Here is a 144,179-nt window from a genome sequence, read left to right as displayed (position 1 = left end):
ATAATTTCTTGTAAAATCTACACCTTTCTTCATATAGTTTTAGACCTGAGTTTCTTAGTTTTTCAACCACATTGCACAAAATGACCACTTACCTATGATTATTCGTCTATACAGAAATGTCATCGGAATATAATGATATATTATCTGGTGTACTATTTGCTACTTGTATTGGTATTATTTTTGTGTAAACTGTTGGAGCTCTAAATACCCTTCATACAAGTCACAGGATTATAGCTATTTTACCTGAAATACCTGTAGTGTCTAGATTCTTCAGAAATAGGAACATTGTAATAGGCTGATTTTATAGCGCACAGAAAATATCAAACATATCCTCCCATTGTTGAAAAATTATTAGCTACAGGTGGTAAATAACCGTAAGAAACTCTGAATACTTATTTACAAAATTTTGCATTTTACATTTTGCAAAATTTTGCATACTGCAGTTTTGTCTGGCTTCATTATAAATATTATTAGACTGTTGATTGAGCTAGAGGCCAATTCAATAATCTTTTGTTCTACCAAACATTTATCAAGACAAATAGTAATGGTCTAACGGATAAGGGTGTCTGAAACTGGGTTTCATGGAAGTTTCTGTTATTGTTTCCACTTCTATACATTTTCATTGTTCAAATAGTTTTAGAATCCTAAGCAAATAAATATCTAATTTGTAAATAAGTTCCACTGATTTCTTTCTAATTTCAAAGTCCGCTTTATCCTACATATAATTTCTAGTCATATTTTAAATGTTTTCCTCTAGTTTGTTTTTTGAATCTTCCCTGTTTTTCCACTACTTCTTTGTTCTGTTAGGTAATCTTCTCATTAACACACTGCTACGTGTGATTTCATCATATCTTCTTTTTTTTGTAGTGGATTTGTTTTATCCAGCAAATTTTGTTCTCTGAAGTAAAGTTCTAGGGATTGAAATTATGTAGTGTTCTAATTTTCTCTTTAGTTCTGACAAATATTCCTCTGCAGACAATTGATTTAGTGGCTTTCTAGTATATCTATTATAGTTTTAAGTGGAAAACGCAGTGTTCTAATCAAAACAACATCTCGTACTAAACATGCTTTCAAAATATTATTTACATTTTCCAAGATTGCAAATGTTGACTATTCTGTTTATAATAAATTGATGGTTTTCCAAATCTATGTAAAAGCGTACTTTTATTTCCTTAAGATAATGTCACATTGTGTCGAAACAAAAAAGTAATTTCTAATTAGTAAATCATAAGGATAATTTTCATTTACAAGGGAAGTATGATGGAAATCTCTCCCGGGAATAGAAAAACGAATTTGGCTGTCGTACCTAGAGAAAGAGTGTTCTCTGTTATTCCTTTAATCCTAGTTTCATTATTTCTAACTGTCTCTACTTAATGTACTAAATGACGTATTAAATTCCTATTTATTATACATAGCTTAGTTGAGGAATCTACAATAATTTTCATGCATCTATTTTCTATATATACTGCTGAAAATACAATGTTTGTTATGACATTGCAGGCTAACATTTGTTTTCGTTCCACTGTCTTGTAATCTACAAATGCGACGCTCCATCTACAATCGAATCTGGTTTAAATTCCAATCTAGTCCCTGTACTGAACTATCGTATTAATTTTTGCAATTCTGATATGCTTTATAACCTTAAGTGTGACGCACAGAAAGTATTGCATTATAATTTTAATTACGGTTACTCCCCGAGAGCCCCGTTACATTAGACCAGTGATTGTGCAACTGGTTGCGCCACCAATGGAGTAGCTGGTGTCGCCACAGAATTCTTGCGTATCGCCCACCAACCAAAACAAGAAGAATATTTTCATGAGAAAATGTCTTCAGTGAGTGAAAGCATGCTTATCTTTGCCCTCTTTACAACAAACAGGAAGGCAAAGAAAGAAGGAAGAGTACGTACACCCAATATTGATGTCAAGGCAAGATAAAGGTCTATATTACACACTATTCGATGATCTTTGTGAAAAAGACACATAGATTTTTTAATCGCAAATATAATCCTCAGTGTTCACTTTATTGTCTAACCCTTAAAATTCCGGATTTTCTTTAAAAAGTAAATTAGGGACTTTCAGTCAAGTGGCTACATTATCTTCCTATTTATCGAAGGATCATTGTTCATACCTAGTTTTTCATAATAAAGCCACCCTTTAAACGGCACCCCTCGCATTTCCATATGTTTTCCTTGAGGTAGGAAATTTTCAGAAATAGGGATTTTTCTCTGGAAAAGAAATTCAAAGTTCGAGCCCCTCTGGACTCCCCTGTTTTAACGCAGACATCTGAAAAACAACTTAAAAATACGAAGGTGTGTTCTAAATGTTTGTACAAAATTTCAGGCCTCTATCATGAATAGTAAGGGCGAAAAAAATATTTACCAATGCTCCTCAAAATGCTCCAGCTTACCGCAGGAAACCCTGATGTTAGTAAAAAAAAATCGTGACATCCTTATTAATCTTAGGATCATGTTTTGTAGCTCATTCTCTTTAGAATAGAACAGCTTTTGAAATAATACGAATCGCATATCTCAACCATGTACCTGAGGCGGCAAAATTGCGAAAAAGTAGATTTTTTAAAAAAAAAAATATCCGTTTAATTTGCCTTTTTGCTCATCTTGACCCTCTTGACCCTGCGTGTTACGCAGAGATCTACAAAAATCCAATAAATACCATCGATGGATTGAATGTTTGTACAAAATTTCAATCTTCTAGGGGCAAAAGTAAGCCTGCCAGAAAATAATAAAAATGGACGTAACTGAAATATTTTTGTTTAAAATAAAGAGGTCATCAACTCTTATGTCTTGACGCAGAAAGACATGAACCCATACGTAATGGGTTCTACAATGCTACTAGAATCGAATAAACAAACGGGAAACGAAGTGAAAAGCTTTGATGGTTCTTTTTCAATCGAATAATGAAGACACTACCTTAGTACCTAAAAACGGATACAAGAACTTCAAAGGGCTATCAGTTTGCCTAATTTCTGCATTTCGTTTTCTTCTCTTGTTTCCTTCATTTCATTTTAGACACCACCTTAATTGTCACTTGCCATTTTCTCGCTAATCAAAGAAGAACGCTACACAGAGTGAGAATATATTGCGGTCTGATGAGTCGCAGAGTGAGCACCGATGATCAAACAACTCTTGATCATGGTACGCGTTGCGCCACCAGTGGCCTAGTGTAAAACATTACGTTAAGAACAATGAACTAACTGGTTTCCGCGCCACCAATGGTTATCCGAGCAGCTGCTGAGCTCGGCAACCAACCGTTCACCAATTTGTTGGTAGTGAAACTAGTTGTCCGAGTGTAATAGGCTCTACATATTTCAATTCTCCGCGACATGCTCCGTCCACTAGCTGTTCCATCACTTGCGCAACCAGTGGACTAATGCAGGCACGTAGCCAAGAGGGTCGCGGGTCCGACTTCCCCCTCTTCGAGACCAAAAATTAAAAACAAAATAAGCAAGGATGAAACAAAATGAAATGAGGAAAAGAAGGATCAGCGTTAAAAGTAAAAGAAAACTACAGGAAGCCTTTGGTTACTCTTTCTTTTGAGGGGCGAAGTGAGCAAGATATCCTGGAAGAGTCAGGGAGTTTGACATTTAAAGAGAAGTTACACAATTCTCAGAATTTTTGTTCCTAATCAGGGAGATTTCAAACTTCCGAGAGCATAGTGCCGTTGTATAATCGCGTGGGCATATGTATCATAATTTTTCGTCATTGCATCCTTGCTGTATCAAACATGTTATTTCAAAAACAATTTTCTAGTGCGCTTTAACCTGTCATTAGGATCCGAAAGTAGTTGTCGGAATAAAAGAAACAAAATATTATGTGGAAAGAAAGTTTTGTTAGCATTGTATTCAACAGAGAAAGGAACGCAGATATTGTAAAATATTTTACAAGCATTATTGAGGATGTACTTTCTATAATAGTGAATATGTACTTTTTGATAATGGTTGAGGTCATAATGAAAGGAAATTTTTTTATATTTGAATGAACAGAGGAAGGACGTAAATAATTTTTTTTGTCAATACGTTTTTTTTTATATTATTTTACTCGAAATTTCTTCGTAGTTTGATATCAAAATACTTACCAACATATCCTCACTTTATTGTCCTAACAAACGAATATATGATGATAGTAAAGTAGTTTAGATTGATCAAGCTCCTGGGCCTTGAGAATTTCATGTTACCCTCCCCTCTCCGTTACGAAATACTAGCTAAACGAATCAATATATGTTCCAAGCATGATAGATTCGTAGTGTGATGACCACAGTAGTTCATGTCACGGACCCCCCCCCCTTGACGAAACCCTGGCTACGTGCCTGCCTAATGTAATAGAACTCTTACTGTTATCGTAGTTGTGTTTGTCTTTTATAGTACAATGCCTAGTTTTTGTTGTAAAGACCATTCCAGTAATTCCAATTCTGCCAATTCTTATAACGTGTTCTATTTTTAGACTATTCTCATTACATTACTACTATTCCCAAAGTAATGTTCTGTATTTTGACCAGAATTTCCTCTTATTAGGATTTCTACCGTTCTGAAATCTAAATGTTTTCCATCATAATAGGTAATTTGGGATTAGCCTTTATACGCTTTATTATTTACGATATAAGTATGTTTTCCCATTTGAGTTTGAATAGTCAATATTAATATGAAGCTTCTAGGATTTTATTGACTTGTCAATGGTTCTATTTTAATTGTTTTATCTTTTACGGATTCTTTTCGACTAGCTTCTGACTTTCTCCTTGATTCCGTTGCTATCACTACTCTACACTTCTCTGAATTGCTATCTGGGGAATCACTTAATTTTACTTGTATCATCTAGTAATTAAGTCTTGAATTTAGATTGATTCACGTTTTCTTTTTCCTTTTCGCCTCCCTGTCCTCTCTCTGTTTTACGTTTGCTTTTCTCAACATGTAATTAATCTTCAATAAATCAATTGTGATTTTATATGAGTTTGTCCTATTTTATCTATGTAACTAGGATCAGTCATGATATTGCTCTAACTTTCTGAGTCTCTGTTAAATGCATGTCAATTTTTTCTATCTGCGCTGACGTACCGTAGACACAATTTACTATGGGTTTCTCTTCTTTTTGTAATCTGTCTCTAATTATTTCTTCAACACAAAATTTGAATTCCTAAATTTTTCCTAGTTCAAATCATTATCTTGTGCATTATCCGAAAACATTTCATTTATTGCTTACACTAACCTTTAAATACAACTGGCCATAATGATTCCCTATTATTATTACCATTTCCGGACTTTATATAAAATCGCGGTAATTTGCATAATTTCGTTTGTATAAACTGCTCTAGAAGAGCACTCCCACCTGCAGTTATCCCTTTCCTGCAATAATGTGCAACCCAAAAAACAGGGTCGTTAGGGCGGTTGAGAATTACAAAGGGTCATTTTGTAACTTCTTATGCCATCCATTGTCCTCATGTTAACAAAATCGTAATGTTCACAATATAGTTTCTTCTCTTATTAGCAGATTGCCATACTGATATATTTGTAACAAAATTGAGATTTGGTCCAACGCCTTTCTAATTCGCAAACACCCCAACGACCTATCTTTTAGGTTCCCTACTGGAATGCACTTTTAGAGTCGTCCATACATTCACGGTGATGGATTCGCTTGCGTCTGTTTGTGTATAATCATTTGGATTATGAAAATTGCTAAAAATTCAGGTATTGGCGGTGGTAAAATTTTAATTTTTTTTAAGATTTCGTGTTAGATACCTTGGTTACTATATATTCCTGCTTTCTTGCTTTGTCTGCCCAGGTGGTGTTTTTGACTGAATTATTTGATCTAAAATAATATCTAACTCATTATCTTGCTTAATTATGTATTCTTAGCACTTGTTTAAAAGATACGCCTTACCTAATAATGTTACGAAAATGTAGAGAGTTCCATCTTATAATTCTATGTTTCTACAATACGTACCAATACCTTTACCCCCTTTGTGTTATTAATGCAACTATTTAAAAATTAAGTACCTTAATCCTAACTTCAATATATAAAATTAAATTCACATTTATGAACTCTCATTTTAACTTAGAATCATTACAAAGGCTAAAGCTAAATCTAGCAACGCCACCGTGTGATAATGCTATTGGTTTATCCTTTAAAATCTTAATTTTCGGCAGGAGGGTTTTCCTGAGGTTTTTGTTAACTGTAACCTAAGCAACTATTTTACTATGTTCTTGATAGGGAAGTCAAAATTAGTGAATGGTAGTTATAATGTTTAAAATTCAATTTAAAAAACAACTATCGATTATTTATTTTTAAAGAGATTGAAATTCTTGTAAATATTATCTGGAAACCGTTTCGACAGATATATTGGCAATAAAAATATTTCTAATGAGCACCTGTCTGATATTTGTAATAAATTCAAATGTGGGAAATAATCTTTCGTCAATGTCATAGAGGAAACTAACTCAACACACGTAATTAAATGTCTTCTCGTTTTGAGTTAGAGTCCTGTTTAGCTCCACGGAAAGATATGAAGATGTCCGATATAGATTTCAGCGCAATGACTAACTTGCCGGGAGAAAAATACACTAGTGTAAAATCCATTGTGGTGAGGTTGTAATCTAATGTACCTATGATACATAACGTAGACTCAGAAATCCAGGGTTCACAATCTGTTAGAAATTCAATCACATGATGAAATTTGTTAGTTCATGATTACAAATAATGAGAGATCTCATTGTGTAAAATAAGCTGACTTCGTCACATAAATGAATTCAAGACGGGGTATTACAAAATACAGAAGTGACTTTTATTATTTTTTTTTACATATAATGTTTGCAGTATATTAGTCAATATTCTAATTTAGAACGTTATACAAATATTAGTTTTATTAATTGCCACTTATTAGTTGATGAGGAATGTAGCTATTTATGTAACATAAAATATACTGTCCAAAATTGGAAACTATCGAAGTGAATGCCACAAGGAACAGAAACATTTCTAATGACCTATCTTTCGTTAAATCGGCACGTGTGAGTAATTCAACAATGCAAATTAGAGAAAAAGATAAGAACACCACAAACATCGCTACAATGCAATAAAAACCTTCACATTATGGCAGTAATTATTACAGAAATATTTATTTGTTAATTATGGTTAGAATTATGATTTGGAAAACTTCGTAGAAAGAAAACTCATTCCAAAGCAAAATATTTCTATTGCCTTTTTAAGGTGGACCACTGGGTGTTCTCGGTGCTATGCTAAAAGCTGCTTTAATAGTGCGGCATTGCCAGATAGTGTGGAGTGTTTACTGATGCCAGATAATAAAGGAAGTAATTATGGAATTCTGCTTAGATACTTAGTAGAGAAATTATTTTTCAACCCTTATCTTGATTGCTTTTCTCGAACTGCAACGTTAGAAACCAGGAATTTTCTCATTGTGACTACTACAGTTAACGTACAATTTTAGCAACAACGCTTTATGGCGTTCTGCGCAAGTTTCCTCTCAGAATCTATTTTCTTAAATGTAAATTAATATTTAAATAAAATATGAAACATAACAGTGAACATTGTCAAACAATATATCTATTTCGTGATAAGGTTGTTACTTCAAAATACTTTACGCACATAAATACACATTTCATGAAATTGGGCACTTCTAGTAAGATCTAACAGCAGGTGCCATCTTGTGTGTTCATTGTAAAACGAATTAAATATTTTCGTTTCTTTGTTACATGTTTGATATCAGGAGACACAACAAAGTGAATTAGTGTCTTGTGCTGTAGCTGAAACAATACTCTATCTTATAGTACAATATTTATAATATGTAACATTTCATTGCGCAGTAGTTAAGGGAATGAGCAAAATTAGGTACCGACTTCCGGGTGGTAATCCACCTATAACTTGTACCACTGGTTTCTCAGTCACCAATAAGATAACGTATAAATTTTAATTCACAATATCTAACGAAATATCTACGTAACAACTTAAAATCTTCCATTTGAAGACAGAAAATCAATAGAATTTAAATAGTTGTTTCAATTTCACGCTTAATGGCGTAGATTGCGAGTAATGAACATTTTTTGGTAACATTGTAATGGACTTTATATTACATAGTGGTTGAATGTATCAGCTCCAATTTGGTCTTCGCGAAGAGATGTGCTGCTAACAGGCAGGGATTTCCCTCCCCCTCTCAATTCTATTGGCAGTGGGTGTGGTAGAACGCCCTGGGGTGGCAACCTCATCCTATATGTTTCCTTCGTTTCTGCAGAGCAGGTAGAGTTTCTTGTAAACGCCAGAAAGAAAGAACAGGACAATTGGAACTCTTTGTTTTTTACGATTTCCTGCTGCTGCATTAGTTAGTTCCAACTTTATAATAGCACTGCGTCAACTGTAAAAAAATATACCATGGTTAGTAGGATAAACAGTTCGATACAGATCATGGCTAAAATTTAGCGTTCCTTTGCAGTACTGAGTTTGTATGCGACATTTACATGAATACAAAATACATAATTCCCTCTACTGACTGGGATTTGAAATTCGTAGCGGGTAGTTACTTCCACTTCTTGGCAAAGTTATTCACATTTTCAGGAAGTAATGAAAAACTCAACTTTACTTAAAGACCCATTCAACAGAAACGATGGACGGAAACCCATGAACCAAATTGCCTGTGAATAAACACACGTAAGTAACATTTCAAAAATACAGCAGCTCTTACGGTTGGTATAGTGCCTAGCTCGCTTATTTTGGAGCACGGTCTCGGGTTCGATACCCAATGGAAGAGCCTTGAAATTTCAATGCATTACTAAGGATACGTATCCCACTCAAGGTTCCGTAATCACCAGTCTCTTACAACACTGGTGCAGAAATGGAAGCTAAACTCTAAACCCACAAAGCCATCCAAGCTAATAAAGGACGGACGTAGTAATGTCACCATAATTTAGACTACGTGGGACATTTTATAATGTTTCAGGCTATGGTTATAAATATAAGTAGAACTAGGGTTTCGATCATTTCTACTTCTTTTTTCACGAAAATAAGTAAGTATAATATATACATATGGTGTTAGGAAATAAATTTGGGAAGTGAAACCTCACACGCAAACGTGAAAAAGCCTACAGACCAATCTTGGTGCACAAATGAGTTATTTCAGAGATATTGTTCGCAGAAAGTTGGTTGTAATGGTACAAGAAAGAAGCAACTAGAGAACGAAATGTTGGATAAGTGATTATTTTCACCCTAAATTCTAATAGATATTGGAAGTGTGTCAGTTTTCCAGGATTCTCCAGGAAATGGATCTGGACCTTTTCTTGTACCTTTAAAAATAAGAGTAGTTTCTGAAGGGTGAAAATTAGTGGGAAAAAGATTTTCTCGGAAATGTCTCCAACGGATTTTGTTTATGTTTCATACATCAATATTGTATTTACAACCCTATACTGTGTTATAAGTTTTTAGAAAAAAAGAACTATTTCAGTCTTGGGCTGAGTTGTTTTCCGACGATAAAAAACAAAAAGACCCATGCCATTCTGTCTGTAACCTGACAGTGTAGTGTAACTCATTTGTCCTACAAAGAATCTAAGGGGTAGTTTACTCTTGGGAATGAATTTCGATTTTCTAAAAGTTATGACCCAGACAACTTTCTTAAATAAATATTTTATAAATAACCGCAAACCGGCCCAACTCGAGGTCAAACATCAACTAACTCTTTTCGCTCAGAATCAAGATTTTCATTACAAAAATGTGTAAACACTTACCGAATTTTATTGAAGATTATGTAACCTAATTGGTTTTCATAGAATAGCATAATGGAAAGTTTTGTACTTCCAGCTTTATCCTAACTTAGCTCTAACCCAATCTATCTTAGACTCTTATCTATTTCTTAACTGTAACTGTATGAACCCAATAATCTATCACACGTTTACAATTTCTTATTCTTATTACAAATCTAAAATACATTTAACATCATGAAAATAACTTTATATATTAGTTTCCATAACTCACAATCCCTTGTTCAGACGCGCTAATTGGTTTGGTTTAGTCAATCTTGAACAGTGCTGAATGGGCAGACTAGTAAATAATTTGTGCTCTACTGGCAAGTAGTTTACGTATGCCATCGAGTTTCAATTATTTTATGGTTTAAAAAATAGAGGCCACAATAATCCATAAGGTAAAGAAAATGGTTCAAAAACAAGTAGTAGTGCTACGTGTACACAACGCAAAGGAAAAATGAAAATGAAATCTTTGAGTTTTACGTCCCACGGTTATGCCGGTTAGGCTAAAGGAGACAGTGATGATGAGTGTTGGATGAAATGATGGAATGAAGAAAGTGGGAGGAAACGGGACAGCCCCGAGAAAACACACGCACACGGTGCTTATCCACCACAAAGTTTATTGGCGGGGGCTGCGATCGAACCCGGGACCCCAAGCACCAGAACAACACAAAGGAGTTTGGTCTCTGTTGTACGATATTTTAACAATTAATATTGAAACTAGAAATTGTAGTAGATTTCTACCAATTCCGGTTTTAGTAGAGAGACTAGACTATATAGACAAAATAGATTCTTGTGACGCCTAATTGATTGCAGAAAACGTCTTTGTAGTCTATTACAGTATTTATTCTATAGCTTTCACCGTTAAAACCGGAAGTTGTTGATTTCCATCTCTTTTGGTTTGAATAGAGGCTTAAGACTGAAGATAGTATTTATTTTTTGGACGCTGAATAGAAAGTAAAAAAAAAAAAAAAACGCTTCTCGCTTTTACCATTCCTGTTCTATGGAGATCACTTCTGAAAACGGAGGTGGTTAATTTCTACGACTTCAGATTTCAATTGAAGATCAAAAGGGAAGACGAAAGTAGACTTGAGACGCTTGAAAGCTACTCGATTGAAGGAAACCGCTTTCATTTATTTTTTTATCGTTTTTGCTTTATTGAAACCAGAAATTATAGTTCATTTGAATAATTTTCGGTTTTAGTAGAGAGTTAATAATAGAAATTAATTGTGTTCTGACGAAACACAAAAACGAATCTCACTACATATTACCGTTATCGATTTATAGTGATCAATGAAAAAACCGGAAATGGTATATTTAAACTACTTCCGGTTTGAGTACATGGTTTTAATAAACTCAATTCCTGACTCTTGACTCTATATTTTGACCGAATTTGGTGATAATCCAGGAAGTGGCTCTTTAGTTTTTTTTTTTTTTTTGCTACACACACGGGCAGACATGCATACATGCATGTGGTAAATATATAAAGGAGTTTTGGTAAACCAAACTAGTTATTTAAAAATAAGGAAAGATTGTTTTTTGTCACCCCTGCATACAATTAATTCGTTCTAACGTAGAAACGTCACACTGTGGTGTTCTGTGATGAAAAATATAAAACGAAAAGTAAACTATCCATCCAGAGAACAAAAGAAATAGGCAAATAAGAAACATTTAGATTTTCTTTGGTTGTATAGTACTATAGTTGTCAGTGGCAGAGGTGAAAGCCGTTCGGAGAATCCGTCCGCTTGAGGCAACAAAATATGTAGGAAAGCAGTCGGAAACATATGGTCGATACTGAGTTTCAAAGATCATTATCTTTGTTCTATAGTTGCCGTCGTAAAGTTGTAGGATCTCAGTAGGGAAGTGGCGGTGTTAACTTTGATGCTGATTAGAAAATTTAAGGAAAAAAATTAAATTCGGGTAACATCTTTCGTTCGCGCATCGCGCATCGCTGTTCTTGAAATATCTAAAAGTTACCGCTGGTCATTGCTGAGAATTTGACGGTCTACTTCAGGGATTATGCAGTCAACTCTTTCAAATACAACTACAGGTAATCTTTCACAGCCATTAAGCAGTTGACCGATCGGCCCACTAAAGGTTATGGGACCTGTTGTTTGCCCATCAACGTGTAGAAATAAGTGACGGAGAGGCAACTCATTAAAATGGAGAAGACATACAGCCCACTGCAACGGTCTACCTATATGAAGTTCAATTTGAAAAATTACACCATTCCTCCATCCTGTATTGGTAACAGTACCATCACAGCCAACAACATCTAATTCGTCCAAAGATATGTCACTGTCAGTCAAGTAGGCAAGTATGCTGGAAGCGATAATAGTAGAAGACCCCGATTATGGAGAACCGTGGCCAATATATGTCAACCCAGGTTCTTGAATGATAGCGTAGTGCTCTTCTTTTTGAAGTCTCCGAAATAACTTAGAATCATGTTCTTCAAATACCAAGGTATCATCTTTGCGCCTATCAAAGTATAGACCACGAAGCAAAGTATCAGGTTTACACTAGAAATTTCTCCTGATATGACTTTTCCATCTTCGTATTTTATTTTTATCTACCACGTGAGAATAGTCCCTGTCTGTCACTATTCCAATATCTTGTAGAACGCTGGAAGCAATTGCAGCAGTAGCACGGTCAGATACACCAAACCTTTCACTATTTAGTGTCGTTGTCTTCACTTTTATTCTCATTTGCCATTCTGTCGGAGTTTTGGTGGGAATATTTGCGACGAATTCATCGTTTTCACTTTCCCTGAATTCGGAAGAGTCCGAACTATCTTGTTGAAGTCTTGAACTGAAACAATCTGTACGGTCGTTTTCAAAAATGGTTGATGAACTCGAAGGCATATCATTAAAAGCACGTTTGTGTTTGAAGTTCCTTCTTCTCAGTATTGAAGTTACCCTTTTCGTTTCTTGAAGACCTATTGATCCAGTTTTGCCCAAACCACACTTCCTTTGAAAATATATGAATCGTAACTCAAGGGCAGGTATCTTCTTAGACTTTTCACACTTGCATTTAATAGAAATTAAGCATTCACACAAATCTTCTGTCGTATCAAACGTACAGTTCAAAATGATATGACATTTGCATGCTGCCACATCAAATAAGGACAACGATCTTTGCTTCAAGTCTGCAGTCTTCTTTGTAAATGTTCGCTTGTTCAAATCACGACCGTACGACTTTCTCAGTTTTTAGTAACTGTCATGATACGCAACGACAAGCTGCACGATCCTGTACTCAGTAACGGTAGGGATGAAAGATCTATCATAAATGTTATCTTATTTTTCTTTCTACTATCCCAGCAACTTTTGAAAAGTTCACTTTTGCATTGTTTGTTTGTGGATACAATTGTAGTCTATCATGAAAACAACACCGAAGTGCATCTTCATATGTGGGCAGTTTAGTTACTGGCAAATCTGTGGAATGACCAAAAAGAGGACACTCAAAGTTTGGCCTCGTAATGATCTTCGAAGCTGCCATTGTAGCGCTACGAAAGATCACCACACGGAATGCAACAAAAATACTAAGCACTATAATTCAAGATTATAAAGAACAACCTATACAAATGTAATAACACAGCTAACACTGAAGAGGACTTCTGCAAAACGCCACAATTAATAACTAAGTGAGGAAATGACGAGGACGTGACGGACACGGAATGCGTGTCAAAACTTGCAGAGTTCAGCGTTCAGCAACAATGGTTGAACACTCTCAAAGTCAAGCTATCTTGCAGAAGGGGAGAGAAAGTGTGATTAAATCCAGTAAATTGTCGGGCAGCAGTGAAATATTCTCCTGTCAATCTACTTGTTTTTTAGACCAATCATTTAACTGATATGTGCAAAATTGCCCCTGACATAAATTATGAAGTCTTTTTTTGTAAAAAAAAAAAAAAGTTTTCAGTAAAGTTGTGCAATTGGAAAACATAAAACAAAACAACACACTACAACTATTTTTATACTTTACTACAATTTATATTAACGAAAATAAATCATGGAATCAATTAAGTATTATTTATTTATAATACAAAAGAAATTAAAAATCACAAGATTTTCGTCATTTTTAGTAAACTTTAACTGAGATGTGCGAATGGAAGATGTTAAACGATTTCAATTTTTTTCTTAATTTTTCTAATCAGTACCAAAGGCAACTTTTCGCGCTATAGCGACTTAAAAAATTAAAAAAGCTTTTTCGGCCCACCCTGCTCTTTGGCGTTCTTATAGAAAATTGCAAGTTTCTAGGTGCAGTATATTGTAAGATATTTATGAATTAAATTTTACATGTTGCCTTATGGAGATTCTGAAGTCTGTGATGATGGGTAGACATCAACTTAATGAGAGTTGACTTATAAACCTTATTACGATTATTAGGTTTGTAATTGTTTATGAGATGTAATCAAAATCATATACCGGCAATTGTGAGAAAAAGCTGTAATTATAGAAAAAGGACAACATTATGAGGCAGTGAATGAAATATGAAAAAAAATTGCCTGAATCGCTTTTCCGGAAGTTGTCTGAAAAAGATAACCGGTGAATAAACTGTCTCTTGCGGGTTTTACAGAACACATTTGTTGCACCATGCTTTTAACTTATTAATGAAACATTTAGTTATGCAATGTAAACATAATCGCCTAAATGGTTTACAAAAGTTAAAAATATCCCACATCAAGGATAATACACTTTATGGGCCATTAAATGAGTAATCCCATTACCCCAGTGTAGTGTTGTTATTAAAATATACATTTATGAAATACGAACCAAATTTCCAGTCACTGTTGAGAAAATTTTCCAGAAAGAACTAATACAAGGATGTAAATTACCCACCCTCGATTTATTTAAAGAATAAAAAACATTTTACACCATTGTATATAAAGTGATGCATTGATTTTCAAGTATGAACAAAATTTTAAGAGCCGTTTCTCAGAAAATCTAAACTTTTCATTTTCATTATACAGCAAACTACTATTAGTTTTGGGATTAGAAAGGATATCCAGAAAGCTTTTTTCTAAAATACCTTCTGTAAATCATTTAAAATATTATCTTGAACAGTTTGGACTGTAAGAGAGTGAGGTTGTTTATGTTGTATCGAACGTACAAAGTGACAAACAGGCGAGAAGATATTCAGAAATCCGATTCCCATGAAACGTGTAAATCCGTTGAAATGTTGAGTTCGACTTCTTGACTATCTCCATACCTTCTTCTCTCCTACCGTCTCTCGAAAATAAATATGAACCAGACAACTGAAAATATTTATTATTGCATCAGCCATAAGCGTATACCTTCTTACAACGTTAATTCAATTCATACTTTGCTGCCCAACCATGGACAATAAATGGCAATATCCATTTATACCATCACTGATACAACAATTCTTAAAATTATTTCCCGAAATTTAAATTAAGTCTTAAGTTTGGGTCTCACTTATTCTTGAAAACATTTCCCCATACAATACAACCTGTACTGAAATCCACATTACGAGGATACTGCATGAACTAATTTTGAATTATTAAGTCTTACCTTTAGAGAAATCTATACTTTCTGCAAATAACAGACCACAATTTTCTCACGAAAGACAATTGCATATTACTAAGGAAAATTGCTGTCGTTAGTTCAGTGCGTAGCTCAAAAATTAACACCAGATGATAGATTAATAAGGCTTGTTTCTTACTATTATCATTTTACGATATACTATGATTCAAGCACAAAGAAAGTAGTTTTGTTGACGTCACAGCTAGCTCTATAATATAGAAGCGAAGCTCCCGAGTCACTGTTTTTCTTGGTAAGTAAGTGCATAATATACTACATCCTGAGAGATTTGGACATGGGTAAACGAATGTTATTCTAATAATATGTTCAATACTAACGTAGACTAGTGACACTACATCTTCGATGTTGAATTTAAAAGAAGCTACTACCATATTGGCTTACTGAATGTGAAGTTTTGTTCATGAGTTTCGTATTTCAACCTGTACTTCTTGTATTAAAGAGTTATGAAAGGCTTGATATTATGATGTTTCTGTAATAATTTAGCTGTTACGTTGTGCAACATAACTTGCGCATTCCTTGTATACAATGTTCTTTTAAAAGTTACCACCATTTTCATTTCTATTTGTATTTGTAGACTCAATGTGTATATAAATAGACTTAAAGAAATATTTAAAACAAATAAAGAAAGAGATGGTACGAACTATTCTACAAATATAAGTAAGTAGATTTGTTGTAAGTGTTTTGAACAACTATAACAATAGAAAATAAAGTTATCAAATATTCTGCTTACACATCTCGCTGTAGTACAATAATTGAATGAAAGTGGAATTTGAGACTTTCTAACCCGAATATCTTTCCGACTCTTATATTTTGCTAGGTAACTGCAAATGCAAAAAAAAAAAAAAAAAAAAAAAAAAGGAGCTTAACATATTGGATACTAATAACGCATATAAGATTATAGTATCAAACATTATAACAGACATTGTATACTTACTTTTCACATTTACATGTTTTCGAATCTAAAGATAAGAAAATAGCAGTATAGCAATCCTTCCTAATATAAATATATCTGATGAATAACAATAGTCTAAAGGACACTATTTTCTATAGTAGTAATCGCGTGACTTGGCCGAACTTTTAATTATCCAATTTAGGGTACCCATGGACCATAGCGAATGAATCAGGGATGCTTTGGCCCGGGATTACGTCACCTATTGAAATTTTGCTTATGCTTATTCAGGGGCCGCACGTTGGTGCAATTACCTTGGCCAGGCTATGACGTCATTGAATTGGGAGTATTGGATTAGAGGTTATGATGATTCTTTAAAATTATTAAAAAATATTGTCTTGATGATTTATTACGTTATGAAATAGTACAGGTTTACGAATGCTTTCGTTCCCTTTTATGGCATAAAATTTGGAGATTGTTATCCATGGACTAACACGGGTGCAAATGAAATCTTTAGTTTTACGTCCCACGTTTATGCCATTTAGGCTAAAGGAGACGGTGACGATGAGAAAGGAATGAAAGTGTGGGAGGAAACTGGAGCATAATGTTGCTCATCACAAAACTATTTGCGGGGTTTGAACCAGGGACTACATACAGCAGAGGTGAACGCTCTACCACTGAGCCACCGCACCTCTACTGGTATGAATGAATTAGAGGTAGTTGGTTCGAGCTAATATGTTCGTTTGACGTCACTGAACTGGGATTTTTTAGCCTGGAACTTATGATGGCTTGTTTCGTTCCCTTTTATGGGTATAAAATTACCAAAACAAGGTTTGATCTCTTTCTTGATGACCTATTACAGTATGAATTAGTAGACCACAGTAATAGTATAAATTAGTATTAGTATTAATATGAAACTCGAAAACTTTGGAGTTCCTTTGTGGCTAACCGGTTAGCGTATGCGCCTTTAACGTGGGAGACCAGGGTTCGATTTCCGGAAGAAGCTCATGCGGTTCGGATTGTTATCCCTTTGATGAGATGGACTAACACTGGTGCAAATGAAATCTTTAGTTTTACGTCCCACGATTAGGTTAAAGGAGACTGTGACGATGAGAAAGGAATGAAAGTGTGGGAGGAAACTGGAGCATAATGTTGCTCATCACAAAACTATTTCGCGGGGTTTGAACCATGGACCACATACAGCAGAGGTGAACGCTCTATCATTGAGCCACCACCTCCCTTACTGGTGCGAATGAAGTAGAGGTATTTGATTTGAGGTAATGTGATTATTTGACGTCGGGGTGACCCTATTTCACTTTTGGGACCCCCCACACATGGACCATAACGAATGAGTTAGAGATGTTTTGGTTCGGGATTGCATTACCTATTGAAATTTTGCTTATGTTTACTCAGGGGCAGGGATCACTCAGGACACATAAGATCACATTGATTTACATCAGGAGTTGGGGGAGGGAGGAGAGTATCGCACCTCGTACTCTTTGATGAGTATAAAATATTAAAATTTGGACGTTTTTAACTTATCCTATTATCTTTCACGAGACATTTTTTGTTGTATAATAGAGTACAATGGTTTATTTTTTTGGGAGTTTTCGTTCCCCTTTGGAGCCTTATTACGTTATATGGAGGCATATTTAAAATGATTTTCTTAAATTTGATAAGTACTTTGTGATCCATTTTGTTCCGCTTCAGGGGTGAACATGGATACCTTGCAATCGTCCCGAGTTCGATTCTTGGAAATGTTGAATTTAATGTCCCCCCGTGAAAAACGATGGTAATGAGAAATGATAGGACGAAACATGAACTTCCTTGACTGAGGATTGAAGCAGGGACCTCATACATTAGAGACAAGCGCTGAGCTATCGTACACGTGTGTTGATTACTATGCAATGGTCCCGAGTTTGATTCTTGGTGCTAGTTTCAGGAAATGTTAACGTTCCCTTGAAACGATGAAATGAGAAAACATCATAAACTTACTTGCTTGCGGATTGAAGCAGAGATCTCACACATCAGAAATAAGAGCTGAGTCACCATGGCCCATTGAGAAGTTCAGTTTGTTGATTACTATGTCATGGTCCCGAGTTCGATTTTTTGTGTTAGTTTAAGAAATGTTGAGTTTAACGTCCCCTTGAAACGATGGTGAAAAAATGATAGGAGGAAACATGAACTTACTTCGTTGTGGATTGAAGCGCTGAGCCGCCGTACTCCATTCAGTGCGAACAGTTTCGCGTATGAAAAGAAGACGAGCAGATTATGTTACATTACACATTTCAGTGCGAGCAGTTTATACTAGGTTTATGTTTCATATAGAAAGATAGAAGATCTGTGTTGTCATCTTTTTACTTCGTGTGCGATTTTTGACCTTGAAGAAAACCTTGTTGACTCAGTGCAAAGCATTGACGTATACACATAATCTTATTGTTTAGTTGGCTGTATTTAGAGATGAATCAGACATTTAAGGTTGCTGGTTCGAATCTAGTTGTGTTCGCTGTAACTCAGGGTCTGAGCGATACTTACCGAATTTTTTCCAGTGTTGCCAACACTATCAGAATGAATCGATTCATTTAGTCGGAGCAGTTTCGTGACGAAAACTGATTTTTGTTTTGCACACAAAAATTTTTCTGAAACAGAATTTTGTTTGTACATAAAAATTTTTTCTGAAACAGAATTTTGTTTGTACATAAAAAAATTTCTGAAACAGTTTTTTTTTGTACACACAAAAAAATTTCTGAAACAGTTTTTGTTTTGTACACACAAAAAAATTTCTGAAACAGAATTTTGTTTTCGTACACAAAAAATTTTTCTGAAAACATTTCTTTTTTCGTACACAAAAAATTTTCTGAATCAGTTTTTTTTTCGTACACAAAAATTTTCTGAAACAAAAATTTAGTTTGATTTTTTTCCGCAAAACATTGATTTATTTTATCGGTAAACTGATTCAGAAAAAAGAAATTGAAATCGCAGTACAGGAAAAAGAATTTGTGTGTGAAATAAAACACAGAATCATGTTTCTGTACATTTATTTTTAGCAAGTGAAATAGAATACAGAATTTCTTTTTCTTCAAAGGAAGACGTGTCCGTGACAGGTACAAGTTCTGTAAAGAGAAAATAAAACATATGAATATGCATGGTAATATTTATTTTGTTTCCTGTGAAAGAAGAAAAACAGATTATTAACATCGAACCAACTGATCAAGAGAGAGTGAGGTGAGAAAAGAAAAGCAAATGTGACGTACCTGAATTCCTTTTTTTTTCTCCATGGGTTTTTGCATGGTGATGTCATCTGAGTTTGTCTCCGCTCGTGCATCGTTGAAGCATGTCCCGTGCACGGTCTTGATTCTTTGCCCCGTCTTTGGGAAGTGATGTTGGTGGAATTAGGGAAAAATATGGCTGTTATTCTGTTCTGGCTTTTTTATACCCATAGGGCAATGTCTCGTATGTGTCTGGTATTAATCGGCGTTTTTTATAGTTGAAACTGTACTTCTTTTCTTCAGGTTTTGTGACAAGATGATGATCGTGGTTTCTGTAAATTTTGTGCGGCGTGCTAATGGAGATTTTTTCACTCGATTGATTTATGATCATTTGCTCCAGACTATTGAAATTTAACTTTTGACTTGCAGTATAATTGAGTGTGAACCCACGAATTTTGCATACATAACTGGTTGATTTCGTGTCGGGGTCGTAGATTTCCAAGGCGTATTGTTTTGGGCCACCAGACACGAATTTTTTAATGTATGCTTTTGGTCCAATTGATTCCAGTTCATTTGACATTGAACCAAGAAACACTTCTGGTTCTATTGTGGGCTGTGATGGTCGCTGCGTGAATATCACGGAATCTGTATCGAAATATAGTACTCTTTCTTGCAGCAATTCTAAATATTTGTAGAGTTCCAGACGAGCTTGACACGTTGTAAATGCTCCAAGGACAACATTAGCATTGTGATTTTGTACTGGAACATCATCTTCATACTGCCAATAAAGGTATAACAACGAATCATTAACAGGTAAAATTTGGTTGACTTTTATATCTGGAGCAGTTAATTTCTGATACAGTTCTTTGGGGTCGTTAATGATGGTCATTTGGCTGAAATTGTCTCTTATAGCGAGTCGTCCCCAGAAGGCATTCAAACAGAGTTTTGCAAGACTACGACGTGCTGAATTTGTCATTATATTTGCTGCATCCAAAGTTATGCCTTCACGTTGTTGTACCACTTGAATATACTGCTGCTTTTCTTCTTCGGTGACGCAATTGGCAGGCCATCCAGAAGCTTCCAGCTTAGATTTCAAAAATGTGTTAATGTATTCGCTGAATAATCCACCAGTCTTGGTTTCTGGATCATATACGGTGATGTCGTAATCCCAAATTTCGTAAATTTCAATGACTTGATACCCAAGTTCAATGGCTTTTAGAATTTCATAGGACACTCACGTTCCTGTTAGACTTCGTTCACTGTCCGAATGTGTACATTCAGAATCTTGATTTAATGCTGTAGCACAGGCAGCACAAAGTGGAAACAACAACTTCTTATTTGAGCGAAATGGCAGTACTGGATGAAACACATTTCTGCTAGGCAAAATCTTCAACTTGACTAATCCGTTGACATCTTGAATGTCGGGCATTTCTGGATCTCCCTGTAGATATATTCGTGGATTCCCTATTGGATACCGTCCACATTTATTCACATAAGGATACAGGGAAACGATATCCAAGAATTTTATTTCTTCGCCTTCATTTTAATTTGCGACGTGGTACAATTTAATGGCATTAACACGACCACCATAGAAGCTGTCTCTTGGATTTAATGGTGTCTTATTAGTATAAGGATGTGTGCTTAAAGAAGAGGCCAATGCTGGATTGGATTTTAACACTTGACGAAATTCACATTCCCACATTTCATGTACTTTATATCCCATGGATCGTAATAACTTCATTTTACGTTGTGTTCTCTCGTAGCGATAGTTCATCGTTTCTTCGGAGTTCTCATAAATGGGCTGATCACGGCCTGTAGGGACACATAGAGGACAGCCATGATAAAAACAGCCGGCATGCTCATACACGTGTTCCTCTTTAGTGTCGGGATCTTTGTAGTAACCGTCCAGATGAAAACCAGCAACATAAACTTCTTTTCCTCTCGCAGCATGTAGAATTGGATGGCCCTCTTTTTCTTCCATGTAGGCAAGCCACTGCAAAGCAATCCGTGACTGATTGTTTCTGTGACGGTATCCTCGTGCAGGAAGAATGCTAATAGTATTGGGCTTTAAGAAATTTCGTCGAAATACTAAATTGCACGCACTCGCCAAAGTGATAGCCTCCAGAAAAGGATTGACGTGAGTTTCTTGTTCAAAAGTGGTCATGAAAGATATACAAGCCATTCGAAGTACGTTGACGTCCTGGACACAATAGTTCACCAATTCTTCTTGGAAAATAAACGTATCGTTCTGGTGTTCGTTGTACCATGTCATGAATTTTTCTCGTTCATCCACTTTCATTTCATCTGCACCATAATAATGGATGTCCGGTAATTTTCCCACATACGCTTGATTTGCAGCAGTATTAAAAAAGTGTGGAAAATATCCTTTGGTCGCTGGTAAATGAAATGCCTTGGATAATTTACTTAAAGCCATTGGCATGAAATTTAAGGAGTCAATAAACGATAAGTGATTCACTTTCATGCTTAAAATTTTTGCTCCGTTCAAGATCAAGGTAGGTTTCAATTCATGTTTTTCCACTAAAGATTTAAGAATAAAATGACCATCATATCCCTTACAGTTATGTGCCAAAGATACAATAAGTTTGATGTTGGGTCGTGGTTGATGAAAATACGCAAGAAAGGCATTGATCGGATCATCTTGAAAAATATGTTCCCGCTGTCCACAAACTTCACACGGATGATGTATATCTTCATCTTGAACACAGTTGTAACATACTTGTTGGGCCAACAGTAAATTGGGCTTATGAATGAACGTGTCTTCATCAAAGAAAGTATCCTGTGTGGCTTCGATATCATAGAAAACAATCATAGCCTTCTTGGCATGTAACACTGATGGAACTCCAGGTTTTAATTGAGTCGTATCACGCTTCATGTAGCATTGGTGAGTAGACGTAACGTGTTTATGGCACACATTACAAAAATAATCTGTACAATGATGTTTTCTTTCCCCTGTATGGACAAACGAATAAATGCGTAGACATTTGGAACACTGTTTCACCATCTTGCATATTGGTTGGCCCTTATGATATGGTACAGTCAGATGATTTGTATAACATGTTTCACCATAAAATTCACGATTGCATTCTGGGCACTGCTTCTCCGTATTGGTCTTACTGCATGGTGGTTTCTGCAAACATTTCTCACACATGGCCGAACAGTTCTTAACGTGTGCAATACGATGATCATATTTTTTGTGGCATGCAGCACAGTAATACACAGTAGAGAAAACAGACGTTAATGACGTGATGATGTCATAATGAGAATTGATGCACATTAAATTGATTGGAATCTTGTCTTCGCCACCCGGCCCTTCATACAGAATATCTTCTCCGGAAAAGCTGGTGTATACGGTAAGTTTATAATTTGTCAAGTAACGTTGCAATTGTCGCAATTCTTCCACGGATCCCCCATGCTCTAAATTCACTGATGATCTGAATAAAAGTTCATGTACGGCTGGGAGAACAACACACTTGCTCTGGTCATGATATTGTCTGTACAGTTTCTTGTTCGTATCCTTATATTTCTTTAGGCCAATAGCAATCACAATCGCATAAGCCAAGCAATTCTTGTCGGTGTTTTTTACTCGTAGGATGCCTTTCTTGCACTTTAATAATTCGTCGTTTGATAAAAGACCTCGACGCACTAATCCAAATCCACGGGGCACATCCACATGATGAAAATGTACAATGAACGGTTCGTTCATGAGAAAACTATCGTTACTTTGAAGAATGCGATCAAAGGAAGCCCATAAAGTCTCCAGTGTCAAATTACTTGCACGCCGGAAAGATAAATAAAACGGTTTTTTCTTCTCATCGTGAGATAAAATCGATAATCCAACCATCGATAATTCGTCAACATTTTCCAATAAGTAATCCAGCATCTGTTGAGAGGAGGTCTGAACCCATTCAACAATATCGGTGCCACTGGTCGGAGCATTAATTTGAATTTCCAGCATTCGTCCTTCAAGATTAAAACGCCGATAATGTCTATTGATTTCTCGCAAGACAGTAAAGCCAGAAGTAGCCATATTCAAATAGGAAAAAGGTAAGGTAAAACAAAAAGGAATAGGCAAAGAAAACAAATATCTAAAACGAGAAAAGAAAAAAAAACACGAATTAAAATTGAATTCAGAGATCGATAACACGTTTAACTGTATCAAAATGACTACACGATCATTCCTAAAAGAATTATCATATCTCAAATAGTTCTACTACTGAAACGTTTTATTGTCGTCATACTGGAAATCAAACCCGGACCAACATGTAACTGACCTAAGTTTCTGTAGTGATAAAAAGAATGAATGAAATTGTTTTTCTAAGCGTGCTAAGAGAATCATTGTAGTAAGCTTTTTTTCTCTGACACTGAACTTTAAACGTATGACGAACATGAAACGAAAACAAAAATCTCATCGTTGTAGGGAACAAATTCGTGCGTAGTTTCTTTGTTTACGTTAATGGTAACTTTCAGAAACTGAGCTAAGTGACTAGCGTTACGCACCTCTGGCCCGGGTTCAACACCCAGTATGCACTCAGATTTAACATTAAGCTGTATTCCTAGCCCCTCTACTGAAGGGACGCTAAACAAAAATCAACAAATTTCTCGTGCTTACTCCTAATGTGTGAGATTCCTGATTCGATCCCCGGTCAAGTTATTCTTCCATTTGCTAAATATTTCATGCTAAAATAAAAACAGTGATAACAATGTTATCCACATTTCAAAAGCACTCCATTGATATTAAGAAAACGCGGTTGATACTTACCTCAAATTCAAGGAACGGAGTAAAGTCACGCTGTCACTAGAGGTACACCTTCGTTCATTCACGCTCTTCGTGGCAGTAGGACTTGAAAAATGAAAATGGATTTTTATTTAGGCCAGAAACGTGTTCAACTATAAAGTGACATCACTATCAGCCAATCAAAAACAAGGAAACTAATAAATGACATCACGAAGAACAAATGAAAACACAGAATTCATCATGTATCATGAGCCGAAACATGATGTAACAATCGATCGTAACGTCTTTTCTCCTTACTCATCATTCGTTACGACATCTAGTATCGCGATTTTGATCATGACATCATACCGTTGACTCGTTAGTTTATTACGACATTCAAATTACCACATCTAAAATGTAATTCATTTTCCTTAAACTTGACTGAAAAAATGTAACACTCATCGATATGTTATGAAACTGTCTTTGACATAAATGTAAAGTTGATCTTTAAAAGTCCGTCAGCTGAGAAAAATGATGATGTAGTACTCTTCGTAAAAGCACATGCTGCAATTTCACAATAACAAACTTCTATGCTTAACAACGAGCAGAAATATGTAGTAATGTAACCTAATCTGTTCATGTTCTTTTCATACGTGAAATTGCTCGCACAGAAATTAAAAACTTCTCAATGGGGCATGGTGACTCAGCTCTTATTTCTGATGAGTGAGTTCTCTGCTTCAATCCGCAAGCAAGTAAGTTTATGATGTTTTCTCATTTCTCATCATCGTTTCAAGGGGGACGTTAAATTTCCTGAAACTAGCACCAAGAATCAAACTCGGGACCATTGCATAGTAATCAACACACGTGTACGGTCGCTTAGCGCTTCTCTCTAGTGTGTGAGGACCCTGCTTCAATCCTCAGTCAAGGAAGTTCATGTTTCGTCCTATCATTTCTCATTACCATCGTTTTTCACGGGGGGACATTAAATTCAACATTTCCAAGAATTGAACTCGGGACGATTGCAAGGTATCCATGTTCACCCCTGAAGCGGAACAAAATGGATCACAAAGTACTTATCAAATTTAAGAAAATCATTTTAAATATGCCTCCATATAACGTAATAAGGCTCCAAAGGGGAACGATAACTCCCAAAAAAATAAACCATTGTACTCTATTATACAACAAAAAATGTCTCGTGAAAGATAATAGGATAAGTTAAAAACGTCCAAATTTTAATATTTTATACTCATCAAAGAGTACGAGGTGCGATATTCTCCTCCCTCCCCCAACTCCTGATGTAAATCAATGTGATCTTATGTGTCCTGAGTGATCCCTGCCCCTGAGTAAACATAAGCAAAATTTCAATAGGTAATGCAATCCCGAACCAAAACATCTCTAACTCATTCGTTATGGTCCATGTGTGGGGGGTCCCAAAAGTGAAATAGGGTCACCCCGACGTCAAATAATCACATTACCTCAAATCAAATACCTCTACTTCATTCGCACCAGTAAGGGAGGTGGTGGCTCAATGGTAGAGCGTTCACCTCTGCTGTATGTGGTCCATGGTTCAAACCCCGCGAAATAGTTTTGTGATGAGCAACATTATGCTCCAGTTTCCTCCCACACTTTCATTCCTTTCTCATCGTCACAGTCTCCTTTAACCTAATCGTGGGACGTAAAACTAAAGATTTCATTTGCACCAGTGTTAGTCCATCTCATCAAAGGGATAACAATCCGAACCGCATGAGCTTCTTCCGGAAATCGAACCCTGATCTCCCACGTTAAAGGCGCATACGCTAACCGGTTAGCCACAAAGGAACTCCAAAGTTTTCGAGTTTCATATTAATACTAATACTAATTTATACTATTACTGTGGTCTACTAATTCATACTGTAATAGGTCATCAAGAAAGAGATCAAACCTTGTTTTGGTAATTTTATACCCATAAAAGGGAACGAAACAAGCCATCATAAGTTCCAGGCTAAAAAATCCCAGTTCAGTGACGTCAAACGAACATATTAGCTCGAACCAACTACCTCTAATTCATTCATACCAGTAGAGGTGCGGTGGCTCAGTGGTAGAGCGTTCACCTCTGCTGTATGTGGTCCCTGGTTCAAACCCCGCAAATAGTTTTGTGATGAGCAACATTATGCTCCAGTTTCCTCCCACACTTTCATTCCTTTCTCATCGTCACCGTCTCCTTTAGCCTAAATGGCATAAGCGTGGGACGTAAAACTAAAGATTTCATTTGCACCCGTGTTAGTCCATGGATAACAATCTCCAAATTTTATGCCATAAAAGGGAACGAAAGCATTCATAAACCTGTACTATTTCATAACGTAATGAATCATCAAGACAATATTTTTTAATAATTTTAAAGAATCATCATAACCTCTGATCCAATACTCCCAATTCAGTGACGTCATAGCCTGGCCAAGGTAATTGCACCAACGTGCGGCCCCTGAATAAGCATAAGCAAAATTTCAATAGGTGACGTAATCCCGGGCCAAAGCATCCCTGATTCATTCGCTATGGTCCATGGGTACCCTAAATTGGATAATTAAAAGTTCGGCCAAGTCACGCGATTACTACTTCTATATTTAATCTGTAGTAATCATCTTACTTGTCTCATCCCTCATTATTTATTTAACCATTAATGCATGTATTTCTTGAATGACTAAAGACATGCAAATCTATCACAACGATACTGATGACACACAATTTTCTAGAGAAATCAACCTAAAACTGATTCTGCTGCAGTTGTCATTTATAGACCTGCTCGTCCAACTGGGACTTTAAGGGGACAGTCATGGCAGATTCTTTTGTATTTCACAACGGATATTTATCATGGTTATGAGAATGCTTCAGAAATCCTTGTTTCCTACTGTAGCAAGTAGTTATGTAACAACCACTTTTCTTGGTCATCCAGGCAATTAGCTTAGGTTTCATTTCACTGACTTAACTGAAAACGAATATAAAATATGGAACATCTGAAGTTAAAATAAATTTATGTAATAGTATGTTATTTCTTTATATAATTTAAATCTTATATGTTATTTTCTTAAGACTTCAAGGAGTTACTTCTGGAGTTACGTTTGGTGAAATTGCTTTCCCCTTTGTTGGATACAAGAGGGATGTGATATTTGGAAAGCTGGAAATATTAGGTAATATACGAATATTTTTATTAACTAAAGTTGTGCTTTCAATGATTTATAAAAGAGTTGAATTTTAATTTAAATATTATTTTGTTCGTTTGTAAGGAGGTGTTCTTTCTTCTTATTTTTATTATTTATGCATCATGATATAGTGGAAAAGGCTAATTTTCAACTTCAGTGGTATTTACTAAATTGTACTTAAAACGGAAGATACTCATGAAAGTACAGGTAGCGATTCTAACCGTTCGAAGGAAGTTAAGATTTTGATTCCTTGCATAACCAACAAAATAACACAATGCTTCTATGGGTCGCAATTGAATTGGAGTTATCTCCGCCAGAAAGATGAAAATGTCTGTCAAAAATATATCTAAATTATTACGTTCGGAGTTAGTTTGTTCTAGACTAGGAGTAAAGAAGACACTCCAAAATACTAACAAGGAATTAATTTACAGCTCACAAATGTAAAGCGATACAAATTATTGTTTTTTAAATGAAATTCTACACTCTAAAAAAAAGGAAAAACAGGCTTAACGCGTATTTAATGAAATGTGAATAAAGGAAGAGAGATACTCATTACCGAATCTGGTACTTGTTACACAGTGTGTCTCAAAATGAATATGAGGTTTTAAGGCCTAGTAATATTTATACATTTAACGTGCAATTATAAATAATACACCAAATCAAAGTGCAACTCAAACCATTTTTGTTAGAAGTGTTGAATGTAAGCACTATTCGTCATCGTCGTGCAGCACTGTTCCATTTGCAGGGTTTTCACGTAAACCGCAGTCTGTAGGCTTCAGAGCTTGTAGCAGTTGTAAACGGTAAGAGCGTTGTTGTAAGTCTCTCCTAAAAATTCTCCACTCAGACGTCACTAGAACTGCTAATTCTCAACTAGCCTGCCGACTTGATTTCTTGTGGCCACACGTGAAATACTCTCTCACTCGTTCAACAAGGTCTTCAATCACTGTTAGTGGTCCTGTACTGTTCATTTTGCAAAGCCACCGGGAGTTTTCAAACTGATGAAACCATCCATGGATCTTACTATCACTGGGTTATTTGCAATTGAATTTAATACGGAAAGTACGTTGCACAGTATCTACAGATCCTGTCTTTGCAAAATGTAACACACAAAGGCTTTCTGCTTAATAGTCTACTAGCGCTTTCTAAATACAGACAGAGGAAACAGTGCATACCGATGTATGGGTACAAAACTGTTTGAGTTGTTCTTTCATTCGAAGTATTATTTATAATTGTAGTTTAATAAAATTAATTGTAATTGTAATTTAATAATATTTTAGTCATAAATACTACAGTGCCTTGCAAGTGAAATATTCATTTGGAACACATTGGTACTATAGTAATCTCTTGGATCCATGCATATATGTTATCACTCTAAATATAGAGACTGTTTTCCCAGTCACTTCCTTGCTCGTCAAATCTGGGCACGTATCTAATCAATAGCATTTTCCTTAATTCTTACTTGTTTTGAAGTGAAGTGAAATGAAATATCCGTGTCGAACATAATATTCCATACTTGTGCTCTAGAGTTAAGGGAGACAATGATGATAATAATGAATAGAAACTCCAATGCAAGAAGTGAGAGAAACGGAAGAATCATGAGAAAACCCTCGCTCACGTTCTTTCTCTACCATGCTATTAATTTGGGTCGAATGTAATCGACCCAGAGAACCTCACAATAGAGGAACACTGCTAGTGAACAACTGATGACTCTTTAATTGATAACTCTTCTATTATCATAATCTCAATTATTCTTTTCAAATAAAAACTCTTACCTCTCCCTCGTCATCCTTCCGATATTTATCTATATCTTCATACTATCTAGATTTTTAAGCAATGCGACTAAGCCTGAAATATGTGCATTTCTCGTAATTATCTGTTTCACGTATTTTACCCTGTATTATCCTTATATGATTGAAATAGCTTATCGCAGTAGTCCGAGCTGAGTTATTTGCTGCATTAGCTTTTGATTTCATTTCATCTTGTTTTCTATTTATATATTTAATTTCTTCTGTATTCTTAATATCATGTTTCCTTTGAAAAGTTGAACTCATTCTTTTTCTAGACATGTCGACCAAAATGACCAAAGACTATTCATCTGTCACAAGTTTTGCATTGTCCAAAAATCTATATCACACCCAATTCATACAATTCTTTATTTAAGAACGAGTCTCAATTCTTGTCCAAAATTATCAGTTTAAGTAACGATTTTTTTCTATTCAACGATGCAACCTGCAGAACTCGCTGCTTCAGTTCTGCTTCCTTCTGTCTTTTCATATCACAACGTAAGGTATCTTGTCCTAGTTTCCGTGATGAAGCTTTTACGTATTACTGTTGCAATGTAGTTTTCATTATTTTTGAACGTATATTTAATGAATACTATGTAATTAAATATTGCACCATATAGCTGTTTTTAAGAGGGATTCTCGTATTGTCTTCATTCCACAATTGTCTTTGTTTCTCATCATTACCGTCTCCTTTAGCGTAGCCGGCTTGAATATGGGGCGTAAAACTGACAGATGTTTTTTTTTTTTTTTTTTTTTTGTAAATAGTAATTCGCCATAAATCATGATGCAATGTTTTACTAGAAGGATGGGCACTACTTCACTTTGGTCCTTCCTTTTAACTCATCTCTCTCCTTTTTCATACCCTAATTAATTCCCCAAAATTAATGCGTTATTATTGTTTAATCGAAATGTCCTTCCGACATATGTATACCTAACAAGATTGCTTTAAATACAGCCTTTTAACAAAAAGTCTACAAGTTTTACAAAACGATGGCTGTTTTCGAACTAATGAATGTAATTCTTAACCAGCTTAATACGCATCAACATCTGTGTATTAAAATTGATAGATTTCAGCCTCATTGTAAGGGTGCAACCTACTTTACAAAACGACTAACAAGATGATGATGCTCTCAGTAAACTACTTGAAAATGTATGCGTGATTTGAAACAATCATCAAATTATTGTTTATAATTTGTTTAGCTAAACAAGCAACTCTATGGCGTAGGGAATCCAGAGTTTTAATGCCGCGTTGAAAAAAGCTCCGCATTGGCTTCTGTCCTTAAGATTTGTATCCAGTTTCTACTCTGTATTTCTAATTCTGAGAGATAAAATTTAATGTTCTCATCCCATTTGCGCCTAAGACTTCGTAATGGTCGTTTACCGATTGGATATCCAGTTAAAACTTTGAAAGGATTCATACTTGTATTTTGGGTACTTGGTCTCCCCACCTTAGACTGCTACAGGTGTTAACTTACCAATGTTTGTTTAAAATTGTGTAGTTCCACATTATGAAGTACCCATTTCAGATTACGGTTCCTAGTAGGTAACCGTTTCAATACTCGTTCGAAGTTTTTTTCTCAGATACATAAAGTCTGCGTTCTTCCCTCACAACAAGCGACAATGTTTCGCAACGTTACAGCATAACAGGTTTATCGTTTTATATATTTTAATGTTTAAATTTATATACATAATTAGTGAAGACGAAACATTTTGAACTGAATTATAACGCGAATTTCCTGCTTTCAATCGACATTGAATTCCTTCGTGGATATGATTTCGGTCTGTTAAACCTGGCTCTTAATATTTGAAAGTAAATCTTTTTTTTTGAAAAGTATTATTTATTTACTATGTATTATTAAAGTACGTCCGGTCAATATTGTTTTCTTTTATTCATTAAAGTAACATTTACATACCTCACAACTCAAATGGATTTACGAATCAGTTTTTAATACATTTCTTGTTCCCGTTATTAATACTGCGCTAACCAGTATTTAATCTTGCTAATGATGCGTATCACCGCCGCGTTAATCCACTTTCTTCATTTAGTATCTGATGACTATAGTGAGAGTTCTCACAGTTCTTGCGTTATTTATTTTTCAAGTTATGCTCTTTTGAAATATTGAAATTGAAAACAAAATATTGTGAACACATTTTCATAAAATAAGCTTAACGACAAATGGAATTTCACTGACTTCTGTTTTTATACCAGGCATATCTACTTGTTTGGCACTAAACTTTTGCAGGCCTTCAAGATCATTTTCTGAAATGTGAGCAGGAAAGATAAGGTTGCAGAACCTGGCCTTTGTGTGATTTATAAGAGCCGGTTAAAGGAAATCAAACAGACCAATTAATCTGTGGTGTTTACTAAAAGGAAATCACTGGTGCCCGTACTTGCAGCTGTACATGTTATTTGCAGTGAACTTGCATTAAACGACTAGGACGTTACGAATTAAAAATTATATGCTACTGTGTAAGAAAGAAGAAAAAACCACAGAGAAACCAGGCACACAGAGGAGTAAAAGTAGCGACAGAGCAAATGGTGGCGAATAGAAAGAGACTGATGTATAAAATTGACATTGGTTGTTTTGTATCTGTTGCTATACCAGAAGTCGGCTGTTGAATTCTAGATATGAGGCCTATTACAATGAAAATCGCAGTCGTATATCTCAACAACGGAGTTTACCGGTAGGAAGAATTCTAAAATAGATTCCTCGACACAAACTACAACTATATGGTTCTGTTCTTCCCAATGCTGTGTCTGAAAGAAGCATTTCGCTTAGAAAATTCGTGTCCGAGCTTCCGGTTTCGGAGGTAAAGGTTTCAAAATAATTTTCCTGCAAGCCTGCAAAATCTCAATACCAAACAAATAGATGTATCTGTTATAAAAACAGAAGTAAATACCACGCGAAATGAAGTTTCCCCTTACCTTCTGTAAACAAGTGAGATCACAATGTTTGTTATTCTTTATGTTTGAAAAAGTAGCAGAATTTAGAAATTAACTAACATGAGACCTTTGATAACTCTTACTATCATTATCAGATAGTAAATGTAACAAATAAGTTAGCACAGGGGAGATGCCCAACATTAAAACAATGGATACAAGTTGCCACAGAATTAATAAAAGGAATAAAGAAATGACTAGTAAGTGTGTGATAAACTACATGCTAAAGCTATTTGATTTGCGAAATATGAAAATGTTAGTTTAATAAATACTAAAAAATATTAACAATACAGGATGACTCATAATTATGTATATGATATTAGACAGACTGTAATATTTGTAAATCTGGACAAAAAGTTTCGATATGGACACACCGTGGTGTCAGAGAGTGGTGATAACGGTAACTAAACTTAGAACAGTTAGTGTATCCAGACAGGATTGGTTATCTCTCGAACAGCGTGTGCGTTGTGTGAGTTTGTGTTTTGTAGTTAGGCAGAGGTGAGACTAAGTTTGGGAGTCGAGCATTGAGGACATGTACTCTCTGCGTTATCAATTGCGGGTCTATCAAGCTACTTGCGACAATGTTACTCTTTGTCTCCAGGTATGTATCGATTTGGATGGTGCATAGGTGGGCCTTGCTATGAAGAACAGAGATTAAAGTCTTGTAAGGAAAGGTATAAAAGTAATTTGTTTGTTGCTCTAAACAGTAAACAAATTATAAACAATAATTTTACGCCGATTTCTAATCAGATTTATTCTTTAAGACAGGTTACAAAAAATGCCATCATTTTGTAAAACGTTTTGTATTCTTACGGAGGACTAAAATCTATCAGTTTTGTTGCAAAGATTCTGGTGCGAACTAGATTGATTGAGAAATAAGGTCAAAATTTTACAAACGGCAGGCGCCTAATAAAACTTCTAGGTTCTCTTCAAAAAAGCCTTTGATATATTTATATATATATAACTACCAGCCTAAAAAGGACCGTGGAAGAAACTACCTTAGTGCTAATTATTCAATACATATTTTATTGTTGGGAAGCTATACTATTGTACAAGCTAGATTAGGAACATTTAGAGAGTTTGGAAGTATATTGGTGTCAGATGGAAAAGAATAACGGACGATGAGAGTATGTAACGAAAACGTTTTAACACATGTATGTGAAAAAAACTTCGCTTTGGAGAAGCAACCTTCGTAGGAAGTCCAATTGGATTTACACATTTCCTCAAACGTGGAGGAAACATTCCGGGCTCCTATCATAAGGAAACAGAAACAAAACTGTTCTTCATTAATTCCAGGTCCTGCTTACAGTTAGAATACTTAATAATATATCCCCATAAATCTACATCGAAAATCTTGCATAGTTTCAACAAACACGCAGACTTATATCTGAGAACAACATGTAGCATTAGCATGAGCTGTATGTCAAGTCACGTTCCGCCTTACAAATGAGAGAGAAAAAAGTAAATAGACGCTGCAATGAAAATATATTTATGCTGCAGAGGCATAGAAATAAGGTGGTCTATTCCGGAATCGAAGCTGGTCTATTTTATATTATGCAGAGAACCGAATAAAGTCTGATCACATTGAATTTGACTACAACGTGTCACAGTGAAACCATATTTTTACCTGGATGTTAGCTGCGGAATAAATTCGTAGTGGGATCCCAACGCTTCTGATGAAGATATTAAATTAAAATAGAAAATCAATATGTTACTGAAAGGGCTCGCATTAAGAGTAAGAAGTCAGGTGAAATGCTTCTAACTATTGATTCTTACTGAAGTTTAGTAATGCACCGAGAATGTGTGAATGGTAGATATCGCCTGTAAGTTCGACCCTCCATTCCTAGACATCTCACTTTCCAGATTATTCTTAATTACTTCTTAATTCATGTAGCACTTCACTTTCAAGGAAAACCTGTATCAACACCAATTTTGACTAGAAATCCATTCCGAGACTGCACTCAACATATGTCATGATATTCACTATCCGTCCGAACAGATGGTGAAACTTAAATTAAATAAAACACATAAATTTACTATACAGAAAAAACACAATAATTTCGACGTCAATTTACATTCAAGGCCAGTATTAGTGACTTAAAATGTTATTATGACGGCTTATACCAACAACTGTAAATGCAACTACAACCCTAGCTAGCACACAATGACAGACAAAATAGCAATAGAAAATATATTTTTTGTGTCCTGACTGTCACTGTACATTATAGTTTCAATAGCGCAGCTTTTCTATAATTTTATTTGTGTTGACTTGCAAGAGTTTGTAGTCAGAATTAGTCTCGTAAGCATGCTTTACAAGAAAATAAACTCTTTCCTTTGAGGAGATTTGTATTACTTTCAATACATAGTGGCGAGGTGAGCGAGATAACCTGGATGAGTCTGGAAATTTCAAATTTTTAGAAAAGTTACGGAATTCTCAGAATTTCTGCTACTAGTCAGGGAGATTTCAAGCTTTCGAAAGCATAGTGCCGTTCTGTAACAGTGTGGATATTTTTTATCATAATTTTTCGTCATCTCATTCCTGTCGTATCAACTATCATTTAAATGCATGCGGCTCTACTCGAAAATGTATTTAAGATTTAACTACAGTCAAAGCCTTAATCTAATATGATTTTAAAGAATATATTAAATGTATATTTAAGAAATATGGTTCCTAAAATTTGAGAGGTATTCCTTGCTCTGGTGGTGTGTGTGTGAGAGAGAGAAAGAGAGGAGGGGGAGTAGGTATGGCGGGCGTAATATGAATGATAAATATTCTATGTAGTTTCAGAAAGGAATCAAGACTAAGTTTCCGAACAGAAAGTTTCTGTATATTGAAACTAATTTACTCGCTGCTATATGAGTTGAGTTTCTGGTAGCTTATTATTAAGTACGGTAGGTTGTAAGCATATGTTGTAGTTACTCTATCATTATTTCGAGTGGTTGCTACAGTCAATAGAAAGTTTAATATTTATGAATTGTATGAAGTCTGCGAAATAAATCAAAACGTTTTATGTTGATTTGAAATGAGTTGTTTAGTTTTTTTTTACTGGTCAAACATTAGTTTCATTAAATAGATCTACCTAACACACAAGAATGGATAAATAACTCATGCGAGCACGTTAAAGTGGTTTTAGATTATAATCATTAAAATACAGCATGTTGGATATCTAACTTTCAAGTATTCAAAAACATTTTCTATTATCTCGTAAAAAGTACAAAAGCCGTCTTTCTCTTTCTTCAAGTGGGTAAAATATTGTCAAAATCCAACCTATAAGGACTTTCACTTCTTCGCAGAGGAGGAACTGAGATAAGGAGATATGGAGAATGTTTAGTGTCAGACGGTTATGATGTATTATGTCTAAAGATTACTGGCATTAGTTTTTCGTATAGTATATTCTGTTATCTTACGTGATAGATGGAAAGTATCGTATGTAAGATATGGGGAACTGTGAGCTAATTGTTACTGAGCTTTTACCATCAAAAGTTAGCTTGTACCTGAAGGGTAGATGACGGACCGAACCCAAGAGGACGAGGATTACATTAGTATTATTACCTTGTACATTAGAAATTTGCCTAATTTTCCGAAGTATGTACCGTAGAGGGAAACACCTATATAGGAAAGAAAGACACCCTTCGATATGTATAGTATCCATGATAAATCGTTTTAGAAGACAAACCCGTTTTAATTATAATTTCCTTTATTCAATTCAGGGGGCACAGGATATTGTGTATTCACTTTAAATCCGTATGATGTTACTCCATGATTAGACCATCACCTTATATACATATGAAAGACAGAAAAATCAAATTTGTTTAATAAATTATGACAAATTGGCAAGGGGTAGCCAGACACACCTTTGAAATAGAGTACGGTATACATCTATCGCAGGCACGTAGTCAAGGGGGGTCCGGGGGATCTGGACCCCCTTCGAGACTAGAAATGAAAAAATAAGGAAGAAGGAAACAAAATGAAATAAGAAAAAGAAGGATCAGCGTTAAAAATAAAAAGCTACAGCAAACGTTTGGTTACTCTTTCCTTTCAGGAGATTTATATTACTTTCAATACATGGTGGCGAGGTGAGCGAGATAACCTGGAAGAGTCAGGAAATTTCAAATTTTTAGAAAAGTTACGGAACTCTCAGATTTTCTGCTACTATTCAGGGAGATTTCAAGCTTTCGAAAGCATAGTGCCGTTCTGTAACAGTGTGGATATTTTTTATCATAATTTTTCGTCATCTCATCCCTGTCGTATCAAACATGTTATTTCAAAAACAGTTTTCTACTGCACCTTTAACCTATAATTTGGAACAAACAGTAGTTGACGGATTAATAAAAACAAAAATGTATGTGGAGAAACTTTTTAACAGTTGATTCAACAGAGAAAGGAACGCAGGTATTTTAAAATATTTTACAAGACATTATTGAGTATGTAGTTTTTATAATAGTTGAGGTCATAACGAAAAGAAAATTGTTATATTTGAATAATTAAAGGGGGGACGTAAATATTTTGAAATCTTTTTCAATAAGTATTTTTTTATTATTTTACTCGAAATTTCTTCATAGTTTGTTATTAAAATACTTACAACATATTCTCATTTTATTGTGTTAACTAATCAATATTTGTTAATAGTAAAGTAGTTTAGATTGATAGAGCTTTTGGGTCTCCAGAATTTCATGTCTCGGTCCCCGCCCACGTTACGAAATCCTGGCTAAACGAACCAATATATATTACAGAATGATCTACACCCTGGTGTGATGACCACACTATTTAATGTCATGGACCCCCCTTTCACGAAATCCTGTCTGCGTGCCTGTCTATAAGGTCATAAACCCTAGACTAAGCAGACCGACCCTCACAAATATGTTGTTTTCAGCATCAAGCGGAAGCGGAACAAGATGAACCTCAACCAAGAGGACGAGACAGACCAACTCTTACACACCCTGGTTCTTACTACCTATGAAAACAGTGCGGTATTCATTCATAGTACCGTGAGCCAAGAGAAAGTTAAGTCTCAAAATGTTTGGAGAGAAATGTGTGCACTCATAGGACCGTAAGGTCGCTCCATCTTATAAAATGAATAAAATAAAGGGTAAATGCGGCCTACCACAGTCATCTAATAGAGCACATAAACTTCATAAGTGAGTACTTCAGTTCACAGATACCTGTGAAGTAGCATAAAGACCTACGTTAAAATCGTAAATATCCATTATAAATTAAACAAAAAATCAAAGGGGAGAACGTGAAAGACCTCTCTCGGAAAAGGGATTGTGATGGGCCAAATAGATGTGTACCTAGTGACATACACCCATTAAAAGGGCCATAAAATAACATCTTAGAGGATAATAATAACAAAAAAACTTTCAAATTTTCGTTTTGAAAGATTTTTCCCACACGGTACAGCACATAAGTTTTCATGTCTGCACACCTAACTATTACCAAAGCTTTAGTTTCTAAAAAAATAAATTTTAAGGGTTGGGCCAATATTTCACTCACAAAACTCTGACTTGCCGTCAATCCACTCAAACTCAGAAGATAATTAAGTCTTAACCCAGGGACCGTTTTCCTGATTACTCTTCTAGCATGTTGTTTATATAAAATTTCACAGCATTGAGAACCTGCTGAAGAACCGTGATGGAAGAGATGCTTGTCCAACATGTTTACGCAAATTCGACTTGGGACATATTACGCAACCATGAAGGCAACGGAACCAGTGGTTTTCGTCTTTCCTCGAAGAAGCCTTACACTTCCAGGATACATATTGTAGTATACCAAATTAAAAAAAAAATTTATTGTAAATACTTAAGCTTTTGTAAAACTCTATGTAAATAATGCAAAGCTGGCTCGAGTACAAAATATTAACTGTCTGAATCGAATGAATTAAGTCAGGGTTGTTTCTATGATCTAGTCCTCTTTATTGAAAAAGCCCAAAACTTATTTATTCTATCAGATATACACGTGAAACTCCCAGACAAGGAAATATGAAAGGCATGTGGATTGCATTCCGCACTTTTATATAAAAGGACCACTAACGTTCACTTGACATCACTTCAAGTCTATACTTCAGTTCTAGACTTGCCATACGCCTTAGGAGTTACATAAGCTACAGAGAAGGCGGAGTCTTCGAGGTTTCCTACAACTACCTCAAGGATCATAATGTAAGTGCCTTTTCATATTACCTTATCTGATAGTTTCAGATTCCCCGATTCTTATCTGAACCACGGCCTTTATTCTCATTATAAGATCGAGTAAGGAAATTAAAACCTCATTATCACTCAATTATCAGTTTCCCATTCTCTTTCATTCATGTTTGTCTCTATATCTCTCAATATTCGGTGAGAAATCAACTTAAGGTTTAGGTAGATGGAGAACATATAGTCAAGGGTTCGATTCTCAATTTACGCCCCAATATTAAGTATTCTTCACAGAATGAAAATATGACCAGGCATTGTCCTACTGCAATCGAACTACTGTTATTTGAAGAATGTATATGGCTTTATAACACCACAGTTTAATTTTGTCAATATTTTGCAGTATGCAGTAACATATATAATTAACTATTGCTAACTAATAACACTAATTTAGAATTTACGCACCAGCTGAATTACTTAAAACACGCTATATTAGGAAATAGTTATGAATTGGCGTTCAGTAATTACAATACATATTTGTATTGCACGATGTCGTGCTCATTAGACCTATATATTGATAATAAATCATAAACATCTGCCTGAAAACAGATTCGTTTTGCTTTGTAACCTGAACAATTGCCACAAAAAAAGGAAAAGAAAAGAAACCCATTCACCTGGGAACGGAAAAGTAAAAAATTACATGTACCTCTTTTTATTGTATAACATTAGACATTACGTTTTGTGTTTCTACTCCTAAATACCTTGTGGATGTTAGTCAAGCACATTGTCCCTGAATATTCCAATGAACAAACAAAATACACGTTATTGTTGCATATGGTTCCCGAACTAACGGACTTCTTTAATTGTTCGCAATTGAAGAAACTTTGCCTGGGCCGTTATGTAATTTACATATCAAAAGCATGGTTACCTTTAAAATAACATTTCATTAATACAATATATTAGTTATATCCTTGTATATTTCAATTCATAATTGTCAATTTCATTTTATTTAATAGCCGAGGAGAAGTAATAATACAACATTTGACAATTTTGTTAAACGAGACCATAATTAGATCTTTTTAATAATACATTAAAATTATCATTGTTAGGGCCAATATAAATTAAAATAAATCGCAACATTATTATTTCGTTTCGACGCACCTAATATAAAATGCTAAAATGTAAGTCGTGTTATCATGACACTGAACAAAGATCACAATTGGACGGACTCAGGGTAAAAGGTAACAAGTTACTTTTTTCAATTTTCGGTTTTTAACACAGAGTTGTAGTTTTTTAAATGGCGCTTTTTGTGTGAAAGCCCAATGAAAAAAACGTGATCAAAAACAAGTACAAGGGACGTGCAAAAGGGAATAATTAAGCTACAATGGAATCCACACTGGGTAAAAGGGAATAAGATGACTCTCCTGAAAAATGAATAAAAATGACTTGTTACCTTTTACCCTGAGTCCGTCCAATTTATCATAACGTTAAATGAAACGGAAAGCAAACAAACAATCATTAATATTACATTAAAATTACATAACGAGAAAATTATTCTACTTAGAATTAACGAGAAAAATCGACATTATTTACCAGTATATTAATTTTGGATAATATTTCTTGAGGAACTAAAGTTATAACAATTTGTATTCATTTGCTTTTCGTATGAGTAGAAGGACACCATATGTTTAATACTTCTATATTGCACAAACCCAGAAGTTTAACAGTTCTAACATCAGAGTTCGATAACCTTTTAGCAAAAAAGCAGTAAAAAAGGCCTAATCTGAAAAATTATAAAAAAATTTAAAGTATTGTCACTAGTTTCTACGTTCATAATCTTATGATTATGTATTTGAGTTGCCGCCGCCAACACGCGTTAGATTAAAGTAATACTGTGTGACGTCAATTAGATTGCATTGAATAAAACACTTTTGCAAAGAACTATGAGGAGAATTTAATTCATTTATTGTTTGCCTCCTATTGTACAAATTCCTGGCACGTATCACATTCTTATTGTTACGAACTTTCTTGCTGTTAATTAGATTAGGCTGATTGTGTTACTGTTTCTACAGGCAGTTTAACCAATGGAGTTAGGTTCGGATCCATTACTGTTAAATCTAAAATTCCTCTTTTTCTTACCACAATATTGTCTTATATTTACGATAGGTACAGGTACTTGACTTAATATTATTACCTATATTGATGTCTGCACTGCATTATATAGCCATCTGCTTTCCAAAAGTTTGTCCTATAAATAATAAGTGACTAGAATTTGTGCATGATGACATTCGATTCTACTGTAATTTGTACGCATCAAAATTCTAATAGACTCAATAATTCTAGAATCTGTTTGATAAGGATTTAGTAACTTTAGATCGATATTTATTTATTTGAGTGTCATACAGCACAAAACCAATTAGATGAAACTGTACCACATAAAGCAAAAACAAAACAATAACAAATGAACAAAAAACATAAAATACAGAAAAATTTCATCTCTCGATAGAGAATGTTCTAATCAATTCAATTCTAAAGTTTCTCTCTGAGGTAAAGATGTTACATTCTCCTGTATTGTAATCGTGCGCTAGTCTGTAAAATAAATAGTGCTTTACAATCTCTTACCTTGGTGTCATATAAGTTAGCAAATTCAGAGAACAAGTTCGCCTCTGAAGAACATGAAAGTTAATCTGCGATATTAAAAAATTCAGAATTAAGTTGCCATTATAGATATTATACTGGTAAAGTAAATCAGCTCAGAGGCGTCGTTTGTTAGGAAAACAAAAGTTCATTAAATACATTAGTTCTTGTTTCGAGTAATTACGTAACTCGTTTTTGAATTCCAAATCTAACAATGGCAAGGAAGAAGTTTAATACAGAGTCGATGTGCGATAGATAAGTAGGTACTGCCATATTCCATACAGGTGAACAATATTCAATTACCGGAGAAATAAACGCCTAATAAAACATCGCAAGGGCAGGCAGACTTCATATTTCCGGAATTATAAAGATTAGACCAAGTAATTTTATAGCCCTAAATGAGAACGAACAGATATGATCCGCAAAAGAGAGCTTTTCATCAAAGGCAACACCAAAAACTTTTTAAAGATGAGACATGTTTGATATGTACATTTTAAACATTATATATCTGCCGGAGAACAGTTTGTCTTTAAAGAAATAGAGATTGTGTTATATTTATTGGGTTTTAGAGACCGTTTCCAGGTTGAGCACCAATTACATAACACATTTGTGCCTGCTTGCAGTAAAGAAGCATCATCTACAGTGTTAACGATTCTGAAAAGTTTACTGTTATCAGCGAAAAGCAATATAATTGATGAAGAAGTCGATATGTTAAACAAGAAGTCCATATACAATAGAAGCAAAAGCGGACCCAGCATGTTCCCTTGAGTCACTCCGGATAAGACGGGACTAAATGGTACTTTCTCCAGATTTGAAAATGGGTATAATATTTGCAGCCTTCCACATGCTGGGAAGGTATCTTCCAAGAAACATCTATTAAAGGACAATGATAAAGGATGGGCAAGTGAGTGCGCTGTGTTAGATGTTAAAATTGTGCTGTAAATATCAGGACCGGAAGAACTGTGAGAAGATAGTGAGGAAATTATTGATTTTACTTCATGAGGGGAGGGGTAATTCTAGTCAGCGAGTGCGAACATACAGATTGGATCTTAGGTAAAGAAGGGGGAGTCCCAAGCTAAAAAAAGCTATTTCAGAAATACTCATTCAAACCAGTAGATTTGTCTTCCCCTCGAAACCATGTGGATTCTAGTCTATTTCTTGGGGAATACGGTGGTTTTGTCTCCGGGAATTTATGAACGTCCAGAAACTATTAGGTTCAGAAATAAATTGATATTATAAATTTTCAACATTCTTTTTATATTTTATACGGAGAAGATATTTCGAATATCGCCTAATGTACGAAGAAGACCTATATTTGTTCACTCGGAAACTGCTTCCATAGCATGCAAGCTCGGCATTTATTTCGAAGAACAGAACGAGCTTCTGCATCAAACCATGGAGGGAACTGACGCAAATATGAAGTCGTTTTCAAAATAAACTAGGAAAATCATCTTAATAGGTTTATAATTACTAAAAGGTTGTAATTGCTTTGTATGAAACTTCACAGCGCTGTAATAAAACACGAGGCAAAATGTTAGGCAAATTATACTCACTAATACCTATCAACTTATTCTTCCTCAAAGTTTTCTATGAACGTAGTGGCGAGGATATCATCAACACAACCACTAAGCATAGTAAAGATTTTACGTAACTAAATTTACAGTTAGATTAAATATTTAGAATTACTTCATTTTAGCTGTGTAAGACTAGAGGTGATTCCACTACTAGTCCTTAATTTGGTTTTGAGAGCCAAACTTATTTTTGTAACTGTAAGACCGGAGAACAATTACTACTTATTCTTGCTTCCATATAATCGAAATTGCTTTTCAGACTTAGTGATAATTCTAGTTTGGTGCTGTGGAATTGTTTAAATCGTTAAATTCTAACAGGATACGTTTGCTCTAATCGTTCCAATTTGCCATTCATTTGGTGTTCCGATTGTTCTATCTTCCTCAGCATATGCTCCAATTGAATATTTATATGATGTTCGGTTTGTTCTATTTTGCTCTCCATATGCTCTAATTTGTTGTTTATTTGACTTTGTGGCACTTCCGGAAGCCCTCCCATTTGTTACATGAAGTTTTGAGGATGTTATTGGATATGCAACTATTCTCAGAAGACTGTTCTTCTACTCTAATGTCCGGAAGAGATTCAGAATGTGTTATTTTTATGTACATTCTAGGATTTTTATCTAGTAAAATGAAATCTATCTTGGCAGTCTGATTTTCCTTCAGATCTAACACAAGTGTATCTTGAGTGGAGCACCATAAAATTATGACACCACAGTTCCATTTTCTAAATATTTTTCAGTAAACGACATATATAATTAGCTACTGCTAACTAATAAAACTATTGAATAATTACATCCAATAATTATTGCTTTTCAGCAATTCAGCAATATCTGTATTAAATGATGTCCTGGCTCATTTTATCTTGATCATGAATCGTAAACATCAACTAGGAAAGGAGAAATGTTTTCTTAGTAACCAGATCAATTGCCAAAAAAAACAAATACGGAAAATAATTTACCTGGCACCGGAAAAATAAAAATTACAATTCAACATTTTTATAACATTTTATATTACATTTTCTTCTTCAACTAAGAGCTCGTGCCAGTTCGTAAAGCACATTTGATCTGAATAAATAAATGAAATAAACATAGAATATACACGTTATCATTGTAAGTCCGGCATGTTGAAAATCACTAATTTATTTGTAACTTACGAAATTCTCTGAGTGTATAACAACAAAGTTCGTGCGTTGAATAAAATGGAGAAAAACACCTTCGGCGTTGGAAATTCATACCGCAGGCTGTACTCACTATGATAGTTTCTAGCTAGAAATGGACATCACTCTATGACAAGTTTTAGAGGAACTATTTCTTAGAAAGCTATGTCAACCATTCAGCACCCTCAAGTGTTCTTACACCAACTGCAATTGGTTGCGTTTTTATTTCTACATGGATGGAAAGCGCGAAAATTAATAAGCTATATTTTGTACAGTCATCTGATTTCTGGGAACATCAATAGTTTTTATGAGATTCTTGACGTTATTTAATCAGCCCTGGCAATGTATGTTGACACTTTACGCACTACTTGTATTCCAACCGAACGGGGTTGGACGTTAAACTTGACTTGCTAGGTCTTTGAATCTAAGAATATAATGCTCAGATTGAATGGACTCACAAAAGTCTGCGATTTCGTGGTGTATTAAACACATAATGAATCCAATCGCTCGTGAATTTTATCTGTGAATGTGCTATTCAGTGCACAACCTTGATATAATTCGAACTACGAACTTTATCTAAGGAATTTAGAACGAGCTTGTAGAATGACTGTATGTTAGAGATTCATATTATTTACTGTATACATGATATTTATTAAGTCGCTTTGAGTGTTTCTGACTTGTTAGGTACTATTAACTTGGAAGTTCATAAAAGTAAGCAGTAGTACCAAAATATATAATGTGACATTGCAGAAATATAATGCTTATGTCAGAAAGGCTATGTTGAGTCGTACAAATATCAAATTGAATATTTTCTGTTTCACACTCGTTACCAATTTGTTTAAAGTTTCCCAAGTTAGTTTCAAACACGATATTTTAAATGTTATGTTTATCTTCCATTCTATTTGGTGTCGAATTCTATGTTTAAAATTATTTTAGGTTATTATTTTAATTTTGGCTCTAATTGATATTTCTAACAATTTTAATATCTTGAAACCCTATCTGAATAGTTTGCAACCTTTCAACCGCTTTTCTCCAAGCAGTCGTGTGAAGTTCTGCTAAACTTCAATGAAAAATGTTTAAAATTAACACTGCAAATAAATTCAAAATTTCCAAACTTATATACACATTTTCCTTGTGTGTATATTAACAGTAAATCAATCAATTTAAGAACCTCGGAAAAGTAATACGGAAGTATGTTAATCCTAGGCTATGAATTCATCATACAATGCAGACTTTTTATTACAAAATATTTAAATATCACTAAAAGAATCATGTTGTCCAAAATGCAATTCATTTATTATGAAATTTACTATAAATAAATCATATAATATAAAGTTTAATTGATATATAAATGATGTAGAAGCTAATGTTATATTTAACATAATTCAAGTAAGTTCCAGAATTCCTTAAAATCTTAAATATATGTATCTTCCAAACATTTGGGTGCAATTTATATTACGTTTACATATCATTTCAGTAGGCTGGAAATTCTTTGATACTTTGTATCTACACTAGCTAACAACGGACTTACTACGTTGTTATTGTAACGCAGGATGTGTAATTAAATATTATTGTTTACAAAAATGATTTTAAGCCTATCTCATTAAGGTTAATGTTATCCTAACTTAACGGAGAAGGATTTGCTGATAGAAACTAACAGTCAATACTATACACTCCAATTTTACATGTAACACAAGACCCATTCTGTGATCATACTAATGAAAAGTTGATTATTTTTAAATTTCAGTTAGTTTCGGAGGCGTCGGAGGATTTTTCTTTGGTGTGAGTATCATATCCATTGTAGAGATGATTTTCTACGTTATCATGGATGTGATTTATTTTGTTACTTGTAAGACAATGGGAGTAAAACAGAAATCAAGATCATTTTACTCCATAAGGCGGAAGGTAGCAATGTGGAAAAGGATGAGTCAACAAACAAAACTTCGGAAATGTTTACAAATGCGAATTGGAGAAAACACTCCAGTTCAGAAGTTCACGTTGAAAGAGGTACATGAAGGAGAAGGGAAGAAAGTGATGTTTCAAAGAATGTGCAAGGTGGTTGGTAGGTAAGAAAATATGTATAATATTTGACACTTTGAAAATATTTTAAAATCCTTAGGTGATTTGCTTATTTTGATGGCTCAACGACGTAAGTTTTAGCTCGAAACGCTTGGGGAAAAATTTTCCCAGGACTTTACATAGGGAGTAAAGCAGAGCTTTGTTTTACCCTACATGTTTACTTCACATGACATTATCATTTTCAAAATATCTTTTGTAACAAAACGTAGGAAAGTAATATAGTTTCCTGAAATTAACTCTTGAATAACTCTTGAAAATTACATATAAGAGAGTGTAGGAAACTGGCATGCGTTATGCTTGAGAAATAAATCTTACATCAGTATTAAATGTATAATGAAGCTATTTGTGCTGTTTGAATGCAATAAGGCAGATTTTCTGTCAAAAGTAGATCAGGAAATTATTGTAGCAATTATCGTTAGAAGTCTAGAAACATACGTTGTTAAAAGGGAGGGGCCGCGGTGGCTCAGTGCTAGAGCGTTCACCTCTGGTGCTTGGGGTCCCGGGTTCGATCCCAGCCCCCGCCAAGTGAACTTTGTGGTGGACAAAAACCGTATGCTTGGGTTTTCTCGGAGTTCTCCCGTTTCCTCCCACTTTCTTCATTCCACCATTTTCATTCATTACTCATCATCACCGTCTCCTTTAGCCTAACCGGCATAACCGTGGGAGGTAAAACTCAAATTTCATTTCATTTCTTTTACGTTGTTAAGAGGGATTATAATAATGAATATTGAACTGAATTTCAATATGTAAATATATCAGTTATGTAACGCTATAACTGTAATTTTATTACTAACAACTACGCACAATTCAAACTTAACAAGATAAGAACACCCAATTGAATTTTTCATTTTCTCAAACACTTGAATACATTACAGAAATACTACACGTTAGATGCAGCTATAACTGTGGAACTGAGGACAATGTTTTTACTATGAACGGTAAGAACCTGACTAATTCTCAGAAATTAATAAATTATACTATCACATTATTGGGAGCAATTTTAGTGTAAAGGAAGCTTAACTGCCTCTATCATTTGTAATATAATGTTTGTTGGTGCTTCATTTCCGTCATATTGCTAGCGCTCGTGCTTTTATGCATAGGTGAAGTTCCTTTTGCGGTATTTTTTCGTTATAGACCACTCATCATGAGCCTTTAGAAAGAAAATGCTTCTTAAGTGAAGCAGGGTGAACCACAGAATAGTAACTAAGGAATAGTGGCAGCAAAAGTCTAAGCATAGACTGTTCATAACTAAACTCTCATTTGTTTCGCAGCCAGTTCGTTTCATCTTCTCCAAAATGTAATATGTCTGTAAAATTGGAACAATTAAAATGTGAGCACAATACCCAAGACACCCAATATTTAATAACATTTAAGAATAAGATTATTATTAACACTTGAAATTCGAATAGTTACCAAATATATATGAATCCTAGAATTATTATGTAAAGTAGAGCTAAGGTTTTCACCTCATAAAGGCTCCTTCCTGTACAAAAAAAAGTGAATTAGTGTAAAGCAATCAAATTGTGAAGGTCTAATTCATCTATCTACTTTCTCCTAACCTTTTCTCAATTATTTCAAAGAAACAAACTGCTATAGAAAGAATTGTGTTATTTCACTATATATTATAACCAGTCACAAATACACACTACTAATAACATTGTTTTTATGGTTTTACGATTAAACAAGTCAATTTTGAACGCTGGCTACTAGTGAACGAGGAATATTTCACAAAATGAAATGAAATGAAATATTTCAGTTCTATATCTCAAAATTATGCCGTGTAGTTTAAATGAGACGGTTATAACTGGGATGAACAAAATGATGAAATGGAACAACGGAAAAACTTGTATAGCAGTTGACCACAATAAAGCCTACTTTGTGCGAGCTGGGATCAAATGCCAAAATACAAACATCAGAAGTGAATGATGTACGAGTTTTCTTTTTTTTTTAAGAAGAACCTTCCTGATTCTTGTTTTACTATTTAACAAACTACTCAGGAGTGCTACACACAACAGGAACGAAACCATAGAAACAACGAGGACATTTAAAATTACAAATTCTCTCCTACCGGGAACCGAACCCGAGACCACGTACATCAAAGGTACATAATTGTGCTAGACCAGGAGGAAGTGTCTACCACTTAGTGAAGCTAGGTCACTAGGATCCTTTACAGTAGTTCATGATGCCGCCATTCTTGAATGGCGCGATATAGTCACACTTCTAAAGGAGATAGAACTTAAAGATTATTATATACTTATGATGAACTGCTCGGAATAGGGTGAATCGTGAACTTTTACCACCTGATCATGAAGTGAGTAATCAAGTGAACCGAAGTGAATGAAATTAAGCACATGTATTGGAAACGTGAAATGAGGGATTAAGGGTTTCGTATTTTTCTGGAAAAAAGGGTTTGGGTGGAGCACGGACCAATCCAAACATTTGATCATAAAATATCAAAAGTGCTAGTAACAGTGTCAGACTTGCTGAAAGGACAGGAAGAATTTCAAATTAACTTGGTGTATACAATATGCAAAACATAAACTAACACGTTTTTTTTTATATTCTGCTGAATAACGGGTATAGGGGGCAAAAACATCCACGCAAAATTTAGAATGTTGACGCCCGAAAGGCATGAAGAGGGTAACCGAAGTGAATGAAATTGTGCATAGATATTACAGACGTAAAATGAGAATACGCGTTCCGTATTTTCTTGGAATGAAGGATTGGGTGCGGCACGGACTCCTCCAAACCTTTGATCACGAAAAATCAAAAGTGCTTCTAACAAAATGTCAAATGTGTGCAAAGAACATGATGAATTGCAACGAAACTTTTGCGCATGGACAAGGCGCAAAAAATACATGAATACTGCGTTTATTTTTTGCGGAGAAACGGTTTTATGGGGCAAAATAACACACAACAAAATTTTGAAAATTGACGCCCGAAAGGTAAGAAGAAGTGAACCGAAATGAATGAAATTTCGCAGATATATTGTAATCATAAAATAAGAGAATACGGGTTTCGTATTTTCCTGGAAAGATGGTTGGATGGGGTACAGACCCCTAGAAACATTTAATGAGCTCCTTCGTGGCTAAACGGTTGGCATACGCGCCTATGGCGTGGGAGACCCGGGTTCGATTCCCGGCGGGAGCTCACGTGGTTCGGATTCCACGTTAATCAGTAGGTCCACGTCTCATATAGCCTCGCTGCTGAACGGGACGTTAAACTCAAAATCAACTCAACTCAACTCGAAACCTTTAATCACGGAATACCAAAAGTGTTAGAAAGAGTATGTCATATGTGTGTAAAGGACGTGAAGAATTACAACGAAACATTGCGTATGAACAATAGGCAAAAAATAAACAAATACATTTTTTCGGCAAAAATAATCGAAGACATTTGTCTTATTTTCGGGGGAAAAACTGTTTTAAGGGTGAAAAACTCCCATCCAAAATTTTGAACGTTGACGTCCGAAAGACAAAAGGGAATTAACGGAAGTTGTAGTCAACGAAATTAACGGGTATTGTAGTCACAAAATGAAGGAATACGGGTTACGTATTTTCCTGAAAAAAAAAAACGGTTGTATGGGGCACGGACTCTTCCAAACTTTTGATCACGGAATATCCAATGAGCTAGTAACAGTATGTCAGAGGTGTGTAAACGATACGAAAAATTACAACCAAACTTTGTGTTTGGACAATATGCAAAAAATAAACGAATACGGTCTTTTATTTTCTGCCGAAAAACGGTTTTATGGGGCCAAAGCTCCCATCCAAAATTTTGAATGTTGACGCTCGTACGGCAAAACGAAGTGGACCGAAGTGAATTTAAATATGCACAAATATTGTAGAGGTAAGATGAGGGAACACGTGTTTCGTATTTTCCTAAAAAAAAAAAAAAAAAAATAGAGTGGACCGAGACGTTGAGTGGCAGGAGGTGTGCACCGAAGCGAATGAAATTGCATGTAGATTTTTGATATGTAAAATATGGCCTTTCGTGTTTCAGAAGTGTGGTTTTTCCATCAGATTTCTTCAAATTTGCCATATCAACTACAAGCACGAAAAGTATAGCATATTTTATAGTATTTCAGGAGGCACTTATAACCCTTACAATGTTTTTCTGCATAAAGAAAATCACGTGTCGATTTATTTCCAGTTTGCTGTTGATCTTCGACACTTGAAACCTTATTTTATATAGAGTCTATATAATATATAAAAACAATTTCATTTGCTTCGGTCCACTCCCTCTTGCGATATTACGGTTATAGTCAGTTTTTTTTCGGATGGGGCCTAGGCCCCAACACTATTTTTCCGCAAATATTAAAATGCGTTTCATTCATTGTTTTTGCAAAATATTGTTCCTATACGAAGTTTCGATGCAATTCTCCATATTTCTTACTAACTTCTGTCGTACGCTTATTTGCACTTTTGATATTTCGTAATCAACGGTTATAAGGTCCGTGCCTCGCTCAACCGCTTTTTTCAGAAAAATACTAAACCAAATTATCTCATTTTACGTGTAAAATATCTGTACACAATGTCATTTAATTCAGTGCATTTCTTTCCTTTTGGGCTTCAAATTCAAAATTTTGCGTGGGGGCTTTTGCCCGCGAAACCGTTTTTCCACACAAAATAAGAAATATATATCCGTGTTTTTGCGTATTGTCCCTGAACATTGTGTCGTTCCAATCTTCATTTCCTTTACACACATCTGACATAATGTTATTATCACTTTAAATATTTCGTGATGAATGTTTTGGAGGGTTCCGCAAAATTTAAATATTTCCGCAAATATTAAAACACGTTTCATTTATTGTTTTGCAAATTGTCCCTGCACGATGTTTCGTTGCAATTCTCCATATTCTTTACGAACTTCTGACGTAAGCTTATTTGCACTTTTGATATTTCGTAATCAGCGGTTTAGAAGGTCCATGCTCAACCTGTTCTTTTTTTTTTTTTTTTTTGTTTTTAAGGAAAATACGAAACCCGTAACTTCATTTTTCGTTTTCAATATCTATGCACAATTTTGATCACTTCGGTCTGCTTATTTTTATCTTTTCGGCGTAAACTTTTAAAATTTTGGGTGGGAGCTTTTGCCCCTAAAATAGTTTCTCCGCAGAAAATAATAAAAATCCTATTCGTATATTTTATGTGCAATATCTACCTGCCATACTTTATGAAAATCGGAGTGTTACACTTGGGAAGTGTTACTTGCCAGTCTTTGTAGAATTATTTCCCCTGTTTTTCCATCATTAAGAAATTGTCTGACAAGTAAGAGGTCCAAATGGATGAATCGAGTTGCGTGATGATACGTAGGGCGACTGATAGAGGATGGGAAAACATGTATATGGGCTGAACGCGATAAGAAACTTAGAGGCCAAAATTGATGGGATATGGGCTATGCTATGTTATTGAAATACATCAAATAATCTATTGAATCGTGAAAATAGTGAAAGAATTACAATGCAAACGGTGGTAATTTCAGAAAATAAAAATGGAAAGAATAGATCACGAACATTCGTCTCCATCTTGAAATCTGCGATATTTTTTTAATGAAAATGTAGTGATGCGATATATCAGTTAGGGCCAGCATGTTCTCAAAAGTCAATTATTAACTTTAGTGTTCCTTATCTGTACTTACTTGGGAGATTTAGGATGATCTTCATAGTTATTTATGAAAATCTATGAGACTGATACTCGTATGTTGAAAGTTTGGACTATCTCGAAAATACATGTAAGTTGAACATATCCAAAGTCAAAAAAACTAACCGCAAAATTTGATATCCAAGTTATATATTATTACATTTCACTGTCGAATATCAAATTTCACTGTTATTGAAGCTTTCTTTGTAGATATGTAAGCTATTCTTGTCCACAATACGACTAACAATGCTAAAAGACTACCAAATCGAATTTAGTTCGTACCTTTAGCATTTTAACCATCAACGTACAATTGTAGTTGTTTGGCTTTCGAAAATTATGATCCCCATAGACTCCATATACCTTACAAATAATAGTATCAGTAACACAACTTATTAAAAACCCATCTTATCGGTAACCTACGACAAACTGTAAGCAACCCCTGTAAAATGAAATGAAGTATTTCATTTTAACGAACCAGGATTATGCTCTTTAGGGTAAGGGAGACAATGATTAATTCAAGTGAATGTTGATGGAAGATAAGATGGAATGAGAATGTGGAAGGAAATTGGAGTATCCCGAGAAAACGTACACACGATACGATGTTGTCTACCACAAAGTTTCTTGCCTGAGTATCGAACCAGAGGCCCCACGTACCAGAGACAAGCTGTTTACCACTGAGTCACCGTGTCTTCCCACAATTTCTAAGAGACGCGAACATCCGGTTAAGAATAACTGAGATAGAAAAACGTACTTATTTTCACAAGGAGGAAACTCCACGAATACCACATTCTGACCGTTCGTACTTCTTTAATGTTGATTTATCCCACACAATATTTAGCATATCGACACATCTGTCAGAATCATAGTGCTTCCTCCAAAGTAGAGGCAGCGTGACTTAGTGATAGAGTGCTTACTTCTGGTGCTGGATGGACCTCGTTCGATTCCAGCCGGCATATAGATACCATCGTACCTGTGAGATTTCTCGGGATTATCTTGTTTTCACCTACATCCTCATTTCTCGAATTATTTCCAAAAAAAATTAGCTTCCCTCTATTATCTCTCTCTATTATTGGATCAGATTACCGTCTAGCATCCCTTCGGTAGCAAAATTACATGAGACATGGAGCTACGGATTAACGTGAGATGCGAACTGCTTGCGCTGCCGCCGTGAATCGGAGCTGGGTCCCTTATGCGAAAGTCGCACACGTTAGCCCATAGCCATGCGTTATCTCTCTGTCTTCATTAGCTTAGAAGGCGTAACATTTAAACTTTATGGACTTCATATTATTTCAGTTCTTCCTCGATAGCCAACTCTGTCAACGTTTCATAAACATTATCAATAATTCTTGAATTTCTTTGGGGAGATTTTGTGCTGCCCCTGTACCATATCGAGTTGTGCATTAATGGAAGCTATGGCTAAAATTAATATACTTTTCTTTCCCCCGAATTCGATCCGACATTTTGTTCTCCAGTTACGGCTGTTTTGGGCATTTTTTCGACAGGTTTCTCGCTGGTCATAGCTCCAAAAGGAGACATTTGTGTACCGAGCTTGTCTTATCTTGGTTGTCAGGAATCAGATCCCAAATGTTGTTAGTGTATTTTTGAAACACCCTGTATAATTCTATCCTGTATCTAATTAGCTCATATTTGCCAATCATTTTCTAGTATTCACAAAACAAACCAAAAGTGAACTAAATTCACTATATGGCCTTCCCCTATGCTTTCTTCTTGTATTGTACTTATTATATATTTATATTGTAGTTGACAGAGCTTACCAATATTAATTTGAATATCTGGTTAAAATGCTGTTAGGAGAATTCCCTCTTCACTACAGAAATTCCTTCCTTGCATCTTAACGCCATATTAGCCGTGATAGGATATAGGCAAGATGAGAATTCCCATTCTCTCCTAAAATGGCGGACGTTTTATTATTGGAGATATACGTTGCTGATAAATCGTTAGGCGAGGTGGGATTAGGCGAGATGGGATGGAATCATCTGAAAAGGTAGGGGGATATTAGGTAGGGGCATGACACCAAGCCGTCTCCCATGTCTATCTTTGCCAATTATAATTTCTTATGTACTAGGGTTCTCCGTACACATATTTTGGAGATGGGGGTACGTGGGCCTCCGCGTTCCCACTCAATTTTATACCTACTGCTAAGTACTAATTGCTGTGAGAACTAAAGGAAAATATTATGTGATAATAATAATAATAATAATTATAAATGATCTGAATGATAAAGATACTTTTCAACTTTCTATTAAAATTCATTTGGGCTTTCGCGAAACTCGATATATTGTATTTTATAAGGAATAAAGAGGCTTCAATCAACAATTAGGGAAATATGATTTGTATGACAGAAAAAGCCCTATCAATTGGCTTACAAAGAACTAAGCAACTGACAACTGACCTTGTGTTTGTTTTTTAACACTACAAGTCACATGGCACAGACGCCACGCCTGCGGGCAGCCTGCCTTCCTGCCTGAGTGCAGCTTTAATACTAAAATTAAAGTTTTCCTTGTTAATTTATGCGTAGCTATCAGTAAATCACACAGGTGCTTTGCAACGCTCAATTTTACGAGAAAGGTTTTGTTCATCGGGTACCAAGTAATAATTCGTTGTAATCCTTTCCCCTCTTTTGCACAGGTGTGATATTTAAGTTGTATACTGTAGTGAGTTAGTGAAAAGAGAATGCTATTTTTTTTAGAAAAAATGACGATATCAAATAAGATTGACAATTATCAGAATATATTCGATATGAAAAATTTTCATTTAACAGTCGTCGTACTTAGTTGCCTGTACTGAAATTCCCATCATGTGCTTCCTTATTTACTAATATGAGCTCCGAGCTTGTTCGTGGCTAGGTTGTTAGCGTACGCGCCTTTGGCATGAGAGACCCGGGTTCGTTTCCCGGCGAGAGCTTATGTGCTTCGGATTTTACGATTAATCAGAAGGTCCCGTCTCATATAGCCTCGCTGCTTAAAGGGACAATGAAATCAACTCAGCTCATGTTGAGCACCATAGGAGATATTACTCCGAAGAAAAATTTGTCCCTGGAACACCTGCCAAAATCATCAACGGTATCCACCTAGACAGACAAAACCCACATAGGCAGACAAAAGGAAGAGTAGAGTCTTTTTCCCAGAAAATAGCGTTCGAGGGTAGGGGTCACACAGGCCCGTATCCAGGGGGAGTCTAGGGAGCTATGACTAGTATGCATGTGCTATGACTAGTATGCAGAGTAAAGAAATATGGCAATAGAAATATAAATTTCTCCCTTTAGATTCTTCCCTGTAATCTAGTCATCCTGGATGCGTGCTAGTATGGTTGGAAACGGCCTATCAGATTAGGGCTCCGAACCCACATTAAATAGACCGTCCTTTATATGCTTGGCGTTGTATAAGGGCGAAAAATAAAAATATACTGATAGCTCCAGTAACAGATATTATAGGAAAGAGATTTTAAAATAGCTGGTTTTGGAGTAGAGAAAAGACAGTACCCGAGCTTCATTAGTATTACTAGCACATATTAACGCTTCGCTGTGTTGAAATTAAAATTAAAATGCACAACTCTGTATTTCATGTGTTTAGTACCCGTGAAATATGCTACTTTCGTTTTTAATGGCATCGATTTAAACAGCATCGGTATGATCATTGATCATCTTCATGACACCAAAAATCATGTATTCGACACTAATATTGGTTATTTTCGGTCATTTATATGTATATTTCACCCTTCCCATGTTGCGGGCCATTGCATTGAAAATGGCAATGTTCATCTCTCCCCAAAAATGTTGATTCACCACTAATATGGGTCAACTTCGATCATTTCAAATATCTCTTTCTCCACCTCACCCAAGTTGTTGGATTGAATTTGAATTAAAACGGGATCGAAAATACAACTGCTCACCTAAGCAGCCCAGAAAACTATAAATTCTACACTCATAGCTGCCATTATCGATTTTTTCTATATCTCTTTCTCCCTTTCCCACAAGTGGCGGAGCTGATTTTCCAATTCAACCGGGTCGAAAATGTCACAGTTCATCAGAATGATCGCGAAAGCTATGGATTAGACACTAATATTGGCCATTTTCGATTATTATTATATATAGCTCCCCCTCCCCCTCCTCCGTGCTGCGGCACACGATATCAGAATGGTCACTGTTAATCTCAGCTTTTCCTAAAACTATAGATTCGACACTAATATTTGTGTATTTTCGCCTATTTTTAAATGTTTATCCCTCTCCCTTACCTTTTAACCTCCCGTTCCCCAACCATCAGGGCTGAACTTGGATTGAAACGCTGTCATAAGTGTCACTGTTGCTCTCATCGACCCCGAAAACTATGTATTCAACTCTAATATCGGCCATTTTTGATTATTTTAAAATGTCTGTCCTCCTCCCTTTCCAATACGTTGAATTGTCAAACTGAATAGCCTAAAGCAATCCCTGTTTCTAAGCTCATGTATTTTGAAACGACACTAAACACCCAAGGCCCGACTCTCATATATGTTGAAAATGTGGTCGAGATTGTTTGTGTGGTTCAAACATTATCAGGTTTTATTAGTGTTTATTTATACGTACCCCTCCCCTCCCCTCCCCTAACCTCCCCTCCCCTAGGATGTACCGTTAAAGTGAAATTACAAAAATGTTTCCAGATCCAAACCACATATATCTGGAAAATTTGATTGAGATCGGATAGATATTTCAATAATTATTAAGTTACAAAAATAGTCACTTTCTGTCTTATATAAATTGATTATTATAAATCCTCTCTCTTTCTCCAGCCCACGATGCTTCGTCAAATTTAAATCCTAAAACGATCCTAGCTTTGAATCCATCTATGTTGAAAATTTGATCAATATCGGTCGAGTGGTTCAGTAGTTATTGAGATTTATTTATTTTTTACACCACCTCCCCCTCCCCTCAGTTCTACCATCAAAGTGAATAGGCAAAAATCAGCCCAGACTTGAAACTCATACATGTTAAAAATTTGATCGAGATCGGTAGGGCGGTTTAGGAGATTTAGAGTCACAGAAATAGTTATTTTGAATTTTATATACATAGATTGGTAGTGTTGAATCTAGATACTTATAAATTGGGGCAACATAACATTTTACGGCAATTTCCACCAGCCCCCCTGGAAGATGCATCGCTTTTACCACTAGCAATCGTCAACGTTGAGACTTTTCCCAAATAGGCAGTCCTGGCTTCGATAAAAGGAAGGGCCGGATCGGGGCAATGAAAAGAAGAGTATTTTTTTTAGCTAGGCAAGACGATTAGCCGACATGACAAACACCATGGTCTCACATCTTGTAGTCCATTTGTTCTACATTTTTAATGGAGACCTGCCGGTGTATTTTGAATTGCAAGAGGAAGGTAGGTCGTATGCATTGCATTACAAATGTATGAGTATACTCGTATTGCAATTTGAAAGATGTTTAGGCCAAATTGAATCAAATAGGTGATTGTATTTTCTTTTTAAGAGCTTTTACTTTTTACTTTTTGAGCTTACCGTCCCCTAAACTGCGGCTCGGAGCGTTTGCCTCTTAACCCTAGATTCTGGTACTGATTATTGTAGATGATTGTAATCTGGGCAGAAGGTCATGGAATAGTTATAAACAATAATACAGTAAGGAACTAAAACGTAAATATAGTGAGAATATTAACAATTCCTTAATTGTACGAGCTGTTTTTCACTTTTTCCCTCGCCTGATCTGATAGTGACTGTGCCGCAATAGAACACGTACAGGAGAAATGGCAATGCCACACGCGAACCCTACTGAAAAAAAAATACGATCTGAAACTTCTGAGTAATTCTTCCAACCTACACTCAAGTTTTCTTTAGAGTGACAAAAATATATTGTAGATTTTACGTTGAACTTCACTTAAAATATTTTGTTCTTTCGAAGATTTTAAATTCAATCCCCTTCTTTTCTTTGTGTTCGTTGATAAAGACTAACAACCTTTTCACTTATTTCACTTCACTGTGTGGAACGATTTTTTTCCACACAGGTACTGAACTTTGAATTTAGCGCCTGAGAGTAGCAGAAACATACGAGCTTCATATTCCTCCGCGAGACCAAAATCCACTCATAACTGAGTTATGTTACTTCCCCGTAGATGGCAATATAAGGTGTAGTTACGAAAAACGAGTAATTAATGATTTGAATTTCACTAATTTCACTTACAAATGTTAACGTATTGCGTTAGTACTGCAGCATACGTTTTCCTAAGACAATGTAATTTTCCTTAGGTTTTTTGTTTCTCCTAATTTCCTAGCAGAAAAAGACCAGATGATTTTGATCTTCACTAGCGCATTTTTCTTTCTATTATAAATAATATTAAATTTGCGTACCAAATAAATTAATTTCCACTTAGATACAGACAACCTAATAATTACACAGAAGAAATCAGTACAATCATAAGCTTGAAATTCCGTGCCGTTGCGGCTCAAGAAGTGGAATAGTTTTCCATATAAATCAATGGGGAACATTGTAAAAATGGCGGCGGTATTCAGTCCTCTTAAGAGTAAACTGTCGCCAATCATTAGAAAGTTCATATGGGAGAACTATAAAATAAAGTAAACAACACGCGTCATTTTGTAACACAATTACACGGCGAGTGTATTCTATCTGATCCTAAGCAGTTATCGTCGAATATACACGATTAAAGGAGCTCTGGTTGGCCAAGTTAAAAAGACCTCAGCCATGTATCCCTCCAAAGGCGATTTTTTATTCGTCCGCCACCGCTGTAAATACAGTATGCTATTATCAAAAGTGGTAATAATCAGTATGTCAGAAGTACTTGAAGGCATGAAAAATTGAAACGACACGTTGTGTAGAGACAATACGCTAAAATAAACGAACAATTTTTTTCATTTTCTGTGGATAAACGGTTTAGTGGCCAAACGCCCCATCCAAAATTTTGGAAGTATAATTTTCGCCGTCACTGATATCAATGTAGATACTCACACAGGCGTTAACTTCCAAGTACACCCCCCGAGCGAAGCATGGGTATATTCAACTAGTTATCAAATATGATTGACCATTATCAAAATATATTCAAAATGAAAAATATTCAGTTAATAGTCGTCGTACTTAGTTGTCTGCACTAAAATGCCCATAATGTGATTTCTTTTTTACTATTATTTGTTCCAGCAACCTGATAAGAAACTCCCCTTCCTCCCACCACTTACAACTAAAGAAGGGGAAAGCAAGTCGTTGACCTTCACAGGAAAGGAAGCTTTTCTATTAAACAGGATCGTGTAAACTCTGTTCGCAACTGATTTTGAGAAAGCACTCCTGTTCCTTTTAGCTATGAATCCCGATTAACAAACAACTACTGTTTTTAATTTTTGTTTTGTTTCGATTACAGATCGCACCAAGTGGACTTTGTGGTGAACAAACGTAATTTATGTAGTTTTTTCGGAGTTCTCCCATTTCGTCTTACTTTCTTCATACCGCAGTTTCATTCATTCTTATTTAGCCTATCCGACATAACCGCAGGAAGTAAAACCCAAATATTTCATTTCCAAAGTTCTGTTACTCTCCCTCCCCCTCAACGGCCGTAAGTTCTCTTGACAACTCCGTTTTTATGAAAATAGTCAAATAACAATTAAAAAGTCAATTTCCTTTGTTACCAATGGACTATAATCCGACGAAAGGGCCGGACGAGGCTTGCTATCTCACAGGCAGCTAAATTTAGGGCATTTTAGGATTTAGGGAGCGCCAAATTCACTATGATGGTTAAGCTCCCATAATTATAATTTTTCTAGCAAAGAGTAGGCTCAGACATAGGCCTGTTCAAATTACATGGCGCCTGTAGTTACTACTTCAGGTTTATATCAGGTTTTAATCAATTTAGGATTGCTTAACACCATAACACTTCTTCCGCTCTTAATAAACTCACAATAATTCAATGCTGATTAATATTGGATGTGTGATACTTCACCGTAAATTTGGCTCCAAGTAAAAAAAAAAACGAAAACAAAAAAATACTTTGCCGTTGTCTTCTTTCCAACGGATGAGATGCATGTACCAAGGAGAAAACGTAGGAAAGTGATCTCTTTGAGAAATACTAAGTAGAAACCAGGACATTCGTTTGAGTTGAGACGCCTGGAGTGAGAGGTATGGATTCACTGTCATCAGTTCATATATATTTAATTATTTTTCTTCATGCTATTTTTAATGTACGAACATCTGTTTATAAAAGAGGAAACAAGATTTTTAAATTTCACGTACTACCAAGGTTGCCAACAGTCCTGTTTCTGTCATGACTTTACCGATTTCTGAATTATCTGCCCGCATTCCGACTGGACACTCGTCGGGGCTCATATTGCCCTAATTTATCCCCAAGTTAATTTATATTGTACTGAGCCATTTTTACACAGTAATAACTTATTGTTTTACACACGCAGATTTGTATATACAATCTATGTAAATTTGCCTTTTAGTTTTACTCCTGCAAACAATAGCAGTTTGTCTATAATTTACAGTTATTTCCTAATTGTTTTGTGTAGATAATCCAGTAGATTATGATGATAGTATTTTCCACGCAGCACTAAAAAAAATGTTTTTGCAATCTGTACATAAAAGAGATTTCTACCGAAGTGGCAGTAACAATAGGAATTTCAGCGGGTCGCCACCACGTTAGCTATGTCAGATAATGTCCGTCTGCCAAATCTGATACCAGTGTCGGCGTCTTTTGATTCACTTTTCGTTTGCCGCTCAATCTCATTGTTTACCTTAATCTGTAGTGTGCAGTAATATTCTGTTCTTCGACGTTATTTATTACATACAATGATCGTTGATGCTAAAGATAACATCAATAAACGGACCATTCACATCGAAATTTCGGAGAGAAGGGATTTCCAACATCGATTGTTCTGTCCCCGGTGTTGCCGGTGTTGTGTTTTTTTTATTTTCTGTGGAAAAAACGGTTTTAGTTGGTGAAAGCTCCCTACCCAAAATTTTTAAATTTGAGGCCCAAAAGGTAAGAAGAAGTACGCCGAATTGAATAAAATTTTGCACAGATATTGTAGACGTAAAATGAGTTAATTGGGTTTCGTATTTTCCTGAAAAAATCCGTTGAGTGAGGCACGGACCTTCTAAATCGTTGATTACGAAATATCAAAAGTGCAAATAAACATACATCAGAAATTGCTAAAGAATACGGAGAATTCCAGCGAAACTTCGTATACGCACAATTTACAAAACAATAACTGAAACGTGTTTTAATTTTTGCGGAAAAACTGTTGGAGCCTAGGTTAGGAAATATAACCGTAATAGCGCAAGAATGAATGAACCGAACCAAATGAAATTGTATGTAGATATTATATAGACCAGTGATGCAAATAAGCAACGACATTTTACTCGCTCAAGGGATAACCTACTAGCTCACATCTCCAAGGGCACCAATTTCTCTGTAAATCTGGGGGCCCATTTAGATGCAGAAGGTACATATATGAGGACTTTAAGACAAATTGCATTCAAGGTATGCCAAATATTGTATATTCATAAATAAAATAGGGAGCGTACATAAGCTTTCAAAGGGCACGGCCCCCTGCCAACCCAAGTTTCGGCGCCCTTGCACATTCCACAATACAAATCATTTACTTACTTTCCGTATGATATTAAATATTCGCACGCACCGGTGAACCACTCGCCCTGGTGAGTGGGGGAATTCATTATTTCCATCCCTGATATAGAACTTATGTAAAATAAGGCCTTTCGTTTTTCTCAAGTGTTAGTAACCGTTCTGTTTCAAATTTGGCAAATCAACAGGAAACTGAAAATAAATCGACATGCGTTTTTGTTTATGTGCTAAAGCAATGTAAGGGTTAAAGGTGTATTCTGAAATACTATAAAATACGTTATACTGTTTATGCTTGAAGTTGATCTGACTAATATGAAGAAATCGGATGGATACACGTCACTTGTGAAATACGAAAGCCATATTTTACATATCCAATATCTACATACAATTTCATCCCCTTCTGTCCACTTCTCCCGCCACTGATCGCCTCGGTCCACTCAACAGTTTCTTCTTTCAGGAAAATACCAAACTCATATTCCCTCATCTTACTTCTACATCATTTGTGCACATTTCATTCAATCGTTGCACTACTTCTTGCCTTTGTGGGTCAAATTCGAAAATTTTCGACAGGGGCTTTTCCCCGAAAATAAAAACAATTGTACGCTTATTTTTCCATATTGTTCATACACAAAGTTTCGCTGCAGTTCTACATGTTCTTTGCACACATCTGACATACTGTTTCTAGTACTTTTGATATTTCGTGAACAAAAGTTTGGATGGTTCCGTGCCTCAGCCAACCGTTCTCTCCAGGAAATACGAAACCCGGATCTTCATTTTAGATCTCCAATATCTCTGCACATTTTCATTCAACTCGGTTCACTTCTTCTTACCTTTCTGGCGCAAACTCTCAAAATTATGGGGTTGTTTTTTTACTCCTTAAGACCGTTTTTGCAAAGAAAATAAAAACCGTGTTCTTTTATTTTTCTGCGTACTGTCCATACAAAATGTTTCGTTGCAATTCTTCATGTACATTACACACATCTGACATATTATTACTAGCACTTTTGATATATCATGATCAAAGGTCTGGATGGGCTAGTGCTCCAGCAAACTCTTTTTTCACGGAAAATAAGAAAGCTGTATTCCCTCACATTATGTCTACAATGTTTGTGTACAATTTCATTCACTTTTGTTCACTTCTTCTTGTCTTTCCCGCGTCAACTTTCAAAATTTTTGGTGGAAGATTTTGACCCTTAAAACCGTTTTTTCCGCAGAAAATGAAAAGCCGGTATTCGTTTATTTTTGCATATTGTTCACATAAAAACTTTCGTTGCTATTCTTCATGTCCTTTACAAACATCTGACATACTCTTACTAGCACTTTCGATATTTCGTGATCAAATGGGTAGATAGGTCCGTGCATCTCCCAGACATTTTTGCAATATCATAGGAAACAACTATTCCCTTATTTTTTGTCTACAATATCTTTGCAAAATTTCATACACTTCCGTAAATTTCTTCTTGCTTTTCATACCTCAATTTTAAAAATTTTGGGTGGGAGCTTTTGCCCTCTAAATCCCTTTTTCCACAAAACATAAAAAACCCGTATCCTTTATTTCTTACGTATTGTTCATACACAAAATTTCGTTGCAATTCTTCCTGTTCCTTATACATATCTGACATAATGTTACTAGCACTTTTGATATTTCGTGATCAACGTTTTGGATTGGTCCCTGCCCTACCCAACCGTTTTATCCGGGAAAATACGAAGCCCACATTCTGATTTCATGTGTGCAATATATGCGTATAATTTCAATAACATCGGTTCACGTCTTCTTACACTTCGGGCGTCACTTTCTTAACTTTGTGGGTTCCTTTGCCCCCTAAAACTGTTTCTTCGCAGAAAATAAAGAACCTGTATTCGTTTGTTTTTGTATTGTTCATACAAATAAGATTCGTTGCAATTCGTCATGTCCTTTACACACATCTGACATACTATTACTAGAACTTTTGATTTTTCGTGATCAAAGTTTGTAGCAGTCCGTGCCTCATGTAATAGATTTCTCCAGGAAAATACAAAACCCATATCCTCATTTTACGTCTGCAATATCTGTGCACAGTTTCATTCACTTCAGTTCACTTCTTCTTACCTTTGGGGCGTAAACGTTTAACATTTTAGGTGGGGGTTTTTCCGCCTAAAACCGTTTTTCTTCAGAACTTAAAATACCAGTATTTGTATATTATTTGCGTATTGTCCATACACAAAGTAATGTGAAGTTTTCATGTTCTTTACACACATCTGACAAACTGTTAGCAGCAATTTTGATATTTCGTGATCTATTGTTTGGAGGGGTCCGTGCCCCATCCAGCCCTTTTTCAGGAAAATACGAAACCCGTATTTCTTTATTATGCATCCACAATATCTGTGCATAATTTCATTCAGTTCGGTTCACTTCTTCTTACTTTTCGGGCGCCAATTTACAAAATTTTTGGGGTTGTTTTGCTGCTAAATGTTTCTTTCGGCAGAAAATAAAATATCCGTATTGGTTTATTTTTGCGTATTGTTCATACGTAAAGTTTCGGTGCAATTCTTCATCTCCTTTACACACATCTGATATATTGTTACTAGCACTTTTGATATTTTGTGATCAAAGGTTTTTAAGGGGTCCGATCCACACCCAACCGTTTTTTCCACGAAAATACCAAATCCGTATACCCTCATTTTACGTCTGCAATACCTGTGCAGAATTTCATTCAATTCGGTTCAGGTGTTTTTTCCTTTTAAAATTTGAGTGGAGATTTTATTTGAGGAAACCTTTACATTAAGTATTTTTCTTTTTTATGAGGTTCTTTTTTTATGCTGGTGGAAGGAGAGAAAGTTTTCCTTTGATATATGTTTCTTACCAATCATCTTGTTTGAACTGCTCAAGTAAGATCATTTTGTAACTTTTGATGTCATTAAATTCCGTCACAATAATAAAATTGTTATTTTTAACAATTTGATTTATTCTCTTATTTTCAGTTTGCCACACTGATATATTTGTTACAAAATTGAGGTTTGGTCTAACGCCTTTCGAATTCGCAGCCAATCCAAGCGCCGAGCTTTTTGGGTTGCCTGCTATTGCAGGAAAGGGAGAATTGCATGTGGTAATGCACTTTTGCAGTTGTGTATACAAACTCCCAGGTTCACCGAAGGCGAAACGATAATGGTTTTCCAAAGTTACATGAGAGGAAAGTAGTCTGTTTTAACGATTGCTTAGATATTATATCTCGGGAATTCGTTCTACAGGGTCAAACGCTGAATATTATGTGGACATTAAGGAGCGTTTGTGGCAGCGAATCGTTCGCGTAAGGGCTGAGTATCGAGCGCCAATCTTCACGACAATGCTCCATGTCAGAGAACCGTTGCAGTTTCTAAACTTTTAGCTGATAAATAAATGTGTGTGCTCCAACATCCTACCAATTCGCCTGACTTATCGTCGTGAGACTATTTTCTATTCCCAAAATTAAAATTGGCCATGATAGAACATTTTATGAGCATGATACAAACGTTCTGTCTGCCATGACGAATTTCAATGAGGCGATTCCTGAAAGGGACATTAAAAACTTTATGGTAGCATTGGTTGAACGTGACGAGCTGTCTATAAATGTGCAATGGGTGTGTTTTGAATAAAGAAAACCACAATTGGTAAAATATGAAATTTGATTGGTAAATTTAAACGGTTCTGTTATTTTTGCAACATATATTATACATGTTGTTTTGTGTGACCCATATTCTGAGTTTGTGGCTATGCGAGTAGTGTCCAGTGAGAAATACAAGATAAATTCTGGCTCTGTATGTTGATTCATTTTCAAAAGAGATACTGATAGAGTAGGCACGCAAATAGTAGAATAATGACCATTCATGAACCAGACTCATTGAAAAACTCGCATGCCCATACGCATGCTATTGTTGAGAAACGTCACATAACCTATCCAATTTTAGTGATACGGTGATTTTATAAAGTTCTTGCGCTGCTTCGCAGAATGCAAAATCACTGAAGATTCTCTGTTGTATGATGTCGACAAAATGGATATCTATTAAATGTGCAAGAAACTTGTCCAGTTTTAAGTAAACAGTGAGGGACACTTCAGAAGAACACGTGAATAGCACACAATCGCTAACCTAAGGGTTAAGACGTACGACGCTGTGGATAGATGTTTTTATTACTCCTAAATCTGGTAGTATTATAGTCCTACCTTCCACAGAGCTTCTTCTTTGAGAACCAGAGAAAGCTGTGAGGAGTCCTAAGGAGTCTCGGCATTACAAAAAGGTAACAGAGAATTTGAGAGTGAATATGCGAAATGGATTTTGGCGCTTCTACAGCAACTTAGCGCACGAGATTTCAACTACTGCTTAAATGTGTTCGTTTTGAGTTGAAACTAAATTCATTATATATTTTATAGTGTAGTATACAAATGTTAATGACAATGGGTATACAGGAGTTTCGAAAAGGACCACAACCAATTGAATACGAGAAAAGAAATACGTAAAAAAAGGAAGTCCATAACCTCCTCGCTAAAAGAAAAACTAAATAGTTTTAGTTTTATCTTTAATTTCTTTTCTTAACTACATTGAGGGGAATGATCAAAGGATTTCCGTGCATGGAGCGTTTTCCTAGATATAATTCTAGCTATTAATTCATTTATACTCTCCAATTTGACTAAACTAGTTTGACTCAGTGTTAATTGACCCATAAGAGTTGTCTGTTTTTACTTCTGATATATGATGTATGAGATTGATAATTATTGCGGATTTAAAACATATTTGACCTACAACATTCATCTTCGATGCACCACAGTTTTACAATTCTGAAATACTTCTTTTATAATAACACAGTATCATAAATAGAAATAATAACACTTGCATTATCATAACTTCTTTAAATAGCTTGTTCACTTATGTCGAGTGGTGTAGGTTCCACGTCCTCTTGTTTGTGGCTCTTTCTATGTCATTTCTTTCATGAGGTGCCAATTGTAAATCATTTAAGGTGTACACTGATTGTTATTGAGGAATGTTCAAATGAATGTCCTCATTACGAATTGCTTTCTTACCATTGCCTCATTATCATTGCAATATGTTTCGCAACAATCATATATGAACTTTATTCTTGGAATAACATCTTTATTCGTGATATTAGTTGTATACACGTTTCGTGACTGTATGAGGGCTAGAGTACAATAACATTTACAATTTGGATATAAATGTAGTATACATTGCATTTTCCCACTCTGTGTGGTAATATGACATTTTGTGTACTCCAAAATTCATTAGCGGATCATGTAAATAGTTCTAGTGTATATCTATCTGAGTGTAGGTTACTAAATAACAATTCCTGCTGAGTTGTTGACCAAAATAACCCATGAAGTTATCGACATAGTGAAGATCTAATTTAAGAGAGAGACATACTCAAAATTCATAATAAAGTAAGCAATATACAAGAATTGTAGAAATGATCCAAAAAATGGATCAAAATATTGCTATCTTGACCGAGAATTTTAGTAATGTTCTATAAAAAGCATCAAAAGATTGCGATCTTGACCAAAAATTAGTTTCTGGATCAGGATCCACAAAAGTTTGGATCGACTCCTAATCGGGTTTTGGTATTTTTTATGGAGTAAGCTCATCATACTGAGTTAATGATAATTTGTGTTGGCTACACTATATGGAGTTCTCCAGATATAAGGCGTACAAGAAAATGTTTCATTCAATGAAATATATTAATTTTTTTTGGATCAGGGTGCACACAATTTTTAAACGGCCCTTAAATCCAATTTTCATATTTATATTTCAATTTTCATATATTATTTAAATTGTTAGTGTTGGTTTTTCAACACTATATGAACTTCGCGTGATATAAGGCCTACAAGAAAATATTTGATTGTATGAAATATATTGAGTTTTGAGGATCAGGCGCCATAAAATTTTTCACGGTCCCTAATCTAGATTTGTATTTTTTACGGAATAACCATACTATACTGAGTAAATTATTAGTGTTGGTTTGGCTATACTATATGAACTTCTCGAGATATAAGGTCTACAAGAAAATGTTTGATTGTAGGAAATATATTGAGTTTTGCGGATTAGGGGCCATAACATTTTTGAACTGTCCCTAATCTAGATTTGTACTTTTTGCGGAATAAGCACATCATACTGAGTAAATTGTTAGTTTTCGTTTGACTACACTATATGTAGTTTTCGAGATATAAGGCCTACAAGAATTTTTTGCTTGAAATAAATTGGATCTTTTGAGCCAATAATAGAAAATTAACAAACCATAAATTACTGTAATTAAATACATTTTAGATCTTTACAAGATTGTGCATTAGGCCATAACACAAGTCCAACCATACTGCTATTGCCAATACTTTACAATTAATGACCCATTAACTAGGATCCGGTATAATATATATTACGATTATTAACAAAAATATAGATGTGTGAATTATTGTGTAATTACTAGTACGCTTGAGTCCACATGGCTTTGCCAGAGTTAACTTTCGGCATCATGTTTCTCCGTTTAAGCACAAACATATACACTGCAACTATCAGTGAACCCTTAACATTCAACTGATATTACCCACATTATACGTCGTGCAAGCATCTACAAAGTACTAGAACTTAAAGACAATTACAGTACTCATTCAATTCATTCAGAAGGATAATCGATTTGGCAATAATATAGAGTATTAGGATTTACTACTGTTAATAAATGTGAGAATATAACAGTTACGATAAGTCGAGATACATGTATTACTTAATAATTTAAGTATTAAACGTATGTATGTTTTCAGACTGAAATGTTCAAGGACATGCATATTATTCTTTGCTTCTTTGGAGGAATTCAGGAAGCTGAGCTCGTTGGATGGGCTGAAGACCACCGGAGACACTGCCTTTAATTTGTTTCTACGGTAAGTATTTCTCTAGAATTTCCTTTGTACTTAATCAAGATACCCAACCCGAATTAAAAATCAATGAACATGTAAATCATTAGAGAAAGGTTTATCTACATATTACTGACGATAGGTATGCCATTTTTGGGATATTCGTGCAAGTCAAGAATGCATATTGCTCTAAAATAATCATTGGAAAACTACAATTAGTGCTCCGAAATAATTGGAAAATGTCCCGTTACTATAAATATTTCACTATGTCCCGTCTTATTGTCCTCCAGAAAATTTGTAGTTTGTGACATGATAATATCACACTAAGTACAGATGAAACTCGACGGGGCAACAAAAGTAATTGCTTCAAAATTAATATTCCTTTACAGTTTGTGTATAAATACAGCCTCTGAACGCATGTCATAAAAAGCTACAGTGCAAATACGAAAACCAATTTTGCTATGTGGTTGCTAGAAGAAACTAATGCTATCTAACCGTGTTAAGTCACTTGGAAGATGGTGGGGTAGTGCGTTGAAGGGAGCGACCGAATCAGCGATAGAAGGTATGCGTGTGAGAAAATATTCGAAAATCACACTGGTTTTCGCAGTGACACGAGTGTCTACAACACTTGCAACTGTTAAACACTAATAACCACTCGCTTTTAAACATAAATACAGCTCCATTATTTACTAGTTGTTGCCTGTAGAAATTGTTTCCTAATAAACATTTCTTTCGATGTAGTGTATTGAATGTTATCTGTAGATTTTAGAAAATGTGATATACCTAAACATGACCTACATCGTGATATTGTCACAAGATGATACATTTATCTATACAGGTGTTACATTATTTGTTAGCAATTTTTATTCATGTCTTACCAATAATATACATAGATGGACTTTCGAGAATCGAGTTCACAGATCAATCAAAATTTTAAACGTAAGATTAGGAGGTAAGTATTCAGTGTTTACTTCTGCACTTCCATGTTCAAATATGAAGAAGGCTTAAATGAGAAAATGTGTATATAAAGGATCATTTTATAGAAGTTTGACCCATATTTATGAATCTCCTCTAAGTTCCTACAATAGGTGTTAGTCAACTGGGGATAACAACGGGTTCCCCCACAAATGGTATTGAACCACGCCCATCATACCCCTTACTTGGAAAACACGTAGGTGATTGCCAAAGTGAGATATGGCAACTCCACTTTCACATATAAAATAAGATTGTTAACGCTGGAATTTCTTTTTGGTAATATTACATAATTAATAAACAGATTTAAACTTGTATTTGATCTTTTCTAGTTTAGGTAAACCTTCATAACGTATGCCGATATTTACTTCATGTACCAACGCTTACATATATTCGCAAGTTCGTGTTAAAACTTTCAATTGTTTTGTATTAGACAATTGAAATCCATAAGCTGACTTTGTAGCTAGGTAGTTTATATAGCTGACTTGTAGCTTGAAAGATAAGGCATTCAGCAGATGCAAGACTAAAAAATAGAGCTATTCTTTCAAGTTAATAAAACGAAAAAAATATGGGGAGCCTAGTCCGTCCCCATATGGCGCTCAACGCCGTTATTTATATAATTTGGAAAACTTAAACAAACTCATTATATAACTATCATAGTCTGGGTGATGACTGCTCTCTTGATCTCCCACTGGCAACCTCTTTTGCGATATATCATTTGCTACATATCACGCATGTGGGCCTTTGTTTAGCGATGGGGGGGGGGGCAGATTTTTCCCCAATTTTTTAAAGATATTTTGCTCTGATTTGGTTCTTTTAGGGTTCAATACGTTAAATTAAGTTAGAGTGAGGTAGGGTTTGTACCAGCTGCAATACCTTTCCACTTAGGGATGGGGGTAGCTTTCTCAATTACTTTTTGGGCGATTTACTACAAACATTCGGTCGTTTAGTGGTTCAATACGTTATATTAGGGTAGTGTATTGTAGATTAGGTTAGTTTAGGTTAGATGTTTGTATCAGATACAACAACTTTCCACTTATGTTTAAGGTATGTATGGTTCAATGCGTTATAGGTTCGGTTATGTTAGGTTAGATAATCATTTTTCTAGTCACCACTACCAACTAACTTCTCCTGTAAACCATCTTGTATTTTTGCCAGCTTTGTTCCCCCTCCCCCCAATCCCGTCGTCTCGAAACTACTATCTATATCTGCATGCAATTAGTATTGTGAAACTTTCTGGAAAAAGGAAAATGCGGATAACAATTTTAAAGGTGGTTTTGATTGAATATTATCATAGGATAACTGTGTGGTTATGCATTCATAATGTTAAGCTGCAGGGGACGGTTGCTCAGTGCTAGAACGCTTACCCCTGTTGCGTGGGGTCCCTGATTAGATTCACGGAGAAGTAATTTTTTGTGAATGACATCGTGTCCGTGCGATTTTCAGGTACTCTCGTTTCCTCTCATATTCTCATCTCAACTATAGTCTGAACGGCATAACCGTGAGGCGTTAAATAGAAAGTTAAGTTGGGCAATGGTTTGTGATGTCGGACATGATTCACGGAAGAACTCAGGAATTAGTGTTTTAGACCCCTTGAAGAAAGTGAGAAAATATTTCAGGTGTGGCTACCAACATTCTATTTGGCATATAGTTAATATATGAATGTTTGAACTTAACATCCGGGACACACATTTTTTCGGTACTCTATCATAAAGTAATGACGTCATCAAAGTTGCGTCACAAAACTGTAAATAATAACTGAAGTGTTAACTTAAGACGCGAAAATCAGCATCTTTGCTTTAAAAATAAAAAAATAATAAAGTATATATATAAATATATGCGGTGTAAAGATAAAGCTTACTCGAAATCAGTGGCGGATGAAGAAATGAGGTGCGGGAAGCAACCTAATGGAAAAGAATTACAATATGATTTACCTCAGAGGAAGTTTCGATTTGTTCCCGGACAAATCTAATTTATCTTTAAATTAATTATCTAATTGATCATTGATAAAATTTTGCAATCAAGGATAAACATGATAAATTGATTCTTAAAATATAGGCTGCATTTAGTGGGGAAATATATAAAAAGAGTCCGTAATCTGTTTCTCAGACCTACACCAACTCATCAAAAATTTTGATCCACCCCTTATCAAGAATTTTCCTCCACATCAGTATGGCCCATTAATGTCGAAATTGAATGCATCGAGTTGATTTTGAGTTTAACGCCCATTCAGCGTTAATACATATCGATATACTATGTAGTGAATGGAAGTTGGGAAAATATGATTAGGTGACCAGATTGTATCAAAACATTTTCTACTACTAAATATGAAACTTTAATCAATCAAAGTATATATAGAAATATATTACTACTAGATTAAAAAAAAACTAAACATCTTCTGAAACACTTTGATACATTCTACCAGTTATGATTTTATAAAGCGTTATTTTCAATGCTATTACATAACACCTAAGTCTTTAAAATATTTAAATACATACTGAAATTAAAATTAAAACATGTATTCGAGTTTCAATTTACAGTACAAACTTTGAAATGATACTAACATAAGGCTAAACATACACCTCCCACATTAGTATTTAATATTAAATGTCATTATCTTAGCACTGGCTTTCACAGGAGCACAACATTGAGTAAGGTAAATTATTCCTTGCACAATTATATGACACACATTGCTTACGACAGTGGCAAGAGACAAGTTATTGGCTATCACGAGAAATATATGGAAGCGTCATCCATATTGGCTTGTATCTATTGTCTTTATTTCATCTCTATCCCTATTTTGCATGTTTTGATAGCTGATATTTTGGGACTAAACATTTATTCCGTATTTGACATTGAAGTGCTGCTCGTTTACAATGTTCTTTAAGCGCATCTTGTGAAAGGGGAATATATTCATTTGCACAATTCCTTCTAGTGAATTACACTACGCCTGTACTCATTGACATCTCTAAGAATAGAGCAGCGATCATACATAAGAATAACAACCTTTCTCTCAAACGTATCATACGGTCCTCTAGAAATGTTTCATTCATGCGTAGCTGATCAACTGCAGTGCTAACATCTACAAAAGATTCATGCATCCCAGGCGTTCCTTTTTCCAATGCCCCAAAATATTGATACTATCATCCTCTAAATGAAAAAAAAGAGTGGCCATCTCATTTATAAATTGCTGGTCAACTTCTTACAGAATTTATGAACCGGATGAAATTGTTTACTTTTTTCTATATCTTACTCAATCCACAGTTCTGATATGATCTGATTGTTTTCCAAAAGCTGCAATGGATAATACAATTACATTGGAGTTTATAGTTCTTATAATTATTTTTGAATGCTTATTGTGTGTAGCATGCTTTGTGTGAAGAAGTACTAGCGTACCTGCTTCTTCGTAAGTTAGGAGCAGGGAAATATATCACTATAATCAACGTCTTTTTGTACTGTTTAACAAATTCATCATAGGTACACAGAAGTTGCTTTCCCTCAAAATCACATTTCACATTTTTTTCCAATAGGTGAAAAAGCTTCTATTTCTTTTCATTCAGAAGCAGGAATTTGTTGAAATTATATGAATTATTGTGGAAATAGTTACCTTAATATCAGTATGATATCCACTGCCATGGAATTTTCGTGTATCATTTTTCAAGTTATCTTTAAAATACCGATCGAATACAACACGAACTCTATCAACTCGACTAAATAGATATTTAATGTGCTACTTTAAAACATTTTCAACATAATGTGTAAAACATCTGTCAAATCCTGGTTTCGATATATCAATCTTAGTTGTTCCGATGATCATGTATGTAGTAGCATCCAAGTCATTATCTGCTTCTTCCATTGAAGTGGAATGATCACATTCACTTGAGATACATTTCAATATATCTGATTTGTGGCCTGCCGTCCTAAGTATTCCATTCTCAGAAATGGATGGTGTATAATCTTGATTTTCGTGCAAGAAAAATGCAATTACATCACCTTTTCTGTTTTGACAAGCCACAAACATTCTGCAAAATAAACCTGAACGAGCTTTAAACCTTTGATTTTGTTCTTTCCTATTAATTTTCCCTTCTTTGCATTACCGAGAATGTCAATACTATTTCTAGGTATAATTTCGTGGATTGATACCTAACATTGTATAGGGCAATATATATAATCATTACAATTTAATACCTACTTCATAAATTTCATGTGGGGTTTTCTACTGCCTCCTCGCTCACGAGCACTTTTGTACCACTTACAGTAATTGGTTTGTCTTCATCAAACGGATTTCCATTGGTCTAAAAAAATTATGTCACTTCATTAACATCATTAAGGAACTTTTTGTTAAATGACACTATATCTACATGATGTTGATCGTGTGAAGCGTTTACCCGAGTACTCAACCCGACTATATTCTCAAATTCTAATATCGTTTGAGTTATATGAGTACCTGCCACAATCCACTGCAGTAAGGCAATTTCCATTGTCAAGAATATTAGTGGCTCCACATGGTCCTTTTACAAACTTATTATTCTGCTCATGAAATTGGTCATCAGCTATTGCTGAAAATGGTTATTCTTTCCTAGAACTGGTAAAGCGACCAGATTGCAATGCACTGTGGACATGATGATGTCTTACTGGAATTTCTTGCAATATGTTGATGAAAACAGTCAATCATCTCCAATAAGGAATTACATCTAGAGCAAAGATCCACGGACACAGGTCTTTCAAACTTTTGATAAAAAGTGTAAAATTAGAGGTAGGGATATTGAGCACAAGCTATAAAATAAATAATTCTTTTTTAAAAAAATATTTAAATAACGAAACATCACCGACTAATTGGCTCTTTCTTTGACCTAAGTTTCAGCATCTTCCGTTGTATCTTCAGAAGCCATGTTTGCGAATTCCAGAAGGTTTTTAACCAACGTTTCATACCCTGAAGTTTTTGCCTTAATAACAGGTTGATAGTCTTTCTGCTGTCACAGAGGACATAAATCCCAACTTATTTGTACAAGAACTAATTTTGCAGCCGAGCGTTACCAATCAATTCATGTTTTCCTAGAAATGGTACACATTTCTAACAATTCGTAATAAGCAACAATAAAATTGTAGTTCAAGAACATTCGTTACACTTGCTCAAAAGTACATTTTACATAGCACAATTTAAGATTAATGAGGAAAACGGTATATATAATGATACGTATTAAAATGTATTGTTGCCAGATCTAGTTTAGAGAACTAAGTAGCTCTACAGCACATATTGCCATTTGGTTAGCTCTTGATATCTTTTCTCAATAATAGACACAATTGTTGCCATATTTATGTGTGGATGATGTAGGCTACAACAATCAGAGAATTTTTCTCATCCGAATGTTTACTTCTTAGTGATACTTTCTTCAGAACTTTACAAAACTAACATTAGAGATAAAATTTGCTCGTCTATTTTGAGCTTATATTTTTTTATATTCAGGTAGCCATATTGACAGCCATATTGGATTTTACAGGCGATTGAGTGAAAATCTGTGTCGTTATCATATTACGTTTCGTAACCAATTATGTGTACATCTCATTCTGAGTGACATGAAAGGAAAATACGCAGGAATTCATATTTTAAATACTCACTTCATTAATTATTTTACTGTTTTTGACAGCCATTTTGATGACGACGTCGTATAGGAGTTAGAATGCATAGAACAATTTTGTTTCGAGCGTGATAGGTTCAAGTAATCATATACTAACTATATTTCAAATGTCATGTTAGCAGCCAGATGTAAAATATTTTACGACTGTTCTACCCCACTAAATATTATTTCACTATACACTATATTTCAACATATGTTCACACAGTATGCTTACTCGTGGTTCAATATTTTCGCCCTGTTCTGGCTCGGTTAGATACTCTTCTTGCTTTAGTGGTCACCTAGCAATGACGTATAGCTGCGTATTTACACCCACAGGGCTTGAGCCCTCATAAGGGAATCTGCACCTACGAATCCATAAATGGACCGTGGGTTCTAGTAAACAATTTGTATACAAGTTTGAGTTAACTTTGTGGTGAAAAAATGAAAAATAAAGCTGTATATGGAACACTAAAATAGGACACTATATGCACGTAATGGATGATCTGATCGATTTTCCTAAAATTGGATAGAACTTAGGCGTTTTGAATTAAAAGTTGACAAGTGTTATATTCGTATCTATATATTTATTGCCTTTTCTAACTTCTAACTAGGAAATAGGAATTAAAATAAGGAATGTAAACTAATGTATGTTTATGATGATTAGGAAGTAATTATTCATAAAACAGGATACAAAATTCCTGAAGTAGGAAAGCAATATATTCGTTTTCCGAATTTAAAGATTCGCTTTAAATATCGACATGTCAGAGAATGTAGTTTTCTTCATGTATTTGTACCATAAGTATTGCTCACTTTCCTTCACCTACATACTGGGTGAGCTTCGAATGGCTCAACAGAATTTTACTTCACCTAGGGAGACACCTAAGATACCTCTATGGCAAATAGGTATTAATATATCTCGCGTTCATCCTCTCATTCCCCCAAGTGAAGTCAAACCCTGACGACATGTCGAAGCACACCCAGCAAGGTAGGGTTAAAAATTTGAGCAATATTTTAGTACTAATCTCTGACATGCCTACATGTGGAGCAAACCATTTGAAATATGGAAACTGAATATTTTGTTTTCCTATCTCATGAATTATTGTAATGTGTCCAATGAATAATTGCTTCCTGATCATCATAAACATACTCATACGTTTATACATTTCTTATTTCAATGTAATTATTTTTTCTTAATTATAAGTTAGGGAAGGCAATGGAACAAAATAATACTACTTGATAAATTTGAATCGAAAATATATATATGATGTCCAACCCTAGCAAAATTGCTCAGATCATCCAATATGAACACTACGGTCCTATTTTAAGGTTCTACATACAACTTTTTTTTGCATTGCATTTCACGGTAACAGTTTAGAGATGGGGAGAGCAGAACTAGCCAAAATAGGGTGATTAACAGGAGAAGTGAATTGAAAGTGTTAACTGCAAATTCATAAAAGTTACTGTAGCTAACCTAAACTAACCTAACCTAATTTGACGTGTTTAACCATAAAGTAAGTAGATAGAAAGCCTAACGTAACCTACCCTAACCTACCTAACCTAATTCAAAGTATTGAACCATAAAACGACCGAATGTGAGTGAAAAATTGCAAAAAAGTAGGTGAAAATTATGGACGCATATCGCTAAAGAAAGGCCCATTTCACCACAAAATTAACTCAAACTGATATATAAATTGTTTCTTAAGAGAACGAGTTCCATTCATTGATTCATAGGAGCAGATTCCCTTATGAAGGCTCAAGCGATAAGAGTATAAATACAGCATTCAGATGTATGCTATAACAACTACAATCGAACAAAATAGAAAACAACTTGTGTTAGGTGACCAATGAAAGCAAGAAGAAAATGAAATGAAATCTTTAAGTTTAACGTCCCACGGTTATGCTGATTAGGCTAAAGGAGACCGTGATATTGAGAAATGAATGAAATGGTCTAATAAGAAAGTGGGAGAAAACGGGAATCCCTAGAAAGTGGGAATCCTGAGATAACCCACGTATACGATGTTTGCCCACCACAAAGCTCACATGGCGTGAGCTGGGCGAACGAAGGACCCCAAACACCGGAAGTGATCTCTCTACTACTGAGCCATCGCGCCCCACAAAAATTGCGGGGCAGAATTTGGATTTAAACCTTATTGGAAATGTCACTGTTCATCTCAGTAATTCCGAAAACTATGGATTCGACACTAATATCGATAATTTTCTATCATTTTAAATGTGTCTTCCCTCCCCCAACATAAAGTTACAACGCCAAATTGATATAACAAAAGCTATCTATGTTTAAAATTTATCTAGGTTGTTAGTTTGATCGAGATCCGTCAACTGATTCAGAAGTTATTAAATTTTCTTTATTTTTAGATATATTCGCCTCCTACTCCCTTACACTAAGATCTGCCGTCAAAGTGAAATAACAAAAAGCACCTTAGGACCAAACCACATCTAAGTTAAAAATTTAATCGAGATTGATCGTTTGGTTCAAGAGGTAGTAAGATTTATATTGTTTTTAACTCCTCCTTCCCCTCCCATAAGTTATATCTCAAAATCAATAGATAAATGCATCCCAAGCACGAACCTCATCGGAGATCGGGCTGGTGGTTCAAGAGTGATGAAGTCACAAAAACAATCGCTTTCATTTTTAGTTTTTTTACATACATCTTCCCCTCCCCCTAAGATTGGAACGATAATGTATATTTTGTATGTACTTTCTAAGTATTGTTTATAAATACGGGCAAAAGTATTACCTGGCCAGGATAACAGTGCGGGTTTGGGAGGATGTTGCTGCTGTAGTGTTTACATCAGTTTCTTGGCAAGCGCGGTTGGACAGGGGAGAAGAGAGTTTCACTCTGCAGTGTATCCAACGGTTTTTAAAAGTTGCAGTTTGGATGTTATGCATAGCCTAATCTCTTTCCGCTTAATGAAGAACGCCGTAAGGTATGTGGTTGTAGTGAACCATTTCTGCAGTAATGCAGATGTATTGTGAATAGTGAAATATGAATAGAAATTATTAATTTAAGAACAACATAGCACAATTGACAATTCAGTGAACTTCCACCTTGTATTAAACAGATTATGTAAAAATTTATTACATTTTATTCGATGTCATTATAAAACAGGAGGAGCCCGTAAAACGCTGCTCGCTAGTTTGTTCGCAAGTTAATATGGAGGGTGTATTTTTGTTGTAGTTTTTATATTGTTACTTAAGATGTTCTGCAATTAAATCAAATAACTTTTGAAACGGTTTGTCTTAACTTGAGCCTGGGGCGGATCTAGGCTGAATATTTGGAGGGCGGTCGTTCGAAGTCAAATCAAGGTAAGAGTGTATTGCAAAAGAAAAAAGTATAACAACTTTAGGAAAGGAGAAATAGGTATTGTCTGCAATTTCTAGAACAGAAATGGCCACCTGCGATTTCGAGGGTGGATTTTTTTTCGAGCAAGAACGCCACTGTAAGTAATTGCAATTTATTGCTTTATTTGACTTCTGCAACATAAAACAAAAAAAGTAAGGCCTACCTATTTTAGGATTGATTTTACATTTATAATACAAAGGTGAAAATTGAAAAAAGTAAAAATTATCTATTCTGGGGGGAGGTATTTATTCCTCTATCGCCCCACCCTCTGGATCTGCCCCTGACTTGCACATATACGTGAAGTGGTTTACTACAAACAGGACAAAAAAAAACTGTGATAGATTGATTAAAAATAATCCGGTTAGAAACACTGATGCTTGCATTTTAGTTCCAAGACCGGCCGCCCGCACTCGTTCGCTGGTCAGGTAATACTATTTTAAAGGCACAGGCTTTTAAGAAGAAGAAGAAAAAGAAAAATATAATTAAATAATTTAAATATTTGTATCATATCGACAGATTGCTTATTTTCGTTGCTATGACTAACTGTTTATCTGTTTGATGTCGTTGTTATGGTAACTAACAAAGATAGATTAAACGAATGATCATCTTGTAAGGATCGAATGTATAATAACATGATATACATTGAAAGTGAATATATATTTTCAAAAGTGCATTACCGTGTTGTGTAATTGACAATAATCTCGTGTACTGAATAAATATTCAATATATGCGTTTGGAATCAGGGAATGTAATGTAACAAAAGAACTAACGTTACATATTTATTTTGCGCCGAAACTGTGGAACTTTGAGATTAGTCGGAAGTATTAGTGGACTATCTCATTCAGGATCACGGATTACCTATTACTACGTAATAAAAGAAAAATATACCGAAGACCTAAAATGAATACCACTACAGAAGTTGAAGATGTCGATATTCCTGTAATTGAGACTTCAACGGATGCAATTCATCTTTTACGGCAGCTAGGACAGCAGATGAATTCCATGACACAAGAGATGGATTCCAAATTGTAGCAAGTGACACAAAAAATAGGACAGCAGATGGATTCCAAATTGGTTACCAGATTGGAATAAGTGGCACAACAAATACGACAGCAGCTGGATTGCAAATTGGATACCAGATTGGAACAAGTGGCACAACAAATAGGAAGACAGATTCAAGATTGGAGAAAGTAACGCAGCAAATAAATACCAAATTGGAAATAACCGACAATAACATGGAACTAATTATTCAAAGCTTTGCAGAGGTGAGAAGTACTGTTGATGTTGTTGAAACGCAAGTCAATCAAAATGCAATACAAATTCGAAGATTAAAAGAAGAAATTCATTACATCAAAGAGAAAATCAGTACGGCCAGGTGTAATCCTGATCCTGCCCACAACGTTGTGTATGAAGAACATATGAGAAATGAACCAAGACCCTGTGAAGAGGACAACTCATCAGGAGTCTATACAGAAAGGGAAGATGCCATCTTAAATATTGAGGGCGTAGAAAGAGGACCACGTCGCAGGAAACACGCACTTAAAAAGTCAACATCTAAGGCATTTTACTTCTAATAATAGTCGCCTGAAATTCAGTGAAATAAGATCATTAACTAGATTCAGAGGCAGATCTGAGTACATCCCAGCGAGTACCTTCTTAGAGAAATTTGAGGAAGAGTGTGAACTAATTGGAACAGATATGGCCAATTTCCTTAACCTCTTACCGCATATTTTGTTACAACCTTGTTCGGTACGGTACAAACCAATCAGAGGTAGTTTGCGTAATTATTCCGATTTTAAAATGCTCTAATAGGAAATTTTGAAAATGAATTTATGCTAGCAGACCTGGATGCCCAAATTAGAAACCGACGTTTTGATAATAAAATGGACAAAAGCTTTACAGATTTTATAATCTCATTGTATAATGACTTGAAATATATCAATTCATATCAGTAGAAATCACGTATTATCGCTCAATAAGAATATTATTAGATTTATTCTGCAGAAAGTATTGATCTCTTCGCAATGTACTAATTTTAATCACTTAATAATTGTAATTCAGATTTATGAACGTAAGACTAGATTGCAAGGTAATAATAACAAAAATCAAGCCAACTATCTTCCTGTTAAAACTATTAATGTTAGAGAATATTGTAATCATAATACGAGAGGTAATGTTAGATTTTCTTGAAGAGCAATAGAACCGAACCTATTTTCATAAGAAATAGGAAAAACAATCATACAGCTTTTAGGAATAATGTAAAAAAAAATCGATCTAATTTCTCAAGAACTCCCAGATTTCGTTATAATTACATACTTGGCACAAATTTTCAAAATAGAAACCATAGAATTTGTGAAGTAAATATCATATAGGACTGTACTCAACACTGTCATACAATGCAACCTAATCGACAACCTTTTGAATATGCCAACTTAACCTAAATGTGGTAGACGTGGAGTGGGTTAACGTCACGTCAGCTATTTATTTGTAAATATATAAAAACAGTGATTTAAACTTATATGACAGTGCTTCAAATCCTTTAAATGAAAACAACCCATAATATAGTGTGATTCTTCTTTCAGTAATATCAATTGGTTTTTGTTTTGTTTCACTTTGTATATTGTTATGATTTCGTTGTAATTTTTATTTCGCTCACATTCTATATAATCACATCTAAGCATCGATACAAACTTTCTCTATCAAATCTATGTTAAATACGCCCGAATAAGTGAAGCATGTTACGTTGTATTTTAATTTACACCAACTTTATTGTTAACGAGTATAAATGGCATTGAATTAAAAATCTATTTAGGACATAAAAATAAGCACCTAAATTACCACATTTTGAATACGTCTGTCTCGTCGATAATTTTATAGAATTAAAATAAAATTAATTATTTAATAAATATAAGAATGATATTGAGATAAATGAAAATAATATATTATTTTCTAAAATGTAATTTATATATATATATATATGAAGAATATTCAAAAAGTAAGGTAAATATGTATATGCAATGTCTAATGGTTCAGGATTCTTTCTTTAATTGTGACAAATCTAAAGACACCCCAAAGTTCGGGAGCCATACAAACAATGATAATGTGTATTTTTAATGTACTTTCTAAGTATTGTTTATATTTACGGCCAAAAGTGCTATTTTAAAGGCACAAGCAATTAAGAGGAAGAAGAAGAACAATATAAAGAAATAATTTAAATATTTGTATCATATCGAGAGATTTCTTAATTTCGTTCCTGAGACGATTTGTTAACTGCTTGATGTCGTTGTTATGGGAACTAAGAAAGCTAGATAGAACGAAGAACCATCTTGTAAAGACCGAATGTATAATGTTTTAATGTGACAAACACGGTATATGTTGATAGTGAATATATATTTTCAAAAGTGCATAAATGTGTTGTGGAATTCAGAATAATCTCGTGTACTGTATAAATATTCAATATATGCATTTGGAATCAAGGAATGTAAAGTAGCAGAAGAAATACCTTTACAATATGCACCGTCAAAAGTTAGGAGACAAAAATTATTCCATATCCGAACGTCATCTGTGTTGACAATTTGTTCGAAATCGATTGAATTGTTCAAGAGTTAAGTTTTATTTATTTTTATATATAAATAACCGTCTTCTCTCCTCTGTCCCTAGTTTTTACTGTCAAAGTAAAAAATATATAAAAAGTTCCCAGGTTCGAAACTTACCTATGTTGAAAATTTGATCGAGATTGTTCGGGCGGTAAAAGGATTATTTTATTTCTTTATATAGATCTCTCCCCTCGGATAAATTTGATGACAGATACCACCCCGGGTCCGTACCTCATCTATGTTGAAAACGTGCTTGAGATCTATATGATAGTTCAAGACAAGAGTTAATAAATTACGAACATACCCACTTTTATTTTATTTATATATAGATTTTAGTATATATATCTCCATCCTCCCCCATTCTACTTTGCTCCTTAAAGTGAAATCGCAAAAAAAACACCCCAGGCACGAACCTCATCTATGTTGAAAATTTAATCGAGATTGGTCGTATGGTTCAAGAGTTATTAAGTTTTATTTATGTTTTCATAATTCCCCCTCCTATCCCTCCGTTAAGTTCTACTGCCAAAGTAAATAACTAAAAACACCCTCGGGCCAGAACATCTTCTAGGTCGAAAATTTGATCGAGATTGTTCGGGCGGTTCAAGAGATTAGCAGTCACAAACATAGTAACTTTCAATTTTATAATATAGATTACATATTTGATAAAAAAATATCTAAGTTAAGTGGACATTGCTTAGAAGGGAAAAGAAGGTATTATACATATTACTATTAGATGTATTACGCAATTAGTTCAAGACATCCGAGAGTGCGAAGACGATATGTTTGGAATTTGCATGCAATCATATATGTTTTAAATGAAACCGGAAAGTAGAATTTTATTTCATATTAAGTCTACTACCTTGTCACTGAAATTAAACAACAATGTGATCAAGATGTGACAAGACAACTAGTGCTCTCAAACGGGTCGGATCGGGTCAACTCAGGTCGGGCTGTCGGATCAGGTCAATCGGGTCAGCTCGAGTCGGGTTGACGGATCTGGCAACTCGGGTCGGGTTGTCGGGTCGGGTCAATCGGTCAGCTCGGGTCATTTTTTCGGATCGGGTTACTAGGGTCAGTTGACTTTGGTCAACTGAGTTTAGGTTGAGCTTAAACTCGGCTGGAGTCGAAAGCTGCTGTTTTTCACTAGCTGCCTAATTTAAAATAGCAATTTTCAATTGATTTTATAGAAACCATAAATCTATTATCAGCACTTGCAGCTAGTGTTTTTATGGTAAATGCTTATTTTTGTACTAGTGTTTACTTTAATTTTTAAATGTGGAAGATTGATTTTACCAATGGACTGTAATATTATCTACGCCAATATGGAGTTTGGATAGAAAACAAAACTAGAAGTTGTTTAAGCAAGGCGAAAAGAAATATTGTATATTGACGACCAAGCCCAAGCGGGGCCGCGGTGGCTCAGTGGTAGAGAATTCATCTCTGGTACGTGGTGTCCATGGTTCGATCCCAGCTTGTGCTAAGTGGGCTTTTTGGTGGAGAAACGCCATGTAGCAGGTTTTCTCGAGATTCTCCTGTTTCCTCCCACTTTCTTCATTCCACCATTTCATTCATTTCTCATTGTCACCATCTCCCTTAGCCTCGGTGCTAAGTCGAGGGATCTTAAACTGTATATTTCATTTCATTTCACCAAGCTCAAGAACAAGATAAACATTGAATATGGAAGACGAAGTGCATAGTAATCTTGCTCTTGGCCTTGTTTTGGTGATCACCAAGTAGAGATAATCATATTTTCTTGCTTTCGTGTAGTATGAATGAGCATAATCAAAATCACACTTGGTCTTCATTTGTACCGATGAGGCTAGCATTCTTAGCTCTTGTATAGCATGAAAGACCACCAAGACTACGAAATGCAGGACCAAGGCTGGACTGTACCAGACAAAAAATAAGACGCAGTATTGATGACGAAGGCACAGGTTGCGATTTTTTTGAATTTTATTTGTTGGGCTGAAAGTGATGAAATAAAATTAGTACTTTATAATTAATTATCATACTGTGCTTTTAAATTTTAAATTACAAAATTCATACTATGTATCTTCTTACTTGCAACTATATATACAGTAAAATACGTTTTAATTACCGAGAAAGAAAAAAACAAAGTGGCGCGAGTCCCGGAATCATAAGAACCTTTTTAGGAATGAAAATTTAAGGGTTGGAGAAAATCACAGGTGTTCTCCCGTTTCCTCAACCCTTATCATTGTAGTTAAACTTTTTTTTTAATAACTTTATTTCCATCGAAATACAGAGAAAGTTACAAGGATATTTACTAATCACAGCCTCACTGAAAGTGTAAAATATTATTCAAGATAAAATATTATTCAAGAAAAAAAATACTGGTTCAGTTCATTTTTGTTTGTGGGTTACATCATAAGAAAGGTGGGAGCTATTGCAGATAAGTAGTTGGCAAAATACTTTCGTTTACATACAGGAGAGAGCTTCATAGCCTGGTATGTTAAATACATTTCACACACTTCAAGACACAATGGTCGTGCTGTTACAAGAATAAACATGATAGTTTGTACAGTAAACCAGATCACAGCATTATGTTTATAGCTAGGAAAGTAATGAAAATCTGGAAATAATATTACATTATGTACTCTAAAAACAGTTTGTGAGGTACGACATATTCTACTAAGTATAGTGCTAAAAGCCTGCCAAATGGGTGGTATGTCAAAACAGTTATGGAATCACATTTCTTTCTGTTTGTGAGTTAAAAACTTGTCAGTTATGTTTTTCCAGATGTTACTCCAGTTTTTGCATGGCACGTGAAGCATGACCTTTGGCGTAACAGATACGCACGTGCTTTGATAGTGCCTGTATATTTCTTTGACTGACCTAATTTCGATCTGCTGTCGTGCGACTATTGCATACAGCATATCAAGTACTACATCGCGAAGGTGAGGGAATTTAATCGCCCAAGGAAAGGTAGGAATCGGAAGCACAAGGTCAATACACTGAAAACAGACATTGAAAACCGTAGCAGTAATCGAATCGGGGTGGGAACAAACCATACGACAGCTTCTATGCACAAGCAGAGCACGTGACTGAATTCCAATATCCATAAACTCTATTCCTCCTTTTGCTGCAGGCAAAAGTAGTTGTGTTTGACCTACTCTTAAAGCTTTATTATGCCAGAGAAAAAACAACGCCTGACTGTTTAAAGACTTATAGATAGGCTTTGGTAACGGGAAAATCTGTGCAGAATGCCATAGTAAGCTAAACACAGTAGTTTTAAGAAACAAATTTCTACTGAAAAGACTAAGATTACGTGATTTATGCGTTATTAAAAGACTTCGGATCTTAGAGGCTATGACTTCATATGTTTTCGTGATAGTCTGTTGTAAAGTAGGATACCATACAATACCAAGTATTTTGATTGATGGAACAATTTCAAACGTTCTACTATACAGAGACTGATATTGTTCATGTAAACACAATATTTTTGTTTTTGCTTTATTAAGTTGCGCGCCTGAGGCGTGTTGATAAAGGCTTAGTAACTTCTGTATACATTCTAGATCTGCGTCATTGCGTAATATATAGTGTGTGTCATCAATGTATGATTGCACTGCTAGACTGTTGTTATACACAGGAACACCAGGGAGTAGGCGGTGTGCCGCATATACAAGAGGCGCTAAAGATAAACTAAATAAAATACTAGACATAGTGTCCCCTTGTAGAATACCATTAGTAACAGAGATGGGAGCACTTAAACCTCCATTTAGCTTTAACCTGGTAATTCGTTTCGTATATATTCCTTTGATAAGAGAAATGAAAAGGTCACCAAATCCATATTTAGCTAAAACTTGGAAGAGATAAAATCTCCGGATATAAAATCTCTGAGATTGGATAAAGCCTTATAAATAGGGTTATTGTGGCCAAACCGTATTGGCAAGGACTTAACAGCTTCTCAAGGTATGTTTTCATTCTGATCGTCAGACAACGAGTTAATATTTTAGGTCCGTGCACAAGAGACTTAGTGGCCTGAAATTTGTAACACTAGATGCTGATGAATGTTTGGGGACCAAAACAGTAATGCCCGTTCTGAGAGACTGGCCTAAAACAAAATGTGTGCGGTATTCATTAAAAAGTTCGGTGAGAAAAGGAGCTAAAATATCTATAAATGTAACATAGAATTCCAGTGGTAGAGAATCAATACCAGTGGACTTTCCTAGTTTGCCTAATCGGATGGACTGTTTGACCTCGTCTATTGTGAACGGACCCGATAGACACTCTCGATCATCATCCGTTAAAACAGAGGGAATATACTCTAGTATAGAAGAATCAGTACAACAAGTAGGAGGTTGAGCATATAATTGTTTATAATAATCAATAAAACAAGTCATGACGTTTACGCCCTCATACACACAGCCATCGTCACCCTTAATTTTAGAAATCAATTTTTGTCTGCCCCGTGTGCGCTTCTTGCGTATTTGGTGGATACTTGCCTGTTCAGTGTCATCATATTGACGTGTTTTGCTACGAATCATAAAACCTTGCATACGTCGTTTATGCAGTGTTAATAAATGAGCTTTGATCTGCTGAATTTGAGGTCGAACTTGACCCCCGCGTTGTTGTTCTATCATTTAATCTCGCAATAGACCAGTATAGTAGTGATGATAATGATTGGCGTTTCTAGTTCGACAATATTGTTTGGTCACAGAGCAAAAAGTTCGTTTAACACGGTTTTCCCAAAATTGCATGAGAGAACCTTTGTAGCGTTGTTTCACATGAAGGAGGCCTTTCCATTCAGCATGTATCAGAGCTTCATATTCGGGCTCACGTAAAATTGACGTATTAAAGTACCACAATGAGCTACGTTTGAGAAATTTGTGGGCTGGTAGTTTGATGGTCATGAGTACAGCATGATGATCACTAAAACAGACTGGGACCACAGCCATGTGTTGAACCTGATGTATAAGAGTGCGAGTGATATAGAATTTATCCAATCTTGAGGAACTCGTCCCTGTAAAGAAAGTATGGCCAGGCGTGGTTGGAAATAAGTGTCGCCACACGTCGACTAGATCATAGGTGGCAATTAAATTGGACAGACTGGCTGAGAAGGTATAATTTGGGGTCATATCTATTGGTGCCAAAACAGCATTAAAGTCTCCGGCTAATATACAAGGAGAAGAACCATTATGTAACGCTTGAGCAAGCTCAGTATTAAAGAAACTATTGCGCTCTCGTGCATGATTCGAACCGCTTGGAGCATATGCGGTACACAGGCGTATATTTTCTAGTGTTCCTAAGGTGATACGTTCAGTAGGCATTTGGAGAAGCACTTGAAAGTCAATATCACTGCGGTATAGAATAGCAGTTCCTAAACCATTTTCAGTGAAGCGTGAAACACCTGAATAATTAGGGATGTCTGGAAAATCGGGTACTGCCACCTCTTGAGCAAACAGAATATCAACTTCTTCCTGATATATAAAATCTCGTATTGCGTGTAATTTGACCGGAGAAGTAAGACTATTTAAATTGACTGTGGCAAAACGAAAACTAAACATTACAAAAATATATAAAGTAAATACATGAAAGTAAAGTAATGCGGGAACAAGAACATGTGTAAAGTAGAAACAAGGAAGAAATATATAAACAATATAAATTATTGATACCAAAGATGGGCAATGCACTATTCGCCGTCTGATTGAACAACAGATTTCAACTTTTTGGTCGAAGCTCGTGTTTTCCTAACATTGTGACCACTTGTTGTTTCATCACTGCGGTTACCTTTAGAATTTTTAGACACTGCACTACTGTTAAACTGAAGTTGAGTTAACTTGCGCTTTTCGCAGGATGCTACACTCAGATCGGAATCACTTATGGTATCACTAGTGGCATCTTCAAAACCAGTGGTGTCAATGGAACCAACTGCGAGAGGAACGCTTGAAGGGGTAGCACTGTGCCCCTCTATTGTATTTCTATCACCTACCTCAGAGTTTAGTAGAAGTGGCTGGTCAGTCACAGGAACTGGAGATGGAACACCTGTCTCGTCAGCATCGGGAGTAGGTGTCACTTCCATACTATGTGAGCTGTCAGCAATGGAACGGTGGACGGGATGAATGTCGGGAACACTAGATGCTGCACTTGCAAGTGGCAAAATCGGGGACGACGCGGGTATGTGGGTATCCCTCTGTAGAGCAGGAAATGCACTGTAACAACCGGTATCGGGAGCTGATGTTTCCACTGGAAGGTTGCACGGCATGCGGACACCTGGAGACACAGAAGTAGACCTGGGTAAAGGTGGAGTTCTCTTCTTAGGACAATCCTGTACAAAATGGTAATGAGAGTTGCAGACCGCGCAGGTCTGGATTTGACCAGCGTAACTGACAAAAAGAGGTAAACCACAAACAGTAACAAAGGATGGAATGTTACGTTTAACAGTCATTTTGACTAGTTTGCGACCCGTGCGGGTAAGATAAATATGATCAATAGAGTACTGTTCATCAGCAATATTCTGAATATCTCCATACTGGGAGAGTACACGACTTAACTGGGTATCACTAAGTTCCATTGGACATAAAGAGACTTTTACAACAACAACAGAGTTGTCTGCCAAATCAATAGGTAACACATGATCTCCATCAGTATTGGTATAAGTCACGGTGCCGTTGGTACCAGCAAGAATACGTTCACATAGCACTTTACTAACTAGTTTGATGTATAAGAGTTTACGAATAAAGTCCAGTTCTATACTTAACACTTGGTCAATTGTTAACTTGAAAACACTTCGAATCCATTCATAAATGTGAATAGACGTAGGCTTTTGACGCACAGTTACGAAATTAATTCGGAGCGTATTAGACCTCATACAACTCATATTGCTTACACTCGACGTTACACGTCAACTACAGAATATATATATAAATATAAATGTTGTTGCTCACAAGTGAAACAAAGGACTTGTAGTACACACTTCACCAAATCACTAAGTCACAGAAATAATAATAATAAAAAAATCAAACGGCACTATTCGACAAACAAAGCAGATACAATAGTACAGCACAGACAGAGAGGCGATGTTATGCGCCCCGTGTCTCAACGCGAACTGAGTTAAACGATTTGCTTTTCCAAGAGATTCTTGCTACTGCCTTCCAAGCAGGGGAGAACACTGACCTTGAAGAACAATTTCGTCACATAGAATTAAAGCAAGAATGAAAATAAATTTCTCCCACTCGGACATAGGTATCACTTATAAAAAGAAATAACCAAACATCAAATTTGCAAAATATTCCCTAAGATGCATATACAAATCCCCCGTAAGACTTCGGTACACGTAGTCCGGGTTTAATTCCAAGTGGGAGTGCATTTCTGCGTTACCCAATGCTGTGACCATAGTGCTCTGAAACGGGTCGAGTCAGTAGGGCCAGCTCGCATCGGGTTGTCTTCTCAGGCTACTCGGGTCGGGTCGGGTCGGTCTTCAGTAGTAGTAGAATTTTTTTCTAGTAGAAGAAAGTATTGGAATAGGTACATTATAAAAGGCCTTCGTTGTGTTCTTAAGGTTTTTGTTCGTTTACTTGCCTTTGTAAAATGCTGTGAACTTACTACATATGTTAACACTAAGTATAACACATTTAGTAGTAAATATTTGTGTGGTTAATCGTTATTTTAGAGCTATTAAGCAATAGAATGCTCTTAATATGCAGTTTCGAATATTCAGTAGACCTCAACGACCTCGCGTAAATAGTAGCGGGTGGTAACATTATTTTGTCTGGCCAGTGTATTATGCCATGTATAGTTAATACGCGAAGGATATAATAGTAGAATTGTTAGAAAGGAAACACGTATTACTCAAATAAGAAAACATAATATACTTAAATTTTCTATAGCTTTCGAAGATAGACCGAAAAACTGGTGGGAATGTGTCATTTATCGACGAATTTAAAGTAAACCTGTATGGATACAACGGTAGAATAATAGTTTGCAGCAATTAAATACAGATATAAGTATCCAGAACTTCCAGCTTACTTTAAAATACGGAGGAAATTTAATGGTTTCGATTCTATGTGTTCACCAGACGTTGGAGAGTTAGTAGACCACAGTTAGTACCTGACTTTGTTGATAAAATTCTGATAAAAGAAATATTACATATTAGCATTCTTAAGACTCATCTGCACGAAAGCACAAAACATTGAGAATGGGCAGTACTTGTAGTTTTATTGATCCCAAATAAAATATACGTACGTTGTAAGGAAATTATTTTTTCTAAAACTACCCGAAAGTGCGCTAAACGCCACCCCACAGTATTGGCTTTAACCCCATTCAGAATATTTGAAACTACTTGCAACGTAAGGCAATATGTACGAGATACGGTACGGTGAAAGAACGTTTGAGAGAAATCATTACAGAGGTTGTTCAGTCTACATTTGGCCAATTTCGACTTACCTAAAACATTTATAAGACTGCATGGCGCCAGGTCCGTAAGTGCTTGATGTGTTACATAACAATAGCCCGACAGCGTTATTTTGCATTGTAATAGGCTTCTCTGAAGAACTGGGAGGGGAATATTGTCCCACTCCCTTTCCACAGCTTTCCAAAGTTTGTCCACACTTGTCACACGCCGCTTTCCCAAAAAACCCGCTTCAGCTATCCAAATCCACAATAGTACATAGGACTTGCATCTGGAGATTTATCAGGTAACTCATTCAAAGGTATCAACTGTATACCACTTACTTCCTCCATTTCCCTGTAGAATGCAAGGAACGATCGTGAGGTATGTAATGGGACCTTGTCCATGTGAATGCGCTTCAGATTGGCGTCATTTCCGTACATTGTTGGAATCTCAAGCTCGTAGATAGGCCGCATGGTCTGCTCCTGAAAATACTGCGAATTTATTTTGCAGTTCTTCGCCACCCTACTAACCTTCAGTTTACCTCGGTAACAGAAGCCAGTAACGACCATGAACCCTTTTGGGAAGGATTCTTTACAGATACAGACCCACCTTCTGAAGTTCTTGGAGCCTTTCTCTCGGTACGTGATGGCTCTCGGTTTGCCGCAGTCGGAAAGGTAAATCCATGTTTCATCGAGCGTTACGAAGTACATTCACCGTTGTTTTGTCAGATGCCGTTCGTACAGCTAAGAGGCGTTACACTTTCGTTCGTTTTGGTGGGCATCCGTGAGAAGATGGCCAAAAGCTTTCATGACTTTTTCCAGCTTGAGTTGATGATGTTACGTCCGGCTCACAGTCCCCAAACACACGTCAAGACGATTAGTCATACGCTTTTGTGTTGGCGCATTTTCTTGCATTCCCATTTTGTGAAGCTTCTTCCGCATTGTGGAGGTGGCCGTGTTGCATTCCCGTTTCCTAGGCAACTTTGTTGGTGATCCAAATGATGGAGCTTCGTTGCCCTTGTACTTTTCTAATAATATTTTTTATCCCACTTAAAACTGATGTTGCAACTATTCTTCTTGCACTGTTTTCTAATGACAGAAACACTAAAGTGGGCGTCATAAAGAGCCACAACATAGTCTTCCCAAAACAGGCTTAGTTTGGGCGGCATTTTGGTCACAGAGCGGAAACCAACAAACTTGGAAACAAATTTAACCCAACACTCAAAACAATGGTCCTGTTTTCTTTGTTATTGTCGTCCGAGTCAGGTCGGGTGAGTCCATTCTGCCCGGGAGGGGGAAGGAACGAAATCGGCCAAACGTAGGCTGAAGAACCTCTGTATGTACAGCGAGAAAGAATATTTTTTCAACACTATACTAGGTAAATTGAAACAACCATGACGAAATGCTCCACAAAAGTTATAAATCTTTGTTTGCTATTAAATACCAACTGTGTTAACATGGTGGGATAAAATAAAATTTGAGGACATTTTATAGTAATTTGTTTCACGATATCTGAATATTTATGGACAATATCCACGTTCCCATTCAATGCCGGTTTTGGAAGAACACACACTTATAACATTTGTTTTTCTTTCGCCACATTAACACTTTCAATCCGATTGTAGTTCCAGAACGACACACTGTAAGCTTACGTTATATCCGAACGTCGTTCGGGAACGACACGGCCATTTAAAATCTAAATTACCAAATAAAAAATAATTCTGTACGCTGTTTCATTAGCGAAAGCAATTCTGGATGTTTTGTGAATAATCTACTGGCAACCCTGGTCTAGGAATGCCTTTCATTCATAGGGAGAGAAATAAAGCATTCGTTATCACTATCGCTCCACGCGCAAGCGCGATTGATCATTTGTGGGCTTGTAATACATGGCAGATGCCCAATAGAAAAGAAATGCCGCGTGCACCATTTGCTAAAAAAGTGAAGAAAGGAGAAACAATTGTAATGCAGCGGGACCATCTTCTGGCTATAAAGTGGCGAGATGTACGCGATGTTTATATCATTAGTACTGCACATAACCATCAAATGATAGAGCAGCCCACCACAAGAGGACAGCATCAAAAGGTAAAGCCATATGCTGTAGTTGATTACAGCACTTACAAAATAAGTGTTGATACGTCAGATCAAATGCTGTTGTATTACTACTTTGAAAGGAAATCTGTAAAATGGTGGGAAAAATATTCTTTCGCCTCTTCGATCTGAGCATTGTAAATTCGTACATTTTACATAGAAAACTGGCAAGGAGCAAAATTGCACTTCGGCAGTATTTGATTGATGTGGTAAAAGGATTGGTCTCAAATGTAGGACTGGAAATCCAGAAGCAATCCCAGGCATCAACCGCAGGTGGACTTTCTGGCTATGGACACTACCCATACTACTTACCTCCAAAGGCTGCAGATCCAAGCCGTAAAGGACAGCGAAGGTGTAAAGTGTGTTCAGATCGCGAGAGACTGCATACAGGGAAAGCCGGTGGAAAACAGATCACAACTTACTGTCCTAAGTGCGACGTTGCGCTTTGTAGTGGAAGATGCTTTGAAGTTTTTCACAGAAAATACAAATATTGGGATTATTGAATGTAGGGTGGTAAAAAAACAATGTAATTTGTATATATTGAGCAAACTTTCAACAGTTGAGAAGTGTTTATAAACTTTTAAGTGTACATATGTGTGTGGTCATTCAGTGTCTGATAAAGTGGGAAAATATCTATCAAATGGGCCTGTTGCTGCGTGGGATACAAAACCTGCAAGTACATGATACTTTTTCTTTCGATAGATCGCTACTTCTACTTTCATGTCCCAAAGTTGCAAAAGTTTCGAATGAAAACTTAGCCAGATATGATTTTTTAAAATAACCTTTATTTTGTACCGATCACAGGGCTTTAATAATTTAAATGCCCCCTCGGATCGAAAGTGTTAATATTGGATTGTAATAATACTTTTGTTTCTACACACAAGTACCAAACGTAGCGAACCTACTGGTTAAACAATGGGCAAACATTGGTAAAAAAAGTAATTATATTCTCCTTTGTGGGAGAATTCGAGTTTTAATTCATGTGGAACACGTGCTCTTTTCCATTTAATAATATTGTGTAGTATCCAGTGTGGCGGAATCCACGATGGTTGTCACTATGTTTACACCCTCACTTAATACAGTTTTCGCCATCAACGCACACCTGCAGCCTTTTACTTTTTTCTGTTTACTTGTATCGTTGCCTGTCCTCATAGTTTGGTATATTAGATACAAATGTCAAACGTAGCACCCTACCTCACAAACGAATGAAGATATATTTTTAAAATAAATGAGTTCTTATTCTCTCTCATTTGTGGAAGATTCCAGCCTAAATTGATGAGTAAAACTTTTTGCTTCCGTTCAAAAAATATTGTATAATATCAAATATTGCGGATTCCAAAGTATCTGCTATGAGGTCCATACCCCGTTCAATGCTGTTTTCGCATCAATTCCCACCTGCAACACCTACTTTCTACTGGTCTGTCGTAATATTTTCTTACTAATCCTACATTTTTTCCACATGTATGTTTTCTCAACACATATAAATCAGGTACTGTCCACAGAATAATTTTCATCTAATAAGTATTTTTATATTTTCGAAGTTTTTAGGCTATATCTCAGCCTTTTTTGATGTGGAGCTCTTTTGACCCGGACCCTTTTGAGTCGGGTCCTTTTGACGCTGGGCCTGTTTGATTCGGGCCTTTTTCTACAGGCCCCTTTTGACTTGGATCCTTATGACTGGGGTCCTTATCATGTGGGGCCGTTTTGATTTGGACTTTTCTGTTCTCATCCTTTTAGTCCGGGCCTTTCTGACGTGACACAACATTTAACAATTATATTGGAGGTATAATGCGAATCACTTTCACCAACACTAAACTAAACAAATTATAGCCGTATAGCATAAAAGACGTGGAAGCTGTTTAGAAATCAATTGCTGTTCCAAGAAAGTATTACTGTAGTTTACAACAATCTACTTTTACGATAAACGAGGTTAAAAAAGTGAAACAATACAAAGTTAGAGTGAAGAAAATTGCTAATTTATTTACGTGTTTCAACAGGTACTGTATTATGGGATCGCGTTCCATGACAAAAGGTATGGTTAGCATCAATCGTGAACGAGTGTTTCTAATAAAGTCTCGATCCAAATTCCTGAATAATACTGTAGCAATTTGTAATCAAATTTTTAGTAACCAAAGCACTGATCTAATGTGTTTACCAATTAAATCTCAGCAACACCTGTAGCTTACAACTAGCAGAAATAACTAGATTCCAAAACCGTCACTAAATAAGACATCACCCATTTAAAATAAATAACATCTTGTTACCTATCTAAATCTTCGATGCCAATTAATTCACAAATCTCGCTTTACATTTAACTGACCTAACCAAGATATGCCAGATAATAACTTCAAGCGCATCAATACAAATATTAGGAGTAGAACTGACGAGGAAGGTCCATAAACCGTGAGAGTTGAATTTTGATGAAAATTTGTGACAAGATTCAGTTCGAGTTGATAAGTAACGTAGTAATAGTCACTCGATGCGCAAATGCTTCGTTGAGCTGCCACACCGACGCCATCTTGAAATCCTGTAGGCAATGTCCAAGAATACCCTTTTAGCACAATAATGAAAAAGCTTTTGATATATCTGACTTCAGTATTGTAAACCAAGGTAAATCATCTATATGTGAGAGTACTTCCAGTGCATGACCGCCATCTTGAAATTCGCCATATTGAATCGTCGTCAAATATGATAAATGGCAAAGGGGTCATGTGGGGTATCAAATAGCACTGGAATTTACTTCTGAATTCATTTCCGTAACCAAAGTTTTAGATATCTGTTTTCACTTCAGAGTTAAGAGCTCTCTTGCTTACAGGAACATACAAAAACTGAGCAAGTAAAATTTCTGATATGAAATGCGGTCGTGCAAACACTTGAATGATTTTAACTAATGCAATAGTAGTTATTTGATCTACAATAGCCACTATACCAATCAGATCTTGAGACTAGTGAGAGATATCGTTAATTAAATTGAAATGCCTGTAGTGAAAAATGGAATAGGAGCACTGTAACAAATTATACCTATTTCAAAATCGCTATATATATGAGTCCGTGTGTGTTGCGATTATGCATAGCATTTAAATGCTGTAATATAAGTTAGGTGGAACGGCACATATGGTTTTAAAGAATCTGTCTTGAAGTTATTAGAAAATTAATAGAAAAAAAATATTAGAAAAATAATATAAACTATTGCACATAAGCAAATATTAACCTAACCTTTTGCTCTTCAATTGTGATGATGGAGATCCAAAACGTAGTGATTAGCACACAGCATCATGGAGCAGTGCAAACACTTAACAAATGCACTTTCGTCACAATCTTCATGACCATAGACATTATTTTCTACTAGTCTTCAGAACATTTGTAAATGAACCAACTATTGCTCCTGTTACGTACTCACATTTCTGCCATGCATATGTAAGCATGTCCTTTAGGACTAGCGCACAAAATTGATGATACACAACAGAATGCATTTTCATTATGAACATCTCCCATATAACTTGTACACCGAACAAGTGAACACCTGCTACAATTAGTTATTTATCAGTTTTGATATAAAAACTAGTCTTGCCCTTATTATAAGCAAGTGTTTTATCGTTAAAGGTGGAAAGATGAAGATATTTAATTATTTTATATTGAAGGGAAAAGGAAGAAAGAGTCTTGTTTTATGGATTGCAATTTGAAAGTGAATCTTGTAATAATCTTTACTGCCACATATTCTTAGCAGTTGTGCATGCATTCTCTTATCACTAATAGCAGAACAGACACAAGAAAAGTGAATTCTAAGTTTCCAGGTGTATCTTCTAAGAATTGGCTGTGAACTGATAATTTAAATCTCCTTCATTGTTCAATGTGGCAGCAATAAATCGATTGTATTTAGAGAAACTGTCAATAAATACATTAAAGTATTTTAACTTCGTAATATGCACGGTAAATTATAGGTCGTCAAATATGAGTATTGGAAAGGAACGCAATATTCTGCAACAATGATGGTCTTTGCGTAAGGTTTCTAGATTGGAGAATAAAACTTAACACACTATAATGAACCACGTAAAATTGCCTAAAAGAGATTTTTGGTTTGATACAATTCAACGTCCCACACGCCTGCTACGCTAAAGGAGACGTGGACCTACTGATTATTGTGGAATCCGAACCATTTTGGTCTTTCAACTAATATGTACCAGTTTATATAATTTTTCTAATATATATCCGAACAATCCCTTTGATATTCTCTGCTTGTCAGTACTATTAGGCATGTGTTTCATCGACCAACAGTCTATTCCATCGCACTTTGAAATAGGTATAACTTGTAGCATGCTGCTATTCCATTTTTCACTACAGAAATTTCAATTTAATTAACGATTTCTCTTACTAGTCTCAAGATCTGATTGGTATAGTTGCTATTGTACTGCATTAACTACTGCATTAGTTAAAATCATGCAAGTGCTCGCACGACCGTGTTTCATGACACAAGTTTAACTCGCAAAGTTTTTATATGTTCCTGTGGGTAAGAGGGCTCTTAACTCTGAAGTGAAAACAAATATCTAAATTTTGGTTACGGAAATGAATTCAGGAGTAAATTCCAGTACTATTTGATACCCCACATGCCCCCTTGCCATTTATCATATTTGACGCCGATTCAATACGGCGCCTTTCAAGATGGCGGTCATGCACTAGAAGTACTCTCGAATATAGATTATCTACCTTGGTTTACAATACTGAAGTCAGATATATCAAAAGCTTTTTCATTTTTGTGCTAAAAGGGTATTCTTGGACATTGCCTACAGGATTTCAAGATGGCGTTTGTGTAGCAGCTCAACGAAGCATTTGCGCATCGAGTGACTATTACTACGTTACTTAGCTACTCGAACTGAATCTTGTTACAAATTTTCATCAAAATTCAACTCTCACGGTCTATGGACCTTCCTTGTGAGTGACATAGAAACCATCTTGTTTGTCAAAGAACAATTTAAAATCACGTGATCTTTATTTTCCGAACGTAACTAAAGAAGCATGCACATCGAAGCAAATGATACAAAATACTAGCAAATGAGCATTTGGAGAATCTTATATGTTAATTATCATTACTTACTGTTCACTCCGTGCGACGTTTACATCAAAAACAACAACGTAATTATAACAAACTTATAGGCAGATGTAAAACTATCATACATAAGTTTCTTTCAAATTGTGCATAGTTTCACACAATTAACTTTACACACAGATTGAGTTTAAAACAATGTATTCTACATTATGTTAACATTGGTGTTGATCCCATTTATGAATAGTAATTATATTAATATGCACACAAGGTATTGATACTTTACCTGTTTGTATTAAGACAACTTTGAAAAATAATAAGTTAAGCTGAATATGCTCGGAATAACCCAGAAAGACAGGAAAATAAATACACGTATCAAGAATGTATCAGTTGTGACGGGTGTAATCGCGAAAAGTGATTCAAAAGGCAGTGACGGGACGCGTTGCAAGAACTTGATGGCAGGTGGACAAATACAATCCTTGGCTGGATACAAATAGTCAATAAAAGAACTGGAAAAAATTTAATACAAGTTGGAGAAATATTAAAGTTACCTTCATCCACTAGTGTATTGTCAACGGTTGATAATAATAATAATAATAATAATAATAATAATAATAATAATAATAATAATAATAATAATATTAATAATAATGAGTAACAATAATAATCATCATTATGTTATTAGATACGGGCCACGAAAATAACATATATGCTTACTAGAAATTTATTATAATACCGTCAATTACATATTATAATACTGTTAAAACAATCCATTATATAAGTGCATTTATATTCAAATAAACACTGAAACAGTGAATGCTAAACTGACAACAATCGAACCTCAGTCAACTGTACGTTCGATAGTTGTTTTACTACTAAGCAAGGCTCAATTATTTATTCTTATTTTTATGCATTTGTTGTTATTTCTTGTCCATTTCTTGCCACAATTAAGCAGCACTACAGTCTCCAAACACTCCTTTTGTCCTCCCTGATTTCCTTTTCCTTTTCCTCCCAGTATAGGAAGTGACCAAACGCTTCTCTGTTTATTTGAATTTATTTATTTAACAATTACCAGATACAGTTCAGAGGCCATTTTATAATTGATACCTAACAACAACAACAATTGAAATAATTTGAGAAGGTATCGGTCAGGGCCTATTTACTACGTACCAAATTTCACAGAAGTAAATACCCACGTTAAGTGGGTTTGCATATCCAGGTTCCTAACTATGAAAACATTTACGATCACTACAACCTCAATCATTTCACAGATTAAACCTGTTGTATATAAGTTATTAGGACATAAAATTTAATATAATTTATACGAAAAATACTCTTATACATTGCAAAAGTTGTAAGGTCCAAATATTCGCCACAAACTTATAGTCGTATCGACATAAAGAAAAAAGTATGGAGCAGGAAACCAATTTACATAAAAGTGAAAAGAGGCTCAGTGAAGACATACGAACTTGTCGAGCGGTTAGGGTCACTATTCTATCAATCAGACTTTTATGTGTTCAAACCCTGTAGGAAGTATTCGTTTTGTTTTTTCTTAAAAGTGAGTTCTCACTTTCATCAGAAGATTGAGAACTTTTCTTTGTATAAATCTTTGGCAACTACTTTTTTCTGAAATTCGATTAGAAGCGAACATTATATGAATTGCAAATCTAAAATCCAAAGCCGAGAACAAAATATTAAGTATGTTCAATATGTCATTATTATCCTTTGATTTGTGATGAAAAACTAATTATAAGCATTGACGATTTCAGAAGATTCTCCCAGGGGGATGGTCAATATATGAATGAGAGAAAACTAATAAAAAAATATTAGTTTACTTTGAGCGTGTTCGAAGATTACTTATGTCGACAGGGTCTCAAATTCTCCGACAGGTCATGCCCTAAAATCATCACTGTTTGAAAGTTTTCTTAACAAATAGAATATTACATTTACTTCTTGTTTTTTGTTTTGAAATGTAAAAATCATAATTTTAAAGATAATTATAATGGGATAAGAACAAAGATTTATAGAACTATTATAGAACTAATAAAGAAAATACTCTTGTGTAAGTTATCGATTTATAATCGGATTAAAACTCGAAAATTTGTTTGCATCGCACTTTAAAGTAAATCTAATATTCTTACTGGAAAGCATGTTTAACTCCAATTACTAAATCAATATTTCTAATAATATATTTTATTGTAATACTTTTACTATTCAATGTCGAATGCACTTCATTTCCCAAAGCAAAACTTCGCAAATTTATAGTGGACTAGTAAATATTATCAAATAAATTATCATTTAGTTTAGGTAAATACTGCATCGCCCGATTTGAAACTTTGTATTTTGAATAATAATAATAATAATAATAATAATAATAATAATAATAATAATAATAATAATAATAATAATAATAAAATCATAGTCATATGTTTATCAGAATTTCAGTCTTAGTCAATAAATGAATTCAACGGATTCTCTATTCGAGGTTCGATTTAATCGAATCCGACAGAAATACGAAGAGGAACTTCGAGAACAGGTAAAAGAAAAAAAGTTGATTGGTGTAACTGGAACAAACTTTTAAGAGTTCTTCACAATTTACAGACAAACGTCTTAGACACCTTTTCTTTTCTTTAAGTTAACTGACTCACCGAACGTATCTGGGTAACTTGTCTCTAATTTCTACTCGGTTATACACGTTTTACAATCATTTCCATTAATCTTGAACGACAGGAACACAAATACAAAAACATCTAGGATAATTGAAATTTCAACCTTCACCACCGGGAATCGAACCCGGGACCCCGTACACTCAAAGCACACGTGTTAGCTACTAGACCAGCAGGAAGAGCGAAATGTATTATGTAGTGTCTGAAGTTTATGCTTATTTCGCTCTGATATAATATGTCTATTAATGTTTTTATTTTTACAGTATTCGTTGCTTTGAGGAATTATGTATATGTTATTCATATGGGGTATATTACGTCTTCATTCATAAATATATAAGTTATCAGAATTATTAATGGTCTTCCATGGAAATTCACTGGTGCATGCACAGTAGACAGACAGTGTAATTGGAAAGTGAGTTCAATACAGATTATATATTTCGCCGACATTATTCAATAGCTTTGTAGAAGAGGTAGCGAAAAGGAGTCTATATAATGAAGATGGAATTTCGGTAGGAGATAGAATGATGATGTATACATGGTTTGGGGTTTATATGGTTGTTATTGCAGAATCTAAAAAGAAAATTAATAATGTGTAGAAAATTTGAGAAAGGTTTGTGAAGAATATGGGATGAAAATAAATGTTAGAAAGACAAAATCCGTGGTGATTGAAACAAAGCGATCGGTGTCAAATATAGGAATAGGAGCGTGAAAAAAAGAACAGGTGACTAATTTTCGATATCTGAGTAGTATTATTAATGATGATATGACATGCGAACGTGAAAAGAAAGGAAAGAAGCCTTTAGGATAAAAAAAAACTATTTTTTGGGACCTTGAATAGAGTTGAAAATGGCTCATAAAATGCTACTTGTACTGTATTTTAATGTGCTTATAGGACAGATATATGAACATTACATAAAAAAGATGGGAACATATTAAGGGCTTTCGAAATATGTGCGTGGAGAAGAATGGAGAGAAATAGCTGGGTCGAGACGAAAACGAGTGAGAGGGTGTTAGAAATGGTAGGAGAAAAATATTATTATTTCGAAGAAGAGAAACTGGTTGGAATATTCGTTAAGAAGAAACTGTATCGCGAGGTATGTGCTAGAGGGTATGGTGGCAGGAAAGAGAGGGAGGGGACGGATTAGACTATATAGAAACAAAATTAGGCTATTGGAGATATCGAAATAGAAAAATTGTATGTCAAGATGGAGAGGTTCATAGAAGATCGTGGAGCATGGCAGCTTCTCAGCTGCGGTAAGTGACCCGATGGTAATGGCGGAATACTACTGATATAATGATGCTAATGATAGACGGTAGAAACAGAAAGATCCACTTTACTGTCATTGCTAATACGAATCACAATGCAAATTTCTACAGGCTGCCAAAATGCCTCGCTCTAAAGGCTGTAGAAAACTATACGTTACTATGCGAGGGGAAATCATAGGTCGAGCAACAATGGGACAAACTGTCATTCAGATAGGTAGAAGTATGTGTTGTGACGAGAAAACAGTGAAGAAATTGATTTAGCGGTATGAAGAATGTGTTGAATATTTCACATGTCGGCCAAGAAGTGGGAGACTAATAATAATAATAATAATAATAATAATAATAATAATAATAATAATAATAATAATAATAATAATAATAATAATAATAATAAAAATAATAAAAATCTAAGGAATGTATTTTTTTATTTCCAGCAGGACTTTTGCATACCCTTCTAGTACAGTATTATGTTTTTAAATGGTCATTATAGAATTGTCAAGCTAAATTTTAAGTCGTCATAAGTGGTGCTCTATTTAATTATTTCACAATTCATTTCTGCCAATACGGAACGAATACGGTAAACATTAAAAATCAATATCCATATACACCAGGCTGGAATAAGTATAAAAACAGACACTAAAGCATACATTTCAGTCGCTCTTCCCGCTGGTTAAGTAGCTAGCACGTGTGCCTTGCGTATATGGGGTACCAGGATCGATTCCTGGCGGAAGAAGATAGAAATTTTAACTGTCGTACCTAGGTAGGTTTCTTTGTGTTCGTGTTCTTGTCGTTCAAGGTTAATTGAATTGATTCTAGAACGTGTATAACCGAGTAGAAAATAGAGACAAGTTACTCAGATACGTTCGGTGAATCAGTTAACTTAAAGACAAGAAACAAAATGTCTAAGGTATTTGTAACTTTAAACAAACTCTTAAAGGTTACTCCAAATTCTTATAACGATAGGTCTATGATTTCATTATTATTATTATTATTATTATTATTATTATTATTATTATTATTATTATTATTATTATTATTATTATTATTATTATTATTATTATTATTTAAACTACGAAGTTTCAAATGAGGTGATGTAGTATTTACGTAAACTAAATGATAATTTAGTAGATAATATTCACTAGTCCACTTTACATTTGCGAGGTTTTGCTTTGGGAAATGAAGCGTATACAACATTGAATAGTAAAAGTATTACAATAAAAATATATTATTAAAATATTGATAAAGTAATTGGGGTTAAACATTCTTTGCAGTAAGAATTATATAGAGAGATGATATACTTTAAAATGCGATGCAAACAAATGTTCAAGTTCTAATCCGGTTAGAAATCGATAACTTACACAAGAATATTTACTGTATTCGTTCTATAAATCTTTATGCTTATCGTATTATAATTCTCTTTAAAATTATGATTTTGCCATTTCAAAACGTAGAACGAGAAATAAATGTAATATTCTATTTGTTAAGGAAACCTTTCAAACTGTGATGATTTCAGGGCATTACCTGTGGAATGATTTGAGACCCTGTCGACATAAATTTCCCCCCTTCGTGGCCATAAGTTATCTTCGATTATGCTCAAAGTGAACTAATAATGTTTTACCAGTTTTCTCTCATTCATATATTGACCTTCCCCCGGGGAGAATCTTCTGAAATCATCAATGCTTATAATTAGTTTTCTTTACAAATCAAAGGATAATAATGAAATATTGAACATACTTAATATTTTGTTCTCAGCTGTGGATTTTAGATTTGCAATTCATATAATGTTCACTTCAAATCGAATTTGAGAAAAAGTTGTTGCCAAAGATTTATACAAAGAAATGTTCTCAATCATCTGATGAAAGTGAGAACTCACTTTTAGAAAAAAAAAACGAATACTTCCTACAGAGTTTGAACGCATAAACTTCTGATTGAGAACCTAGTGACTCAAACCGCTCGACCAGTTCGTATGTCTTCACTGAGCCTCTTTTGACTTTTATGTAAAGTGGTTTCCTGCTCCACACTTTTTTCTTTATGTCGATACGACTATAAGTTTGTGGTGAATATTTGGACGTTACAACTCTTGCAATGTATAAAAGTATTTTTCGTATAAATTATATTCAATTTTAACTCCTAATAACTAAAATGCAGCAGGTTTAATCTGTGAAATGATTGAGGTTGGAGTGATCGTAAATGCTTTCATAGTTAGGAGCCTGGATAAGCAAACCCACTTAACGTCGGGATTTTCTACTGTGAAATTTGGTACCACCCCGGCATTTAGCTGCTAGGACTGAGAGAAATCCTGGAAAACCCCAGTCAGGATGGTAGGCAGCGAGACTCAAAAATACGACCTCCCAAATGCGAAGCCAACGTTCTACCACTTGAGCTACTTCCTTCGGTGTATACGAAGGACATCAGATAGGCTTTTTCTCATATGTTTAATATGTTTTTCCAAGAACATACACTTTTCCTATCTTTCGAGTTGGTAACAGTTGCTTAAACTGAACGCCGGAGAAGTTGTGAATATGTGAACCTAACATTTCTTTTAATCTAAGTTTAAGAATATTATTTTTCTGGTTAATTCACATCTCCAATCTCGTAGCCCGTTTACAGTTTTTCGAGATGATTTAGGACGAGATTATGGAATATGATGGGGATTTATTTGTGTTTAGCGACATTTTCAGAAACGTACAGTACATATGCAATTTAACTAAACAGCATTAGGGTGAAATAGATAGAAAGGATAGTTTTCCGAAGACACTCAAAGATTGAATTCATTGTACTTTACGACAGAGACAGAGAGAGAAAAGGGATACAGGAAGAAAGAGAATTAGAATGAGAATTAACATCTTAAACGATAAGAGTTTTCGTGATTGTGTTTATTATTAACTGCACTGTTCACACAAAGGAAGAAACACTACCTATAGTGAATTAATTGCGCCACTTGAAGACACAAGCTGTTGTATAATGTAATGCAAAATGCCATTTTAAATTAACTTTAACAAATCACAATGTTCAAATTGAACTACCACACCTCTGGGAGCACTGTCTCAAAGTTTGCCATTCCTTGATTATTTAATCAAAGTTGGCAACTGGCAGTAGCTCACTTTAGTTTAAGTGTGACGGGTTAATGCTAAGAAATGTAACAATCATGACGAAATAAACACAATTACATTCTTAATATGTGTCTGGAGTTTCTGAAAATAACCAATCGCTTAAACTTACGACATCTGCGAACAAATGTGAGGTTTGTTTTTCTAAATCGATGCATGTAATAGGGTTGGAGCACTGTGAACACGATTATAAATCTGAGCATCTTCCTGGCTAAGTGGTTAGTGTAGGCGCCTTTGGCGTCAGAGACACGGGTTCGATTACTGGCGTGAGCTCATGTGGTCCGGATTTCACGTTAATCAGTAGGCCCATGTCTCATATAGCCTCGCTGCTGGATGGGACGTTAAACTCAAAATCAATCAATCAATCAAACAAACAAACAATTATAAATCTCTGATCGTTTGCTTATATTTTACATTTCATCTATTTTGGCTCTACCAAATTATAGAGCATGGCATATAGTTAGTAGATATCTCAAGTGGGATCATTTCTATCGAGGGTTGTCATACGCTTACGTTTTAAATTTTAATACCCGGTTCCTTAGGTTATCAGAGCAGAATCACGGGCTCTGGATGACAGTATTTCATCTTCTCTTCCACAGTTCACTGGTTTAGTAGTAGAGATGCTAGTCACGGAGATATCTCTCTTTCATCCGAATTAGACACAGATGTTTTCATCTGATTAGATTATTAACTGGACCTGAATGTAGATTATCAAATTGAAACATTGAAATCTGACTGGAATATTCAGATTTATTGTAACACGTGTTACACTCATTTTTACCAACCTTATTAGGATCAACTTTGTGGACTCTGCCCCTAACAGCCATCTGGCTCAACACTAGGTCTTCCACATACAATGGTGTTCATTCTGTGTAAAGAACAGGATTTTTCTATGTTTTTTATAAAACAAAACATATTCGTGTTTACTATGTTATGAGATACGTTATTGTGTAAAATTATTTTCTTTATTTTCAGAATTCTTTGGTACATATTGTGGCTTGCAGCACTTGCATTTTCTGTTTGTGCGGCTATTGAGTTGGGAACAACTTATTATGGAAACTCTGTTACTTATGAAATTGATTCCCAGCCGTTCGTTGCAGACGACTTTAACATAGCAATATCACTGTGTGTTTGGGAGAAAATTAATTGGACCTCAATGTAAGTCTGCAATTAATTTTAATTCAGAAGTATTACTTTCTCTAAAAAATAAACGGTTCTTCCTACACACTAGTTATCGGATGATATTGACTCTTCTTTGTGTACATAAAGGACTATGTTTGCAGACAGGAAGCGAAGAACTAAATGAACTAATGCTTTTTGAAGAAATTTCAATTATCATAGAATGGGGGCAACTACGTTATACACCTAGTAGAACGATAGATTTTGTTGAAAATAGTAGCATTAACAGGAATCTAAAAATACTAGGGTATTGTAAAATCACTTACGTACACAATGATGAGCAACTATTATTGACTTTTTTTGCTTACCATCTTCGCTAAAAAAGTCGGTGTTTCTCAGGTGTATTACATCCTGGAAATAATATTACATTAAAAATATTCAAACTTGATTTTGATGAGAGTGTAGAAATGAAGTTCTTAGAATAAAGAAAAGATAACGCCAACAAATCTCGCAGTTGGAAAAAATATGGAAAGTTACTTTTATAGATGTTAGCTTGTTTATCCTAGCATGCAATTAGTTTTCTTGCAAATCTTAAGATAGCAACATCCTAAAGGAAAAGCCTAGCTAGAATTAATCTGTTCCGCAAAGGGTAAAAATGATCCGTGTCCGATACAAATATTTCGAGAACATTCCTTTAGTCTTTCCTCTAAGTTTCTTATTATATGTCAGGAATGTAGGAAAATTTGGGGGAAACTTTTGGAAGTATTTTCATACTGCAGTGCGAAATTCCATTGTAAGTCTTTACGAAAATATATCATGTATTCACATAATAATAGGCTTCAAATGTTGAAAAGAATTGCTTTTTGTTTTCAATTCCTTGGTTAAATGTCTATATGTATGAATTGGCTAGCTTTAAAATAATTATATTGTATTGATTCCAATTTCCAACTTACTACGAAATGTGGAATTATAATTCCATCTCATCTCTTCATTCAAACTCAATTCTCAATTCTCGTTTTAGAAATGTATTTGACTATCCATATTCTTGTCTAACATATAACATATAATATACTTGTAATGCTTTAGGCGAGGTTTCTGAGCATAAGTGAAATGACTATTCCAATTGTAAGCCATTGTTACAATACTCAAAAGTACTAGGTGCCACTGAAAAGTGCAGATGGTCAGTTGTTTCTCTGCAAACGTTGTGTTGCTTTGTTGAGTGTGTGCCAAGTACATGCACGCTTCATTTTACGATGCATTCTCGTAAATTAATTATGGTTTTCTTGATAAGATAATTTACCAGAAAAGATTCCTAACTCTTCTTGTTCGTTTGTTACTTTAAGGAGAAAAAATTATTCAAATCATGAGTGAAACAATTTGTTTGCTAACACTTTTCATGTTTTGTGCTAAGTTCCTAATCAAAAAATAAGTATGGATGGTGCTAGCCTTGTGCGTATTTCATTCTCCCCAAGCAGTAATGTATTTTTCGAAATTATCGAAAACTCTTATTTTGTTATGAAAATTAACCTTATAACTTAAAGAAAGAAGATAAGTTAAGTTTGTCATACTTTAACTTCTTATGTTAGAAGAAATTCATTTTTAATAATATTTTTAATATTTTTGTTCGGTTTGCATGCTTTAGTGAATGAATCTACACAGTGCCGTGCCGTGGAAAGTCAAGTCCCGGGGCAAGAGTATAGGATGGCACCCCCGTACATGATTGAGGTGGACAGACAAGTCGCAAACCGCCACCATCATTGGAAAGAGTCAGAAAATTTTCAAAAATAAGCCCTGCTTTTCCTTGATTTTGAGCAATCTTTATTACATTTCTTTTCATTTTATATAGGTGCACATGAATTTTCCGCCCGTGTCCGTGTATTGCTTTTAACATTGTGTTTATTTCTCAGCTATACTAAGAATTGTCTCAGTGACCTTTACAGTTAAATTTGATAACCTTTTCCTGTCGCTTCAGAAGAATTTTTCCTTCTTCACCCCCCCCCCCCCAAATAATCACATTTTCAGTGAATATGTATCCATTACAACAGTTCTTATGAGTCTGCTTTGCTTTACGTAAGAAATTTGATGCATTTTTGTCTCTGGTTTACTCCCAATGTTTAGATGCATCGTTTGTCAATTTTCTTATGATTGGTATTCAACAAGGTGGAAACAAATGTTTCATACGACTTTCAAACTTGTTTCCATGAATATTTCCAGCGTAAGATTTCACTCATCATATACTCTGTTTGCTGGGATTTGTGACTAGAAATACATATTTTTTGGTCATCCTAAAACAAAAAAAGAAAATGTTCTTTTTCAAAGGTTTCCGACTTATAAGTCGAAACCTATAATGTCCTCCGGCGGAAATTATATATATATACTATATATTTGTTTAAAAACATAATGTCCACTTTTTAATCACTAATTAATGATCAACTCTAATTCTACGTAAGTTGTTTTATATACTTTATAATTACATACTATGAAGAGTAAAAAGAAGCTTATCTGATACTATGAGTTAAAATAAAGGAGTGACACATTTGAATAGGCCATTTCATTAAGAAATTCTACTGATTTTTTATATAATTCTTTCTAGTTTTGATAGTTATTGGTTGTCCGAGACATCTATGTTCCTCATTTTTCTTCAAACATAAATTTAGCGTTAAATTCACAAATTATTAATTCCGCATAGTTCGCTAAAATTATGAGGAGGACTGCTACTTTTGTTTCTTTGTACAGGTTTAATCCTATAGATTTTTCAATGTAATGTTGTTTTTGACTTTCTCTTTCGCATCTACATTGTAATTCATTACGTCATATTTTACATTTTGAGAATGTGTTTATACAATCGCAAGTAGTCGTTCGCGTTTAATTTGGGATCATACTGCACAATATAAAATGTAAAGTTAGTCAGTATACGTATTTATATCATTTACCATGTATTTTACGAATTTCATCAGCAACTCAGAATCCTGGGAATATTCTTCACTTCTGTAATTGCACAATTGCGCCTGGTGTAATTAACCAACCAACTTAAGTGTATAATTAACCAACGTAATTAAAACATTATTTTTAGCAGATAAAATCAATGAAATAAATTTCTTGGCAATATAATTGAATTCTGCTAAAAAAAATAATAGGAAATCATTAATCAAAGAAATTCTGGGTTGCTGAACTATGCATGTTTCATTTCACAATAAAATGGTGCAATATCTCGCCATTTGTTATGAGTCCAACAATCGGAAGAGTCTCCACAGGGTTGACATTCATATTAGAATGTTCATTAAAGTATTATTATTTAATATTTGAGTACTGGTAAATTGTTAATTTAAATATTCGCAGTGCCCTTGTTTTCTATCTAGCAACACAAGCAGCATAAATAGAATTCAAATATTCTTTCTGTCTAACAAAAACAAACGTACATATATCAGGAAGAATGAAACATATATTTTAGCAATAATTTGATTGCTGCAGTTATACTGCAGAAATTATACATAAACAACTGCATAGAATATGTTATTGTATGGTTGAAACAGGGAAACTGTGTCACATACTGTTTCAATTAATAAAATTTTGGGAAACTATGAAAAATGCCACATTTTAACTTCTCTGAAGTATCTTTTACATTCAAACTGTAGTGGCGAGTAACAAAATGATCATATGCAAACTAATTATTAATTACCTTAGTAAAAATAATATAGTCATATGAATAAACGAAAAGTGTGGATCCCAAGAACTACTTCTATCACAGAAATATCTGAAATTATTGTTGTGTATAAGAATAAATAACAATTATATAGGTTATACAGTACTAATGATAAAAAGGGGGAGTTTCAATAAAATCAGACCTGAAAATATTCCTTATTGTTGTAAATAAAAAATGAAATATTGTATCCATATAATGATTTGAGAAGTTTTTTCTTCCAAATGCATTAACAGATGAATTACGTTCCCCATATGCAAGACATAGTCGGACCGATCGCAAACCGTGGAAAATTTGGACTGCCGATGGCAGCTTAACGTGGCGATACCGTTACAAAATTACACAAATACCGCCATTCTACAACCATGGGGTAATAAGGAGGCATCCGCCGTTTTTCTTGCTCTGAACGGCTAGCGCCGGTTTGAAACCATATGTACCGCCATTTAACTCCTAGATGACTGCTTCTTAACCACCATTGCCGACTTGAAATCACTAGTACCGCCACTGCCGGCTTGGAACCAATACTACCGCCAATATCCCACCACGTGGGCTTTTCTATGCCGCCTTTAATCGATTACTCTCAATTTCACCAACAACGTATTGCATTATTATTTATATTCTGAACATTCTGCACTATTACATTATTCATATACAAACTAACTGCTGTTTTAGCGTACTTGTACGTTAAGTTGACACCATAGATCTTTTCGCTAGTCACGGACTACTAGTTCCCGCCTAAGTGTGGATCAGTACTCTTACATTTATTAAACTTTACTTCAACATTATATTGTACATAATCGTAAATATATTGGGAGGATATTTATCTTTATTTCAACATTATATTGTAGATAATCATAAATGCTGTATATTGGGAGAACATTTACTGACCAATTGAGCAGTAAATCATATAATATGCGAAGGAGTGGACGTTATGGCCGTTAACCAAAATCATAGTTTCTGGTAGATGGAAGTGAATGGAAATGAGATGCACTAGACGCCACAACAATGGGTTTTGTTAGGAAAACATATGTGGGGTATATTCTGATCCGGGGACAGCTCTGGATCTGTTGGAGAAAGGGGAAGCCCAGTTAGACAAGAGGACTACGCTGCCCAATATGGAATAAAGCAAGGCTATGCCGTGTCAGTGATGAAAAGATGGTCAGGACTGCCAGGTGGAGGGAATGAGTGGTAAATTAAACAGAAATGAAAGAGGGGTATGTCGGAGAAGGACATTTGATGAATTTGAAACAAAATGATTCATTGTATCTAGAAGCATGGAATGATGAGTTTGAAACAGAGAAGAAGTATAGGGGGGACTTAAGGTTTCAAAATGATAAAGAATGTGGGGGAATGAAGTGCGATTGCAGGGTTCTTGTGCTGGGCTAGGAAGATGGATACGGAAAGCTAATTTTAAGGCGTGCCGTTCGGGAATTTGAAGTATTGTATAGAATGAGGAAACAGAGACAATCCAGGCGTTAAAACCAAAGATGAGAACTTTGCGGAGAAAAACTGTGTAGGTTGTTAAGAGCTTGTGTGTGTTCAACTCCATGTAGTACTTCTAATAAGGCGTAAATGGTTGATGCGAATGTAGGCTTTGGTGCAGATAGACTTGAAATGGGCAGTCAATTTAAGATGTGTGTAAAATATACCTAAATAAGTGACGTTGTTTTGAGGCTGAAGAATAACCTTGTCGACATGACCATAGAAGTTGGAAGGGTTGCGATAAACGCGTGAAAGTTTATTCGGAGGAAGACAGATGATGGGCTGTGTTTTCGCAGTATTGAGTTTTAGTCGCCAGCGCCTGTACCATGAGAGAAATCTATCAATAACAAGCTGCCTCGTGCGATTTATCTCTTGAATATTATTAGCTGTTTCAAGAAAGGCGGTGTCATCGGCAAATTGATATGCTGGTATTCCCTGGTAATGGTGGAAAATCGGCCACATATAACAGATATAATAATAGAGATAACAAGTAACATTGAGGAACACCGGAATGAAACGAAACAGGACTTAGAGGTGGTTGTTGATAGATATGTAATAATCTTCTCATAAGGCGGCAAGATAGAAAGTGAAAGATTAAACGGATATAGCATTTTAGAAGGCGGAAACAAAAGAATTTGTATATAATACCAAGATGCCACACTTTACCAAAAGCATTTTGCAGATCGAATAAGACGAGACACAAAAGATTAGATGTGTTATATTTTATTGTAGTGTTGGTCATTAGGTGCATAAGTTGGCCATTTATACTGTATGAATTCCAAAATCCTCCCTGAGGAAGAGGAAGAAGATTATGAGCTGAAAGATAATGGTGTACAAGTGTGACAAGGATTCGTTCCAGAATTTTGCTGAATAGAAGAGTGAGCTGAATAGGCAGGTACGAAGAAACAGTATCGGGCTACATGTTTGGTTTGGAAAACATCAGAGTAATCGATGATTTCCTATGAGTCGGTATGGAGGTTTTGAGTGTAATAAACGTATAGTTAGCGACAAGTAAAAGAAGAAGAACTTACGGAATCTCCTTAATATGACGATAGGAAATGTGGGTAGAACCTATTACGGAGTTGCGTTTGCTTTAGACTGTGCTGCATATATCTCCCACCGTAATACTTGCTGTGAGAGGATTGCTACCAGGGAAATGTGATTCAGATTTTGTTGGAGATCTTGTGATGAAAGATTTAAGTTATCTGCTGGATGATGAGAAAGTGACGGAACAAGAGGGAATGGAGTGAAAATTTCTTGAAGGTAATAAGTAAAGACGTTTACTTTAGCTGTTCCGTCAGCAAGTGGTTCATTCCCACCAGAGAGAGGTTAAGGTGTGCGAGGAGAACGGCCAACGAGTTTGTGGAATCTGTTCCAGTACTATGTGGTATGAGTGGTGCTGGCAAGATCATTGCAGGTGACGATCCAGGAAAGGCTTTATAAGCAACAAGGTAGTTATGAACAGTGAGGTGATAATGACGGTGGACAGAGAGAGATTCAAGGTTACCAGTGCGAGTGAAGTCTCGATAATATACCCGGAAACGTATGATAACCGTAATATACTGAGTAGTGGGAACTGGTTTGTAAGGTTGTACGGTGCGAAGCGGGATATTTTAGGCAGAGGCAGTGTGGTTGGCAGATGTAGAATGTAGATGAAAAGATAAGTAATGTCCATAATAATAACAAGGAATAAAATGTTGTCGGAGAAAGTCTTAAACTTCTGTTTGCAACGGATCGGAATGAAAGTAAGCAGTCTGTCCAGAGTAAGGGGCTGTGAATTTGATGTTAAGTATGGTTTTGGGAGCTAGTTGAACCTAGCAGAGAATATGGTTGCGAAGCAGCGGATGAATATTTTGTAGAGTAACGGTGAAAAATGATAAGAATCGGGTGATGGTGATTGGCCGAGAGATATCCTGAGGAACAGTTGCTGTTTGGGTAATATGCAGTTTTTGTGGTACTGTCAATTCCGGTTAGAATGGATCCTCAGTTGGTTTAGCCTTGCGTTTATAACTATAGGTAGCAGATCCAGTTTCGTTGCAGGTGGAACATTTAGGAATTTGTTTAAGGTTAGTGCAGTTCCGGGTGCTATGAGTGTCAGTGCAGAACCCACATTTAAGTTGGATTGGACATGCACCGGTCAAATGATCGTTATTCATTTGGCACTTTTCACACAGCATACGAAGTGGAGAAGTAGAACGAAAAGGCTCGACACGACGACGTTTACGATAGACGAATGATACATTCCATAACAGAGAATTTATGGTGTTGTGTGAATTGATTATGATCCATGTATGTGTTTCATGGTGCGTTTATAATACGAATGCATTTCATGACTGAATATCCATCTAGTTGGAGTTCCTAACCTATTGTTTCTTCAAAGAATGATGGGTCAACTCCTCGAATGACAACATATAATGCAGATTTTTGCGTGGTGACGGCGGTTGTTTCCCCGATTGAGCGATGACTTGAGAAATAGAAGCGTTTTTACCAAAGAGTTCATACAAATAGGTGTTGCGAATTGTAGAAGGGAAGTTATCATGTGGCGATTTAATTATGCTGTCTTTCTGGTTGTTGACTACTTGTTGGATACTTGTCCCTGGGATGTATTTTGTAATGCGACGATACAATTTCTTGAGTTCGAGTTACTGAGAATCGTAATTGGTGAGTAGAAACGAATGAACAGTTTGTTTAACCTCTAGCGACCCCGTGTAGCATATACTCTACATCAGTTAGTTCTCCCTCCGCTTGGTGCCGTCAATCGAATTTTACGCAACCTGCTGTAGCATCAAGTATACACATGTCAGAAAACGATTGTCGTGTGTTTTTGCTTCTGTGCTTACATTGTAGGTGTATATCGTTTTTATTATGAGTGTGTACGACGCATTTGTGATATCTTGAGAAACATAAATTAGTTTCTTTTCAGTATTAATAGATATAATTGATTATTCGTGTTTCTTGTACTTAAGAAACACAAACGCAATGATGTAATATTCGATGTGTTGAATCATTATAAAAACACGCATGTATTACTGTGATATTTTGATTGTAGCGTATGTGCTACAAAGGGATTTTGCCCTGTTATATAGCTACGTGATTTGTCAAGCGTATGTTTTGTTTTCCTTAGGAATTCCGGCAGTGGCGTATCAGCGGAAGCCTTCGTGGAGTGCATATCCTCCCTGACGTTTTTGACGTTTATAAAATTTAGTATACTTTCAGTAATAAAAGATAATCCTTTCAACTGCTTTTCCCACTCCATGCTGTTTTTGAGCCCTCAGATTAGCTCCGACCTCCCACTTCCTCGAAACGTATGACTGCCTATAAGCTTCGTTCTGTAATGGGATTCTACCAATTGAAAAATCGTGTTCATATAAATTAGTGTTAAGGTATTTTAAAACGTAAAAGCAAAGGTCACATCCCCCATGGTATTCAGATAATGCATTTTTACATCACTTGGGACCTAGTAACCATTTTAATATTATTTCTAAAATTATTTAATAAAGAAATATGAAACTTTATTGAGTCTCTTGATTCAAATAGTTCAGATATTGAAGAACCACCGTCGGATGACGATTTAGCTTAGGAACCATCAGATGTGAACTCCGAAACATCTAGTGAAGATGAATAAGTACAAAGGTATGCAATTCAGAGCTGCAGGGATGCACCGAAACGCCCAATAAAACAGCGCCATAATGAGAAGTAAGATGAATAGACTGAATGGTAGTACCAAAATCTCGCGTAAGACAGCATATTATTTAATACTGAAAGAATGATATTTCTAGTTTCAAAGATCGACAAGGCAATGGAAATGATACACGTAGGACTTCATGCTTTCCTTTTGTTGATGCACTGGGAACTTTAGATTCTGGTGGCGTAAATACTCCGATTGAATACTATAGATAATAGAGTTTTGAAACCATGCTTGAATACTCTAATGTAAGATTAGTGACAGTTTCTGGAAAAAGTATAAGCACAACAGCAGAGGGAATTAAAAAATTATGCGGCCGCGGTGACTCAGTGGTAGAGCGTTCATCTCTAGTGCATAGGGTCCTTGATTTGATCCCAGCTCACGCTAAGTAAACTTTGTGCTGAACAAACACGGTATTTTACTCATGGAGCCCCCGTTATCTCCTATTTCCTCATTCCATCATTTCATTCGTTTCTCATCATTGCCGTCTCCTTTAGCCTAGCTTGCACAACTGTGGGACGTAAAACTAAAAGATTTCATTTCATTACATTTTTTACAAATTCTGGGGTGTTAGCAATATTGAATTATTAATGGGATTTCCTAGACTTCGGACGTGCTGAAAAAGTAGAACAGAAGAAGAAAAAGGAGACCCATTGTGGAAAATAAGACCACATTTTCAGAAAATAAGAGATGCTTGTATACAAAATCCACGAGAACGAAATCCCAGCTTTGACGAACAAATGGTATTTCACTGAATCTGAAAATTTGGCAATACGTTAAAGTAAATCCAATCCAACAGAAATGAAAAACTTCACAGTATGCTCAGTGAATGGCATTACTCTCGATTTTCATTTGTGTAATGGTTTTGTTGGATTGTGTAGAAAAATTAACCATAATGAATTTACTTTTAAATGCAAGAACAGCCACAATTAAGTTTTATTAAGGATTGTTAAAATTTCAGTATTAACAAGGAATCTATATTTTATTTTTATTTTGTTAAATGCAATAAAATTTATTTTTCTACTAATATCCATGTTTGATTTATATCTAGCACTGACAAGCCTCAATCCTCAGTTGGATAAATTTCTCATTTAGTTAGAAAGTCGTGTATCAATATCTACTACACTACTTACTTTCTATGTGGCATTTTATTGTCGCATAAACCCATTGTAGCATATATGCTACACCCCTCCCCCACCGCATAAAAGGGAATAACGTAGAAAGTCTACAAAAATGTTATTTTTTGAGGTCTCCTAAATAGAGAAACTGATTTGACATGTTTCACAAAACGTCCACTATTTGATGGGTCGCTAGATGTTAATACAAGTGAATGCAGAAGTTTCAGCGTCCATGCGATGAGATGAATCTGATACAGAGGATGATTCGCTGCGGTTGCGATGTCGCTTTGGTTGAGGTGACTGAGGCTGATTATGAAGAACTTCACTACGCGTGGTTAGTTTAGAGCTCTGCCTTCACTTGTCGGCAGATACTGTCGGAGCTTAGGGGCCCAAGGAGATATTAGAAGAAGCGATAGGTACAGAATCCATTATGATGAGCACAATAAACACAAAACACCTTTTAATTTGAGGTAAACCGGTAGAAGCTAACCATTCGGATATTATCTTGTGAAAAAATATCCCTGTCTAAACGTGTCGCAACGAGCTATCCTTTCCTGGGATAATTCTGATAACTATTACTCACGAAATATCTAACGAGCAAGTGCTAGGATCGAGGAATGGGTTACAAAAAAGCCATCTACGTCATTTGGTGCGTCACAGCTGATGTCATATATATCGCTATCGACCTGGAAGATGAACGGCACCACAGATATGACCCTCCGGGCATATCGGAAGCAACTAGTAATTGTCAGTGAGAATTTTTAATTGAAGCAATATGTTCTGCTGTAATCAGTAACGCAAATAGATCTGTAAGTCAATGAACCGTCTGAAAGCAGTTACATGAATAGTAATGCTGCCACCTGTTATTCTTATTTCCTAGCACACACGATACATATAAGAGCAACAGGTGCCAAACCGTTCTTAGCAAACGTTACAGATTTCTCGTCATCATTCAGGTTTCATTCGTCGCGAAACCTCTATAACAGCGCCTGGCGAAGAAACAACAACAGCCGTCTTACTTTACGAAAACGGCAGCCCCTTCGCTTCCACTTCAGCGGTTATGCATCAGATGCGGTTTTGAAAACCGAAACCGCAAAAGCGGTTTTCAAAACCGACATTTCGGTTTTATGAAATATCACTTTTTTCAAAAACCGCAAAGGTAGCTTATTGTTAACACACTGAATAATACTCAACAGGGGGGTCATTATTGCCTAGGCAATTTATACCCCCTCCCATATTTCATTAAATATTAGTTGTCGGTACATCAGAGGTGGCTTATTGTTAACACACTGCATAATACTCAACAGGGGGGAATTATTGCCTAGGCAATTTATACCTCCCTACGATATTTCATTAAATACACATTGTCGGTACATCAAAGGTGGCTTATTGTTAACGCACTACATAATACTCTACATGGGGGTAATTATTGCCTAGGCAATCCATACCTCTCTACCATATTTCATTAAATACACATTGTCGGTACAACAAAGGTAGCTTATTGTTAACACATTGCATAATACTCTGCAGGGGGATAATTATTGCCAAGGCAATTTATACGACTCTAAAATATTTCATTAAATACTAGTTTGCGGTACATTAAAGGTGGCTTATTGTTAACACTCTGCATAACACTCTACAGGGAGGTAATTATTAACTAGGCAATTTATACCTCCCTAACATATTTCATTTAAAACTAGTTGTCGGTACATTAAAGGTAGCTTATTGTTAACACACTCAATAATACTCAACAGGGCGGTAATTATTGCCTAGGCAATTTATACCTCCTCCCATATTTCATTAAATATTAGTTGTCGGTACATCAAAGGTGGCTTATTGTTAACACACTGCATAATACTCAACAGGGGGGTAATTATTGCCTAGGCAAATTATACCTCCCAACGATATTTCATTAAATACACATTGTTGGTACATCAAAGGTGGCTTATTGTTAACACACTACATAATACTCTACAGGGGGAAATTATTGCCTAGGCAATTTATACCTCCTCCCATATTTCATTAAATATTAGTTGTCGGTACATCAAAGGTGGCTTATTGTTAACACACTGCATAATACTCAACAGGGGGGTAATTATTGCCAAGGCAATTTATACGACTCTAAAATATTTCATTAAATACTAGTTTGCGATACATTAAAGGTGGCTTATTGTTAACACTCCGCATAACACTCTACAGGGGGTAATTATTAACTAGGCAATTTATACCTCCCTAACATATTTCATTTAAAATTAGTTGTCGGTACATTAAAGGTAGCTTATTGTTAACACACTCAATAATACTCAACAGGGGGGTAATTATTGCCTAGGCAATTTATACCTCCTCCCATATTTCATTAAATATTAGTTGTCGGTACATCAAAGGTGGCTTATTGTTAACACACTGCATAATACTCAACAGGGGGGTAATTATTGCCTAGGCAATTTATACCTCCCTACGATATTTCATTAAATACACATTGTTGGTACATCAAAGGTGGCTTATTGTTAACACACTACATAATACTCTACAGGGGGAAATTATTGCCTAGGCAATTTATACCTCCCTACCATATTTCATTAAATAATAGTTGTCGATACATCAAAGGTGGCTTATTGTTAACACACAACATAAAAATCTACAGGGGGTAATTATTGCCTAGGCAATTTATACCCCCTCCCATATTTCATTAAATGCACATTGTCGGTACATAAAACGTGGCTTATTGTTAACACACTACATAATACTCCACAGTAGGGTAATTATTGCCTAGGCAATTTATACCTCCCTACCATATTTCATGAAATACACATTGTCGGTACATAAAAGTTGTCTTATTGTTAACACACAACATAATACTCCACAGGGGGGTAACCATTGCCTAGGCAATATATACTCCCCTCCCATATTTCATTAAATATTAGTTGTCGGTACATCAAAGGTGGCTTATTGTTAACACACTACATAATAATCTACAGGGGGTAATTATTGCCTAGGAAATTATTACCCCCTCCCATATTTCATTAAATATTAGTTGTCAGTACATCAAAGGTGGCTTTTTCTTAACACACTACATAACACTCAACAGCGGGTAATTATTGCCTAGGTAATTTATACCTCCCAACCATATTTCATTAAATACTCATTGTCGGTACATAAAAGATGGCTTATTGTTAACACACTACATAATACTCACAGGGGTAATTATTGCATAGGCAATTTATATCTCCCTACGACATTTCATTAAATACACATTGTCGGTACATCCAAGGTAGCTTATTGTTAACACACTACATAATACTCCACAGGGGGTAATTATTGGCTAGGCAATTTATACCTCCCTACCATACTTCATTAAATACACATTGCCGGCTCATCAAGGGTGGTTTATTGTTAGCACATTGCATAATACTCAGCAGGGGAGCAACTATTGGCTAGGCAATTTATACCCACTCCCATATTTCATTAAATACTAGTTGTCGGTACATCAAAGGTTGCTCATTGTCAACACACTACATAATACTCAAAGAGGGGTAATTATTGCCTAGGCAATTTATATCTCCCTACGACATTTCATTAAATACACATTGTCAGCACATCAAAGGTGCCTTACTATTAACACATTGCATAATACTCAGCAGGGGGGTAATTATTGCCTAGGCAATTTACACCTCCCTACGATATTTCATTAAATACTAGTTGTCGGTACATCAAAGGTGGCTTATTGTTTACACACTACATAATACTCTACAGTGGGGTAATTATTGCGTAGGCAATTTATACCTCAGTACTATATTTCATTAAATAATAGTTTTCGGTACATCAAAGGTAGTTTATTGCTAACACACTGCATAATACTCTACAAGGGGGTAATTATTTCTAGGCAAATTATACAGCCTCCCATATTTCATTAAATACACATTGTCGGTACATCCAAGGTAGCTTATTGTTAACACAGTACATAATAATCCACATGGGGTAATTATTGCCTAGGCAATTTATACCCACCTCCCACATTTCGTTAAATATTAGTTGTCAGTACATCAAAAGTGGCTTATTGTTAATACACAACATTATACTCCACGGGGGGGAAATTATTACCTAAGCAATTTATACCCTCTCCCATACTTCAATCAATATTAGTTGTTGGTAAATCAAAGGTGGCTTATTGTTAACACACTAAATAATACTCTACAGGGGGTAACTATTGCCAGGGCAATTTATAATCTCTCCCATATTTCATTAAATACTAGTTGTCCGTACATCAAATGTGGGTTATTGTTAACACACTACATAATACTCTACAGGGGGATAATTATTGCCTAGGCAATTTATACCCCCTCCCATATTTCATTAAATACACATTGTCGGTACATCAAACATGGCTTATTGTTAACACACTACATAATACTCCACACGGGGGTAATTATTGCCTAGGCAATTTATACCTCCCTACCATATTTCATTAAATACACATTGTCGGTACATCAAAGTTGGGTTATTGTTAACACACAACATAATACTCCACAGGGGGGTAATCATTGCCTAGGCAATATATACTCCCCTCCCATATTTCATTAAATATTAGTTGTCGGTACTTCAAAGGTGGCTTATTGTTAACACACTACATAATAATCTACAGGGGGTAATTATTGCCTAGGCAATTTATACCTCCCAACCATATTTCATTAAATACTCATTGTCGGTGCATAAAAGATGGCTTATTGTTAACACACTACATAATACTCTACAGGGGTAATTATTGCCTAGGCAATTTATACCCCCTCCCATATTTCATGATATACACATTGCCGGTACATCCAAGGTAGCTTATTGTTAACACACTACATAATACTCCACAGGGGGTAATTATTGCCTAGGCAATTTATACCTCCCTACCACACTTCACTAAATACACATTATCGGCTCATCAAGGGTGGTTTATTGTTAGCACATTGCATAATACTCAGCAGGAAAGTAACTATTGGCTAGGCAATTTATACCCACTCTCATATTTTATTAAATACTAGTTGTCGGTACATCAAAGTTTGCTCATTGTTAACACACTGCATAATACTCAAAGAGGGGTAATTATTATTTAGGCAATTTATATCTCCCTACGACATTTCATTAAATACACATTGTCAGTACATCAAAGGTGGCTTACTATTAACACATTGCTTAATACTCAGCAGGGGATAATTATTGCCTAGGCAATTTACACCTCCCTACGATATTTCATTAAATACTAGTTGTCGGTACATCAAAGGTAGCTTATTGTTTACACACTACATAATACTCTACAGTGGGGTAATTATTGCGTAGGCAATTTATACCTCAGTACTATATTTCTTTAAATACTAGTTGTCGGTACATCAAAGGTAGTTTATTGCTAACACACTGCATAATACTCAACAGGGGGGTAATTATTGCCTAGGGAATTTATACCCCCTCCCATATTTCATTAAATACACATTGTCGGTACATGAAAGGTGGCTTATTGTTAACACACTGCATAATACTCAACAGGGGGGTAATTATTGCCTAGGGAATTTATACCCCCTCCCATATTTCATTAAATACACATTGTCGGTACATGAAAGGTGGCTTATTGTTAACACACTACATAATACTCTACAGGGGGTAATTATTGCCTAGGCAATTTATACCTCCCTACGATATTTCATTAAATACTAGTTGTCGGTACATCAAAGGTGGCTTATTGTTAACACATTACATAATACACTACAGGGGGTTAATTATTGCCTAGGCAGTTTATACCTCCCTACCATACTTCATTAAATACACATTGTCGGTACATCAAAGGTAGCTTATTGTTAACACATTGCATAATACTCCACAGGGGGATAATTATTGCCTAGGAAATTTTTACCTCCCTTACATGTTTCATTAAATACTAGTTGTCGGCTCATCAAATGTGGCTTGTTGTTAACACACTACATAATACTCTACAGGGGGGTAATTATTGCTAAGGCAATTTATACGTCTCTAAAATATTTCATTAAATACTATTTTGCGGTACATCAAAGGTGGTTTATTGTTAACACACTACATAATACTCTACAGGGGGGTAATTATTGCCATGGCAATTTATACCCTCTCCCATATTTCATTAAATACTAGTTGTCCGTACATCAAAGGTGGCTTATGGTTAACACACTACATAATACTCCACAGAGGGGTAATTATTGCCTAGGAAATTTTTACCTCCCTTACATGGTTCATTAAATACTTGTTGTCGGCTCATCAAATGTGGCTTATGGTTAACACACTACATAATACTCCACAGGGGGGTAATTATTGCCTAGGCAATTTTTACCTCCCTTACATGTTTCATTAAATACTAGTTGTCGGCTCATCAAATGTGCCTTGTTGTTAACACACTACATAATACTCTACAGGAGGGTAATTATTGCCTAGGCAATTTATACCTCCCTACGATATTACATTAAACACACATTGTCGGTATATCATAGGTGGCTTGTTGTTAACACACTACATAATGCTCTACAGGGGGGAATTATTGCCTAGGCTATTTATACCTCCCTACCATATTTCATTAAATACTTATTGTCGGTATATAAAAGGTGGCTTATTGTTAACACACTACATAATACTCTACATCGGGTAATTATTGCCTAGGCAATTTATACTCCCCTCTCATATTTCATTAAATATTAGTTGTCGGTACATCAAAGGTGGCTTATTGTTAACACATTACATAATAATCTACAGGGGGCAATTATTGCCTAGGAAATTTTTACCCCCTCCCATATTTCATTAAATATTAGTTGTCAGTACATCAAAGGTGGCTTTTTTTTAAACACACTACATAACACTCAACAGCGGGTAATTTTTGCCTATGCAATTTATAACTCCCTACCATATTTCATTAAATACTCATTGTCGGTACATAAAAGATGGCTTATTGTTAACACACTACATAATACTCTACCTGGGTAATTATTGCCTAAGCAATTTATACCTACTAACATTTTTCTTGAAATACACATTGTCGGTACATCCAAGGTAGCTTATTGTTAACACATTACATAATACTCCACAGGGGGCAATTTATACCTCCCTACCATATTTCATTAAATACACATTGTCGGGTCATCAAGGGTGGTTTATTGTTAGCACATTGCATAATACTCAGCAGGGGAGTAACTATTGGCTACTCAATTTATACCCACTCCCATATTTCATTAAATACTAGTTGTCGGTACATCAAAGGTTGATCATTGTTAACACACTACATATTACTCAAAGAGGTGTAATTATCGCTTAGGCAATTTATAATTCCCTACGACATTTCATTAAATACACATTGTCAGTACATCAAAGGTGGCTTACTATTAACACATTGCATAATACTCAGCAGGGGGGTAATTATTGCCTAGGCAATTTACACCTCCCTACGATATTTCCTTAAATACTAGTTGTCGGTACATCAAAGGTGGCTTATTGTTTACACACTACATAATAATTTACAGGGGGTAATTATTGCCTAGGCAATTTATACCTCAGTAATATATTTCATTAAATACTAGTTGTCGGTACATCAAAGGTAGTTTATTGCTAACACACTGCATAATACTCAACAGGGGGTTAATTATTGCTTAGGGAATTTATACCCCCTCCCATATTTCATTAAATACACATTGTTTGTACATGAAAGGTGGCTTATTGTTAACACACTGGATAATACTCAACACGGGGAAATTATTACCTAGGAAATTTATACCACCTCCCATATTTCATTAAATACTAGTTGTCGGTACATCAAAGGTAGCTTATTGCTAACACACTACATAATATTCTACATGGGGGTAATTATTGCCTATGCAATTTATACCTCCCTACCATATTTCATTAATACACATTGTCGGTACATCCAAGGTAGCTTATTGTTAACACACTACATAATACTCTACAGGGGGGTAATTATTTCTAGGCAAATTATATCCCCTCTCATATTTCATTAAATACACATTGTCGGTACATCCAAGGTAGCTTATTGTTAACACAGTACATAATAATCTACATGGGGGTAATTATTGCCTAGGCAATTTATACCCACCTCTCACATTTCATTAAATATTAGTTGTCGGTACATCAATTATTAACACATTACATTATAGGTATTAAGGTATTAATACTCAAGGTATTAACACATTACATAATACACTACAGGGGGGTAATTATTGCCTAGGCAGTTTATACCTCCCTACCATACCTCATTAAATACACATTGTCGGTACATCAAAGGTAGCTTATTGTTAACACATTGCATAATACTCAGCAGGGGGATAATTATTGCCAAGGCAATTTATACGTTTCTAAAATATTTCATTAAATACTATTTTGCGGTACATCAAAAGTGGTTTATTCTTAACACACTGCATAATACTCTACAGGGGAGTAATTATTGCCTAGGCTATTTATACCTCCCTACCATATTTCATTAAATATTTATTGTCGGTATATAAAAGGTGGCTTATTGTTAACACACTACATAATACTCTACAGGGGTAATTATTGCCAAGGCAAATTATACTCCCTCCTACATTTCATGAAATACACATTGTCGGTACATCCAAGGTAGCTTATTGTTAACACAATACATAATTCTCCACAGAGGGTAATTATTGCCTAGGCAATTTATACCCCCTCCCATATTTCATTAAATACTAGTTGTCGGTACATCAAAGGTGGCTTATTGTTAACACACTACATAATACTCTACAGGGGGGTAATTATTACCTAGGCAAGTTATACCCCCCATATTTCATTAAATACTAGTTGTCTGTACATCAAAGGTAGCTTACTGCTAACACACTACATAATACTCCACAGGGGAGTAATTATTGCCTAGGCAATTTATACCTCAATACGATATTTCATTAAAAACACATTGTCGGTATATCAAAGGTGGCTTGTTGTTAACACACTACATAATGCTCTACAGGGGGGAATTATTGCCTAGGCTATTTATACCTCTATTCGATATTTCATTAAACACACATTGTCGGTATATCAAAGGTGGCTTGTTGTTAACACACTACATAATGCTCTACAGGGGGGAATTATTGCCTAGGCTATTTATACCTCCCTACCATATTTCATTAAATACTTATTGTCGGTATATAAAAGGTGGCTTATTGTTAACACACTACATAATACTCTACAGGGGTAATTATTGCCTAGGCAATTTATACTCCCTCCCATATTTCATGAAATACACATTGTCGGTACATCCAAGGTAGCTTATTGTTAACACACTACATAATACTCCACAGGGGGTAATTATTGCCTAGGCAATTTATACCCCCTCCCATATTTCATTAAATACTAGTTGTCGGTACATCAAAAGTGGCATATTGTTAACACACTACATAATACTCTACAGTGGGGTAATTATTGCCTAGGCAATTTATACCTCAGTACTATATTTCATTAAATACTAGTTGTCTGTACATCAAAGGTAGTTTATTGCTAACACACTGCACAATACTCAACAGGGGGTAAATTATTGCCTAGGGAATTTATACCTCCTCCCATATTTCATTAAATACACATTGTCGGTACATGAAAAGTGGCTTACTGTTCACACACTGCATAATACTCAACAGGGGGAAATTATTGCCTAGGCTATTTATACCTCAATACGATATTTCATTAAACACACATTGTCGGTATATCAAAGGTGGCTTGTTGTTAACACACTACATAATACTCAGCAGGGGGTAATTATTGCCTAGGCAATTTACACCTCCCTACGATATTTCATTAAATATTAGTTGTCGGTACATCAACGGTAGCTTAATGCTAACACACTACATAATACTCTACAGGGGGTAATTAATGCCTAGGCAAATTAAACCTCCTCCAATATTTCATTAAATACACATTGTCGGTACATCCAAGGTAGCTTATTGTTAACACAGTACATTATAATCCACATGGGGGTAATTATTGCCTAGGCAATTTATACCCATCTCCCACATTTCATTAAATATTAGTTGTCGGTACATCAAAGGTGGCATATTGTTAACACACTACATAATACTCTACAGTGGGGTAATTATTGCCTAGGCAATTTATACCTAAGTACTATATTTCATTAAATAATAGTTGTCGGTACATCAAAGGTAGTTTATTGCTAACACACTGCACAATACTCAACAGGGGGTAAATTATTGCCTAGGGAATTTATACCTCCTCCGATATTTCATTAAATACACATTGTCGGTACATGAAAAGTGGCTTACTGTTCACACACTGCATAATACTCAACAGGGGGAAATTATTGCCTAGGCAATTTATACCTCCCTCCCATACTTCATTAAATACTAGTTGTCGGTACATCAACGGTAGCTTAATGCTAAAACACTAGATAATACTCTACAGGGGGTAATTAATGCCTAGGCAAATTAAACCTCCTCCAATATTTCATTAAATACACATTGTCGGTACATCCAAGGTAGCTTATTGTTAACACAGTACATAATAATCCACATGGGGGTAATTATTGCCTAGGCAACTTATACACATCTCCCACATTTCATTAAATATTAGTTGTCGGTACATCAAAAGTGGCTTATTGTTAACACACAACATTATATTCCACAGGGGGTAATTATTACCTAAGCAATTTATACCCCCACCCATATTTCATTAAATATTAGTTGTTGGTACATCAAAGGTGGCTTATTGTTAACACACTACATAATAATTTACAGGGGGGTAATTATTGCCTATGCAATTTATACCTCCCTACCATATTTCATTAATACACATTGTCGCTATTAACACATTGCATAATACTCAGCAGGGGGGTAATTATTGCCTAGGCAATTTACACCTCCCTACGATATTTCATTAAATACTAGTTGTCGGTACATCAAAGGTGGCTTATTGTTTACACACTACATAATAATTTACAGGGGGTAATTATTGGATAGGCAATTTATACCTCAGTAATATATTTCATTAAATACTAGTTGTCGGTACATCAAAGGGAGTTTATTGCTAACACAGTGCATAATACTCAACAGGGGGTTAATTATTGCTTAGGGAATTTATACCCCCTCCCATATTTCATTAAATACACATTTTTTGTACATGAAAGGTGGCTTATTGTTAACACACTGGATAATACTCAACACGGGGAAATTATTACCTAGGAAATTTATACCCCCTCCCATATTTCATTAAATACTAGTTGTCGGTTCATCAAAGGTAGCTTATTGCTAACACACTACATAATACTCTACAGGGGGGTAATTATTGCCTATGCAATTTATACCTCCCTACCATATTTCATTAATACACATTGTCGGTACATCCAAGGTAGCAATTTTTACCTCCCTTCCATATTTCATTAAATACTAGTTGTCGGCTCATCAAATGTGGCTTGTTGTTAACACACTACATAATTCTCTACAAGAGGGTAATTAATGCCTAGGCAATTTATACTCCCCTAACATATTTCATTAAATATTAGTTGTCGGTACATCAAAGGTGGCTTATTGTTAACACATTACATAATAATCTACAGGGGGTAATTATTGCCTAGGAAATTTTTACCCCCTCCCATATTTCATTAAATATTAGTTGTCAGTACATCAAAGGTGGCTTTTTTTTAACACACTACATAACACTCAACAGCGGGTAATTTTTGCCTAGGCAATTTATACCTCCCTACCATATTTCATTAAATACTCATTGTCGGTACATAAAAGATGGGTTATTGTTAACACACTACATAATACTCTACCTGGGTAATTATTGCCTAGGCAATTTATACCTACTCACATTTTTCTTGAAATACACATTGTCGGTACATCCAAGGTAGCTTATTGTTAACACACTACATAATACTTCACAGGGGGCAATTTATACCTCCCTACCATACTTCATTAAATACACATTGTCGGCTCATCAAGGGTGGTTTATTGTTAGCACAATGCATAATACTCAGCAGGGGAGTAACTATTGGCTAGGCAATTTATACCCACTCCCATATTTCATTAAATACTAGTTGTCGGTACATCAAAGGTTGCTCATTGTTAACACACTACATAATACTCAAAGAGGGGTAATTATTGCTTAGGCAATTTATATCTCCCTACGACATTTCGTTAAATACACATTGTCAGTACATCAAAGGTGGCTTGCTATTAACACATTGCATAATACTCAGCAGGGGGGTAATTATTGCCTAGGCAATTTACACCTCCCTACGATATTTCATTAAATACTAGTTGTCGGTACATCAAAGGTGGCTTATTGTTTACACACTACATAATAATTTACAGGGGGTAATTATTGCCTAGGCAATTTATACCTCAGTAATATATTTCATTAAATACTAGTTGTCGGTACATCAAAGGGAGTTTATTGCTAACACAGTGCATAATACTCAACAGGGGGTTAATTATTGCTTAGGGAATTTATACCCCCTCCCATATTTCATTAAATACACATTTTTTGTACATGAAAGGTGGCTTATTGTTAACACACTGGATAATACTCAACACGGGGAAATTATTACCTAGGAAATTTATACCCCCTCCCATATTTCATTAAATACTAGTTGTCGGTTCATCAAAGGTAGCTTATTGCTAACACACTACATAATACTCTACAGGGGGGTAATTATTGCCTATGCAATTTATACCTCCCTACCATATTTCATTAATACACATTGTCGGTACATCCAAGGTAGCTTATTGTTAACACACTACATAATACTCTACAGGGGGGTAATTATTTCTAGGAAAATTATACCCCCTCTCATATTTCATTAAATACACATTGTCGGTACATCCAAGGTAGCTTATTGTTAACACAGTACATAATAATCTACATGGGGGTAATTATTGCCTAGGCAATTTATACCCACCTCCCACATTTCATTAAATATTAGTTGTCGGTACATCAAAAGTGGCTTATTGTTAACACACATTATACTCCACAGGGGGTAATTATTACCTAAGCAATTTATACCCCCTCCCATATTTCATTAAATATTAGTTGTTGGTACATCAAGGTGGCTTATTGTTAACACACTACATAATACTCTACAGGGGGGTAATTATTGCTAAGGCAATTTATAATCTCTCCCATATTTCATTAAATACTAGTTGTCCGTACATCAAAGATAGGTTATTGTTAACACACTACATAATACTCTACAGGGGGTAATTATTGCCTAGGCAATTTTACCTCCCTTACATATTTCATTAAATACTAGTTGTCGGCTGATCAAATGTGGCTTGTTGTTAACACACTACATAATACTCTACAGGGGGGTAATTATTGCCTAGGCAATTTATACCTCCCTACGATATTTCATTAAATACTAGTTGACGGTACATCAAAGGTGGCTTATTGTTAACACATTACATAATACACTACAGGGGGGTAATTATTGCCTAGGCAGTTTATACCTCCCTACCATACCTCATTAAATACACATTGTCGGTACATCAAAGGTAGCTTATTGTTAACACATTGCATAATACTCAGCAGGGGGATAATTATTGCCAAGGCAATTTATACGTCTCTAAAATATTTCATTAAATACTATTTTGCGGTACATCAAAGGTGGTTTATTGTTAACACACTGCATAATACTCTAAGGGGGGTAATTATTGCCTAGGCTATTTATACCTCCCTACCATATTTCAAAAATAGTTATTATCGGTATATAAAAGGTGGCTTATTGTTAACACACTACATAATACTCTACAGGGGTAATTATTGCCTAGGCAATTTATACTCCCTCCCATATTTCATGAAATACACATTGTCGGTACATCCAAGGTAGCTTATTGTTAACACACTACATAATTCTCCACAGGGGGTAATTATTGCCTAGGCAATTTATACCCCCTCCCATATTTCATTAAATACTAGTTGTCGGTACATCAAAGGTGGCATATTGTTAACACACTACATAATACTCTACAGGGGGGTAATTATTGCCAAGGCAAGTTATACCCCCCATATTTCATTAAATACTAGTTGTCTGTACATCAAAGGTAGCTTACTGCTAACACACTACATAATACTCTACAGGGGAGTAATTATTGCCTAGGCAATTTATACCTCAATACGATATTTCATTAAACACACATTGTCGGTATATCAAAGGTGGCTGTTGTTAACACACTACATAATGCTCTACAGGGGGAATTATTGCCTAGGCTATTTATACCTCAATACGATATTTCATTAAACACACATTGTCGGTATATCAAAGGTGGCTTGTTGTTAACACACTACATAATGCTCTACAGGGGGGAATTATTACCTTGTCTATTTATACCTCCCTACCTTATTTCATTATATACTTATTGTCGGTATATAAAAGATGGCTTATTGTTAACACACTACATAATACTCTACAGTGGTAATTATTGCCTAGGCAATTTATACTCCCTCCCATATTTCATGAAATACACATTGTCGGTACATCCAAGGTAGCTTATTGTTAACACACTACATAATACTCCACAGGGGGTAATTATTGCCTAGGCAATTTATACCCCCTCCCATATTTCATTAAATACTAGTTGTCGGAACATCAAAAGTGGCTTATTTTTAACACACTACATAATACTCAACAGGGGGGTAATTATTGCCTAGGCAAGTTATACCCCCCATATTTCATTAAATACTAGTTGTCTGTACATCAAAGGTAGCTTACTGCTAACACACTACATAATACTCTACAGGGGAGTAATTATTGCCTATGCAATTTACTCCTCCCTACCATATTTCATTAAATACACATTGTCGGCTCATCAAGGGTGGTTTATTGTTAGCACATTGCATAATACTCAGCAGGGGAGTAACTATTGGCTAGGCAATTTATACCCCTTGCCATATTTCATTAAATACTAGTTGTCGGTACATCAAATGTTGCTCATTGTTAACACACTACATAATACTCAAGGGGGGTTAGTTATTCCCTAGGCAATTTATATCTCTTTACGACATTTCATTAAATACAGATTGTCAGTACATCAAAGGTGGCTTACTATTAACACATTGCATAATACTCAGCAGGGGATAATTATTGCCTAGGCAATTTACACCTCCCTACGATATTTCATTAAATACTAGTTGTCGGTACATCAAAGGTAGCTTATTGTTTACACACTACATAATACTCTACAGTGGGGTAATTATTGCCTAGGCAATTTATACCTCAGTACTATATTTCTTTAAATACTAGTTGTCGGTACATCAAAGGTAGTTTATTGCTAACACACTGCATAATACTCAACAGGGGGGTAATTATTGCCTAGGGAATTTATACCCCCTCCCATATTTCATTAAATACACATTGTCGGTACATGAAAGGTGGCTTATTGTTAACACACTGCATAATACTCAACACGGGGAAATTATTACCTAGGAAATTTATACCCCCCTCCCATATTTCATTAAATACTAGTTGTCGGTACATCGAAGGTAGCTTATTGCTAACACACTACATAATACTCTACAGGGGGGTAATTATTGCCTATGCAATTTATACCTCCCTACCATATTTCATTAATACACATTGTCGGTACATCCAAGGTAGCTTATTTTTAACACACTACATAATACTCTACAGGGGGGTAATTATTTCTAGGCAAATTATACCCCCTCCAATATTTCATTAAATACACATTGTCGGTACATCCAAGGTAACTTATTGTTAACACAGTACATAATAATCCACATGGGGGTAATTATTGCCTAGGCAATTTATACCCACCTCCCACATTTCATTAAATATTAGTTGTCGGTACATCAAAAGTGGCTTATTGTTAACACACAACATTATACTCCACAGGGGGTAATTATTACCTAAGCAATTTATAACCTCTCCCATATTTCATTAAATATTAGTTGTTGGTACATCAAAGTTGGCTTATTGTTAACACACTACATAATACTCTACAGGGGGGTAATTATTGCCAAGGCAATTTATACCCTCTCCCATATTTCATTAAATACTATTTGTCCGTACATCAAAGGTGGCTTATGGTTAACACACTACATAATACTCCACAGTGGGGTAATTATTGCCTAGGCAATTTTTACCTCCCTTACATGTTTCATTAAATACTAGTTGTCGGCACATCAAATGTGGCTTGTTGTTAACACACTACATAATACTCTACAGGGGGGTAATTATTGCCTAGGCAATTTATACCTCCCTACGATATTTCATTAAATACTAGTTGTCGGTACACCAAAGGTGGCTTATTGTTAACACATTACATAATACACTACAGGGGGTTAATTATTGCCTAGGCAGTTTATACCTCCCTACCATACTTCATTAAATACACATTGTCGGTACATCAAAGGTAGCTTATTGTTAACACATTGCATAATACTCAGCCGGGGGATAGTTATTGCCAAGGCAATTTATACGTCTCTAAAATATTTCAATAAATACTATTTTGCGGTACATCAAAGGTGGTTTATTGTTAACACACTACATAATACTCTACAGGGGGGTAATTATTGCCATGGCAATTTATACCCTCTCCCATATTTCATTAAATACTAGTTGTCCGTACATCAAAGGTGGCTTATGGTTAACACACTACATAATACTCCACAGGGGGGTATTATTGCCTAGGCAATTTTTACCTCCCTTACATGTTTCATTAAATACTAGTTGTCGGCTCATCAAATGTGGCTTATGGTTAACACACTACATAATACTCCACAGGGGGGTAATTATTGCCTAGGCAATTTTTACCTCCCTTACATGTTTCATTAAATACTAGTTGTCGGCTCATCAAATGTGCCTTGTTGTTAACACACTACATAATACTCTAAAGGGGGGTAATTATTGCCTAGGCAATTTATACCTCCCTACGATATTTCATTAAATACTTATTGTCGGTATATAAAAGGTGGCTTATTGTTAACACACTACATAATACTCTACATCGGGTAATCATTGCCTAGGCAATTTATACTCCCCTCTCATATTTCATTAAATATTAGTTGTCGGTACATCAAAGGTGGCTTATTGTTAACACATTACATAATAATCTACAGGGGGCAATTATTGCCTAGGAAATTTTTACCCCCTCCCATATTTCATTAAATATTAGTTGTCAGTACATCAAAGGTGGCTTTTTTTTAAACACACTACATAACACTCAACAGCGGGTAATTTTTGCCTATGCAATTTATAACTCCCTACCATATTTCATTAAATACTCATTGTCGGTACATAAAAGATGGCTTATTGTTAACACACTACATAATACTCTACCTGGTTAACTATTGCCTAAGCAATTTATACCTACTAACATTTTTCTTGAAATACACATTGTCGGTACATCCAAGGTAGCTTATTGTTAACACATTACATAATACTCCACAGGGGGCAATTTATACCTCCCTACCATATTTCATTAAATACACATTGTCGGCTCATCAAGGGTGGTTTATTGTTAGCACATTGCATAATACTTAGCAGGGGAGTAACTATTGGGTAGGCAATTTATACCCACTCCCATATTTCATTAAATACTAGTTGTCGGTACATCAAAGGTTGCTCATTGTTAACACACTACATAATACTCAAAGAGGGGTAATTATTGCTTAGGCAATTTATATTTCCCTACGACATTTCATTAAATACACATTGTCAGTACATCAAAGGTGGCTTACTATTAACACATTTCATAATACTCAGCAGGGGGGTAATTATTGCCTAGGCAATTTACACCTCCCTACGATATTTCCTTAAATACTAGTTGTCGGTACATCAAAGGTGGCTTATTGTTTACACACTACATAATACTTTACAGGGGGTAATTATTGCCTAGGCAATTTATACCTCAGTAATATATTTCATTAAATACTAGTTGTCGGTACATCAAAGGTAGTTTATTGCTAACACACTACATAATACTCTACAGGGGGGTAATTATTTCTAGGCAAATTATATCCCCTCTCATATTTCATTAAATACACATTGTCGGTACATCCAAGGTAGCTTATTGTTAACACAGTACATAATAATCTACATGGGGGTAATTATTGCCTAGGCAATTTATACCCACCTCCCACATTTCATTAAATATTAGTTGTCGGTACATCAAAAGTGGCTTATTGTTAACACACATTATACTCCACAGGGGGTAATTATTACCTAAGCACTTTATACCCCCTCCCATATTTCATTAAATATTAGTTGTCGGCTGATCAAATGTGGCTTGTTGTTAACACACTACATAATACTCTACAGGGGGGTAATTATTGCTAAGGCAATTTATAATCTCTCTCATATTTCATTAAATACTAGTTGTCCGTACATCAAAGATAGGTTATTGTTAACACACTACATAATACTCTACAGGGGGTAATTATTGCCTAGGCAATTTTACCTCCCTTACATATTTCATTAAATACTAGTTGTCGGCTGATCAAATGTGGCTTGTTGTTAACACACTACATATTACTCTACAGGGGGGTAATTATTGCCTAGGCAATTTATACCTCCCTACGATATTTCATTAAATACTAGTTGACGGTACATCAAAGGTGGCTTATTGTTAACACATTACATAATACACTACAGGGGGGTAATTATTGCCTAGGCAGTTTATACCTCCTTACCATACCTCATTAAATACACATTGTCGGTACATCAAAGGTAGCTTATTGTTAACACATTGCATAATACTCAGCAGGGGGATAATTATTGCCAAGGCAATTTATACGTTTCTAAAATATTTCATTAAATACTATTTTGCGGTACATCAAAAGTGGTTTATTCTTAACACACTGCATAATACTCTACAGGGGGGGGTAATTATTGCCTAGGCTATTTATACCTCCCTACCATATTTCATTAAATACTTATTGTCGGTATATAAAAGGTGGCTTATTGTTAACACACTACATAATACTCTACAGGGGTAATTATTGCCTAGGCACTTTATACTCCCTTCTACATTTCATGAAATACACATTGTCGGTACATCCAAGGTAGCTTATTGTTAACACACTACATAATCCTCCACAGGGGGTAATTATTGCCTAGGCAATTTATAATCTCTCCCATATTTCATTAAATACTAGTTGTCGGTACATCAAAGGTGGCTTATTGTTAACACACTACATAATACTCTACAGGGGAGTAATTATTGCCTAGGCAATTTATACCTCAATACGATATTTCATTAAATACTAGTTGTCGGCTGATCAAATGTGGCTTGTTGTTAACACACTACATAATGCTCTACAGGGGGGAATTATTGCCTAGGCAGTTTATACCTCCCTACCATACCTCATTAAATACACATTGTCGGTACATCAAAGGTAGCTTATTGTTAACACATTGCATAATACTCAGCAGGGGGATAATTATTGCCAAGGCAATTTATACGTTTCTAAAATATTTCATTAAATACTATTTTGCGGTACATCAAAAGTGGTTTATTCTTAACACACTGCATAATACTCTACAGGGGGGTAATTATTGCCTAGGCTATTTATACCTCCCTACCATATTTCATTAAATACTTATTGTCGGTATATAAAAGGTGGCTTATTGTTAACACACTACATAATACTCTACAGGGGTAATTATTGCCTAGGCAATTTATACTCCCTCCCATATTTCATGAAATACACATTGTCGGTACATCCAAGGTAGCTTATTGTTAACACACTACATAATACTCCACAGGGGGTAATTATTGCCTAGGCAATTTATATCCCCTCCCATATTTCATTAAATACTAGTTGTCGGTACATCAAAAGTGGCATATTGTTAACACACTACATAATACTCTACAGTGGGGTAATTATTGCCTAGGCAATTTATACCTCAGTACTATATTTCATTAAATAATAGTTGTCGGTACATCAAAGGTAGTTTATTGCTAACACACTGCACAATACTCAACAGGGGGTAAATTATTGCCTAGGGAATTTATACCTCCTCCCATATTTCATTAAATACACATTGTCGGTACATGAAAAGTGGCTTACTGTTCACACACTGCATAATACTCAACAGGGGGAAATTATTGCCTAGGCAATTTATACCACCCTCCCATACTTCATTAAATACTAGTTGTCGGTACATCAACGGTAGCTTAATGCTAAAACACTAGTTAATACTCTACAGGGGGTAATTAATGCCTAGGCAAATTAAACCTCCTCCAATATTTCATTAAATACACATTGTCGGTACATCCAAGGTAGCTTATTGTTAACACAGTACATAATAATCCACATGGGGGTAATTATTGCCTAGGCAACTTATACCCATCTCCCACATTTCATTAAATATTAGTTGTCGGTACATCAAAAGTGGCTTATTGTTAACACACAACATTATATTCCACAGGGGGTAATTATTACCTAAGCAATTTATACCTCCACCCATATTCCATTAAATATTAGTTGTTGGTACATCAAAGGTGGCTTATTGTTAACACACTACATAATACTCTACAGGGGGGTAATTATTGCCAAAACAATTTATACCCTCTCCCATATTTCATTAAATACTAGTTGTCCGTACATCAAAGGTGGCTTATTGTTAACACACTATATAATACTCGACAGGGGGTAATTATTGCCTAGGCAATTTTTACCCCCTTCCATATTTCATTAAATACTAGTTGTCGGCTCATCAAATGTGGCCTTTTGTTAACACTACATAATACTCTACAGGGGGTAGTTGTTGCTTAGGCAATTAATACCTCCCTTCGATATTTCATTAAATATTAGTTGTCGGTACATCAAAGGTGGCTTATTAATAACACACTACATAATACTCTACCGGGCTGTACTTAATGCCTAGGCAGTTTTTACCTCCCTACCATACTTCATTAAAACACATTTTCGGTACATCACAGGTAGCTCATTGTTAACACATTGCATAATACTCAGCAGGGGATAACTATTGCCAAGGCAATTTATACGTCTCTAAAATATTACATTACATACTATTTTGCGGTACATCAAAGATGGTTTATTGTTAACACACTGCATAATACTCTACAGGGGGTAATTATTGCCTAGGCAATTTATACCTCCCTACATTTCATTAAACCAACATTGTCGGTACCTTAAAAGTGGCTTGTTGTTAACACACTACATGATGCTCTACAGGGGGAGGCAATTTATACCTCCCTACCATATTTCATTAAATATTAGTTTTCGGTACATCAAAGGTGGCTTATTGTTAAAACACTACATAATATTCTACAGGGAGGTGATTATTGCCTAGTCATTTTATACCCCAATCCCATATTTCATTAAATACACATTGTCCGTACATCCAAGGTAGCTTATTGTTAACACAGCACATAATATTCCACAGGGGGGTAATTTTTGCCTAGGCAATTTATAACCCCTCCCATATTTCATTAAATACACATTGTTTGTACATCAAAGGTGGCTTATTGTTAACACACTACATAATACTCTACAGGGGGTAATTATTGCCTAGGCAATTTATACCTCCCTACCATATTTCATTAAATACACATTGTCGGTACATCAAAGGTGGCTTATTGTTAACACAATATAATACTCTACAGGGGGGTAAGTATTGCCTAGGCAATTTTTGCTCCCCTCACATATTTAATTAAATATTAGTTGTCGGTACATCAAAGGTGGCTTATTGTTAACACACTACACAATACTCTACAGGGGGTAATTATTGCCTAGGAAATTTTTACCCCTTCCCATATTTAATTGAATATTAGTTGTCAGTACACCAAAGGTGGCTTATTGTTAACACACTACATGATACTCACCAGGGGGTAATTATTGCCTAGACAATTTATACCTCCCTACCATATTTCATTAATACACATTGTCGGTACATCCAAGGTAGCTTATTGTTAACACACTACATAATACTTTACAGGGGGGTAATTATTCCTTGGGCAAATTATACCCCCTCCCATATTTCATTAAATACACATTGTCGGTACATCCAAGGTAGCTTATTGTTAACACAGTACATAATAATCCACATGGGGTAATTTTTGCCTAGGCAATTTATACCCACCTCCCACATTTCATTAAATATTAGTTGTCGGTACATCAAAAGTGGCTTATTGTTAACACAAAATTTATACTCCACAGGGGGTAATTATTACCTAAGCAATATATACCCCTCCCATATTTCATTAAATATTAGTTGTTGGTACATCAAAGGTGGCTTATTGTTAACACACTACATAATACTCTACAGGGGGGTAATTATTGCCTAGGCTATTTATACCCTCTCCAATATTTCATTAAATACTAGTTGTCTTTACATCAAAGGTGGGTTATTGTTAACACACTACATAATACTCTACAGGAGGGTAATTATTGCGTAGGCAATTTTTACCTCCCTTCCATATTTCATTAAATACTAGTTGTCGGCTCATCAAATGTGGCTTGTTGTTAACACACTACATAATTCTCTACAAGAGGGTAATTATTGCCTATGCAATTTATACTCCCCTCCCATATTTCATTAAATATTAGTTGTCGGTACATCAAAGGTGGCTTATTGTTAACACATTACATAATAATCTACAGGGGGTAATTATTGCCTAGGAAATTTTTACCCCTCCCATATTTCATTAAATATTAGTTGTCAGTACATCAAAAGTGGCTTTTTTTTAACACACTACATAACACTCAACAGCGGGTAATTTTTGCCTAGGCAATTTATACCTCCCTACCATATTTCATTAAATACTCATTGTCGGTACATAAAAGATGGGTTATTGTTAACACACTACATAATACTCTACCTGGGTAATTATTGCCTAGGCAATTTATACCTACTCACATTTTTCTTGAAATACACATTGTCGGTACATCCAAGGTAGCTTATTGTTAACACACTACATAATACTCCACAGGGGGCAATTTATACCTCCCTACCATACTTCATTAAATACACATTGTCGGCTCATCAAGGGTGGTTTATTGTTAGCACAATGCATAATACTCAGGAGGGGAGTAACTATTGGCTAGGCAATTTATACTCACTCTCATATTTCATTAAATACTAGTTGTCGGTACATCAAAGGTTGCTCATTGTTAACACACTACATAATACTCAAAGAGGGGTAATTATTGCTTAGGCAATTTATATCTCCCTACGACATTTCATTAAATACACATTGTCAGTACATCAAAGGTGGCTTACTATTAACACATTGCATAATACTCAGCAGGGGGGTAATTATTGCCTAGGCAATTTACACCTCCCTACGATATTTCATTAAATACTAGTTGTCGGTACATCAAAGGTGGCTTATTGTTTACACACTACATAATACTTTACAGGGGGTAATTATTGCCTAGGCAATTTATACCTCAGTAATATATTTCATTAAATACTAGTTGTCGGTACATCAAAGGGAGTTTATAGCTAACACACTGCATAATACTCAACAGGGGGTTAATTATTGCTTAGGGAATTTATACCCCCTCCCATATTTCATTAAATACACATTTTTTGTACATGAAAGGTGGCTTATTGTTAACACACTGGATAATACTCAACACGGGGAAATTATTACTTAGGAAATTTATACCCCCTCCCATATTTCATTAAATACTAGTTGTCGGTTCATCAAAGTTAGCTTATTGCTAACACACTACATAATACTCTACAGGGGGGTAATTATTTCTAGGCAAATTATACCCCTCTCATATTTCATTAAATACACATTGTCGGTACATCCAAGGTAGCTTATTGTTAACACAGTACATAATAATCTACATGGGGGTAATTATTGCCTAGGCAATTTATACCCACCTCCCACATTTCATTAAATATTAGTTGTCGGTACATCAAAAGTGGCTTATTGTTAACACACATTATACTCCACAGGGGGTAATTATTACCTAAGCAATTTATACCCCCTCCCATATTTCATTAAATATTAGTTGTTGGTACATCATGGTGGCTTATTGTTAACACACTACATAATACTCTACAGGGGGGTAATTATTGCTAAGGCAATTTATAATCTCTCCCATATTTCAATAAATACTAGTTGTCCGTACATCAAAGATAGGTTATTGTTAACACACTACATAATACTCTACAGGGGGTAATTATTGCCTAGGCAATTTTACCTCCCTTACATATTTCATTAAATACTAGTTGTCGGCTGATCAAATGTGGCTTGTTGTTAACACACTACATAATACTCTACAGGTGGGTAATTATTGCCTAGGCAATTTATACCTCCCTACGATATTTCATTAAATACTAGTTGACGGTACATCAAAGGTGGCTTATTGTTAACACATTACATAATACACTACAGGGGGGTAATTATTGCCTAGGCAGTTTATACCTCACTACCATACCTCATTAAATACACATTGTCGGTACATCAAAGGTAGCTTATTGTTAACACATTGCATAATACTCAGCAGGGGGATAATTATTGCCAAGGCAATTTATACGTCTCTAAAATATTTCATTAAATACTATTTTGCGGTACATCAAAAGTGGTTTATTCTTAACACACTGCATAATACTCTACAGGGGGGGGTAATTATTGCCTAGGCTATTTATACCTCCCTACCATATTTCATTAAATACTTATTGTCGGTATATAAAAGGTGGCTTATTGTTAACACACTACATAATACTCTACAGGGGTAATTATTGCCTAGGCACTTTATACTCCCTTCTACATTTCATGAAATACACATTGTCGGTACATCCAAGGTAGCTTATTGTTAACACACTACATAATCCTCCACAGGGGGTAATTATTGCCTAGGCAATTTATAATCTCTCCCATATTTCATTAAATACTAGTTGTCGGTACATCAAAGGTGGCTTATTGTTAACACACTACATAATACTCTACAGGGGAGTAATTATTGCCTAGGCAATTTATACCTCAATACGATATTTCATTAAATACTAGTTGTCGGCTGATCAAATGTGGCTTGTTGTTAACACACTACATAATGCTCTACAGGGGGGAATTATTGCCTAGGCAGTTTATACCTCCCTACCATACCTCATTAAATACACATTGTCGGTACATCAAAGGTAGCTTATTGTTAACACATTGCATAATACTCAGCAGGGGGATAATTATTGCCAAGGCAATTTATACGTTTCTAAAATATTTCATTAAATACTATTTTGCGGTACATCAAAAGTGGTTTATTCTTAACACACTGCATAATACTCTACAGGGGGGTAATTATTGCCTAGGCTATTTATACCTCCCTACCATATTTCATTAAATACTTATTGTCGGTATATAAAAGGTGGCTTATTGTTAACACACTACATAATACTCTACAGGGGTAATTATTGCCTAGGCAATTTATACTCCCTCCCATATTTCATGAAATACACATTGTCGGTACATCCAAGGTAGCTTATTGTTAACACACTACATAATACTCCACAGGGGGTAATTATTGCCTAGGCAATTTATATCCCCTCCCATATTTCATTAAATACTAGTTGTCGGTACATCAAAAGTGGCATATTGTTAACACACTACATAATACTCTACAGTGGGGTAATTATTGCCTAGGCAATTTATACCTCAGTACTATATTTCATTAAATAATAGTTGTCGGTACATCAAAGGTAGTTTATTGCTAACACACTGCACAATACTCAACAGGGGGTAAATTATTGCCTAGGGAATTTATACCTCCTCCCATATTTCATTAAATACACATTGTCGGTACATGAAAAGTGGCTTACTGTTCACACACTGCATAATACTCAACAGGGGGAAATTATTGCCTAGGCAATTTATACCACCCTCCCATACTTCATTAAATACTAGTTGTCGGTACATCAACGGTAGCTTAATGCTAAAACACTAGTTAATACTCTACAGGGGGTAATTAATGCCTAGGCAAATTAAACCTCCTCCAATATTTCATTAAATACACATTGTCGGTACATCCAAGGTAGCTTATTGTTAACACAGTACATAATAATCCACATGGGGGTAATTATTGCCTAGGCAACTTATACCCATCTCCCACATTTCATTAAATATTAGTTGTCGGTACATCAAAAGTGGCTTATTGTTAACACACAACATTATATTCCACAGGGGGTAATTATTACCTAAGCAATTTATACCTCCACCCATATTCCATTAAATATTAGTTGTTGGTACATCAAAGGTGGCTTATTGTTAACACACTACATAATACTCTACAGGGGGGTAATTATTGCCAAGACAATTTATACCCTCTCCCATATTTCATTAAATACTAGTTGTCCGTACATCAAAGGTGGCTTATTGTTAACACACTATATAATACTCGACAGGGGGTAATTATTGCCTAGGCAATTTTTACCCCCTTCCATATTTCATTAAATACTAGTTGTCGGCTCATCAAATGTGGCCTTTTGTTAACACTACATAATACTCTACAGGGGGTAGTTGTTGCTTAGGCAATTAATACCTCCCTTCGATATTTCATTAAATATTAGTTGTCGGTACATCAAAGGTGGCTTATTAATAACACACTACATAATACTCTACCGGGCTGTACTTAATGCCTAGGCAGTTTTTACCTCCCTACCATACTTCATTAAAACACATTTTCGGTACATCACAGGTAGCTCATTGTTAACACATTGCATAATACTCAGCAGGGGATAACTATTGCCAAGGCAATTTATACGTCTCTAAAATATTACATTACATACTATTTTGCGGTACATCAAAGATGGTTTATTGTTAACACACTGCATAATACTCTACAGGGGGTAATTATTGCCTAGGCAATTTATACCTCCCTACATTTCATTAAACCAACATTGTCGGTACCTTAAAAGTGGCTTGTTGTTAACACACTACATGATGCTCTACAGGGGGAGGCAATTTATACCTCCCTACCATATTTCATTAAATATTAGTTTTCGGTACATCAAAGGTGGCTTATTGTTAAAACACTACATAATATTCTACAGGGAGGTGATTATTGCCTAGTCATTTTATACCCCAATCCCATATTTCATTAAATACACATTGTCCGTACATCCAAGGTAGCTTATTGTTAACACAGCACATAATATTCCACAGGGGGGTAATTTTTGCCTAGGCAATTTATAACCCCTCCCATATTTCATTAAATACACATTGTTTGTACATCAAAGGTGGCTTATTGTTAACACACTACATAATACTCTACAGGGGGTAATTATTGCCTAGGCAATTTATACCTCCCTACCATATTTCATTAAATACACATTGTCGGTACATCAAAGGTGGCTTATTGTTAACACAATATAATACTCTACAGGGGGGTAAGTATTGCCTAGGCAATTTTTGCTCCCCTCACATATTTAATTAAATATTAGTTGTCGGTACATCAAAGGTGGCTTATTGTTAACACACTACACAATACTCTACAGGGGGTAATTATTGCCTAGGAAATTTTTACCCCTTCCCATATTTAATTGAATATTAGTTGTCAGTACACCAAAGGTGGCTTATTGTTAACACACTACATGATACTCACCAGGGGGTAATTATTGCCTAGACAATTTATACCTCCCTACCATATTTCATTAATACACATTGTCGGTACATCCAAGGTAGCTTATTGTTAACACACTACATAATACTTTACAGGGGGGTAATTATTCCTTGGGCAAATTATACCCCCTCCCATATTTCATTAAATACACATTGTCGGTACATCCAAGGTAGCTTATTGTTAACACAGTACATAATAATCCACATGGGGTAATTTTTGCCTAGGCAATTTATACCCACCTCCCACATTTCATTAAATATTAGTTGTCGGTACATCAAAAGTGGCTTATTGTTAACACAAAATTTATACTCCACAGGGGGTAATTATTACCTAAGCAATATATACCCCTCCCATATTTCATTAAATATTAGTTGTTGGTACATCAAAGGTGGCTTATTGTTAACACACTACATAATACTCTACAGGGGGGTAATTATTGCCTAGGCTATTTATACCCTCTCCAATATTTCATTAAATACTAGTTGTCTTTACATCAAAGGTGGGTTATTGTTAACACACTACATAATACTCTACAGGAGGGTAATTATTGCGTAGGCAATTTTTACCTCCCTTCCATATTTCATTAAATACTAGTTGTCGGCTCATCAAATGTGGCTTGTTGTTAACACACTACATAATTCTCTACAAGAGGGTAATTATTGCCTATGCAATTTATACTCCCCTCCCATATTTCATTAAATATTAGTTGTCGGTACATCAAAGGTGGCTTATTGTTAACACATTACATAATAATCTACAGGGGGTAATTATTGCCTAGGAAATTTTTACCCCTCCCATATTTCATTAAATATTAGTTGTCAGTACATCAAAGGTGGCTTTTTTTTAACACACTACATAACACTCAACAGCGGGTAATTTTTGCCTAGGCAATTTATACCTCCCTACCATATTTCATTAAATACTCATTGTCGGTACATAAAAGATGGGTTATTGTTAACACACTACATAATACTCTACCTGGGTAATTATTGCCTAGGCAATTTATACCTACTCACATTTTTCTTGAAATACACATTGTCGGTACATCCAAGGTAGCTTATTGTTAACACACTACATAATACTCCACAGGGGGCAATTTATACCTCCCTACCATACTTCATTAAATACACATTGTCGGCTCATCAAGGGTGGTTTATTGTTAGCACAATGCATAATACTCAGGAGGGGAGTAACTATTGGCTAGGCAATTTATACTCACTCTCATATTTCATTAAATACTAGTTGTCGGTACATCAAAGGTTGCTCATTGTTAACACACTACATAATACTCAAAGAGGGGTAATTATTGCTTAGGCAATTTATATCTCCCTACGACATTTCATTAAATACACATTGTCAGTACATCAAAGGTGGCTTACTATTAACACATTGCATAATACTCAGCAGGGGGGTAATTATTGCCTAGGCAATTTACACCTCCCTACGATATTTCATTAAATACTAGTTGTCGGTACATCAAAGGTGGCTTATTGTTTACACACTACATAATACTTTACAGGGGGTAATTATTGCCTAGGCAATTTATACCTCAGTAATATATTTCATTAAATACTAGTTGTCGGTACATCAAAGGGAGTTTATAGCTAACACACTGCATAATACTCAACAGGGGGTTAATTATTGCTTAGGGAATTTATACCCCCTCCCATATTTCATTAAATACACATTTTTTGTACATGAAAGGTGGCTT

The sequence above is a fragment of the Thermobia domestica genome, chromosome 5 (genome assembly GCF_964235325.1).
Source record: "Thermobia domestica chromosome 5, izTheDome1.hap1.1, whole genome shotgun sequence".
NCBI classification, from domain to species: Eukaryota; Metazoa; Arthropoda; class Insecta; order Zygentoma; family Lepismatidae; genus Thermobia; species Thermobia domestica.
Note: the sequence above shows the minus strand (reverse complement) of the source record.